This window comes from Triticum urartu, chromosome 4 (genome assembly GCF_003073215.2).
Source record: "Triticum urartu cultivar G1812 chromosome 4, Tu2.1, whole genome shotgun sequence".
NCBI classification, from domain to species: domain Eukaryota; kingdom Viridiplantae; phylum Streptophyta; class Magnoliopsida; order Poales; family Poaceae; genus Triticum; species Triticum urartu.
The window spans coordinates 74,638,581-74,782,759 of NC_053025.1; positions in this window are offsets into that span (position 1 = coordinate 74,638,581).

Sequence of the window (144,179 nt, forward strand, 5' to 3'; positions counted from 1 at the left end):
CCCAGGAGTAAAGGGGACAAGACCCCCAGGGCTCCAAGTCCGGCTTTGTGCCGGACACCGTGCCGGAATCTTCAATAGTTCCGGACCACGGTAGGCGAACTCCTTCCAAGAGGAGCAAGCCTTCTAAGCCAGCGGCCTCCGTCCAACCGGAGGTGCCGGACAATCTGCTCGAGGTGCTTGACGGCGCCTCCATCGACGAAGAGCACCGTACTATTATGAGTACAGTGATCCAGAAGGTTTAGTCCGCCAAGAGCAGACTGAGTGAAGCTTGCGCTAGCCTCCTAACGGGCTTCGAGGTAAGTAAAAATATGTAAAAATATAACTGCATAGACAGTAGCCCCTGATGCTCTGTTTGGAGTTCGGAAAGAAAAGCCGAATAGAGGATCTAGTAAATTTCGCAGGTGTCTAACTATAAAGAGTCAATATGCGTGTGTAGGCTTCGCTGCTATCCATTGCCGCACTGACTATGGAGGTGGGTGTCCTGAAACAGGACCTCAAGCGGACCAAGCAAGAGCTCGGCCTTGCCAAGCGGCAGCTCGAGGAAAAAGAAGGTAGGAAATACCTTGCAGAAAAAGTGCCTATAGAGAGGCGTGATTGCAAAAAATAACAGGATTGCACTGCTTATTATAGGGGCCATGACTGAGGTGGTGACCCTCAAGCAGGCGTTGTCCGAGGCCGAAAAGAAAACGGCCGCGGAGCGCACCGAGCGAGAGAAACTTGGGGCTCAGGTCGGCGAGGTGCAGCAAGAGCTTCAGGCTCTCATGAAAAAACATGAGAGTTTGGAGCTTGTGTCAAAGACCCAAGCGTCCGAGCTCGCGGCGGCCCTTGAGGCTGCCAAGTCTGCCAAGGCCGAAGCCCAAAAGGCCCTCCAAGAGATGGCAGCGGGTAAGGCATTCTTTATGCAAAGCAGAAATATAAAAGTAAACTACTTGTTACTTACCCGAATTCGGAGTTCTCCAGGGGCATTCGCAGATCTTCCCCGCAGCGTATCCGCCACCGCCGCATTCTACCGAGCTGAAGAGGGCAGCTCGAGGGAGAAGGTGTTCTGGTCTCAGTATGCTGAGGCCGGACACCCTGTGCCCTTGAGCGACCAGCTGAAACAGCTGGTCAAGCTCCATAAGGCGGCCGAACAGGCCATGAAGGGCTTCATAGTTTGGCTCTGGCCCGGAGAGGCCCTGCCTGGGAGCTACTTCGGGCTGGTGCAGCGGCTGTTTGAGGCCTGTCCAAGGCTCGAGGTCATCAAGCGCTCCGTCTGCATCGAAGGTGCCCGTCGGGCCCTTGCCATTGCAAAGGTGCACTTGGGTAAGCAGGACGGTGAGAAGCTTGTGAAGGACGGGCCGCCGCCGGGGAAGGAGCATCGCAAGCCCGAGAACTATTACAAGGATGTTCTTGCGGGTGCCCGCCTTGTGGCGGATGAATGTACCAAGGATGTAATTTTTGAATAAACTCGCTCGTTTTTATCCTGTGCGCTGAAAACTTGTTCATAGGCGCTTAAGCAATGCTTGTTGAATTTAAAATATTATTTTCTGTGCGGCCATTTATCAAAAAATTGAGAGATGGCCAGTCGTCGGCTTCTGCCCCCATGCCACTAGTGCTGGGGTGTTCGGGATAAACCTGAGCGCTCTTTTTCCCATAGTTGGGTCCTTCGAGAGAGGCGCTCAGCACAACGAACCAGGCAATCGGACTATAATTCTTGAACACTCTCACTTAGCCATAGAACTTTATAATTTTAAATTTCGGCGAAGCCCCTAGTTCGGAAGACCGAGTTCGGGACGCTATCCACGCCTTGGCCGGACAAATCCGGCTCCTCGCTCGAAGCAGCATAAGTCTTTAAGGACTCGAAAAAACCTCTCGAACAGCGACCGGTCTCTCGCCTCATCATGACAGTCAGTTTTAGCTTTCTCCACTGAGGTGCTTAACCCAGCTCAACCGGGGCACAATCGCAGTGGTTCTCCTACTGCTACCTTAGCCGATATAGCGGAACGTAAGGCACCAAAACATAGGAGCCGGGCAAACCCAACTATTGACCCAAATCATGATTCGGAGCCGATGCATATAGTGCTATAAGTTCGGGGTGCCGCACTTGTGAAAGTGTACGGACTTCTCACACCATATTAAAGGGTACAGAAGCCCCTAGCGTACTTGCCGTACCACAGTGTACGGGTGTAACATGTCATTAATGAACATATATAAAAGAGAGTAATGCAGAAAATAGACAAAAGCTATGCATTGTTTATATAAAGGAAATTTATCAAAGCCGAACGACACAAATAGTGCGGTAAGCAAAAGATATTGGACTATTCAGTATGTCCTGACCGGGGGCAGGCCGCGGAATTGTATTTAAAACAGGTATACCGCTCGTAACAGAGACCACCTGGGAGTTCCATAGTGCGACATGGCTTGTCTGCCTCTCGGGATCTTGCATTGTTTGTGCGGCAGTCGAATTGCCGAACAGGTCGTCCGAAGTATGGAGTCCTGAAGGTAAGAAAAAATTAAAAAGAGAATCCGGCAGCTCCTAGCACGTTTTCAGCCGTATTCTGGGCGTGCCGTTATTGTGCCCCTTCCCCTGTGCCCATGGTATTTCAAGGGCGTAGTTATGTACGCGAGGTACTGGTTTCGCTATGTCGCGATAGCTGGGGTTGGGGTCACATTGCTACGCTTGCTCAGAGTGTGCCAGGCGGTCCTGCTGTGGGTTACTCCGGGCGCGCTTGGTAGTGTCTGGCTTTTTAATGGCCGGACTGGAGAATTGCCTGAGAAGGCTACTTCGTACCTCCGCTGCGAGATATGCGTTCGGTGTTTCCGTTGACCGTAATTACTCCTCGAGGGCCTGGCATCTTGAGATTGAGATATGCGTGGTGCGGCACCGTATTGAACTTTGCAAATGCGGTTCGTCCGAGCAGGGCGTGATAGCCACTACGAAACGGGACTATATCGAAGATTAACTCTTCGCTTCGGAAATTGTCCGGGGATCCAAAGACCACGTCAAGTGTTACTGAGCCTGTACAGTTGGCTTCTACACCTGGTATAATGCCTTTAAAGGTCGTTCTTGTGGGCTTAATCCTTGAGGGATCTATGCCCATTTTCCGCACTGTATCCTGATAAAGCAGGTTCAGGCTACTGCCGCCGTCCATGAGGACTCTTGTGAGATGAAATCCGTCGATGATTGGGTCGAGAACCAATGCGGCGAAGCCGCCATGACGGATGCTAGTGGGATGGTCCCTTCGATCAAAAGTGATCGGGCAGGAGGACCATGGGTTGAACTTTGGAGCGACTGGCTCTATCGCGTATTCGTCCCGTAGCGCACGCTTCCGCTCCCGCTTGGGAATGTGGGTTGCGTATATCATGTTCACCGTCCGCACTTGTGGGGGAAAGCCCTTCTGTCCATTGTTATTCGGCGGCTTGGGCTCCTGGTCGTCGCTGTGCAGCCCCTTGTCTCTGTTTTCGGCCCTTAACTTGCCTGCCTGCTTGAACACCCAACAATCCCTGTTAGTGTGATTGGCTGGCCTTTCGGGGGTGCCATGTATCTGGCACAAGCGATCGAGTATTCGGTCCAAACTGGACGGGCGCTAAGTATTCTTTTTGAATGGCTTTTTCCGCTGACCGGATTTATAGCCTTTGAATCCGGCATTAACTGCCGTGTCTTCATTGCTGTCGCTGTTAACGCGGTGTTTTTGCTTATTCCGACATGTCCTGCCACTTTTGTCCTTGGTATCCGACTTACAGGGTTCTTTGATAAGTTGTTACTGCGAGCTAGCTAGCTGTCTTCTCCCGCGCAAAAGCGGGTCATGAGTGTCGTGAGGGCTGCCATGGATTTCGGCTTTTCCTGTCCTAGGTGCCGGGCAAGCCACTCGTTGCAGATGTTATGCTTGAAGGCTGCTAGGGCCTCTGCGTCCGGACAGTCGACTATTTGGTTTTTCTTTGTTAGGAACCGTGTCCAGAATTGTCTGGCCAATTCCTCTGGCTGCTGAATTATGTGGCTTAAGTCGTCGGCATCCGGCGGTCGCACGTAAGTGCCCTGGAAGTTGTCGAGGAATGCGGCTTCCAGGTCCTCCCAAGAACCGATTGAGTCTACTGGCAAGCTGTTAAGCCAATGCCGGGCCGGTCCTTTAAGTTTGAGCGGGCGGTATTTGATGGCGTGTAGATCATCGCCGCGTGCCATGTGGATGTGAAGGAGATAATCCTCGATCCATACCGCCGGGTCTGTTGTGCCATCGTATGATTCGATGTTTACGGGTTTGAAACCCTCTGGGATTTTATGATCCATTACTTCATTCGTGAAGCATAGCGGGTGTGCGGCGCCTCTGTACTGGGCTATATCACTACATAGCTCGGAAGCGCTATGTCTGTTGTGTTCGGCCCGGCCGGATTTGTTGTATCCGGAGTGAAGATCATTGTCACATGCCGTAGGGCGCCTGCGCGATATGTAGATCGATCTTGTTTGTCTTGCCTTATCCTCCAGTATGTCTCGCGGGTCGGGCGCATTTTCCCGTGCCTTAGTTGAGCGGCGTCGGGGCATGGCTTGGGTGGAGGGCCAAGGGGCCTCTCTGTCGCGGCCGCAAGGTGGCCGGTCTGCCATGTCATGCGCTGGTGATGTAGGTGCTTCCTCCTCTGATCGGGGTAGCGGCCTGCGCTTTGGGTAACTCTTGGAGGGGCGTTCGAGTTCATACTCTTCGGCCGTAAGGACTTCAGTCCATCTGTCAGCTAGCAAATCTTGGGCAGCTTTAAGCTGTTGCTGCTTTTTCTTGAGGCTACTTGCCGTGGCTAAAAGCCTGCGTTTAAAACGCTCTTTTTCGGTGGGGTCTGATGGTATGACGAATTCGTCGTCATCGAGGCTTTCCTCGTCTTCGGAGGGAGGCGTATAGTTATCATCCTCGACCTCTCGGTCTACCGCTCTCTCATGAGGGCTGGCTTCTCCATCTTCCTGTGCCGAATCTTGCTGAGGTGGGTGTTCTTCAGCGTTATCCGGGGTAGTATTATCTCCCATGCCGGAATCACCGTTTTTGCTTTGGCGGGATTTAGAGCGGCGCCGCTGACGCTGGCGCTTCGGCTGTTTCTTGGGGGCGTCATCCCCCACTGTTCCATCGCCATCTCCATCTTTTGGAGTATCCACCATATATATGTCATATGACGAGGTGGACTTCCAGCGCCCTACAGGTGCTGGTTCCTGTTCGTCTCCAACATCGTCGTCCATGCCGTCGATGTCTTCAGAGCTGAAGTCAAGCATGTCGGTTAGATCGTCGACAGTGGCTACAAAGTGGGTGGTGGGTGGGCTTTGAATTTCCTTATCGTCCGTATCCCACCCTCGCTGACCGTAGTCCGGCCAGGGCTCTCCTGATAAAGAGAGAGACTTAAGAGAGTTCAGGATGTCACCAAAAGGTGAATGCCGAAAGATGTCTGCGGTGGTGAACTCCATTATCGGCGCCCAATCGGATTCGATTGGCAGGGGCGCGGGGGGTTCGGAGTCCGGGGAGGAGTCCGGATCCTCGGAGTCATGGGCCGTGCGGAGTGCGGGGCTGGAGTTCGGCTCGATCGCCTCTGAGATCGCAGCCCCTGATGCAGCGTCTAACCGCTGATCCTCGATTGGCGTAGTATGCTCCGAATCAATGGTCGAAACCGATGCGTATGCGGCCTCCAAGGCGCTGTTCGGCGGCAGAGCTATATCATGCCCATCGAGACAGTGCGGCGCACTTGGCTGTGGCTCGAATCCGTCGAAGATCAAGTCCCCGTGGATGTCAACCGTGTAGTTTAGGCTTCCAAACCTAACCTGATGGCCAGGGGCGTAGCTTTCAATCTGCTCCAGGTGGCCGAGTGAATTGGCCCGCAGAGCGAAGCCGCCGAAGACGAAGATCTGTCCGGGGAGAAAAGTTTCACCCTGGACCGTATCGTCGTTGATGATCAAAGGAGCCATCGGGCCTAAAGGCGACGACACAGAGGAACTCTCAATGAAAGCACCAATGTCGGTGTCAAATCCAGCGGATCTCGGGTAGGGGTCCCGAACTGTGCGTCAAGGCCGGATGGTAACAGGAGACAAGGGACAAGATGTTTTTTACCCAGGTTCGGGCCCTCTCGATGGAGGTAATACCCTACTCCTGCTTGATTAATATTTATGACATGGGTAGTACAAGAGTAGATCTACCACGAGATCAAGGAGGCTAAACCCTAGAAGCTAGCCTATGGTATGATTGTTGTGTATGGAGTTGATTGCCTACGGACTACAACCCTCCGGTTTATATAGACATCGGATAGGGTTAGGGTTACATAAAGTCGGTTACAATGGTAGGAGATCTTGAATATCTGCATCGCCAAGCTTGCCTTCCACGCCAAGGAAAGTCCCATCCGGACACGGGACGAAGTCTTCAATCTTGTATCGTCATAGTCCAGGAGTCCGGCTGAAGGTATAGTCCGTCTACCCGAACACCCCCTAATCCAGGACTCCCTCAACTACCGTCCATTGGACAAGAGTATCCACTTCCCAACATCAATGAGATATTCGAGCAACTTAAAGGTGCTAAAGTATTCTCCAAGCTTGACCTCCGTATGGGTTATCATCAGATTCGCATTCGTGAACAAGAAGACAACATTCAGAACAAGCTATGGTTCTTATGAATATAGTGTCATGTCTTTCGGCCTTGTCAATTCTCCTCCAATATTCTCTCGCATGATGAACTTCATCTTCAGCCCTTACACAAATGATTTCGTCCTGGTGTATCTCGATGATATCTTGGTCTTTTCCAAGAATAAGGGGGGGTCATGCCAAACGTTTGAGATTGGTGCTCGACAAGCTCATAGAACATCAATTCTATGCGAAGTTTTCCAATTGTGAGTTCTGGCTTGACGAAGTTATTTACCTTGTTCATATCATCTCCGCCAAGGGCATCGCTGTTAATACTGAGAAGGTGTCTGCAATTTTGAATTGGGAACCTCCTCAGAATGTCAAGCAGCTTCGCAGTTTTCTTGGGCTTGCAAGCTATTGTCAAAGATTCGTTGAGAATTTCTCTAAGATTGCAAAGCCTCTTTCCAACCTCCTCCAGAAGCATGTCAAGTATGTCTGGATGCCTGAATGTGACGTTGTTTTCAACACCCTCAAAGAGAAGCTGGTCATAGCTCCTGTCTTGACTCCTCCTGACGAATCCAAGCCATTCGAAGTTTTCTGTGATGCTTCCTTGCAAGGTCTAGGCGCTGTGTTAATGCAAGAGAAGAAAGTTGTGGCCTATACCTCTCGTCAGTTGAAGCCCAACGAAAGGAACTGACCCACTCACGATCTTGAGTTGGCGGCAGTTGTCCATGCATTATTAATGTGGAGACATCTCTTGTTGGGAAGGAAAGTGGACATCTTCACAGATCATAAGAGCCTCAAGTACATCTTCACTCAACCCAACCTCAACCTCAGACAGACTCGATGGGTCGAAATGATTCAAGAATACAATCCGAGTATTGAATATACTCTAGGCAAGCCCAATGTCATTGTAGATGCTTTGAGCAGGAAGGCTTACTGCAACAGCTTAATTCTCAAGCCCTTCCAACCGTACCTTTGTGAAGCTTCCGCAAACTGAATCTCCAAGTTGTTCCTCAAGGCTTTCTTGCCAATCTCCAAGTCTCTCCTACCTTGGAAGATCAAATTCATGAGGCACAACTTCTTGATACCATGGTGAAGAAGGTGAAACATGGGATTGCCAAGAGCCAACCCAAATACAAGTGCTATCGCATTGATGACAAAGACACTCTATTCTTCGAGGGCCGGATTGTGGTTCCTAAAGGTGATTTAAGCAAGGTCATAATGAACGAGGCGCACAATTCCCTTCTATCCATTCATCCTGGAAGTACGAAGATGTACCATGACCTCAAGCAGTCGTATTGGTGGACTCGAATGAAGCGAGAAATTGCTCAATTCGTGAATGAATGTGATGTTTGCAGAAGGGTGAAAGTAGAACACCAACAGCCAGCTGGTCTCCTCCAACCTCTTGCTATTCCAGAATAGAAGTTTGATCATATTGAAATGGACTTCGTTATCGGATTTCCCAAGTCCAAGCGTGGAAATGATGCTATCTTCGTTGTCATCGACAAGCTTACTAAAGTGGCTCATTTCCTTCCGATGAAATCATCTATCACAGCAGCTCAGCTGGCAGAGCTATACACCTCCAGGATTGTCTCTTTGCATGGAATTCCACAATTGATCTCTTCAGAACACGGAAGCATTTTCACCTCCAAGTTTTGGGACTCCTTCCAGAAGGCCATGGGCACCAACATTCGCTTAAGCACAACTTTCCATCCTCAAACTAGTGGCCAAGTTGAGCGAGTCAATCAAATTCTCGAAGATATGCTTAGGGCGTGTGTCATTGCTTTCAGTATGAAGTGGGAAGATTGTCTTCCATATGCCAAGTTCTCCTACAACAACAGCTTCCAAGCGAGTTCGGGCAAGGCCCCATTCGAAATTCTCTATGACAGAAAGTGTCGTACTCCTCTCAATTGGTCAGAGATTGCTGAACGCCAACTTCTTGGCAATGACTTAATCACAGAAGCTGAATAAATGTGTAAAGTCATCCATGAAAATCTCAAAGCCACGCAATCGCGCCAGAAGAGTTACTATGATAGCAAGCACCGTGACTTGGCTTTCGAGATCGGAGACCATGTCTACCTTCGCGTCTCTCCAATGAAAGGTACTCGTCGCTTCGGTATCAAAGGGAAGCTTGCCCCTAGATATATGGGTCCTTTCAAGATCATTGGCAAAAGAGGGGACCTCGCCTATCAACTTGAGCTTCCGTCCAACTTCGCAAATATGCACGACCTGTTTCACGTGTCACAGCTTCGCAAGAGCTTCAAGACTCCTAAGCGCACCATCAACTTCGAAGAGATTGATCTCCAAGAAGATTTGTCTTATCATGAGCATTCCGTTGCTATTCTTGAAGAAACCGAGCGCAAGACTCGCAAAAAGTCTATCAAATTTCTAAAAGTGAAGTGGTCACACCATTCCGACCGAGAAGCCACCTGGGAACGCGAGGACCACCTCTGTTCTAAATATCCGGAGTTCTTTCAGTCCTAGTTCTCGGGACAGGATCCTCTAGTAGTTGTGGAGTGTTGTAACACCCCGGCTGTAACTTGCCATATTTGTAACTCCGACTCTTGCCATTTTTGGCTTTGAGTTATGAAATTCCCTTCATGGTTGGGTTTTTTATTTTGTTTTGAATTTTGTTCATGTCATGCATTTCATATCATGTCATCACGTGCATCGCATTTTTATTCGTGTTCGTCTCATGCTTCCGAGCATTTTCCCCGTTGTCCATTTCGCAATCCGACACTCCCACATGTACCGGCGCACCCCTCTTGTCTCTTTTCGTGAGCGGGTGTCAAACGTTCTCGGAATGGACCGATATTTTCCAAGTGGCCTTGGTACACCACCGGTAGACCGCCTGTCAAATTTCGTTCAATTTGGAGGCCGTTTGATGCTCCAACGGTTAACCGGGTAACCGCATAAGTCTCTTGTGTATTGCAGCCGAACACCCCTCCAAAACAGTCCAATAACCCATCTAAACCATATCCATGTCCTCCGTCGTCGGATCACGATCGTGTGGGCGAAAACTACACCTCATTTGGACACTCCAAACTCCCTCTACCTATAAATATGTGCCCCTCCCCGAAAAATCACGCCGCCGGACGTTTCTTCCCCACCAATGGACATACCTGCCGCTTCCTCCGCTGCCACGTGGCAGCACGCCGTTGGCCGAGGTGCCCACGCCCCAATTCGCCGCACCGGCCTGCCGGGGCCCAATCCGGCCGCGCCGCCCGCCCGCGCGCCCGAGGCGCCAGCCGTCGCCCCCGTCCACCCGCGCCCGCCGATCCATGCCTTCCCGCCGCCGACAGACGCCGCCGACCGCCGTCGCTGATGGTCGCCGCCCTCCGCCGCGCGAGCTCCTGCTGGCCGCGCCAACCTCGCTGCCCGGCGTCCCCGGCCACCCCTCCGGCGAGCACGCACCTCTCCAGCCGGACTCCTCCTCTCCTTGTGACTCCGGCCTCCATCCTCTACAACTCAGGCGGAGATTCCGGCAAACCCCGATCCGTGTGCATGAACCCTAGATCTGGAATCCGGAGGGTAAAATCGCCTATGTCCCGAATCTCTGTAATATTTTCAAGCCTATTTCATCATGTCACATCTCCATGCTCGTTGATCCAAATCATGCATATGATATATAAAATTGTTCATCTCGTTGAGCTCTTCATGTTCGAAGCATTTCCATGCATGATACTGCCCATTATGATGCCATTTTCTTTGATGCAAGAGTACTATAAAATGTTAACGGCTGGTACTTATCAGATAATGAGGTTTTGTCATTTTTTGTTGCATTTTATGTGTGCATTATTTGGGCATGAGGTCTACATATGTTTTGAGATACATCATGCCATCTTTACAGTGGTTCAAGCCTTGTATTTTTGTGATCTATGTGGTGGCTAGCACAAGCATGCAAACTAGGCTCTGTGATATTGCTGTGATTGAGTGGTTAGCTTCCTATGAACTTTCTCTTGCCATGGTTAGCTTCATGAACATGTCATATTGCTATTGGTATGCTTATATTGTCATGCACTGCTTTGTGGTGAGTTGCATGAGCTCGCAAAGTTGCTATCATGAATCTGTTTATGACATGCTATGTTTTTCTGCAAAGTCTGAAACTGTTAATAAAACTTGCTATGTTTACATGGGTGCCATCATATCTCCTCTGCCTTTTTGGCACATGATCAGTAAGGGACTTTTGATCTATGCTTTTAGTAGAATCATGCCATGCCTTGGTTTGCTATGATATGTTCCTGTAGCATGTTGTTTGCTTGCTCTAAACATTGCTTCCTGATGTTGCTTTTGACATATTAGTATTTTCACAAAGTCTGTGATGCTGATATCTTTTGCACTTTTGTCATGCTTGTTTGAACCTAGTCTTCTATGATTTAGCTGTAGCTCAGTGTTCATGTTTTGTCTAGCATCTCTTCTACATCACTTCCATATGCCTTGTTGTTATGTTGGAGTGCATTAGATTAGTTTGTTGTAGCATTCTAAGTGCCATCGTGTTGTTAATCGTAGAATAGCACCATTCTTGTTTTGCTTGCCATTTCCAAACCGTGCATCCGTTTCCGGTGATCTTTATATTGATTTCAACCGAAATCATCTGATCTTTTCAGCGGCATACTTGGTTTTCCAAGTTTATGCCTTTATCATTCTTTCTCTTCCGGAGCACGCATATGCATTGCATATCATATCTTGCATATCATGCCATGTATTGCATCATGTTGCTTGTGCATTGCACTGTGATTGATTGTTGTTCCATTGCTTGTGTTCTTGCTTTGGGTAGAGCCGGGAGACGAGTATATGAACAAGGAACCTGTTGAGTACGCTATCGAGGATCAAGCTTTCGACAACTCTGAGAACTTTGCAGGCAAGATGACCATACCCTCGAAATCACTTCTATCTTTGCTTGCTAGTTGTTCGCTCTATCGCTATGTCGTGCTACCTACCACTTGCTTATCATGCCTCCCATATTGCCATGTCAAGCCTCTAACCCACCTTCCTAGCATACCGTTGTTTGGCTATGTTACCACTTTTGCTCAGCCCCTCTTATAGCGTTGCTAGTTGCAGGTGAAGTTGAAGCTTGTTCCATGTTTGAACATGGATTTGTTGGGATATCATTATTATATCTTATTTACTTTAATGCATCTATATACTTGGTAAAGGGTGGAAGGCTCGGCCTTATGCCGGGTGTTTTGTTCCACTCTTGCCGCCCTAGTTTCCGTCATACCAGTGTTATGTTCCTTGATTTTGCATTCCTTACGAGGTTGGGTGTTATGGGAACCCCTTGACAGTTCGCCTTGAATAAAACTCCTCCTGCAAGGCCCAACCTTGGTTTTACCATTTGCCTACCTACCACCATATACCTTTCCCTTCGGTTCTGCACACTCAAGGGTCATCTTCATTTTAAACCCCCCCGGGCCAGTGCTCCTCTGATTGTTGGTCCGAAATGGGCAGCCTGCGGGGCCACCTCGGGGCAACTTGAGGGCTGGTTTTACTTGTAGCTTGACCTATCCGGTGTGCCCTGAGAACGAGATACATGCGACTCCTATCGGGATTTGTCGGCACATCGGGCGGCTTTGCTGGTCTTGTCTTAGCATTGTCAAAATGTCTTGTAACCAGGATTCTGAGACTGATCGGGTCTTCCCCGGAGAAGGAATATCCTTCAGTGACCGTGAGAGCTTGTGATGGGTTAAGTTGGGACACCCCTGCAGGGTATAAACTTTCGAGAGCCGTGCCCATGGTTATGTGGAAGATGGGAATTTGTTAATATCCGGTTGTAGAGAACTTGACACTTAACTTAATTAAAATGAATCAACCGCGTGTGTAGCCATGATGGTCTCTTTTTTGTGGAGTCCAGGAAGTAGACATGGCCTTGTGTTATGCTTGAACGTAAGTAGTTTCAAGATCACTTCTTGATCACTTCTAGCTTCTCGACCGTGGCATTGCTTCTATTCTCGCTCTCATTTAAGTATGTTAGCTACCATATATGCTTAGTGCTTGCTGCAGCTCCACCTCACTACCCTTTCATACCCATAAGCTTAAATAGTCTTGATCTCGCGGGTGTGAGATTGCTGAGTCCTTGTGACTCACGGATACTTCCAAACAGTTGCAGGTGCCAAGGATACCAGTGCAAGTGATGCTACCGAACTCAAGTGGGAGTTCAACGAGGATTCAGGCCGTTACTATGTTTCTTTTCGGGATGATCAGTAGTGGGACCCAGTTGGGACGATCGGGGATCTAGCATTTGGGGTTGTCTTTTTTTATTTTGGTTCCGTAGTTGGACCTTTGATTGTACTTTGGATGATGTATGTTTTATTTATGTACTGTGTGAAGTGGCGATTGTAAGCCAACTCTTTATCCCTTTCTTATTCAGTACATGAGATGTGTGAAGATTACCCCTCTTGCGACAAGCCTACCATGCGGCTATGCCTCTAAGTCGTGCCCCAACGCGTGGGAGATATAGCCGCATTGTGGGTGTTACACGTTGCTATAGTTTGTCGTGCTGAGACACCACGTGATGATCGGGTGTGATAAGCTTTACGCTCACATACAACGGGTGCAAGCCAGTTTTGCACACGCAGAATACTCAGGTTAAACTTCACGAGCCTAGCATATGCAGATATGGCCTCGGAACACTAAGACCGAAAGGTCAAGCGTGAATCATATAGTAGATATGATCAACATAGTGATGTTCACCATTGAAAACCACTCCATCTCACGTGATGATCGGACATGGTTTAGTTGATATGGATCACGTGATCACTTAGGTGATTACGTGGATGTCTATCTAAGTGGGAGTTCTTAAGTAATATTATTAATTAAACTTAAATTTATCATGAACATAGTCCTGATAGTATTTGCATATCTATGTTGTAGATCAGTTGCTCGCGCATAGCTTCCCCGTTTTATTTATGATATGTTCCTAGAGAAAACTATGTTGAAAGATGATAGTAGCAATGATGCGGATTGGATCCGTGATCTGAGGATTATCCTCGTTGCTGCACAAAAGAATTATGTCCTTAATGCACTGCTAGGTGACATAACTATTGTAGGAGAAAATGCAGACATTATGAACGTTTGACAAAGCTCGGTATGATGACTACTTAATACTTTAGTGCACCATGCTTTATGGCTTAGAACCAGGACTTCAAAAAAAATTGAACGCCACAGAGCATATAATATGTTCTAAGAGTCGAAATTGGTATTTCATACTCATGCCCGTGTCGAGAGGTAGGAGACCTCTGACAGTAGTTTGCCTACAAGATGGAGGAGAATAGCTCAACCAGTGAGCATGTGCTTAGATTGTCTGGGTACTACAATCGCTAGAATTAAGTGGGAGTTAATCTTCCAGATAAGATAGTGATTGAGAGGGTTCTCTGGTCACTATCGCAAAGTTACTGGAACTTCATGATGAACTATAATATGCAAGGGATGACGAAAATGATTCCCGAGCTCTTCGTGATGCTAAAATCGGCGAAGGTAGAAATCAAGAGATAGCATCAAGTGTTGATGGTTAACAAGACCACTAGTTTCAAGAAAAGGGCAAAGGGGAAGAAAGAGGAACTTCAAAGAAGAATAGCAAGCAAGTTGCTGCTCCCATGAAGAATCCCAAAGCTAGACCCAATCCTGGAACTGAGTGCTTCTACTGCAAAGGAAATGGTCACTAGAAGTGGAACTGCCCTAGATACTTGGCGGATAAGAAGGATGGCAAAGTGAACAAAGGTATATTTGATATACATGTTATTGATGTGTACTTCCTCCGTAAACTAATATAAGAGTGTTTAGATCACTAAATTAGTAATCTAAACGCTCTTATATTTGTTTACAGAGGGAGTACTTTACTAGTTTTTATAGCAACCCCTCAGTATTTGATATTGGTTCAGTTGCTAAGAGTAGTAACTCGAAACGGGAGTTGCAAAATAAACAGAGACTAGTTAAGGGCCAGGTGATGATGATTCCAAGGATGATAAGATCACCATCGCACACTCCCTTTACCTTCGGGATTAGTGTTGAACCTAAAATAAATGTTATTTGGTGTTTGTGTTGAGCATAAATATGATTGGATCATGTTTATTGCAACACGGTTATTCATTCAAATCAAAGAATAACTGTTGTTATATTTACATGAATAAAACCTTCTATGGTCATACACTCAATATAAATGGTTTATCGAATCTCGATCGTAGTGATACACATATTCATAATATTGAAGCCAAAATATGCAAAAGTTGATAATGATAGTGCAACTTATTTGTGGCACTGCCATTTGGGTCATATTAGTGTAAAGCGCATGAAGAAACTCCATTCTAATGGACTTCTAGAGTCACTTGATTATGAATCACTTTGTACTTGCGAACCATGCCTCATGGGCAAGATGACTAAAACTCCATTCTCCGGAACAATGGAGCGAGCAACAGAGTTATTGGAAATCATACATACTGATGCATGTGGTCCAATGAACATTGAGGCTCGCGGCGGATATCATTATTTTCTCACCTTCACAGATGATTTAAGAAGATATGGGTATATCTACTTAATGAAATATAAGGCTAAAACATTTGAAAAGTTCAAAGAATTTCAGAGTGAAGTGGAAAATCATCGTAACAAAATATTTGAGTTATGAGTTTGGTCTTCATTTGAAACAATGCGGAATACCACCCGGAACACCACAGCGTAATGGTGTGTCCGAATGTCGTAATCGTACTTAACTAGATATGGTGCGATCTATGATGTCTCTTACTAATTTACCGCTATCATTTTGGGGTTATGCTTTAGAGACGACTGCATTCATGTTAAATAGGGCACCATTAAATCCATTGAGACGACACCTTATGAACTGAGGTTTGGCAAGAAACCCAACTTGTCGTTTCTTAAAGTTTGGGGCTGCGATGCTTATGTGAAAAAGCTTCAACCTGATATGCTCGAACCCAAATCGGAGAAATGTTTCTTCATAGGATATCCAAAGGAGATTGTTGGGTGCACCTTCTATCACAGATCCGAAGGCAAGATATTCATTGCTAAGAATGGATCCTTTCTAGAGAAGGAGTTTCTCTCGAAAGAAGTGAGTGGGAGGAAAGTAGAACTTGATGAGGTAATTGTACCTGCTCCCTTATTGGAAAGTAGTTCATCAATGAAATCAGTTCCAGTGAATCCTACACCAGTAAGTGAGGAAGCTAATGATGATGATCATGAAACTTCTGATCAAGTTACTACCGAACCTCGTAGGTCAACCAGAGAAAGATCCGTACCAGAGTGGTACGGTAATCCTATTCTGGAGGTCATCATACTTGACCATGACGAACCTATGAACTATGAGGAAGCGATGATGAGCCCAAATACCGCAAAATGGCTTGAGGCCATGAAATCTGAGATGGGATCCATGTATGAGAACAAAGTGTGGACTTTGGTTGACTTGCCCGATGATCGGCAGGCCATAGACAATAAATGGATCTTCAAGAAGAAGACTGACGCTGACGGTAATGTTACTGTCTACAAAGCTCGACTTGTTGCAAAAGGTTTTCAACAAGTTCAAGGAGTTGACTACGATGGGACCTTCTCACCCATAGTGATGCTTAAGTCCGTCTGAATCATGTTAGCAATTGCCACATTTTATGATTATGAAATTTGGCAAATGGATGTCAAAACTGCATTCCTCAATGGATATCTTAAAGAAGAGTTGTATATGATGCAACCAGAAGGTTTTTTCGATCCTAAAGGTGCTAACAAAGTGTGCAAGCTCCAGCGATCCATTTATGGACTGGTGCAAACATCTTGGAGTTGGAATATACGCTTTGATGAGTTGATCAAAGCATATACTTTTATACAGACTTTTGGAAGCATGTATTTACAAGAAAGTGAGTGGGAGCTCTGTGGCATTTCTGATATTATATGTGGATGACATATTGTTAATCGGAAATGATATTGAATTTCTGGATAACATAAAAGGATACTTGAATAAGAATTTTCTTTAATGAAAGACCTCAGTGAAGCTGCTTACATATTGGAAATCAAGATCTATAGAGATAGATCAAGACGCTTGATGAATTTTCCAATGAGTACATACCTTGATAAAATTTTGAAGTAGTTCGAAATGGAACAATCAAAGATGGAGTTATTGCCTATGTTGCAAGGTGTGAAGTTGAGTAAAGACTCAAAACCCGACCACGGCAGAAAATAGAAAGAGAATGAAGAAGTCATTCCCTATGCCTCAGTCATAGGTTCTATAAATTATGATATGCTATGTACCAAACCTATTGTTTACCTTAGCATGATTTTGGCAAGGGAGTACAATAGTGATCTAGGAGTTGATCACTGTATAGCGGTCAAAATTATCCTTAGAGGACTAAGGAAATATTTCTCGGTTAAGGAGGTGGTAAAAAAGTTTGTTGTAAAGAGTTATGTCGATGCAAGCTTTTGACACCAATCTAGATGACTCTAAGTCTCGATCTAGATACATATTGAAAGTGGGAGCAATTAGCTAGAGTAGCTCCATGCAGAGTATTGTAGACATAGAAATTTTCAAACTACATACGGATCTGAATGTTGCAGACCCGTAGACTAAACTTCTCTCACAAGCAAAACATGATCACTCTTTGGGTGTTAATCACTAACGATGTGAACTAGATTATTGACTCTAGTAAACCCTTTTGGGTATTAGTCACATGAAGATGTGAACTAATCACACAAAGATGTGAACTATTGGCGTGAAATCACATGACGATGTGAACTAGATTACTGACTCTAGTGCAAGTGGGAGACTGAAGGAAATATGCTCTAGAGGCAATAATAAAGTTGTTATTTATATTTCCTTATATCATGATAAATGTTTCTTATTCATGCTAGAATTGTATTAACCGGAAACTTAGTACATGTGTGAATACATAGACAAACAGAGTGTCACTAGTATGCCTCTACTTGAATAGCTCGTTGAATCAATGATGGTTATGTTTCCTAACCATAGACAAGAGTTGTCACTTGATTAACGGGATCACATCATTAGAGAATGATGTGATTGACTTGACCCATCCATTAGCTTAGCACGATGATCGTTTAGTTTGTTGCTATTGCTTTCTCCATAACTATGAGATCATGCTACTCCCGAATACCGGAGGAACACTTTGTGTGCTACCAAACTTCACAACATAACTGGGTGATTACAAAGGTGCTCTACAGGTGTCTCCTATGGTGTTTGTTGAATTGGCATAGATCGAGATTAGGATTTGTCACTCCGATTGTCAGAGAGGTATCTCTGGGCTCTCTCGGTAATGCACATCAATATAAGCCTTGCAAGAAATGTGACTAATGAGTTACTTGTGGTACGATGCATTACGGAACGAGTAAAGAGACTTGCTGGTAAAGAGATTGAACTAGCTATTGAGATATCGACGATCAAATCTCGGGCAAGTAACATATCGATAACAAACGGAACAACGTATATCGTTATGCGGTTGGACCGATAAAGATCTTTGTAGAATATGTGGGAGCCAATATGAACATCCAGGTTACGCTATTGGTTATTGACCGGAGACGTGTCTCGGTCATGTCTACATTGTTCTCGAACCCGTAGGGTCCGCACGCTTAACTTTCGGTGACGACCGGTATTATGTGCTTATGTGTTTTGATGCACCGAAGGTAGTTCGGGGTCCCGGATGTGATCACGGACTTGACGAGGAGCCTAGAAATGGTCGAGACATAAAGATCGATATATTGGATGACTATGTTTGGACATCAGAAAGGTTTCGAGAGAGTTCGGGCATATACCGGAGTACCCAGGGGTTACCGGAACCCCCCGGGGAGTCAACGGGCCTTAATGGGCCATAGTGGAAAGGAGGAGGAGGCGGCCAAGGTGGGGGCGCGCCCTCCAAGCCCAATCCGAATTGGGAGCGGGGGTCGGCCCCCCTTTCCTTCTCTCCCTCTCCTACTCCAACTAGGGAAGGGGGAATCCTACTCCCACCGGGAGTAGGACTCCTCCCTTGGGCGCGCCTAGGAGGCCGGCCCTCTGCCCCTCCTCCACTCCTTTATATGCGGAAGGGGGCACCCCATAGACACACAAGTTGATCATTGATCCCTTAGCTGTGTGCGGTGCCCCCCTCCACCATAATCCACCTCGGTAATATCATCGTAGTGCTTAGGTCAAGCCCTGCGACGATAGCTTCATCATCACCGTCATCATGCCGTCATGCTGACGAAGCTCTCCCTCGACACTCAGCTGGATCGAGAGTTCGCGAGACGTCACCAAGCCGAACATGTGCAGATCGCGGAGGTGCCGTACTTTCGGTACTAGGATCGGTTGGATCGTGAAGTATGACTACATCAACCGCGTTGTCATAACGCTTCCGCTTACGGTCTACGAGGGTACGTGGATAACACTCTTCCCCTCTCGTTGCTATGCAACACCATGATAGATATTGCATGTGCGTAGGAATTTTTTTGAAATTACTGCGTTCCCCAACAGGATTGACATCCAACATATGTCGTGTATCTTCTATCTCTGGTCTGCTTCCTCCAGCCGCCGAAACCAAACCACCCCGTCGGCTCCCGCCTCCCATGGCTAGCTACGCCTCCGCCGCCCTGCCGTACCCTCCAACGTTGGCCAGTCCCTCCCTCTATTCCCCCACACGTCATGTTATTCTCCAGCAATTTCAGCCCCAACACGCACCCGCACCTGAACCAGTCAACCCTCGTACTCCCCTCTGCCTGCGACTGGACCGGCGCATCTTCCACGGCTCCTGTTCGTTCCATCCGAGGCCTCGCCGTCATCCTCAGCCTTGGTTCGCTCGCTGTGCGCGGTGCACCGCCCTATTGCATTGTCAACGCCGTCAACAACCGAGAGGAACAAGGATATGACTGTATGTGGAGAGGATGACAGTGGGGACCCACCAGCGTCATGGCAGTACGCAAGCAAGTGCCTCGTTATTATAAGCCCAAAAAATGGTTCCTCCTAATGGTTGGACATCTGGGGCTCACGCCATTGTTAACGTAGTCAATAAATGAGAGAATTACACAACGAGCGGCTTACACTAGGGACCCAGAAGGTCGCGCAGTTGTTATTTACTTTTTTGGGGGGAACAAGCAGTTGTTATTTATACTAGTTTTAGCGACGGATGGGCTGTGCTGGGGCTGTGGCCCGTCTAGGTTTTATTTATGTTTACCACATCATGAGCCCAGTTGTGTTTTTTTCTTGCTGAAAATGGCTAGCCCAGTTCTATTTTTTAAAGAAATACCCAAACCAGGCCTACTTGTGTTATCAGCCCTGCTGGGCTGCAAATCTCTCAAGACGAGGAGAGTTTCATTCAGTTTGTCCAGAATTGGGATGTACATTTTTTTAAACACATCAAACCGGGAATTAGTTTCAATGTTTTTTAATACAAGATTTTAAATTCCATTGATTTTTATGCGTGGACAATTATTTGGATTTTATATTTATATAAATTATTTTTCAACAAGTTTGAATGTGACTTGATATTTCGGGATTAAAAACAGTTGACCGCACCGAAATATGCAAAATTTCGTATAATTTTTAATCGTGGCCGCAATATGGGGTGTAATGCTAACAAAAAGAAGATGGGCTCCAAAAAAATTCTTAAGAATTGGCAAATGGGCTGTAAATTATTAGAAATAATGCCAGATGGGTTGTATGTTGTTTTCCACTGATTTGAGGCAGACTTGTGCACCTAGTACAGGTTGACGCGTATGCTTTCCTAAAAAATAAGGTTGACACACACGCAACGACGTGTCAACTTAGTCAACACATGAGAGCAGTGACTGTTGGATGTCCATCCAACGGCCGTTGCGCTTCTTCAATCTCTGCTCTTCCTGCTCCAGCCGCTCAAACAAGCGCCGGCGGGACTGCCTGCTCCCTCCTCCTACGGCTGGCTATGCTGTCACGCAGGCCTCACCGCCCCATCGTTCTCCCATCGCTGGCCTAGCCATCCCTCTAGTCACGCACACCTGTTGTTATTCTCCGGCGACGGCAGACGAACCAGTAAACCCTCGCACTCCCCTCCGCGTGGGAAACAACTCCTGAGTTTTCCCTGGCTACGTGTCGTTCCCTTCCTAGGCCACGCCGTCGTCCACCGCCCTGGTGCTCTCGGCAAGGCGTGGTCAACGTGGTCAATGAAAGACATGCATGGGAAGTGGACTATACGTGGAGAGGCTGACAGCTGGGTCCACGGCCACACGCAAGGAAATGCCTCCTTATTACACGCAAAATAATGATTCCTCCACCTAACAGCTGGGACCCACCAAAAGGGCCTCTGTATTTCACGAAAAAAATGTTCCCCCGCTAATAGGTCAGACCCACCAGTTATATCTTTGCACACAAGGAAGTGCCTCGTTATTACGCACACAAAAAATGAATACTCCCCCTGCTAGTTGGGACCCACCATAGTGGGAGGCTGACTTGTGGGCCTACTAAGATGACAGGGACAAAGAGCTTTGTCAACTTAGTCAATATGTACGATTCTAGCTCCAGTGACCGTACGATGTCCATCCAATGGTCGTAGTGCTTCTTCAACCTCTGGTCTTCTTGCTCCAGCCACCCAAACAAGCATCGGCCATGCTACCTGCTCTTGCTTCCCGTGTCCGGCTGTACTACCACCGCTGGCCATGCTATCCCTCTATACTCACCCACACCTCGAGTTATTCTCCGGCGATGGCAGCCTCACACCGCAGCCGAAGCAGTCAACCCACGTACTCCCCTCCGTGTGGGCATCCACTATCGCGTCTTCCCTGGCTCCGCGTCGTCCCCTTCCTAGGCCTCGCCGTCATCCACCGCCTTGGTGCTCTAGGCGTGGCGTGGTCAATGTGGTCAACGAACGACTTCCATCGGAAGAGTACTGTACGTGGAGAGGCTGACAGCTGGGTCCACGGCCGCAGCAAGGAAGTGACTCCATATTACGCGGAAAATAATGATTCCTCCACCTAACAGGAGGGACCCACCGGACGGGCCACCGTATTTCACGAAAAAAACGTTTCCCCCTGACTGCTGGGACCCACCAGCTACATCCTCGCATGCAAGGAAGTGCCTGGCAGTTGGGACCCACCTGGTCAAAGCATACGTAGCATTGTCATTCTGGTCGCGAACGTGTACGTACATACTACTCGATGTAGAGGCGTGCACGTGTCGTAGTAGAGGCACACACGTAGCATGTACACATACGTACAACGGCCAGGGTGCCAGAAACAAAAATACGGCCATGTACGTACATACGGGCAGGGTCTCGAACGCCTACTCGCGCATACGTATGGCCAGGGCTCATGTACATGTATGGGTCGGAAAGGACAAGCTGCACCGTCGTCGTGTTCATGGGGAGGCAACGGAATGCATCGTGTTCATCGGGAGGCAACTGAACGTGTGCTGTTCATCAAGAGCCAGCCGGCTTGGACGGAACAGCCGATGGAAACGAGGCCTGGCATACCGCAGAACGGAGGAAATGGACTTGTGTTCGACCGGCCATGCTCAAAATGGGATCCTGTTCATCGGGAGGGGTCTGGCGTACCGCAAAACGGAGGAAACGGACCTCCTACGGTTGAAAAGGGGTCATGTTGATCGAGAGGGGTGTGGCGTACCGCAAAACGGAGGAAACGAACTTGTGCTGGAGCGCTACGATCGAAACGGGGGTCCTGTTCATCAGGAGGGGTGTGGCGTACCGCAAAACAGGACTCCACGAGATACTGTTCATCTCCTTCGTCGACCTCCTCCAGCCTCCACGGGCTACTGTTCATCCACCGTCAACCTCCTCCAGCCACCACCTGCGACTATTCATCCGTAGGCTCCTGTTTATCCAGCCTCCACCGTGCCCTCCTCCATCGGCTACTGTTCATCCATCCCTCTCCACGGGATCCTGTTCAACCATCCCTCCATGGGCTACTGTTCATCCAGCCCTCCACCGGCTACTGTTCAACTAACCCTCCATGTGGTCGTCATGTTCATTGATACGTCTCCAACGTATCTATAATTTTTGATTGCTCCATGCTATTATATTATCTGTTTTGGGTGTTAATGGGCTTTATTTTACACTTTTATATTATTTTTGGGACTACCTATTAACCGGAGGCCCAGCCCAAATTGTTGTTTTTTTGCCAATTTCAGTGTTTTGTAGAAAACGAATATCATACGGAGTCCAAACGGAATTAAACTTTCGGCAGCGTGATTTTTGGAACAAATGTGATCCAGAGATCTTGGAGTGGACGTCAAGCAATCAACGAGGCAGGGGGGCATGCCTAGCCCCCCTGGGCGCGCCCTCCACCCTCGTGGGCCCCTCGTTGCTCCACCGACCTACTTCTCCCTCCTATATATATATGTACCCCGAAAACATCCAAGAGCACCACAAAAACCTAATTCCATTGCCGCAACCTTCTCTACCCAAGAGATCCCATCTTAGGGCATTTTCCGGAGCTCTGTCGGAGGGGGCATTGATCACGGAGGGCCTCTACATCAACTCCATGGCCCTCCAATGATGTGTGAGTACTTCACCTTAGACCTTTGGGTCCATAGCTAGTAGCTAGATGGCTTCTTATCTATCTTTGGATCTCAATATAAAGTTCTCCTCGATCTTCTTGGAGATCTACGTAACTCTTTTTGCGGTGTGTTTGTCGAGATCCGATGAATTGTGGGTTTGTGACCTAGTTTATCTATGAACAATATTTGAATCTTCTCTGAATTCTTTTATGTATGATTGGTTATCTTTGCAAGTCTCCTCGAATTATCAGTTTGGTTTGGCCTACTAGATTGATCTTTCTTGCAATGGGAGAAGTGCTTAGCTTTGGGTTCAATCTTGCGGTGCTCGATTCCAGTGACAGAAAGGGAAACGACACGTATTGTACTGTTGCCATCGAGGATAACAAGATGGGGTTTATGTCATATTGCATGAGTTTATCCCTCTACATCATGTCATCTTGCTTAAGGCGTTACTCTGTTCTTATGAACTTAATACTCTAGATGCATGCTGGATAGTGGTTGATGTGTGGAGTAATAGTAGTAGATGCAGGAAGGAGTCGGTCTACTTCTCACGGACGTGATGCCTATATACATGATCATACCTAGATATTCTCATAATTATTCTCTTTTCTATCAATTGCTCGATAGTAATTTGTTCACCCACCATAATACTTAAGCTATCTTGAGATAAGCCACTACTGAAACCTATGGCCCCCGGGTCTATTCTCCATCATATAAGTTTCCAATCTATTTTATTTTGCAATCTTTACTTTCAATCTATATCATAAAAATACCAAAAATATTTATCTTATTATTACTATCTCTATGAGATCTCACTCTTGCAAGTGGTCGTGAAGGGATTAACAACCCCTTTATCACGTTGGTTGCGAGGTTCTTATTTCTTTGTGTAGGTACGAGGTGACTCGCGCTTGGTCTGCTACTGGATTGATACCTTGGTTCTCAAAAACTAAGGGAAATGCTTACACTGCTTTGTTGCATCACCCTTTCCTCTTCAAGGGAAAACCAACGCAGTGCTGAAGAGGTAACAAGAAGGATTTCTGGCACCGTTGTCGAGGAGATCTACGCCAAGTCAAGACGTACCAAGTACCCATCACAACTCTTATCATTCACATTACATTATTTGCCATTCGCCTCTTGTTTTCCTCTCCCCCACTTCATCGTTGTTGTTTTATTCGCCCTTTTTTCCTTTCACCCTTTTTTCCGTTCACTTTTTCTTTTCTTGTTTGCTTATATGTTGGATTGCTTGCTTGTCACGATGGCTCAAGATAATACTAAATTGTGTGACTTTGCCAATACCAACAATAATGATTTTATTAGCACTCCGATTGCTCCTCTTACCGATGCTGAATCTTGTGAAATTAATACTGCTTTGCTGAATCTTGTCATGAAAGATCCGTTTTCTGGCCTTCCTAGTGAAGATGCCGCTACCCATCTAAACAACTTTGCTGATTTGTATGATATGCAAAAGAAGAAAGATGTGGATAATGATATTGTTAAACTTAAGCTATTTATATTTTTGCTTAGAGATCGTGCTAAAGCTTGGTTTTCGTCTTTGCCTAAAAATAGTATTGATTCATGGAATAAGTGCAAAGATGCTTTTATCTCTAAGTATTTTCCTCCCACTAAGATCATATCTCTTAGAAACGATATTATGAATTTTAAGCAACTTGATCATGAACATGTTGCACAATCTTGGGAGAGGATGAAATTAATGATACGTAATTGCCCTACACATGGTTTGAATTTATGGATGATTATGCAAAAAAATTATGCCGGATAGAATTTTGCTTCTAGAAATATTTTAGATTCGGCCGCGGGAGGCACTTTTATGGAAATCACTTTAGGAGAAGCTACCAAACTCCTACATAATATTATGGTTAATTATTCTCATTGGCACACTAAAAGATCTACTAGTAAAAAGGTGCACACAATTGAAGAGATTAATGTTTTGAGTGGAAAGATGGATGAACTTATGAAATTGTTTGCTAATAATAGTGATCCTACTGATCCTAATGATATGTCTTTGTCTACTTTGATTGAGAATAACAATGAATCTATGGATGTGAATTTTGTTGGTAGGAACAATTTTGGTAACAACACGTAGAGGTAATTTTAATTCTAGGCCATTTCCTAGTAATTCCTCTAATAATTATGGTAATTCCTACAATAATTCTTATGGAAATTATAATAAGATTCCCTCTAGTTTTGAATCTAGTATTAAAGAATTTATTAGTTCGCAAAAGAGATTCAATGCTTTGATTGAAGAAAAAATTCTTAAGATTGATGAGTTGGCTAGGAACGTGGATAGAATTTCTCTTGATGTAGATTCTTTGAAACTTAGATCTATTCCACCTAAGCATGATATCAAAGAGTCTCTCAAAGCCATGAGAATTTCCATTGATGAGTGCAAAGAAAGAACCGCTAGGATGCGTGCTAAAAAGATTGCTTTGTGAAAGCGTGTTCTTCTAGTTTCCATGATAATAAGGATGAAGATCTAAAAGTGATTGATGTGTCCCCTATTAAATCTTTGTTTTGCAATATGAATCTTGATAATGATGGGACTGGAGATGAGTCAACTTTAGTTAGAAGGCATCCCAAAAATTCAGAGTTTCTAGATATTGATGCAAAAATTGATAAAAGTGGGATTTGAGAGGTCAAAACTTTAGATGGCAATGAACCCACTATCTTGGATTTCAAGGAATTTAATTATGATAATTACTCTTTGATAGATTGTATTTCCTTGTTACAATCGGTGCTAAATTCTCCTCATGCTTATAGCCAAAATAAAGCTTTTACTAAAAATATCGTTGATGCTTTGATGCAATCTTATGAAGAAAAACTTGAGTTGGAAGTTTCTATCCCTAGAAAACTTTATGATGAGTGGGAACCTACAATTAAAATTAAAAATTAAATATCATGAATGCTATGCTTTGTGTGATTTGGGTGCTAGTGTTTCCACGATCCCAAAAACTTTGTGTGATTTGCTAGGTTTCCGTGAATTTGATGATTGCTCTTTAAACTTGCACATTGCGGATTCCACTATTAAGAAACCTACGGGAAAGATTAATGATGTTCTTATTGTTTCAAATAGGAATTATGTGCCCGTAGATTTCATTGTTCTTGATATAGATTGCAATCCTTCATGTCCTATTATTCTTGGTAGACCTTTCCTTAGAACGATTGGTGCAATTATTGATATGAAGGGAGGGAATATTAGATTCCAATTTATGTTAAGGAAAGACATGGAACACTTACCTAGAAATAAAATTAAATTACCAAATGAGTCTATTATGAGAGCCACTTATGGATTGCCTACCAAAGAAGGCAATACCTAGATCTATCGTCGCTTTTATGCCTAGCTAGGGGCGTTAAACGACAGCGCTTGTTGGGAGGCAACCCAATTTTTTTTTATTCCTTGCTTTTTGTTCCTGTTTAGTAATAAATAATTTATATAGCCTGTGTTTTCGTTGTGTTTTTTGTGTTTAATTAGTGTTTGTGCCAAGTAGAACCGTTCGGAAGACTTGGGGAAAGTCTTTTTGATCTTGCTGTAAAAAACATAAACTTCAGCGCTCATGAGAATTGCTTCCATTTTTATTGGAGAGTGCTAGTTAGTTAATTCTTTTTGAAGATGGTTAAATTATCAATTCCTCACGTCCATCAATTTATTTAAGAATTTTTGGGGTTCCAGAAGTTTGCGTTAGTTACAGATTACTACAAACTGTTCTGTTTTTAACAGATTCTATTTTTCGTGTGTTGTTTGCTTATTTTGATGAATCTATGGCTAGTAATGGAGTTTGTAAACCATAGAGAAGTTGGAAAACAGTAGGTTTAATACCAATATATATATAAATAATTAGTTCATTACAGTACCTTGAAGTGGTGTTTAGTTTTCTTTCACTAACGGAGCTCACGAGATTTTCTGTTAAGTTTTGTGTTTTGAAGTTTTCAAGTTTTGGGTAAAGATTTGATGGATTATGGAACAAGGAGTGGCAAGAGCCTAAGCTTGGGGATGCCCAAGGCACCCCAAGGTAAAATTCAATGTAGCGAGACTCCGTCACACTGAAGAATACCTGAGGGAGGTGCATGCACAGATGATGGGGATGAAGCTCATGGCCACCATGATGAAGCAAAAGGTCGATGATTTCAAGGATCACATCGCACAATTCTGGTGGGACTAAAACATCTTCAAGAAGGGCAAATGAATATAGATGGAAGTAATGCTTGACCATACCAAACTATGTGGATGGCAGCTTTTGTAATAGAGTACTTTTGAAATTTGAGTTTTGAGTAGTGGTTAAGGATCTAATAAGGGATTTGATATGAAGAGAATATGAATTATGGATGAACCAGTGCATTTGTTTTTGGTGATACTTGTTTGTGTGAACAATTGACCGATGGAAAGGAAAATATTGTTCCATATAAAGTTGGAGTTTGGACAAATGAGTTGGAGTTTTGTTTTAGTTATGATGATTACCCCAAGAGCTTGAAGTATATCTTCACGCAGAAAGAGTTGAATCTCAGGCAAAGGAGATGGTTGGAACTTATAAAGGATTATGACATGAGTCTGCATTATCATCCAGGAAAAGCCAACATTGTGGCAGATGCTTTGAGCCGTAAGAGTTATGTTAATACCCTTACAGCAGGAAGTTTACCTCAGGAGTTATGTGATGAGCTTAGAGATCTTCAATTGGAAATAGTTCCAAGAGGTTATGTTGCCGCACTCGAGGTGCATTCCACCTTGTTGGTAAGAATCAGAGAAGCCCAGAAGTTGGACCAAGGTATTGCTGAGATCAAAGAAATGATGAGCAAACGGAAAGCAGAAGGATTCCGTGAGGATGAACATGGAAGCATATGGTTTGAGCAACGGATTTGTGTACCCAATGACCCAGAGATCAGGAAGTTGATTCTTTTCAGGAGGTTCACAACTCACCATATTCGACACACCCAGGCAATACCAAGATATATTTGGATTTGAAGGAAAGTTTTTGGTGGGCTGGTATGAAGCGAGAAATTGCCGAGTATGTGGCGATATGTGATGTATGTCAGAGAGTAAAGGCAGAACATCAGAAACCAGCAGGATTACTTCAGCCGTTGCCGATACCTGATTGGAAATGGGATAAACTTGGTATGGACTTTATCACGGGGTTACCCAGGACCCGTTCAGGTTATGATTCCATTTGGGTGATAGTGGATCGTTTGACCAAGCTTGCTCACTTCATTCTAGTAAAGACCACCTATACAAGTGCTAAGTTGGTAAAGATATATATGATCAGGATCGTATGTCTACATGGAGTTCCCAGGAGCATCATATCAGATAGAGGAACACTGTTTACCTCAAAGTTTTGGAAACAGTTACTCTAAACTTTGGGTACCAGGCTAGAGTTCAGTATAGCCTTCCGCCCACACACTGATGGGCAGACAGAGAGAGTTAATCAGATTCTAGAGGACATGTTGAGAGCGTGTGCGCTACACTATGGGTCTAGTTGGGATGATAACTTACCCTACGCAGAGTTCTCATACAACAACAGCTACCAAGCCAGTTTGCAAATGGCCCCTTTCGAGGCATTGTATGGAAGGAAATGCAGGACACCTTTGATGTGGGATGGAGTTGAAGATCGCAAGTTGTTTGGACCTGACTTGATCAGGGATTCTGAGGAGAAGGTCAAATTGATTCATGACATACTTAAGATAGCCCAGTCAAGGCAGAAAAGTTATGCCAATGCTAAACGCAAGGAAGTGATCTATGAAGTGGGAGATAGAGCATATCTTCGAGTGTGTCCACTTCGAGGTACTAAAAGATTTGGAGTCAAAGGGAAGTTAGCACCATGATTTGTGGGACCATACAAAGTTCTGGAACGTAGAGGAGAGGTTGCATACCAGTTGGAATTACCAGAGGCTTTGTCGGGAGTTCATGATGTGTTTCATGTTTCCCAGCTGAAGAAGTGTCATGCAGAGATGGCAGACATTCCTTTGAGAGATACAGTGCCACTCGAGGGAATTCAGTTGGAGAATGATCTGACTTATGAGGAGAATCCTATTAAGATTCTTGAGACTGCAGAGAGAATCACTCATACTAAGATCATCAAGTTCTGCAAAGTTCAGTGGAGTCACCATACCGAGGAGGAAGCCACTTGGGAACAAGAGGAAGATCTTAGGCAGGACCATCCGCACCTTTTTGCTAGCCAACCCAAATCTGGAGGACGAGATTCATCTTAAGGGGGGTAGGTTTGTAACATCCCAATTTTTATTAATTTGGATGTTAATAGAATCATTCAATGCATATCATATTTCTTTGCATTTTGGAGTTTCTGAAATATTCAAATAATAGTTTTCCACCCGAGTAAAAAATGAGAGGGGATAAGATGACTTCCTCAAAATATAAAAAGAGTGGGAAATTTTATTTTGAATATTACTTTAAGTTTTGGAGTTGTTTGGTAATTTTTTTAATTTGCAAAAAGTGCATTAGTAGCATTAGGAAAATTATTTTCAAAATGTTCCGTGCTTAAGTTAATGTTCATTAGACTCTAAATATTACGTAGTTATTTTAGAAATTTATTTGGTGTTTTTAGAAATTCTTTTGAATTAGTTATGAGCACTTTATTCTCCAGTTAAAAGAACATGCACGCAGCCTGGACCGAAACCAGGTTCGGCCCTGGAGCGCCCGACCGGCCCAGCCGGCCATTTCGGCCCAAGGCCGCCCGCACACCCGAAACCCTCGCAGCGGTAGACCGTCCGCAGCCCCCCTCGCTCGCTAACACCGCCGCCACTGACTGGTGGGCCCCGCGCCACCTCATCTCCCCCAACCTCCCGCTTTCCCCGCTCGGGTGAGCTCGCCGCTGCGCTCCCGCAACTGCCGGGCGAGGCCCTCGCGGATAATGCATATCTGCGGCAGCCGCACGCCCTCCCCTCGACTATAAATGCCCTGAGCTCCCCTCTGTCGACCTCGCCATGCCGCTTCTCCCCACGCCGCTCACAGCCGCCGCGCTGCCCGTTCGCATCTCGCTGGAGCCGCGCACCTCGCCGGAGCAGTTCGTCGCCCGTAGACCTCTTTGACCCTTCCTTTTTCTGTAAAACTTCTTAGCCCGCCGAGGTGCATCCTTTTGACACTATTTTTGCCCCTAGATCCCGTCGGAGATGCCGCACCGTCGACGTCGGAGCCGCCGGAGCACCGAAGGCCGCCGTCTTTGCCCCGCCCCATTCGGACGCCGCCGACGCACCCCGACGCCACCGTCCGGGTCACCCCGACGCCCGCCGTCGCCATCACCGGACTGCCCACGTCGTGCCCGTCCCGTTCGTCTCCTCCCCCGCCAACGAAGACCACCGTAGCCGCCGCCTCGTCACCGCCTGGCGCCAGCGCCGCCGCCCCCTGTTCATCGTCGTTGCTTGCTGTAAGCCGACAGCCCCGCCCCGCCGGTTCTGTTATTTTTTTGTTTTTGTTTTGTTTGGATCGGTTTACCTCGGTTTTATTAAACCCGTGAGGTTTTAGCGAAAACCGGTCTTGGTTTTTTATTTATTTAGCCGCGGTAGTGTTTTTCTTATTTAATGGTCGTTCGTCATATAAGCTTCCGCAGTGAATGCTATTCGGCCAGCCACGAGTCACCACATGGCCAGGGACCTGGTCGCAAATAGAAATTTCAGTCATGTCCCTGTAAATTTTAGTTTAGCCCCTAAACTTCGGATAGCTGTATCTTTTTAACCGTAACTCCAAATTCGACGAAACCAGCGGAAAAATGTTCGTCTCGAATAGCTTTATCCAGAAAACCAACTTCGAAAATTTTTGGCCAAATTAAAATTTGAACTTTATTCAGATTTGAATTCAAACTTCAATTGGCCATATCTCCTGAACCGTAGCTCCGATTGATGTGATTCTTTTTGCATCGTGTCACCGTTGCCAAACCCTACCACTTGGACCATTGTCACACATTTTCCACACAAAAATGGTCTGTCTATGATAGTTTTTCTACTATGCCATGTATGCACTTTAGTACACATCACATCTTTTCACCCTATGTCACATGTTGTTTTGCACTTAGGATATTTCCATGCTAGTTAAGTGTGTTGAATGTTCATTTGGTTTTTCCAAGACTTTTTGCTTTGCATGTTCTTCTTGGTTCTCTGAAATGATTGCTTATGTGAGTGCAATGTTTGACTTTATAGATTTTCATCAAAGAGTGACGAATAGTTCCATTAAGTAAATTTCTGAGAGCGATATTATGTTCATCAACTATTACCAGGCAAGTTCACATTTGACCATTCTTCCAATTACCTATGTTTTATATTATGCACTTAGTCCTTTTGTGGTAGGATTGCATGGTAGGATTTATTGATGCCAGATGGCTATGCCGTTACCTAGTAGTTCATTGAGGTAGGTTTGAACCATATACCTTTGTCACCACCGCGTAAGTTTAATTTTGCCTTGCCAATGTAGACGTGGATTGGGAAGTGTTCATTGTGCGAGATGAGTGACAAAGTAGTAAGTAGAACCAAGATAACTTAATGAACTACCTGGGCGGAGGTTTGGTTTGTATGGTGGCGAAGTACAGTGGGAGCATGCATGGGAAATCCATGGTGGTGCACCACTAGTGGTCCGTCCGCCCAGGCTCAAAGAGATCAATCATATTCTCATGTCTAGAAGCTTACGTGTGCAGCCACAAGCCAATATGGGCTCTGGCTTAGTTGAGTAGTTAGTGTGACCCCTTCCTGGATGGGCTAGCAGATGTAGAATGATGTAGGTGTATCAGCCTATCCGTGGGTTAAGGGGGAACATTTTCGAAAGACTATGTCTCGATCATCCTGTTCTCAAACACCAGGCAGTGCGAGAATTTCAAGGGAGGCAATCGAGTCTTGTGGGGAAAAGTGCGAAAACCTCTGCAGAGTGTTAAAAACCTAATCGATTAGTCGTGTCCCCCATTACGGACAACTTGAGCATCTAGTAGTGGAAATGCTGGGAGATCTCATCACTCTTAATTAAATAGTTGGGTTTAAATGAAACTTTGGGAATGGATTAAGTTGGGTTTACCAACTCATCCTATGCTATACTGTAGTGGTAGAATAATATCTTTTATTCTAGGGAAAAACTAGCTTTATGCAAAAACTAAACTTAGAGCTTTCCACCAGCCAAATTGCATGTACAATAGATTCATTATTCTTATGATGTGACTTGCGAGTACATTCAATGTACTGACCTACAAGGCTGCAAAGTCTTATGTTGCAGGAATTTTCTACGATGAGTAAGAGTTATGTTGTAGGGTTACAGTCTACACTCAACTTGCCGTTGGCGTTGATGGACTCCACACCCTTATGTTTGTTTCCGCTGAGACTTATGAGGTATATATCAGTTTTACGTTATTTATACATGTGATTGCACTTTGATATATACATTGATGTACTGTGTGTTCCAGCATACCGATCCAGGGATGGCACAGATACACAGAGGCTTGACCGATTGAGGTCGGGTCGCTACATTCAAGGACACCAAAAAGCCTAAGCTTGGGGATGCCCCGGAAGGCATCCATTCTTTCGTGTTCGTCTATCGGTAACTTTACTTGGAGCTATATTTTTATTCGCCACATGATATGTGTTTTGCTTGGAGCGTCTTGTATGATTTGAGTCTTTTCTTTTTAGTTTACCACAATCATCCTTGCTGTACACACCTTTTGAGAGAGACACGCATGAATTGGAATTTGTTAGAATACTCTATATGCTTCACTTATATCTTTTGAGCTATATAGTTTTTGCTCTAGTGCTTCACTTACATCTTTTAGAGGACGGTGGTGGTTTCATTTTATAGAAATAATTGACCTCTCATGCTTCACTCATATTATTTTGAGAGTCCTTTAGAACAATATGGCAATTTTCTTTTAGTCATAATAAAAACTTTCATATAAGTGCATTGAATACTAAGCGAAGTTTGATACTTGATGCTTATTTTGAGATATGGAGATAGTGATATTAAAGTTTTGCTAGTTGAGTAGTTGTGAATTTGAGAAATACTTGTGTTGAAGTTTGCAAGTCCCGTAGCATGCACGTATGTTGAAGGTTGCGTAACAAATTTGAAACATGAGGTGTTATTTGATTGTCTTATGAGTGGCGGTCGGGGACGAGCAATGGTCTTTTCCTACCAATCTACCCCCCTAGGAGCATGCGCGTAATACTTGGTTTTTGATGACTTGTAGATTTTTGCAATAAGTATGTGAGTTCTTTATGACTAATGTTGAGTCCATGGATTATACGCACTCTTACCCTGCCATCATTGGTAGCCTCTTCGGTACTGTGCATTGCCCTTTCTCACCTTGAGAGTTGGTGCAAACTTCGTTGGTGCATCCAAACCCCGTGATACGATACGCTCTATCACACATAAACCTCCTTATATCTTCCTCAAAACAGCCACCATACCTACCTATTATGGCATTTCCATAGCCATTCCGAGATATATTGCCATGCAACTTTCCACCACTCCGTTTATTATGACACGCATCATCATTGTCATAATGCCTTGCATGATCATGTAGTTGACATCATATTTGTGGCAAAGCCACCATTCATAATTCTTTCATACATGTCACTCATGAGTCATTGCACATCCCGGTACACCACCGGAGGCATTCATATAGAGTCATATCTTGTTCTAGTATCGAGTTCTAATCATTGAGTTGTAAATAAATAGAAGTGTGATGATCATCATTAATAGATAATTGTTCAAAAAAGGAAAGAACAAAAAAAGAAGGCCCAAAAAAAGGGCAATGTTACTATCCTTTTTCCCACACTTGTGCTCCAAAGTAGCACCATGATCTTTATGATAGAGAGTCTCTTGTTTTGTCACTTTCATATACTAGTGGGAAGTTTTCATTATAGAACTTGGCCTATATATTCCAACAATGGGCCTCCTCAAGTGCCCTAGGTCTTCGTGAGCAAGCAAGTTGGATGCACACCCACTTAGTTTCTTTTGTTGAGCTTTCATACATTTATAGCTCTAGTGCATCCGTTGCATGGCAATCCCTACTCCTTGCATTGACATCAATTGCTGGGCATCTCCCTAGCCCATTGATTAGCCGCGTCGATGTGAGACTTTCTCCTTCTTTGTGTTCTCCACATAACCCCTTCATTATATTCTATTCCACCCATAGTGGTATATCCATGGCTCATGTTCATGTATTGCGTGAAAGTTGAAAAAGGTTTGATATTACTAAAGTATGAAACAATTGCTTGGCTTGTCATCGGGGTTGTGCATGATGAGAGCATTCTTGTGTGACGAAAATGGAGCATGACCAAACTATATGATTTTGTAGGGATGAACTTTCTTTGGCCATGTTATTTTGAGAAGACATGATTGCTTAGTTAGTATGCTTGAAGTATTATTATTTTTTATGTCACTATTAAACTTTTATCTTGAATCTTTCGGATCTGAACATTCATGCCACAATAAATAAATTACATTGAGAAATATGTTAGGAAGTATTCCACATCAAAAATTCTGTTTTTATCATTTACCTACTCGAGGACGAGCGGGAATTAAGCTTGGGGATGCTTGATACGTCTCCAATATATCTATAATTTTTTATTGCTCCATGCTATTATATTATCTGTTTTGGATGTTAATGGGCTTTATTTTACACTTTTATATTTTTTTCGTACTAACCTATTAACCGGAGGCCCAGCCCAAATTGCTGTTTTTTGCCTATTTCAGAGTTTCGTAGAAAAGGAATATCAAACGAAGTCTAAACTGAATGAAACCTTTGGGAGCGTGATTTTTGGAACAAACGTGATCTAGAGGACTTGGAGTGGACGTCAAGCAATCAACGAGGCGGCCACGAGGCAGGGGGAGCGTCTACCCCCTCGGTGCGCCCTCCACCCTCGTGGGCCCCTCGTTGCTCCATCGACCTACTTCTTCCTCCTATATATATCTACGTACCCCATAAACATCCATGAGCACCACGAAAACCTAATTCCAACGCCGCAACCTTCTGTACCCAAGAGATCCCATCTTGGGGCCTTTTCCGAAGCTCCGCCGGAGGGGGGATTGATCACGGAGGGCCTCTACATCAACTCCATGGCCCCTCCGATGCTGTGTGAGTAGTTTACCTCAGACCTTCGGGTCCATAGCTAGTAGCTAGATAGCTTCTTCTCTCTCTTTTGATCTCAATAGAAAGTTCTCCTCAATCTTCTTGGAGATCTATTCGATGTAACTCTTTTTGCGGTGTGTTTATCGATATTCGATGAATTGTGGGTTTATTATCAAGTTTATCTATGAACAATGTTTGAATCTTCTCTGAATTCTTTTGTGTATGATTGGTTATCTTTGCAAGTCTCTTCGAATTATCAGTTTGGTTTGGCCTACTAGATTGATCTTTCTTGCAAAGGGAGAAGTGCTTAGCTTTGGGTTCAATCTTGCGGTGCTCGATCCTAGTGACAGAAAGGGAAACGACACGTATTGTATTGTTGCCATCGAGGATAACAAGATGGGGTTTATATCATATTGCATGAGTTTATCCCTCTACATCATGTCATCTTGCTTAAGGCGTTACTCTATTCTTATGAACTTAATACTCTAGATGCATGCTGGATAGCAGTCGATGTGTGGAGTAAGAGTAGTAGATGCAGGCCGGAGTCGGTCTACTTGTCACGGACGTGCTTCCTATATACATGATCATACCTAGACATTCTCGTAATTATTCGCTTTTCTATCAATTGCTCGACAGTAATTTGTTCACCCACCATAATACTTATGCTATCTTGAGAGAATCCACTATTCAAACCTATGGCCCCCCGGGTCTATTCTCCATCATATAACTTTCCAATCTATTTTATTTTGCATTCTTTACTTTCAATCTATATCATAAAAATAACAAAAATATTTATCTTATTATTATTATCTCTATCAGATCTCACTCTTGCAAGTGGCCGTGAAGGGATTGGCAACCCCTTTTATCGCGTTGGTTGCGAGGTTCTTATTTGTTTGTGTAGGTACAAGGTGACTCGCGCATGGTCTCCTACTAGATTGATACCTTGGTTCTCAAAAACTGAGGGAAATACTTACGCTGCTTTGCTGCATCACCCTTTCCTCTTCAAGGGAAAACCAATGTAGTGCTCAAGAGGTAGCATTCATCTAGCCCTCCACGGGGTCCTGTTCATCCAGCCCTCCACGGGGTCCTGTTCATCCAGCCCTCCACGGGGTCATGTTCATCCACCGGCTCGATCGATCGGGGTGCTGTTCATCTAGCAGCAACGACTTTACTACAACGGGGTCCTGTTTATCAAACCCCCCACCAGGAATTGTTCATCCAAACCCCCCAACCATGCTCACTGTTCATCTAGAGGCAACATCAATCGGCTTCAGTTAGCAGCAGTAGCGAAGGAATCACTCGGGTTCAGTTAACAGTAAGGAATTGATCGATCGCTCGGGTTCAGTAATGCGTAGCCTGCAGTGCAATCGCTTGGGTTCAGTTAGAGCCCAACGCCTCGCTCGGGTTCAGTTAGAGCCCAATGCCTCGCACACACGCGTGTACCTACGAGAGAAACGCGCATCGCTCGGCCCCCGACCACCCACCGTAACCGGGAACTCCCCGATATTTCCCTCGCCTTCGCTTCTACCATGGTTTTTTCCGTCATGGACGGCCCAAAGAATGTCATGCAACTGCGTCTTTGGCCCACCCAGGACGAAAAGCCCCTTTCTTGTCATGATTTTTTGTCATAGAAGTAGGACCCCACCACATCTATGATGATACCGGGTTTTTTCACAATTATCATCATAGAAGTGTCATAAGTATGACATATATTTTTTTCGTTCGGCCCAAAATGTCATGGATGTGTCTTTTTTTGTAGTGTTATGGAGGGCATCATGCTGGAGATAGAACTGCTCACAAGGTATTGCAATCTGGATTTTATTGGCCTACTCTCTTCAAGGATGCCCGTAAGTTCGTCTTATCTTGTGACGAATGTCAAAGAATAGGTAATATCGGTAAGCGTCAAGAAATGCCTATGAATTATTCACTTGTTGTTGAACCATTTGATGTTTGGGGATTTGATTACATGGGACCTTTTCCTTCCTCTAACGGGTATATACACATATTTTGGTTGTTGTTGATTATGTTACTAAATGGGTAGAAGCTATTCCAACTAGTAGTGTTGATCAGAACACCTCTATTAAAATGCTTAAGGAAGTTATTTTCCCAAGGTTTGGAGTCCCTAGATATTTAATGACTGATGGTGGTTCACACTTTATTCATGGCGCTGTCCGTAAAATGCTTGCCAAGATGATGTTAACCATAGAATTGCATCACCTTATCATCCTCAGTCTAGTGAAGTTGAACTTAGCAATAGAGAAATAAAATTAATTTTGCAAAAGACTGTCAATAGGTCCAGGAAGAATTGGTCTAAGAAATTAGATGATGCACTTTGGACTTATAGAACAACATATAAAAATACTATGGGCATGTCTCCTTATAAAATGGTTTATGGAAAAGCTTGTCATTTTCCTCTTGAGTTAGAACATAAAGCATATTGGGCCATCAAAGAGATCAACTATGATTTCAAACTTGTTGGTGAAAGGAGGTTATTTGATATTAGCTCATTAGATGAATGGAGAATCCAAGCTTATGAAAATGCAAAATTATTCAAAGAAAAAGTTAAAAGATGCCATGACAAAAGAATCCAAAAGCGTGAGTTTAAATTCGGAGAATATGTTTTTTGTACAACTCTTGTTTTAGATTCTTTGTAGGAAAACTCCTCTCAAAATGGGAAGGCCCCTATGTTATCGAGGAGGTTTATCGGTCTGGACCATCAAAATAAATAATGCCGAAGGTACTAACCCGAAGGTTGTCAATGGGTAACGAAAAAAACATTATATCTCAGGTACGCCCATTAACGTTGAAAGTAATCTTATCCAAACTATGACACCGGAAGAACACATAAAAGAGTCCTTCCGGAACACTCTAGAATCATGAAAGTAAGGAGGTACGTGATACGGTAAGTAAACGGACTCCGAAAAATCCGCATAAATATTTTTTGTTAGTTTTGGAATATTTAGGAAAATAGGAAAATAAGAAACTACCAAGAAGCGTACCCTGGTGGGCACAAGACACCAGGGCGTGCCAGGCTTGCCTGGCATGCCCGGGTGGGTTGTGCCCACCTGGGACACCTTCCGGACTCCGTTTCTCTTCCGTTTGCTTGTTTCCCAAGATAATATATATACATATATATATATATATATATATATATATATATACTTCCCGAACCTGTTAACCACCGTATCGCGGAGAAATCCTCTGTTCTCTTTTCTTGCTGTTTTCTGCCAGATCCCATCTACCATGGCCACCTCAAGCTCCTCCAAGGACAAGTTCTTCAAGAACGTCATCAACCCATATCTGCGGGAGGTGGTGCAGCACCCTCAGGTCATCCAGATGCATGAGGGGTGCTTCACCTTCGCGATGTGCCCTGTCCCAAGGGGACGGGAACCGTGGAGGCCAGACTTGAAGCTATGGAACAAGATGTCTTCCGGTGCAAGGGGATGGTGGAGTGTGGGCTTAATGCCAATCACCTCATGATCACGGACCTCTCCCATGATCTCAAGGTGGATGGCAAGACCATGAAGGACATCGTCTTCACCCTCAACGAGCAAATCAACTTCCTCCAAAGCCAGATCTGTGCTCTCCAAAACCAAGTTTTTGAATGCGAGGCGAGGTTTAAAGGTATGAGTTTGGCCGCTAGTTGCAGGACCCGTGAGACTCACTCCTCCTCTTATGATGGTGGACCACTGCCATGGAAATCTGACGACAAGATCTCTTCACAACCACCTTCTTCTTCATCACCAAAGGAGAACTGAGTATTGGGTATGGGCACTCCCCTTGGCTTCCACCAAGCTTGGGGGAGGTTCCCCGGTATCGTATCATCCCACTATCTTTTTGCCTTTACTTATTTTAGATTGATCTTTTTTGCTTTAGATGAATAAAAGTTTAGTTCGATCCTTTCTTTTCAAGAGTTTGCTTAGTGATCTATCCTTGTAATCGTGTGTGAGATATATAATAAAGTTTAGTTTGAGTTTTTGCTTTCTTTATTTTCATGTTGCAAATAAAAGTAAAAGAGAAAGGAAATAAATCAAAAATATCATATACTACTCTTATGGTAGGTGATGATACCACATAAGGAAAAGTATAAGTAGAAAATTTTATTAGAGATTGACAAACATAGCATTAGTCAATCATGCAACTCATGAAAGAATTAATAAGGGAAGAGAAGATTCACATATAAATATACTATCCTAGAAATATTTTGTGATTGTGAGCCCTCATCAAAATATTATATGCCACAATTGTTGACGTTGGACAAGGAAGACAACTTAATGGTTTATGTTTGTTTATATTCACATAGAAGTCATTGTTGGGGAACGCAGTATTTCAAAAAAATTCCTATGATCATACAAGATCTATCTAGGAGATGCGTAGCAACGAGAGGGGGGAGTGTGTCTACATACCCTTGTAGACCGAAAGCAGAAGCATTTAGTAACGCGGTTGATGTAGTCGAACGTCTTTGCGATCCAACCAATCAAGTACTGAACGCACGGCACCTCCGCGATATGCACACGTTAAGCTTGGTGACGTCCCTCAAATTCTTGATCCAGCTGAGGACGAGGGTGAGTTCCGTCAGCATGAAGACACGGTGATGGTGATGATGAAGTTACCGACGCATGGCTTCTCCTAAGCACTACGACAATATGACCGAGGTGGAATAATTTGGAGGGGGCACCACACACGGCTAAGAGATTGTCTGTTGTGCCTTTGGGTGCCCCCTTAACCACGTATATAAATGAGGGGGAGGAGGAGGCCGGCCAAGGAGGAGGCACGCCATGGGGGGAGTCCTACTAGGACTCCAAACCTAGTAGGATTCGCCCCCCCCCTTTCCTATTCCAAGTGGGAGAAGGGGAGAAGGAGGAGGAGAGAAGGAAGGAGGGGGGCGCCGCCCCGTCCCCTTGTCCAATTCGGATTGGGGCAAGGGGGGCGCCACTTCCTGGCCAGCCCTCTCTCTTCTCCACTAAGGCCCATGAGGCCCAATAGCTTCCCGGGGGGGGGGGGGTCCGGTAACCCCCGGTACTACGAAACTTATCCGAAATGACCCGAACCATTCCGTTGTCGGAATGTAACCTTCCAATATACGAATCTTTATGTCTCAACCATATCGAGACTCCTTGTCACATCTGTGATCTCATCCAGGACTCCGAACAACCTTCGGTCATCAAATCACATAAACTCATAATACAAATCGTCATCGAACGTTAAGCGTGTGGACCCTACGGGTTCGAGAACTATGTAGACATGACCAAGACACATCTCTTGTCAATGACCAATAGCGGAACCTGGATGCTCATATTGCCTCCTACATACTCTACGAAGATCTTTATCGGTCAAACCGCATAACAACATACGTTGTTCCCTTTATCATCGGTATGTTACTTGCCCGAGATTCGATCATCGGTATCATCATACCTAGTTCAATCTCATTGCCGGCAAGTCTCTTCACTCATTCCGTAATGCATCATCCCGCAACTAACTCATTAGTCACATTGCTAGCAAGGCTTATAGTGATGTGCATTACCGAGAGGGCCCAGAGATACCTCTCCGACAATCGGAGTGACAATCCTAATCTTGATCTATCCCAACGAAACAAACACCATCGGAGACACCAGCAGAGCATCTTAATAATCACCAAGTTACGTTGTGATGTTTGATAGCACACTAAGTGTTCCTCCGGTATTCAGGAGTTGTGATACGTCCATTTTGCATCATGTTTTTATATTGATATTTATTGCATTATGGGCTGCTATGACACATTATGTCGTGATACTTATGCCGATTCTCTCTTATTTTACAACGTTTACATGAAGAGGGAGAATGCCGGCCGCTGGAATACTGGGCTGGAAAAGGAGAAAATATTAGAGACCTATTCTACACAACTCCAAAAGTCCTGAAACTCCAGAAAGTCAGTTTCAGAATATATAAAAATATTGGGCAAAGGAAGCACCAGAGGGGCCACCCACCATCCACGAGGGTGGGGGCGCGCCCCCTGCCTCGTGGGCCCCCTGGCAGGCCTCCGGTGCCAATCTTTGGCTATATGAGGTCTTTCGCCCTGGAAAAAATAATAAGCAAGCTTTCGGGATGAAACTCCGCCGCCACGAGGCGGAACCTTGGCAGAACCAATCTAGGGCTCCGGCGGAGCTGTTCTGCCAGGGAAGCATCCCTCCGGGAGGGGGAAATCATCGTCATCGTCATCACCATCGATCCTCTCATCGGGAGAGGGTCAATCTCCATCAACATCTTCACCAGCACCATCTCATCTCAAACCCTATTTCATCTCTTGTAACCAATCTTTGTCCCAAAACCTTAGATTGGTACCTATGGTTTGCTAGTAGTGTTGATTACTCCTTGTAGTTGGTGCTAGTTGGTTTATTCGGTGGAAGATCATCTGTTTAGATCATTTATACATATTAATACCCCTCTGATTATGAACATGAATATGATTTGTGAGTAGTTACATTTGTTCCTAAGGACATGGGAGAAGTCTTGCTATAAGTAGTCATGTGAATTTGGTATTCGTTCGATATTTTGATGAGATGTATGTTGTCTTTCCTCTAGTGGTGTCATGTGAATGTCGACTACATGACACTTCACCATTGTTTCGGCCTAGGGGAAGGCATTGGGAAGTAATAAGTAGATTATGGGTTACTAGAGTGATAGAAGCTTAAACCCTAGTTTATGTGTTGCGTCGTAAGGGGCTGATGTGGATCCATATGTTTCGTGCTATGGTTAGGTTTACCTTAATACTTCTTTTATAGTTGCGGATGCTTGCAAGAGGGGTTAATGATAAGTGGGATGCTTGTCCAAGGAAGGGCAGTACCCAAGCACCGGTCCACCCACATATCAAATTATCAAAGTAACGAACGCGAATCATATGAGCGTGATGAAAACTAGCTTGACGATAATTCACATGTGTCCTCGGGAGCGCTTTCCTTTATATAAGAGTTTGTCCAGGCTTGTACTTTGCTACAAAAAGGACTGGGCCATCTTGCTGCACCTATTTACTTTTATTACTTGTAATGCATTACAAATTACCTTATCACAAAACTATCTGTTTCCGATAATTTCAATGCTTGCAGAGAATACCTTACTAACAATTGCTTATCATTTCCTTCTGCTCCTCGTTGGGTTCGACACTCTTACTTATCGAAAGGACTACGATAGATCCCCTATACATGTGGGTCATCAAGACTCTTTTCTGGCGCCGTTGCCGGGGAGTGAAGCGCCCTTGGTAGGTGGAATTTGGTAAGGAAAAATTTATATACTGTGCTGAAATTTACTGTCACTTGTTACTATGGAAAGTAATCCTTTGAGGGGCTTGTTCAGGGTATCTTCACCCCGACCAGTATAGCAAAGAGTTGCTCATCAACCTACTGAACCTACTGAAAATGTTTACATTGAAATTCCTTCGGGTATGATAGAGAAACTGCTAGCTAATCCTTTTATAGGAGATGGAACTCTGCATCCTGATTTGCACCTAATCTATGTGGATGAAGTTTGCGGATTATTTAAGCTTGCAGGTATGCCCGAGGATGTTATCAACAAGAAGGTCTTCCCTTTATCTTTGAAGGGAAAGGCATTGACATGGTTTAGGCTATGTGATGATATTGGATCATGGACCTACAATCGATTGAAATTGGAATTTCATCAGAAGTTTTATCCTATGCATCTGGTTCATCATGATCATAATTATATATACAATTTTTGGCCTCGCAAAGGAGAAAGCATCGCTTAAGCTTGGGGGAGGTGTAACACCCCGGGTGTAACTTACCATATCTGTAACTCCGACTCTGCCATTTCCGGCTTTAAGTTATGAGATTCGTGGTTGGGTTTTGACTTCGTTTTGCATTTTCTACATGTCATGCATTTCATATCATGTCATAATGTGCATCTCATTTGCATACGTGTTTGTCTCATGCATCCGAGCATTTTCCCCGTTGTCCATTTTGCAATCCGACACTCCTACGCCCTTCGGCGCCCCCTTTTGTCTCTTTTCATGAGTGGGTGTTAAACGTTCTCGGAATGGACCGAGATTTGCCAAGTGGCCTTGGTACACCATCGGAAGACCGCGTGTCAAGTTTCGTACCATTTGGAGTCCGTTTGATACTCCAACGGTTAACCGGGGAACCGTAAAGGCCTCGTGTGTGTTGCAGCCCAACACCCCTCCAAAACTGCCCAATAACCCATCCAAACCTATCCCATGTCCTCCGTTGCCGGATCACGATCGCGTGGTCGAAAACTACATCTCATTTGGACACTCCCACCTCCTGCTACCTATATATATGTGCACCCCTCCTTCAAATTCGCAGTCCAAAAACCCTAGATCCACCCCCGCTGCCACCGGACGCGTCCGCCGGCGCCGGACACGTCCGCCGCCTCCGTCTTGCCTGATACTGCGCCGCCACATGTCCTCTCCGCTGCCCACCGCCGCCATGGCCCGCGGGGCCCGAGTCAGGCCCGCGTGAGCCCGCGCGCCCCCCTCCACCGCGCCGCCGCCTGGGAGCCGCCGCATCCGCCCACCGGCGACGCCGCCGCCGACTGCCGCCCTCCGCCGCTCGATGTCTATGCTGAAGCCGGCCGGATCCGAGCGCCTTGCGGCTCTGACGAACTTCCCCGGCCGTGATCTGGCGAGCCCGAGCTCCTCCGGCCACCACGGTGACATTTCCGACGAACCTCGTGGAGCACGCCCGAACCCTAGATCGGAGGTCTACACCCCTCTTTTTCCACTAAGTCCCTTATTCTGGAACATTTTATGCTCATGTTCATGATGCCATATCTCTGTGACTGTAGCTCCGTTTTGTGCGTGCAATATATAAAAATGTTCATCATGATGTGCTCTTCATTCTGTTCCATTGTGACATGCTTGTTTGAGTCCATCTTGATGCCTAAACCTCTAATGCAAGAGTGCTATAAATTGTTAGGTGCTGATTCTTATCAGAGTATGAGGATTTGTCATTTTTGCTACAATTATTGTGTGCTGCATATGGGCATGGGCTCTACATGTATTCTGATCTATGCCATGCCATCTTTACAGTGGTGCTTGCCATGTATTTTTTTGATAAATGTGGTGACTAGCACAAGCATGCAAAGTAGCCTTCATGTTATTGATGTTTTCAGGATCTCAGGATTTTGGCTAAGTCTTTTGTCTGCTGTTATTTTGATGCCATGTAACCATGTTGCTACAGTGGGATACATGCTTTATTTGAGTTGCTTCATTAAGGATGATTTGGACATATGGTTGTGATCTATCCATCCATGCCCCTGTTTGCAATTATGGAGTGCCCTAGCATGACTTAATCTTGCTCTACTTTTGCTATAAAGTGTTCCTGGCAGATTGTTTACATGTTAATCAATTTTGCCATGGTTGTTGTAGTTGATCCAAGCATGCTATAAACTTTCTATTGCCTTGGTTAGCTGCTTGAACATGCCATATTGCTGATTCTATGCTTATCTTGTCATTCAATGCCTTGTGTTGAGTGAATCGAGCTCGCAAAGATGCCTTCATAATTCCATTTTGCCATGCTCAGTTTTCTGCTAAGTCTGAATCTGTTAACGAAACTTGCTATGTTTACATGGGTGCCATCATATCTTTTGTGCCTTTTTGGCTCATGGTCAGTAAGGGACTTTTCTTCTATTCTTTGAGTAGATTCATGCCATGCCTTGTTTTTCTATGATTTGTTCCTGTAGAATGTTGTTTTCTTGCTCTAAACATTGCTTCCTGATGTTATTCCTGGCATGTTAGTAATTTTCACTAAGTCTGTGAAGCTGATATCTTTTGCACTTTTGCCATGCTTGTTTGAACCTGCTCTTGTGCGATTTAGCCATAGCTCAGTGTTCATGTTTTGTCAAGCATCTTGAGTAGATCACTTCCATGTGCTTTGTTGCTATGTTGGAGTGCAGTAGCTTAGTTTCTTGTTGCAGAATTGTGACATTCTTGCTTTGCTTGCCATTTGCAAACCGTGCATCCGATTCCAGTGATCTTTATATAGATTTCGACCGAAATCATCTCATCTTTCCAGCGGCACACTTTGTTTTCCAAGTTGAGGCCTTGTTAAATCTTTCCCTTCCGAAGCACGCATATGCATTGCATATCACATCTCGCATATCATGCCATGTTTTGCATCATGTTGCTTGCGCATTGCACCGTGATTGATTGTTGGTACTTTGCTTGTGTTCTTGCTTTGGGTAGAGCTGGGAGACGAGTACGTGATCGAGGAACCTGTTGGGTACGCTTACGAGGATCAAGCTTTCGTCAACTCGGAGAACTTTGCAGGCAAGATGACCATACCCTTGAAATCACTTCTATCTTTGCTTGCTAGTTGTTTGCTCTATTGCTATGCCGCGATATCTACCACTTGCTTTATCATGCCTCCCATATTGCTATGTCAAGACTCTAACCCACCTTTCCTAGCAAACCGTTGTTTGGCTATGTTACCACTTTGCTCAGCCCCTCTTATAGCGTTGTTAGTTGCAGGTGGAGATGAAGTTTGTTCTATGTTGGAATATGGATATTGTTGGGATATCATTATTATATCTTGTTTACTTTAATGCATCTATATACTTGGTAAAGGGTGGAAGGCTTGGCCTTATGCCTGGTGTTTTGTTCCACTCTTTCCGCCCTAGTTTCCGTCATACCGGTGTTATGTTCCTTGATTTTGCGTTCCTTACGCGGTTGGGTGTTATGGGAACCCCTTGACAGTTCGCCTTGAATAAAACTCCTCCAGCAAGGCCCAACCTTTGTTTTACCATTTGCCTACCTACCACCATATACCCTTTCCCTTGGGTTCTGCAGACTCAAGGGTCCTCTTATTTTAAACCACCCGGGCCAGTGCTCCTCTGAGTGTTGGTCCGAACCGAGTAGACTGCGGGACCACCTCGAGGCACCTCGAGGCACCTCGAGGTTTGGTTTTACTTGTAGGATGTCTCATACGGTGTGCCCTGAGAACGAGATACGTGCGACTCCTATCAGGATTTGTCGGCACATCGGGCGGCTTTGCTGGTCTTGTTTTACCATTGTCAAAATGTCTTGTAGCCGGGATTCCAAGACTCATCGGGTCTTCCCGGGAGAAGGAATATCATTCGTTGACCATGAGAGCTTGTGATGGGCTAAGTTGGGACACCCCTGAAGGGTTTTGAACTTTCCAAAGCCGTGCCCGCGGTGATGGGCAGATGGGAATTTGTTAATGCCCGGTTGTAGAGAACTTGAAACTTAATTTAATTAAAATGAATCAATAGCGTAAGTAGCCGTGATGGTCTCTTTTGGGCGGAGTCCGGGAAGAGAACACGGTCTCGTGTTATGCTTGAACGTAAGTAGCCTCAGGATCACTTCTTGATCATTATTAGCTTCTCGACCGTGCTTTGGTCGTCTTCTCGCTCTCTTTTGTGTAAGTTAGCCACCATATATGCCAGTGCTTGCTACAACTCCACCTCACTACCTTTCCTACCTTTAAGCTTAAATAGTTTTGATCGCGAGGGTGTGAGATTGCCGAGTCCCTGTGACTCACAGATACTTCCAAAACAGATGCAGGTGCCGATGATGCCAGTGCAGGGGACGCTACCGAACTCAAGTGGGAGTTTGACGAGTATTCGGGCCGTTACTATGTGTCTTTTCCGGATGATCAGTAGAGGAGCCTAGTTGGGGTGATCGGGGATCTAGCATTTGGGGTTGTCTTTATTTATGTTGGTTCCGTAGTCGGACCTTGATTGTATTCTGGATGATGTATGATATATTTATGTATTGTGTTAAGTGGCGATTGTAAGCCAACTCGTTATCCCTTTCTTATTCAGTACATGGGATGTGTAAAGATTACCTCTCTTGCGACATGCCTACCATACGGTTATGCCTCTAAGTCGTGCTCCGACACGTGGGAGATATAGACGCATCGTGGGTGTTACAAGTTGGTAATCAGAGCCTTCCCCGACTTAGGAGCCCCTGGTTGATCGAATCGCTGACGTTGTTGAGTCTAGAAAAATGTTTTGAGTCTTATAGGATTATATATATATATATATCTAAGAGTAGGATTGTTTTTACTCCTTAGTCCATTCGTCGCTCTGGTGAGGCCTCCTGGCGTAGAGTTTTGACTCTTCTCTCCTCAAATTTCAAAAAAAATTAGGATCACGCGGGTATCTTGGAATCGTTTCGATGGTTTTGTGACGAGAACATTGTTCTTGGTGCCTCCTGACATTTAGGGGTTGTGGCAGTGTCCCTGAGTTGAGCTCCGAGGTGTTGTCATCACAATTTTATCGTTGTAGTTCTGGAATACCTGAGTTCGCCGACATCGAAAATCTCTTTTATGCAGTTGTTGGTGAGATAACCTCGACGCCACCCAGTATTGGGGCGGGAGTTAGGGAGTATTGTCATAACTCGTATAACGGATGCTTTTCGAAGGTTGAGGTAGATGATTTCCGAAGGTTTCTTGGTTATGTGTTGAAGGATGGATACAGCTGGATGTAGGATTTGCTAGTTTTGGGTGAGATATTATGCGTCCCCTGTATCCCCAGCACCTGATTGCATAATCAGAAAGTTTCAGGAGTTCCATAGGTGGGAATTCAAGTAGCTCTAGTATTTCTTCCCGCAGATATTTGGTTTGTGATTGGGTAATCCTTACCAATTATTTGTTCATATCCATACCTTGTTGCTTTATTCTTCTACCTTTATCTAAGTAGCTTCTCAATTTAGGGAAGTGTGATGATTTACTTTGGAATTCATTCGTTCATTCTTGCTCGAATCATAAGGATATATGTTGCAATTTTGATCCATTGATTCAGCTTGAATATATGTCTTTCAAGATGCTAACGGATGTCAACCTCTTCAGGATGGCTCCTCCAACGCGTCAGAATTCGGAACCTCCGCCACCACCTCTACCTCCGGAGGCATGGCAAGCTGTCATGGCCGCCACTAACGCCAACACTCAGATGCTTTTGCAACTCTTGCAAGAGCGCAACCAAGGAAATCAAGGCCAAGGCAACAATCAAGCTCAGTTTGCTACCCTCAATCAGTTCCTCGGAAACCAGCCGAAGTCCTTCAGTAACTATGTCGAGGCCACAGACGCCGATGACTGGCTCGTGGATATCTGCAAACATTTTGAGTGTAGCAATGTCAGGCCTGAGGACTTTGTCAAGTTTGCTTTGTTCCAACTCAAAGACCAAGCTACTGAGTGGTATCAACAATACAAAGATTCCAGAGGAGGTCGTGTGATTACCTGGGATGATTTCCGCCGAGACTTCAAAGCTCACCACATTCCACAAAGTGTTACTCAGAGTAAGCACGAGGAGTTCCGCAATATCAAGCAAGGAAGCATGTCTGTTTACCAATACAACATCCTGTTTCAGAGGCTCGCTCACTTCGCTAAACAAGACGTCCCTGGTGAGAAGAGCATGATTTATCAATTCAGAGGTGGCCTCAGAGAAGATCTGCAATTAGCTCCCTGATGAGAAGAGCATGATTTATGAATTCTTCAACATTGCACTAAAGCAAGAGGCCGCTCAGCTCAAGTGCGATACTTCTAAGAAGAGAGTCAGGGATGCAACTCCATCTTCTTCTTCAACTCAAGTGGCAACTAAGCAACAGAAGTTCTGGTTGCCTCCTCCTCCTCCGTTCCGTCAGCCTTATCAGCAGAAGAGTCAAGGTGGCAATGGATCTTCCCACCCACCCAACCCAGGCTATCAGAACAAAGCTTCGTCTCATGCTCCAAGGTCAAGTGCTCCTTATCACCGTCCGCTCTCAGAGGTTACTTGCAACAAGTGTCAACAGAAAGGGCATTATGCGAACAAATGCTTCAACCAAAGGCACCTTCCACCTCCTCCTCCTATGAGATCTGCCAGCAATGCAGTGGTCAAGCATAATCCCAAGCATGCTAAGGTGAACATGATAAACGCAGCTCAGGCAGAGGATTCTTCAGAAGTGATCATGGGTATCCTTCCAGTTAACTATTCCTGCAAAAGTTCTTTTTGATACTGGTGCATCGCATTCTTTCATGTCATTCCCATTTGCATCGGAGCACAATGTTGACACAGAGGTTTTGTCCAAAGACCTGCAAGTTGTTTCTCCGGGAAAACTTATGACTTCTAGTTTGGTTGCTCCCAATGTCTTTGTCTAGTTTGGAGACTATGAATTTATGTCCTCTCCAATTGTCCTTGGTGACTTGGATATTGATTTAATTCTCGGCATGGACTGGCTTTATAAGCACAAGGCTCAGCTTGATTGTGCTGCCAGGCAGATTCAGTTGACACACTCTTTTGAGGATGTGATCATCTTTGCCGTCAGGATGATACCATTCGATAGTTTTCTCTCAATGAGAAGGGTGAGTATGATGCCATCTCTCAGATTCCAGTCGTTTGTGAATATCAAGACATCTTTCCAGAAGAGCTTCCAGGAATGCCTCCTCACCGGCCAGTTAAATTCGTCATCGATCTTGTACCTGGCACAGAACCTGTTTGCAAACGTCCTTACAAGCTTGGATGAAAGGAATTGAAGAAACAGCTCGATGAACAAGAGCGTCTGGGTTTGATCAGACCGAGTTCATCTCCATGGGGTTGTGGTGTTCTTTTTGTCCAGAAGAAGGATGGCTAATACGTCTCCGTCGTATCTACTTTTCCAAACACTTTTGCCCTTGTTTTGGACTCTAACTTGCATGATTTGAATGGAACTAACCCAGACTGACGCTGTTTTCAGCAGAATTACCATGGTGTTATTTATGTGCAGAAACAAAAGTTCTCGGAATGACCTGAAACTTCACGGAATAAATTTTCGGAAATACTAAAAAATCCTTGCAAAAGATGAAGGCCAGGGGGGCCACCACCTGTCCACGAGGGTGGGGGCGCGCTTGCCCCCCTAGGGTGCGCCCCCTACCTCGTGGGCCCCTGGAGCTCCTCTGACCTCAACTCCAACTCTATATATTTGGTTTCGGGGAGAAAAAAATCAGAGAGAAGAATTTATCGCATTTTACGATACGGAGCCGCTGCAAAGCCCTAAAACCTCACGGGAGGGTAGGACCAAAGATGTCATGCAAGTTCTTTTCCATAAGCACGTATGACTATATTCGGAATACATGGCTACATTACATTGATGAACTGGAGCTAGTTCCGTGTCACCCTAGGTTATGATTGTTACATGATGAACCACATCTGACATAATTCTCCATCACCGATCCATTGCCTACGAGCTTTTCATATATTGTTCTTCGCTTATTTACTTTTCCATTGCTATTTCTATCATCACTACAAACTACCAAAAACACTACTTTTACTACTGTTACCTTTTGCTACCATTACCATTAGTATATAATATTACTTTGCTACTAAATACTTTGCTGAAGATATTAAGTTTCCAAGTGTGGTTGAATTGACCACTCAGCTGCTAATAATTGAGAATATTCTTTGGCTCCCCTTGTGTTGAATCAATAAATTTGGGTTGAATACTTTACCCTCGAAAACTGTTGCGATCCCCTATACTTGTGTGTTATCAAGACTATTTTCTAGCGCAGTTGCCGGGGAGCATAGCTCTATCCTTTGAGTCACTTGGGATTTATATCTGCTTATCATTATGTGTAGGATCGAAAGTATGTCTAGAGGGGGGGTGATTAGACTACTTGACCAAATAAAAACTTAACCTTTTCCGAATTTTAGTTCTTGGCAGATTTTAGCTATTGTAGGACAAGTCAAGCAATCATCACACAATTCAAGCAAGCATGCAAAGAGTATATTGGCAGCGGAAAGTAAAGCATGCAACTTGCAAGAATGTAAAGGGAAGGGTTTGGAGAGTTCAAACGCAATTGGAGACACGAATGTTTTTCCCGTGGTTCGGATAGGTGGTGCTATCCTACATCCACGTTGATGGAGACTTCAACCCACAAAGGGTAACAGTTGCGCGAGTCCACGAAGGGCTCCACCCACAAAGGGTATCGGTTGCGCGAGTCCACGGAGGGCTCCACCCACGAAGGGTCCACGAAGAAGCAACCTTGTCTATCCCACCATGGCCATCGCCCACGAAGGACTTGCCTCACTAGCGGTAGATCTTCATGAAGTAGGCGATCTCCTTGCCCTTACAAACTCCTTGGTTCAACTCCACAATCTTGTCGGAGGCTCCCAAGTGACACCTAGCCAATCTAGGAGACACCACTCTCCATGAAGTAACAAATGGTGTGTAGGTAATGAACTCCTTGCTCTTGTGCTTCAAATGATAGTCTCCCCAACACTCAACTCTCTCTCATAGGATTTGGATTTTGTGGAAATAAGATTTGAGTGGAAAGCAACTTGGGGAAGGCTAGAGATCAAGATTCATATGGTAGGAATGGAACATCTTGGTCTCAACACATGAGTAGGTGGTTCTCTCTCAGAACATATGAGTTGCAATTGTGTATGTGTTCTGATTGCTCTCTCCATGAATGAAGAGGAGGTGGAGGGGTATGTATAGCCTCCACACAAAATCCAACCATTACACATAGTTTTCCAATCTCGGTGGGACTGAATCAACAAACTCGGTCGGACCGAAAAGGTAAACCTAGTGACCGTTAGAGATTTTCGGTGGGACTGACATGCAACTCGGTAGGACCGATATGGTTAGGGTTTGGGCATAACGTAATCTTTGTGAGACCGATTACACAAACTCGGTGGGACCGATTTTGGTAATTAGCTAACCAGAGAGTTGGTCAGGCAAACTCGGTGGGACCGATTTGCTCTTTCGGTGAGACCAAAAAGTTACAAAAAGGAAACACTGAATTTACATTGCAATCTCGGTGGGACCGATTCGCTCTTTCGGTGAGACCGAAAAGTTACGAAAGGGAAACAGAGAGTTTGCAATCCCATCTCGGTGAGACCGAGATCCCTATCGGTAGAACCGAATTGCTAGGGTTTGGCAGTGGCTTATGACAAGTGAAACTCGGTGGCGCCGGATAGAAAGAATCGGTATGACCGAGTTTGGCTTAGGGTTTAGGTCATAAGTGGATATGGGAAAGTAGTTGAGGGTTTTGGAGCATATCACTAAGCACATGAAGCAAGAGGATCATTAAGCAACACCTCATCCCTCCTTGATAGTATTGGCTTTTCCTAAAGACTCAATGTGATCTTGGATCACTAAAATATAAAATGAAGAGTCTTGAGCTTTTGAGCTTGAGCCAATCCTTTGTCCTTAGCATTTTGAGGGTTCCACTTTCACATCCATGCCATGCCAATCATTGAGCTTTCCTGAAATAATCATCTTGGAATAGCATTAGCTCAATGAGCTATATGTTGTTATGAATTACCAAAACCACCTAGGGATAGTTGCACTTTCAATCTCCCCCTTTTTGGTAATTGATGACAACATATAGATCAAAGCTTCGACAAATGATAATAAGCATGAAATATATCGTCGCTTTGAGAAGTATGTGACAATTAAGAGCTCCCCCTAAATTTGTGCATATTTAAAATTTGCTTTGGACTGCAAATGCACAAAGAGTTAGAGTCATGGGTTACTCTTCCATGTCACATACATCTTGGTGGAGCGCTTAAAATGATAAGAATGAAATACATGCACTCATCACCAAGAATGGTGAATGATCACATAAGATAGATAAGATAATAGCATTAAGCAAGCATTAAGTGTAGCTTATGATCAAACACATGATCATCAATGTCTCACAAGCAATGACATAGTATCTCAAGCACTCAAAAGCAAACAAAGTTCGAAAAACCACCAAATAAAGCAAGAGAGAAAAAAAAAGCAACACACTCTCTCTCGAAGCCTATGATCTATACATTTTTCTCCCCCTTTGGCAACAAGTTACCAAAAAGTTCCTAGAAAATGCATAGTGCTAGATCGACGCTCAGGCTTGATCTTCAGGTGGTGGTGGAGTCCGGATCACTCTAAGGACGAAGGCTTCTGTAGACGCTGAAGTAGACGCTGGAGTTGGAGCTGAAGTAGACGCTGGAGCAGGTTGGGCTGGTGCTACGGCTGGAGCTGAGGCAGTTGCTCTTGTGTCAGGAACTGGCACTGCAGACGACCTCGGACCTCGTGGCACTCTGGCAAAGGCATCAGTGGTTGTCTTCCCTTTCCTCTCCTGCATATCATCTTGGAGCTGCTCCACTGCAGTCTGAATCTCTGTCACCTTGACATCCAAGTCATAGATCTTTTGTTCCATGATTCTCTCTAGGCTTGCCTGGTTCTGAGTTAGGGTGGCTAGTCCTTTCTCAATCCGTAGGGTGGATGCAATCAGGTAACCAAGCTGCTCTTGTTTGGTTTTCAAGAAATATTCAGATGCCTCCTCTTGAGTTGGCATCTTGGCAGCTTTCTCCTTCCTTGCCTTGTCCTTCTTTGCTTGTGCTTGAACTGATGATGGTTCATTCTCATTCATCACAACTTGATTATCTTCAAAATCTAGACAGATGGGCAGGTGTTCCTTGTCCGATGAGTATATGCATGTGCCCATCTTTGAGTTGATGAGCTCTTGAAGCTGTGGGGCATATCCACAACTCCTCTTCTGGTCTGCTGCAGTCCTCTTGATAGTTTCCACTATGAGGTTCATCACCTTGAACTTCTGAGGCACATCAAATACATGAAGCAAATTGATTGCATGGCCTCTGATCATCTTGTGATCTCCAGACTTGGGCAACAAGGTGTGCCTCAAGATCCAATTAATAGTTGGCAGCCCTGACAGAAGATAGTGCACTGAGCCAAATTTGAAAGTGTCAAGTGCTTCATTTGGAATTTCCTTGTACATGTTGGACATAGAGTTGTGGTCCATCTTCTTCTTGGCATAGATATCCAAGTCATCCTCATGCTCTTCTGGGGCATTGATGAGCTGTGCCCACTCAGCAACTGTAGATTGGTACCTCGTACCTTCAGACATCCAAATTATCCTACCATCTGGATAGAAGTGTGCCGTGGAGTAGAATTGCATAATAAGTTCCTCGTTCCACTTTGTGAGCTTCTGCCCAACAAAGTCTGCAACTCCACAAGCACTAAAGCTGTCTTGCACTCCTGGGTAGTGCTCTTCGTTGTCCTTGATGTATTGCCAGTCAACCCATCTCATGTCACATACAATTGGCTTCTTGTCCAACAAAACTGTCTCATAGAAGTCCTGCTGTTCCTTAATGTGGAACCTGTAGTCAACAGCAGTCCTTCTCCTTGAAGCATACGGATCTGCTTCTCTCCACTTCCTGAGCCCTGAGTCTCTCCTGAGCTTCATATCCTCAGCCACAGGATGAGCATCGTTGTGGTCTGGGATCTTGGGCTTGAGTTTTCTGAGTACTTTCTCTTCATCATCTTCTTTAGCAGCTTCAGGCACTGGGGCCTTGTTCTTCTCAGTTGCAGGTATGCTCCTTGTATTTCTCTTTGGTTTTGGCTTTGGAGCTGGCTTGGCCTTGGAAGCAGCTGCCCCTGATCTTATGGCACCACCCATCAGCTTGGGTGCCTTAGGTGCTGGTGCAGCTACCTCTTCTTCTTCCTCCTCTTCCATGATGGAAGCCTTTCCAAGCACTCTGGCTACGGTCTTCTTGACCCTTTCCTTCCTTTTCTTGCCTTCAGCAGCAAATGGCTCTATGGGAGTGGGCTTCTCAGAAATCTTGGTTGAAGCTCTGGCCTTTGGCATAGGCTGCCTGCCTGCTGGCCTTTTGATCTTTAAGCCTGGCTTTGTGCCTTGAGCTGAGCCATGTTCCTTCTCAAGCACTACTCTCTTTGAAGTTTCTTCCTCTTCTGCCACATAATCCTCATCCTCTGATTCTGAGGTTCTCTTCTTCCTTTGTCTGGTGGCAGCTTTTGGCAGATTGCTAGGAGTACTTCTGCTGCCATCATCTGAAGAGCTTGAGGGACTAGTGCCCTCACTCATCTGCACTTGCTCTTCTGACATGTTCTGGCTATCACTCTGGTCTGACATGATGAACAAGCTGACTGCTGACCCTGTGAATAGTTTATAGATGAGGTAGAATAGATGAGCATCACAAAATGCAGAGATTTTTGCAAAAGAATAATTCAAAAACTTAGTTTTAGTTTCCCACTGAAATCATCTCGGATCTACCGATTTTGAAACTCGGTGATACCGAAGCAGTTTTGGAACCTAAACTAGTGAACTCGGTTGGACCGAGTCACAGTTTGGTGGCACCTAGACTGCTAGGGTTTCACAGAGTTCCAAAATCGGTCACACCGATAAGTAATTCTCGGTCAGACCGAGTCTCACTTGTGCAATGGCATAAGCCAAATCGGTGGGACCGAGTTTTTCAACTCGGTGGGTCCGAGATGGTTTCGGCGGAAACCTAACCCTAAAATTTTCGAATCAAACCTAATCTACGAGCGCATTGACTGGATAGGAGTGTTTCAATCGTGGCAAGAATCATGATGATCACAATGTGCTAAGAATCGGATTGGGGAATAGCGCAAAGATCGATTCCATACCCTAGTTCGGCGGAGACTCGCTACGGCGGCAATGGTGGGGTAGAATTCCGTTGACGGCGATGGAGACCAGCGACTGGAGGCGGCTGGCGGCGAGGAGACAATCCGGAGACCAAGTTGGCAGAGCAGGCTATCGCGCGGGCGAAGGGGTTCGGAGAAATTTCCAAATTTTTGCCCGTGACTATATATAGCCCGATCCTGTCGGTGTGACCGAGTGGAACGACTCGGTGGCACTGAGATGCAAAACTGTATACAGTTATTGCAACTCGGTGTGACCGAAAGGCTCAAATCGGTTGCACCGAGATCGAAAACCTAGATCAACTTAATGATCTCGGTAGGACCGAAAGTAGGGTATCGGTCAGACCGAGAATCATAAAGAGGTTTTGGAAGTTTAAGTCTATGACGAATTGGGGACTCCGAGCGCTCCTCACACAGAGTCGTTCGAATCTGACTTGATCAAATTTTGTGATGTAGAATGAATAGAGTTTGAGAGGAGAAAAGCATAGATAGCTAGAGGAGGTTCTTAGGCATTCTTGTCCATCCACTTGGCAAAAGGAAATAAAACCGAACAATCAAAACAACAAGTGGATGTCCTCGAATGAGTAAAATATGCAACCAGCATGCTCACACAATAAGATGGCAAATGAAATATGTGACAAGGCATGCACAACCAATTCTAGCATCTATCAAGCAATTTGCGATGACAAGGTCATCTATATATGAGTATATTGACTTAGGAGTCAAGTGAGAACACTTGATCATAGGTCATACTCATCGTTTAAGCTCAAGTGGGGTTACCACTTTTACATAAAGCATTGTTGTGTTCACATCTTTAGAGTTGCTTTAGCTCAAGTCTTAGAGTAAAGCTCCCCCTAGATGTGATATCCCCCCTTAGAGGGATGAACTAACCTCGGGTTTTGTCGATGATGACTTCATGTAGATGTTGAAGATGTGGATGCTCAATGTTGATGTAGATCACTTGGAGCTATCCATTTGAGTGAATTGCACTTTCAATACCTACATGGGTTAGTCCCACAAGGAACAAACAAGGATATCCATAGACATAGAGTGATGCACACACAAGATGATGTCTATGAAAGCTTTTAGGTTACCTTGTCCCTTGTCTTACCAACAAGAGGGTTTGTGACTCCTTGAACTAGTGCAAGATGTGGAAGTTGATTGCACTTGTTCTTGCCAAAATGATAAGAGTGAAGTATGTTGGCGGAGTCACCCTCAAGAACTCTCTAGTTCTTCTTCTTTTGGATCCACACCATCTTGATGGGAATCCTTGGAGTTGTAGTCGTACTTGATGAAGTGGAACTTGAAGTAGTCTTGGGAATCCACTTGACTAAGGTCTTAGGAGCTTCTTCAAATGCATCAATTTCCTCTTGAAGCTTGTCCTTGCCTTTTTGCTTGTAGTCTTGTGGTGGAAGATCATCTTGAGCTTGTGTCCCCTTGAAAGAAGTATCATACTTCTCTAGTTGAGGAACAAACTTTGTCTTGGGGTATTGATCTTCTTCCCACTCAACTCCATTGGCATTGAACTTTCGTTCAAAACCAACACCTTGATTCTTCCGGTGCATTCCTTGCTTGCGCACAATTTCCTCGAATTGCTTACTTCCGGCAAGGCTTTTGTACACTCCTTTCTCTATAATTCCCTTCAATAAGCTATTTTCTTGCTCAAGTGTAACTTGGCTAAGAGAATCATTAGTGGAATCAAGAGAACTACTAGAAGCAACAATATTGGATTTAGCATGATCATTGTTACTGCTAGAGGAAGAATCTTTCTTGTTACTAGACTTGACTTGAGGCATGTAAGTGGATAAAAGTAAACGCTTGGCAATGTAAGAAGAACTTTTCTTGCGGAGATCATCATTGATTGCTTTTAAGAACTCATGCTCTTGCTCAAGATTGAGCTTTTCAAAGCGTAATTTCTCATGAGCTCTTAAAAGTTCTCGATGATCTTCGAAGATAGTTTCATGAGCTAACTTAAGAGTGTTTAGTTCTTTAGTTAGAGCCTCAATCTTCTCCTTATCATTGTCATTCGTTTTATCTTGATTAATTGACGTTTCATCATAGTATTCATCACTAGAGTTGTCAACAAGCAAATCATCACCTAACAAGTCATCTTCATCACTACTGAAATCAACATACTCGGGGTGTGTTACCTTAGGACCTTTGGCCATGAAGCATCTTCCAGTTCCTTCATTTGGTGAGTCAAATATGCCTTAGGAGTTGGTTGACACAAGTGCTAGACCGGCAACACCTTCATCTTGAGTATCTTCGGAGTCGGAGTGATAACTTCTCTCGGAGTGGCTGTCGGAGTCGGAGCCGGATACCCATTCACCAACATGAGCTTGATGTCTTCGTTTTGTGTAGCTCCTTGATGATTTTTTCCTTCCTTTCCGAATCCTTGCTTCTCCGTGAGTATCTTCGTTCATAACGATCATCTCTACTCCTTCTCTCTCTTGGTGGTGATTCTTTGCTTCTTCTTTTTGGAGAATCTTCTCTTCTCTTGTAGGGAGCCGTACACTCATTGGAATAGTGTCCGGGTCTTCCACAACTGTAGCAGTTTCGCTCTCGACTAGAAGATCTTTTGTCATTGTAGGACCTTGACTTGAAGCTTCTATCTTTGCTTCTACTCTTGTAGAACTTGTTGAAGTTCTTCACCATTAAGCTCAATTCTTCATTGAAGTTTTGTTTCTCACTTGATGATGTAGGGGCTTCACATGAGGCTTTGTAGGCACCACTTGATTTGTTGTGAATTTCCTCTTTATCCTTAAGTGACATCTCATGAGCAACAATTCTTCCAATCACCTCCGTTGGCTTGAGATCTTTGTAATTGGGCATCATTTGGATCAATGTGCACACGGTATCATATTTTCCATCCAAGGCTCTTAGAATCTTCTTGATGATGAATCTATCAGTCATCTTTTCACTTCCTAAGCCGGCAATCTCATTTGTGATGAGAGCAAGCCGTACATTTCGACACCTTCACCATCCTTCATTTTGAACTTGTCAAGTTGACTTTGAAGCACATCCAACTTGGATTCCTTGATGGAGTCGGTACCTTCGTGCATATCAATCAAAGTGTCCCAAATTTCCTTTGCATTCTCAAGACGGCTGATTTTGTTGAATTCTTCGGGGCACAATCCGTTGAAGAGAATATCACAAGCTCGAGCATTGTATTGCAACATATTCAACTCATCCGCGGTAGCTTCACGGTTTGGTTCTTTCCCATCAAAGAAGTCACCTTGCAAACCAACACACACAATAGCCCAAACGGCGGGGGTTATGTCCATGAATATGCATTTTCATTTTATGCTTCCAACTAGCAAAATTAGTACCATCAAAGTAAGGACCTCTACGGTGATAATTTCCCTCGCTAGACGCCATACTCTCCTAGGTTGTGAAACCAAGGCTATGACCACCAAAAGCTATGGAGATCAAAGCAAATGAAGACCAAAGCTCTGATACCACTTGTAGGATCGAAAGTATGTCTAGAGGGGGGGTGATTAGACTACTTAACCGAATAAAAACTTAACCTTTTCCCAATTTTAGTTCTTGGCAGATTTTAGCTATTGTAGGACAAGTCAAGCAATCATCACACAATTCAAGCAAGCATGCAAAGAGTATATTGGCAGCGGAAAGTAAAGCATGCAACTTGCAAGAATGTAAAGGGAAGGGTTTGGAGAGTTCAAACGCAATTGGAGACACGAATGTTTTTCCCGTGGTTCGGATAGGTGGTGCTATCCTACATCCACGTTGATGGAGACTTCAACCCACAAAGGGTAACGGTTGCGCGAGTCCACGAAGGGCTCCACCCACAAAGGGTATCGGTTGCGCGAGTCAACGGAGGGCTCCACCCACGAAGGGTCCACGAAGAAGCAACCACCCACAAAGGGTCCACGAAGAAGCAACCTTGTCTATCCCACCATGGCCATCGCCCACGAAGGACTTGCCTCACTAGCGGTAGATCTTCACGAAGTAGGCGATCTCCTTGCCCTTACAAACTCCTTGGTTCAACTCCACAATCTTGTCGGAGGCTCCCAAGTGACACCTAGCCAATCTAGGAGACACCACTCTCCAAGAAGTAACAAATGGTTTGTAGGTAATGAACTCCTTGCTCTTGTGCTTCAAACGATAGTCTCCCCAACACTCAACTCTCTCTCATAGGATTTGGATTTTGTGGAAAGAATATTTGAGTGGAAAGCAACTTGGGGAAGGCTAGAGATCAAGATTCATATGGTAGGAATGGAACATCTTGGTCTCAACACATGAGTAGGTGGTTCTCTCTCAGAACATATGAGTTGGAATTGTGTATGTGTTCTGATTGCTCTCTCCATGAATGAAGAGGAGGTGGAGGGGTATATATAGCCTCCACACAAAATCCAACCGTTACACATAGTTTTCCAATCTCGGTGGGACCGAATTAACAAACTCGGTCGGACCGAAAAGGTAAACCTAGTGACCATTAGAGATTTTCGGTGGGACTGACATGCAACTCGGTAGGACCGATATGGTTAGGGTTTGGGCATAACGTAATCTCGGTGAGACCGATTACACAAACTCGGTGGGACCGATTTTGGTAATTAGCTAACCAGAGAGTTGGTCAGGCAAACTCTGTGGGACCGATTTGCTCTTCCGGTGAGACCGAAAAGTTACAAAAAAGAAACACTGAATTTACATTGCAATCTCGGTGGGACCGATTCGCTCTTTCGGTGAGACCGAAAAGTTACGAAAGGGAAACAGAGACTTTGCAATCCCATCTCGGTGAGACCGAGATCCCTATCGATATAACCGAATTGCTAGGGTTTGGCAGTGGCTTATGACAAGTGAAACTCAGTGGCGCCGGATAGAAAGAATCGGTATGACCGAGTTTGGCTTAGGGTTTAGGTTATAAGTGGATATGGGAAAGTAGTTGAGGGTTTTGGAGCATATCACTAAGCACATGAAGCAAGAGGCTCATTAAGCAACACCTCATCCCTCCTTGATAGTATTGGCTTTTCCTAAAGACTCAATGTGATCTTGGATCACTAAAATATAAAATGAAGAGTCTTGAGCTTTTGAGCTTGAGCCAATCCTTTGTCCTTAGCATTTTGAGGGTTCCACTTTCACATCCATGCCATGCCAATCATTGAGCTTTCCTGAAAAAATCATCTTGGAATAGCATTAGCTCAATGAGCTATATGTTGTTATGAATTACCAAAACCACCTAGGGATAGTTGCACTTTCATTATGAAGAACTTGAAAGATTCGAGAACTAAGATTTATCCCTCAACTATGAGGGGAGGTAAGGAACTGCCATCTAGCTCTGCACTTGATTCACCTTCTGTTTTGAGTAAGCTTGCGACACCTAAACCTGCTTGTGCTATTCGTTCTGATATGTCGCATGTTATTGATGATGCCACTTCTACTATACATGATACTTATGATGAAACTACTTCTATGCTTGATACTGCTGTGCTACTAGGTGAATTTCTTGATGAACAACTTGCTAGGGCTAGAGAGAATGAAAATGTTGAATCTGATAATATTGATGAAAGTGATGATGAAGACTCACCTGTTATTCCTGAGGGTTATGTTTTTGATAAAGAAGCTTCTTTAGCTATTTTAGCTTGTAAAGATAGATACGAGCTCAAGAGGTTATTAGCTAAATGGAAGCAGCAATCTCTTAATGCTAGAATGAAACCTGACCCTGCTTTTGCTACTTCACATATCTTTGTTACCGATAAGGATTAAGAATTCTCTGTTGATCCTGATATAATTACTTTGGTTGAATCTGATCCTTTTCATGGCTATGAATCTGAAACTGTTATGGCACATCTTACTAAATTAAATGATATAGCCACCCTATTCAATAATGATGAGAGAACTCGTTACTTTTATATCCTTAAAATATTTCCGTTCTCATTAAAGGGTGATGCTAAGATATGGTTTAATTCTCTTGATCCTGGTTGTGTGCGTAGCCCCCAGGATAGGATTTATTACTTCTCTGCTAAATATTTCCCTGCTCATAAGAAACAAGCTGCTTTAAGGGATATATATATAATTTTGTGCAAATTGAAGAAGAGAGTCTCCCACAAGCTTGGGGGAGGATTCTCAAGTTACTTAATGCTTTTCCTGTCATCCTCTTAAGAAAAATGAAATACTTGATATCTTTTATAATGGACTAACCGATGCCTCCAGAGATTACCTGGATAGTTGTGCTAGTTATGTTTTCAAGGAAAGAACACCGGATGAAGCTGAAATTCTGTTGAATAATATGTTGACAAATGAAAATAATTGGACACTTCCTGAGCTAGCTCCGGAGCCAATTCCTGAGCCTATTCCTAAACCAACTCCGAAGAAGAGGGGTATTCTATTTCTCAGTCCTGAAGATATGCAAGAGGCAAAGAAATCTATGAAAGAAAAAGGTATTAAAGCTGGAGATGTTAAGAATTTACCTCCTATTGAAGAAATACATGGTCTTAATTTACCGCCTGTTGAAGAAACATATGATCTTAATCCTTTACCTATTGAAGAAACTCATGGTCTTGATAACCCGACATAGGTAGTAAAGGTAAATTCTCTCTATAGATATGATAAAGATGAAATCCCATTTACTAAGTTTGCTAGCCCATGATTAGATGAGTCTGTAAATTTTATGGTTAAGCAACAAGATTTTAATGCTTATTTTGGTAGACAATTGAAACAATTCAAATATGCTTGAACACTTGGGTGATTATATGGCTAATGTCAAAGGTGAACTTAAACTTATTAGTAAACATGCTTCTATGGTTACCACAAAAGTAGAACAAGTACTTAAAGCTCAAAATGATTTGCTCAATGAATTGAATAGTAAGAATAATGATAACGTTGTTAGAGTTGTGTCTAGAGGTGGTAAAATGACTCAAGAACCTTTGTATCCTGAAGGCCATCCTAAGGGAATTGAGCAAGATTCTCAGAGAAATAATATAGATGCACCTAGTCCTTCTAAAAGGAAGAAAAAGAAAAATGATAGGACTTTGCATGCTTCTAGTGAACCTATTATCGAAACACCTGAGAATCCAAATGACAGCTCTATTTCTGATGCTGAAACACAATCTGGTAATGAACCTGAATCTAGTGATAATGTTAACAATAATGTTCATGTTGATGCCCAACCTAGTAATGATAATGATATAGAAATTGAACCTGCTGTTGATCTTGATAACCCACAATCAAAGAATCAATGCTATGATAAGAAAGACTTTGTTGCTAGGAAACATGGTAAAGAAAGAGAACCATGGGTTCAGAAACCCGTGCCTTTTCCTCCCAAACCATCCAAGAAAAAGGATGATGAGGATTTTGAGCGCTTTGCTGAAATGATTAGACCTATCTTTTTGCATATGCGATTAACTGATATGCTCAAAATGAATCCTTATGCTAAGTATATGAAAGATATTGTTACAAATAAAAGAAAGGTTCCGGAAGCTGAAATTTCCACCATGCTTGCAAATTATACTTTTAAGGGTGGAATACCAAAGAAACTTGGAGATCCAGGAGTACCCACTATACCATGCTCCATTAAAAGAAACTATGTTAAAACTGCTTTATGTGATCTTGGAGCCGGTGTTAGTGTTATGCCTCTATCTTTATATAGTGGTCTTGATTTGAATAAGTTGACACCTACTGAAATATCTTTGCAAATGGCTGATAAATCAACTGCTATACCTGTCGGTATTTGTGAGGATGTGCATGTTGTAGTTGCAAACGTTACTATTTTAATGGACTTTGTTATTCTTGATATTCCCGAGGACGATAGTATGTCTATTATTCTTGGAAGACCCTTTTTGAATACTGCAGGGGCTGTTATTGATTGCACTGTAGGCAATGTCACTTTTCATGTTAATGGTAATGAGCATACGGTACACTTTCCGAGGAAACAACCTCAAGTTCATAGTATCAACTCTATTGGAAAAATTCCATCGATTATATTTGGAGGTTTTGAATTTCCTCTTCCTACTGTCAATAAGAAATATGATATTCTTATTATTGGGGATGTGCATATCCCCGTTGACGTAACATAGTGTTATTCGAAATTTCTCCGGTTCCATGTTATTCGGAATGAGTTCGTTAACAAGACTTGATCAACCTTGTTAGTAGATTCCTTTTGATGAGCATGAGATGGATGAAACTAGAAGGCACAACCTGCTGTACCCTCCTTTTACTTTCTGTTATTTATATAAAATAAAATAAAAATAGTGTTTTCTATCTGTTATCTGATTATCCGTACAATATAAAAATACCCTGAAAATAAAAGTTCTCCAAATGCCCTGAAATTTAAATATGATTTTTTCTAGAATATTTGAGAATATTTGGCACTGAGAACACAGCAGGAGGAGCTGGCACCTGGCCACAAGGGTCAGGGGCGCGCCCCCCTGCCTCGTGGGCCCATGGTGGCTCTCCTCCACTTATCCTTTCACCCACACACTCCTTCTTCCTCCCCCAAACACGAATATCCAGCTCAAACCCGAGTCCAAGCTCATTTTGCTGCCATTTTCGATCTCCTTGCTCAAAGCACCTCTCACAAAACTGCTTGGGGAGATTGTTCCTTGGTATGTGAATCCTCCATTGGTCCAATTAGTTTTTGTTCTAGTGCTTTATTCATTGCAAATTTTTGCTGCCTAGGTGACCATGTTCTTGAGCTTGCATGTCAAATTTATATGGTCACAAGTAGTTTTGATGCATGATATAGGCCCTAGGCACTTGTAGGAGTAGTTGCTATCAATATTATTGAGTTTGGTTTACTTTTATTTTGAAGTTACTAAAAATTTCAGAATTTTTCATAAAACAATGAAGAGACTTTTGAGGGGCTCATCGAGCCGAAGCTCGAAGGAAAAGGCACAGAAGCCCAAATATAATCTGTCTCGCACCGTGGAGGTTCGGTCGTGTGAATGGCCTTCCGATGATTTCTTGAGAGGAACCAGGATTTATGAAGATTTTTATGAATTGGCTAAGAATGCAGGCCTCACCGCTTTCCTACACGACCAACGCGATCAGTATTTCCTACTCAGAAATATCTTTGTGCAATACTTTCATTTCCATTCTAGGAGCTCACCACCTACGGTGCAGTTTTATTTATATGATGAGCATAAGGAGATGTCACTTTATGATTTTTGTTGGGCTTGTTTGGTCCCTTTCGAGGGCACGACAGAGGAACCACATCGCAGCGATGTGGATGGTTTTATTGATATCATCATTGTAGGGGAAACGAGGAAGGTTTCCAATGCACGAATCACTAGCATACATTTTCCTGTTTTACCCTATTTTGCAATATTTGCTAGTCGTTGCTTAATTGGTCGCGGAAACTTTGGAAACCTTAGTGAGGGAGTCCTGGATTAGGGGGTGTTCGGGTAGCCGGACTATACCTTCAGCCAGACTCCTGGACTATGAAGATACAAGATTGAAGACTTCGTCCCGTGTCCGGACGGGACTCTCCTTGGCGTGGAAGACAAGCTTGGCGATGTGGATATTCAAGATCTCCTACCATTGTAACCGACTGTATGTAACCCTAACCCTATCCGGTGTCTATATAAACCGGAGGGTTGTAGTCCGTAGGCAATCAACTCCATATACAACAATCATACCATAGGCTAGCTTCTAGGGTTTAGCCTCCTTGATCTCGTGGTAGATCTACTCTTGTACTACCCATATCATCAATATTAATCAAGCAGGACGTAGGGTTTTACCTCCATTAAGAGGGCCCGAACCTAGGTAAAACATCGTGTTCCCTGCCTCATGTTACCATCCGGCCTAGACGCACAGTTCGGGACCCACTACCCGAGATCCGCCGGTTTTGACACCGACATTGGTGCTTTCATTGAGAGTTCCTCTATGTCATCGCCTTTAGGCCCGATGGCTCCTTTGATCATCAACAATGATACGGTCCAGGGTGAGACTTTTCTTCCCGGACAGATCTTCGTCTTCGGCGGCTTCACTCTACGGGCCAATACGCTCGGCCACTTGGAGCAGATCAAAAGCTACGCCCCTGGCCATCAAGTCAGGTTTGGAAGCTTAAACTACACGGCTGACATCCGCAGAGACTTGATCTTCGACGGGCTCGAGCCACGGCCAAGCGCGCCGCACTATCTCGAGGGGCATGATCTAGCTCTGCCCCCGGACAGTGTCCTGGAGGCCGCACACGCATCGGCTCCGACCCCTAACTCAGAGCCTATTGCACCAATTAGGATGAATGGTTGGACGTCACCTCGGGGGCTGCGATCCCGAAAGCAATCGAGCCGAACGCTAGCCCCGCACTCTGCATGACCCGTGACTCCTAGGATCCGGACTCCTCCCCAGACTCCGAACCCCCCGCGCCCGTGCCAATCAAATCCGATTGGGCGCCGATAATGGAGTTCACCGCCGCAGACATCTTTCAGCACTCGCCTTGTGGCGATATCTTGAACTCTCTCAAGACTCTCTCCTTATCAGGAGAGCCCTGGCCGAACTACGGTCAGCGAGGATGGGATACGGACGATGAAGAAATTCAAAGCCCACCCACCACCCACTTGGTAGCCACTGTCGACAATTTAAACGACGTGCTCAACTTCGACTCCGGAGACATCGACAACATGGATGACGATGCAGGAGATACCGACGAACCAACGCCCATAGGGCATTGGACAGCCACCTCATCTCACGATGTGTACATGGTGGATACCCCTAAAGGAAGCGACAATGAGGAAAAAGGGGATGGGACGGGAGATCGACCCCCCGAAAAGCAATCAATGCATCGGCGTAAACGCCGACCCAAGCCCCGCCTCAACAAAAACCCAGCCATAGAGCAGGACGAGCCGGTAGACGACGAGCAGGCCTTAGAGCAACCATCCGAACAGGGCAACACGGATAGAGAAACTGAACATACCTCCTCCGGCAAAAACGGCATTCCGGACGACCTCACGCCGAATAAACCTATGGAGCAGAAGAACCTCCACGAGAGGCTCGTTGCAACTGCACGCAGCCTAAAGAAGCAGAAGCGGAAGCTAAAAACAGAGGAAGACGCACTCCGGATTAGATGGAGCAAAGTAATCAACACCACAGATAAGTACGGCGACAGTCGCCGCACAAAAAGCTATCCGAAAAGAAAGCTACTGCCTGAATTCGACGAAGAGGCCCTAGAGCCCTCGCATTCAAAAAATGAAAAAGCCACACGGTCGGATAGACGACCCCATAAAGCGGCAAGCGGCGCCGCACCTAAATCGGCATGCGACCCACCTAAGGATTCGCATCATGGCCCAGTCAGGTTCATTTATGGGCCAAGAAAGCAAGCTCTCGTAAGCAACGCTATGAAACCATCATCAGAATCCAGCACACCCAAATACAGGGGCGCCGCACACCCCCTATGTTTCACCGATGAGGTCATGGACTATGAATTCCCAGAGGGATTCAAACCCGTAAACATAGAGGCATATGATGGAACAACAGACCCTGGAGTCTGGATCGAGGATTATATCCTCCACATACACATGGCTAGAGGAGATGATCTCCATGCCATAAAATATCTACCCCTTAAGCTTAAAGGGCCAGCCCGGCATTGGCTTAAAAGCCTTCCCGAAAACACAATTGGAAGCTGGGAAGAGCTCGAGGATGCTTTCCAAGCAAACTTTCAAGGGACCTATGTTCGCCCTTCGGATGCAGACGATCTTAGTCACATAACTCAACAACCCGGACAATTAGCTCGACAGTTCTGGAATAGATTCCTCACTAAAAAGAATCAGATAGTCGACTGTCCGGACGCCGAAGCCTTAGCAGCTTTCAGGCATAACGTCTGAGACGAATGGCTCGCCAGACACCTCGGCCAAGAAAAGCCAAGAACAATGGCCGCACTAACAAGCCTCATGACCCGCTTTTGTGCAGGGGAGGATAGCTGGTTGGCAAGGTGCAGCCCCAGCGACCCAAGTACATCCGAAACTAGGGATGGAAACAGAAAACCGCGACGCAACAAGGACCGTCGCTGGACTAAGGACAAAAGTCGGAAGAGCACGGCAGTCAATGCTGGATTCAAAGGCTCACAACAAAATCAGGAAAAATCGCCGCCCAGGATAACAGGGACGATCCATCCAACCTAAGTAAAATCCTGGACAGGATATGTTAGATACACAGTACTCCCGGGAAGCCTGCTAACCATACCCACAGAGACTGTTGGGTTTCCAAACAATCCGGCAGACTCAATGCCGAACACAAGGGGCTCGACACACCAAGCGAAGACGAGGACGAACCCCAAAAGTAGAGCACCAGGAAACAAAAGAACTTCCCACAAGAAGTAAAAACAGTGAACTCACTTCACATAAGAAAACGTGCGGCGCCCGTAAAGGTACGCACCACACGGCCCAAAGAGTCCTGCCACTGGTTGTCAAAACCGATCATCTTCGATCAGCTAGATTATTCTAGGAATATCAAGAATGTAGGCTGGACTGCCTTGATACTCGATCCAATAATTGGCGGACTCCAATTTTCAAATGTCCTTATGGACGGCGGCAGTGGACTAAATCTGATATATCAGGATACAATCCAGCACATGGGAATAAACCCAGCAAGAATCCGCCGCAGCAAAATCTCCTTTCAAGGGGTAATACCTGGTCCGGACACCCATTGTATGGGTCTTCTCTGGCTTGAAGTCATATTCGGCTCTGCCGATAACCTCCGCCGCGAAAAGCTGACCTTCCATATCGTCCCGTTCTCAAGTCACTTTCAAGCACTACTGGGACGCGAAGCTTTCGCTCGCTTTAACGCAATACCACATTATGCATCTCTTACGCTCAAGATGCCCGGTCCACGAGGCATCATCTCTTTGAAGGGGAAGAACTAAAGTGCGCCTCCCCAAGCGGAGGACTATGCGGCCGCTTTGACAGCCCCACAGCAAAATGGCCTCACCGGCCAAAAGAAACTTCGAAATAGGTCATTCAAGACCACGAACGCGGATGGACGAGTTCGGTGTAAAATCATCATTGATGCAGGCCTAGAAGCCATATACCCCCGCACTAGGGGCTCCACGCATATACAATAAGAGACAATAAAGCTCAATCTTATATATCTTACTTTATACTTTGCTTATTTTAAACTTTTTCAGCACGACCCATTTTCAACTCAGTTCCTCTCTTTTACAGATGAACGTCGTGCGGCGCCCGTCCAGGACACGGCACAACGGAGACACAGGCGCAGACGTGCAGTAGGGACCCGTCCTAAAGGATTCTTTTTAGATTAAGACCCTGCGTAAACCTTTTTTACTGTCTCTTGTTGCTACACATCCCCTGGTTTTTTCTTTCTGATATAACCAAGGAGGAGGCTGGCGTCTTGGCATGTGGCCACGTCAGAATTTTTGCACGTACCTGGACACTAGGGGCCTTTTTAATAAAGAGTGTTGTTTCGCCCGCACTCATAAATAACGAACACCTTAGGGAGTGTTCGGCGTTGCGAGTTTTGGCATTATATGCATCAGCTCCGAATCATGTCTTTGGTCAAATATTGGGTTGCCCGACTCCTAAGTTCGGCTACCTTACGTTCCGCTGTATCGGCTAAGGTAGCACCAGGAGAACTACTGCGATTGTGCCCCCGGTTCGGCCGGGCGAGCACCTCAGTAGAGAAAGCCGAAAACTGACTGTCATGATGTAGCATGAGACTGGTCAGCCACTCGATGACCTATCGGAATCTATCGGATTCCTCCGCTTTAATGAAGGGCCGCTTCCCGGTGAGGCACATACGCGCCCCAAATTCGGACGAGCGCAGCTGCCACCAAGGAGCTACCTAAAGAGTCTCATTGTCAAACTCCTATGGCTAAGTGAAAGTGTTAAAGCATTATAGTCCGGTTGCCTGGCCCGCTGCGCTATCGCCTCCTTTGTAGGACCAAGACGTTGGTTTAAGTGTGAAAATGCGTCTTCTGCGAGCACCCCCGCACTATGTGCGTGGGGGCTGAAGCCAACGACTGCCATCTTTCAGATTCTATATATATATATATATCTTAAAATGGCCGCACAGGAGGTGTTCCCAATACTTGGAGGCACAAGTATAAAAAAGGCCACTACAGTTTATCAAAATATTACTTTATAAATACATATGCTATCATAACATAGCATCTTTCGGGCACTGCGTCTCTATTACATGAGCGCCTTCAAGAACTTCCTGAAAATAGTGCTCGGAGGGTACTCGGCTTTTGTCCGAATCTCGGGACGCAACAACTATGGTCTCCATCTCTGCCCAGTATGCCTTAACACGGGCAAGAGCCATCCTAGCGCCCTCTATGCATGCTGACCTCTTCATTGCATTTATATGCGGCACCGCGTCAAGGAATTGCTGCACCAAGCTGAAATAACACTTCGGCTCCGATCTTCCCGGCCACAGGTGACCCATGACGTACTTCATGGCGAGTCCAGACAACCTATTCAGTTCGGCCCATTGAGCCAAACGATCATCCACTGCTAGTGGATGCTCTGGATTGTGAAACTGTGACCAGAAAAGCTTTTCCACTTCGCGATCTTTCTGATCTTGAAAGTGTTCGGTCGCATCAGCAGCACTCGCTGCCAAGTCCAGATAGGTATCCTCCACACTCCACATCCGGTCCAACGGAGCAAACTTCGGATCACAAAATTTCCCTCGCAGCATAAAGGGCTTTCCAGCCGCAATCTGTTCGGCCTGATGTAGCTCCTCCTTCGTAGCTCTCATCACAGAGCGCGCGTCCTTGGCATTGGCAACGGCCTTTTCTAAGTCCGTGTGTTTCGCCTGGTCTGCTTTTTCAAGAAGTCTGCAACGGTCGGTAGCACTTTTTAACTTTTCGGCCATCTCGGCCATCTCCTCCTTGCTTCGGCAATGAGCAGCCTGTTCGGCTCTCAGCTCTTCAAGGGCCTTCTCGGCAGCCGCATCGCTTTTTCTGGCTTGCTCCTTAGCTCGGGCAAGTTCTGCCCTAAGATTCTCCACGGCGGCCGTACCATCTGTGTCGAGCACACACATTGTAAGACACTGGCATGAAGCTCCTCTTACCTGATGCCGCCCGAAGAATTACATACCTTGAGCCTCATCAAGCCGCTTGTTGACAAGCGTGATGTCGGCATCTGCCACATCCAGTTGCCGCTTTAGTTCGGCCACATCATCAGTTCGGCTTGATTCCGGACACCTCGCCACCTACATTCAAAGGCGACATCTTAGACCTGGGATTATGATCCTCTGCGTGCCATCATTTCTTGACAACGCGCAGAGTCTCAGGGGCTACTATCTACATAGGGCGCACCTTACTTATGCGCAACTAACAAAAGTGTACATTATCTAACGTACCTCAAAACCCGTCAGTAAACTTTTGACGGCCTCATGCAATCCGCTTTCTGCGGATGAAATCCTTTCAATCACCGTGCCCATCAATGCACGGTGCTCCTTTGAGAAGGAAGCTCGCCCTAAGAATCTTTAGCTCCTCCGGCCGAGCACCAGATGGTGCCGGACTTGTCCTATGGCCTCTTTCGAAGGCCGGGCACGGAGAGCGTTGGGGGGCCACATAGCTATCTTCCGCCCCTACCGGATTCAGAGAAACCCCCCGCGATGATACCTCAGGGTCGTCTGCCTCGCTAGGCGGTATGGCAGGGGGAGGCGTCCCGCTCTCCATCATCTCCGGAAGAAGATCCCCCGAAGACGAGCTCTGCTGAGAAGGGCTGAGGTCCGAGCTACAAGGTAAAATTTTGGTTAATCTTCTCAGATATAAATCAAGGATTTCTCTCATCCCTCAAAAGGAAAACCTCTCTCTACCTACGGCTCGCTGGAGGGCTGATCCCTTTGAGGGCGTAGTTCGGCCGAGGAACTCCCCGGCGTCGGACCATCTGACGAGGATTTTCTCCCCCGCTTCGGGGCCATGGTCTCCGGGTCGTCAGAGGCGGCCCTCTTCTTCCCCTTGGGAGAGGAATTGTCGGTTCCTCCCTTCGGAGCAGCCTCCTTCGAGGAGGCCATAGTTCCCTTGTCCTTCCCCTTACTTCCCTCCAAAGGCATTATCTTCAACATCCTGACAAGCACGGGATCCGGCCTGGTTTCGAGAAGGGGAGCCGGACACCTGATCAGCTTTGCCTTCGCTATCCACTCCTGTTTAAAAGGACAACTCCTTTAGGGGCAAGTTTATGTTGATTATATGGATAGTAGGTCTAGGCACAAGGTTACTTACTTTGGTATCCGGGCGATTGCAGCTTAGGCCTGCGTCCTCAGTCAAATCCGGACACATCATTTGTGATCCGAAGAATAGTTTATACACCTCCACGGCTGTTGCGCCCATAAAATGATGGAGAGCTCGTGGTCCCTCTGGATTAAACTCCCACAGATGAAGGGAGCGACATTTGCTGGGCAGTGTTCGGCGAATCAGCATGACCTGCGTCACCTTGATCAGGTTGAGGTCTCTTTCTAAGAGATCCCTAATGCGGCCCTGCAACAAGGGCACGTCTTTGGATAACTCCCAATCTAATCCTTTATTGACCCATGACACTAGCCGTGATGGGGGACCCGAGCGAAAGGCAGGAGGCGCCGCCCACTTGGTGCTACTGGGAGCGGTGATATAGAACCATTCTCGTTGCCACAAGCCGAGCTCCTCTTGAAAGGAGCCCTCGGGCCATGGAGCATCAGCATTCTTACTTATGACAGCGCCTCCGCACTCTGCGTGCCATCCCTCGATCATCTTCGGCTCCACTCCAAAAGTCTTGAGCCATAATCCGAAGTGAGGAGTAACACGTAGGAACGCTTCACACACAACGATGAATGAGGAAATGTGGAGGATGGACTCCGGAGCTAAGTCATGAAATTCCAGCCCATAATAAAACAGCAGCCCCCTCACGAAGGGATCCATCGGGAAGCCTAACCCCCGAAGGAAGTGAGACATGAACACTATGCTCTCACCGGGCTGGAGACTGGGAATAGCCTGCCTTTGAGCAGGCAACCTATGCGAAATTTCGGCGGTCAAGAACTTAGCCTCTCTCAACTTTAGCACGTCCTCCTCCGTGACGGAGGAGGGCATCCATTGGCCTTGAAGGATGGAACCGGACATTGTCGAAGGTCTGAGGTGCCCGGAATCTGAAGCCTAGGGTGTTGGAACTCGAGGCGATGGGCGAAATTGTTTTGGGATTGGAGAAAAGGAGTAAGGCCCTGGTCCCTTTATAAAAGGTTGAATACCAGGAGCCCTCCCGGTAACCGTTTGGGACTCGCCTTTAATCAAGAAAACATGCTAACGGGCATGATTGGGTTACCCACGTCCGTATTGATGAGAATCCCGTAAAAGGGGGGCACACGATCTCTGCTTTGACAAGACGTGCCAAGGAAACCGCCTCGCAATACACGCTGAGGTGGAAGAGTGAAAACGATTCGAGTGAAGGACTTGGCTATAGTGTGATGACGCACTGCGGAATACGTCAGCAGATTTGATTTGTGTTAATATTATTCTCTCTATGGCAATATGTGGAAGCTTATTTTTGCAGAGCCGGACACTACTCTTGGTGTTTACAATCTTCTATGAAGGACTTGGAGGAGGAACTCGCCTTGCAATGCCGAAGCCAATTTGCGCGCCGGACTCGTCGTCATTAAAGCCTGGTTCAGGGGCTACTGAGGGAGTCCTGGTTTAGGGGGTGTTCGGGTAGCCGGACTATACCTTCAGCCAGACTCCTGGACTATGAAGATACAAGATTGAAGACTTCGTCACGTGTCCGGATGGGACTCTCCTTGGCGTGGAAGACAAGCTTGGCGATGCGCATATTCAAGATCTCCTACCATTGTAACCGACTCTATGTAAACCTAACCCTATCCGGTGTCTATATAAACTGGAGGGTTGTAGTCCGTAGGCAATCAACTCCATATACAACAATCATACCATAGGCTAGCTTCTAGGGTTTAGCCTCCTTGATCTCGTGGTAGATCTACTCTTGTACTACCCATATCATCAATATTAATCAAGCAGGACGTAGGGTTTTACCTCCATCAAGAGGGCCCGAACCTGGGTAAAACATCGTGTTCCCTGCCTCCTGTTACCATCCGGCCTAGACACACAGTTCGGGACCCACTACCCAAGATCCGCCGGTTTTGACACCGACACTTAGTGTTCCTGATATTATTATTTTGCTCCACGGTTTATTCAGTGATAACTCTGTTAGTATGGGCGGCATTATTGCTAAACGCTTAAGTCTGAATCGTACAAAGGGCCCCATCTTTGGAGGCATCTATGCTTCATGCCTAGCTGCACATTTTAACATACGTATTAGGCATTATGAGAAGGAAGAAAAGGTGTCGCCTCGTGTTTATTTAGATTATAAGAGTATGGTGGCACATGATTTTATTGTAAAGAATAGGGAAGGAGAGCTTAAATACAAATTGTTCTTTAATAAACATCATCCTGAGACTATTACCCTGCCCGCTCCTTGCTTGTTTGATTTATCTATAGGCCAGTACCATGTTCTGTTAGAGGCTATTCACGCCTATCGAAACCCTACATCAGCCACAGAGCCAGAGCCGTAACCACAAGTTGATCCTCCACGACAGTCTAATTACCAGTGGGATCCGGAGATGATTGCCAACCAGTGGCAATCGGAGTCTTCTTCTTCGCAGTACGACCCCAGCTATTATTATGGATATCCGCCAGGCCAACTGTGGCCATAGACCAATTTAGGCCCAAAATCCTAAGCTTGGGGGAGTACGTACTTCTCACCGACATTACATTTATGTTCACACACTCATTGCCAGATGTCGGTGCTCATACTTTTTCATTGTATCATACATGCTAGTTTATTTCCCTGTTTATGCTTTCTTCTTGTGTGTTTGATAAACCTTAAGAAAAACCAAAAAATTAATTGTAGCTTTTAATTAGTTTACTTTCTATACTTCTAGCAGTAATTAAAAAGAAAACCCAAAAAGATTTCTTGTTCTTCTTTTACTTGTTGGGAGCTCTCCCGTGTAAGTAGTTTTATTTCTTTTCTTTTCTTTGGGGGTCGATAGGAGAAGACCATAATTAAATTGTTGAAGTGGGTCTTATATGCATTATTGTTGATCTGACAAAAGAGCCCATATTGCCTTGTCTTCTCCTGTTTATTGAAGGCTTGCAGATTCCAGCTTAGTCCAATGCACGTGCATTATTATTATTATCCACATCGTTCAGTCGTGCAAGTGAAAGGAAATAATGATGATTATATGATGAACTTATTGAGATGAGAAAAGCTGGTATGAACTCGACCTCTCTTGTTTTTGTAAATATGATTAGTTCATCGTTCCTGATTCATCCTATTATGAATAAACATGTTTGCAATGACAACTAGAGATCATAGTTCTTGTGCCATGCTTGATTAGCTTGGAGCTTATAATGGTCTACCTTGCGTGCCAACATGCTATTGAAATGGTTGTGATGTGGTATGATGGGGTGGTATCCTCCTCTGAATGATTTAAGTGAGTTGACTTGGTGCATGTTCACGCATGTAGTTGAAACAAAATCAACATAGCCTTCACGATATTTATGTTCATGGTGGATTATATCCTACTCATGCTTGCATTCTGTGTTGATTAGTTTTAATGCATGTTCATGACTGTTGTCGCTCTCTAGCTGGTCGCTTCCCAGTCTTTTGCTAGCCTTCACCTGCATTAAGGGGGAATACTGCTTGTGCATCCAACTCCATAAACCCCAAAGTTATTCCATATGAGCCCACCATACCTACCTATATACGGTATCTTCCTGCCGTTCCAAGTAAATTTGTATGTGCCAAACTCTAAACCTTCAAATAAATATCCTGTTTTGTATGCTCGAATAGCTCATGTATCAACTAGGGCTGTTCGTATCTTCCATGTTAGGCGGGTTATTCTCAAGAGGAGTGGACTCCGCTCCTCACTCACGAGAAAAATGGTTGGTCACCAGGATGCCCAGTCCCATGCTTTATGCAAATCAAATCAAAATAATTGCAAACAAAACTCCCCCTGGGACTCTTGTTAGTTGGAGGCACTCGTTGTTTCGAGCAAGCCATGGATTGATGCTTGTTTGTGGAAGGGGGAGTATAAACTTTACCATTCTGTTTGGGAACCGCCTATAATGTGTGTAGCATGGAAGATATTGCCATCTCTTGGTTGTTATGTTGACAATGAAAGTATACCGCTCAAAATATTATTCATCTCTATTTCAAAACTGAGCTCTGGCACCTCTACAAATCCCTGCTTCCCTCTGCGAATGGCCTATCTATTTACTTTCATGTTGAGTCATCATCCTCTTATTAAAAAGCACCAGTTGGAGAGCACCGCTGTCATTTGCATTCATTACTATTAGTTTACATTGAGTATGACTTGACTGGATATCATTTACCATGAATTACAATGTCTAGTCAGTCCTTGATCTTTAAAGGTGCTCTGCATTTATGTTTTGCGGTCTTAGAAAGGGCTAGGGAGATACCATCTTGTTATATCATATTATGATTGTTTTGAGAAAGTGTTGTCATCTGAGATTTATTATTATTGCTCGCTAGTTGATTATGCCATTGATATGAGTAAACTTGAGACCTAAGCGTTATTGCGAATTTGGTTAGTCATAATCTTTGCTAAAAACTTCAATGCTGGCTTTACATATTTACAACAACAAGAGCAAACAGAGTTTGTAAAAGTTTTTATTTATCACTTTCAGTTTATCAACTGAACTACTTGAGGACAAGCAAGGGTTTAAGCTTGGGGGAGTTGATACGTCTCCGTCGTATCTACTTTTCCAAACACTTTTTCCCTTGTTTTGGACTCTAACTTGCATGATTTGAATGGAACTAACCCGGACTAACGCTGTTTTCAGCAGAATTACCATGGTGTTATTTATGTGCAGAAACAAAAGTTCTCTGAATGACCTGAAACTTCACGGAACAACTTTTCGAAATTAAAAAATCCTTGCAAAAGATGAAGGCCAGGGGGTCCACCACCTATCCACGAGGGTGGGGGGCGTGCCTGCCCCCCTAGGGCGCGCCCCCTACCTTGTGGCCCCCCTTGAGCTCCTCCAACCTCAACTCCAACTCTATATATTTGGTTTCAGGGAGAAAAAAATCAGAGAGAATAATTCATCACGTTTTACGATACGGAGCCGCCGGCATGCCCTAAAACCTCACGGGAGGGTAGGACAAAATATGTCATGCAAGTTCTTTTCCATAAGCACGTATGACTATATTCGGAATACATGCCTACATTACATTGATGAACTGGAGCTAGTTCTGTGTCACCTAGGTTATGATTGTTACATGATGAACCATATCCGGCATAATTCTCCATCACCGATCCATTGCCTAAGAGCTTTTCATATATTGTTCTTCGCTTATTTACTTTTCCGTTGCTATTGCTATCATCACTACAAAATACCAAAAACACTACTTTTACTACTGTTACCTTTTGCTACCGTTACCATTACTATCATATTACTTTGCTACTAAATACTTTGCTGTAGATATTAAGTTTCCAGGTGTGGTTGAATTGACAACTCAGCTGCTAATACTAGAGAATATTCTTTGGCTCCCCTTGTGTCGAATCAATGAATTTGGGTTGAATACTTTCCAATGAAAAATGTTGCGATCCCCTAAACTTGTGTGTTATCAATGGCACGGACCGACTTTGTGTCGACTACCACCCATTGAACAAGAAAACAATAAAGAACAAGTACACACTTCCCAACATCGATGAGCTTTTAGAGCAACTTAATGCTGCTCAAGTTTTTGTCAGGACTGCCTTTCCAATAAAACATTTATTGAAAAGCCGACCTTTGTGTTGACCAGTACAGAAGAATCCTTCTTACTGGCAGACAAAACCTTGATACAGAAATCCAGCAGTACTAAATATTATACATGGTTGAGCTAAGGATGCACAACAATTTATTACAAGCACGCCTATATTATACATAAAGGCGGGTATGACACAAGAGTATGGTGGCATAACTACTGACTCGTAATAAAAGTGGTGGTGGATATGTCACAGTGAGGTGGATGACATGACTCTGAAATCTTACAGCTCATCAAGCGTTGGAGTGAGGCTTGATGATTTTATTTGGGTGGAGGAAGCGTATATAATACAAGTGAACAACTCCAGGGTCGCACATGACTGAATGGGACTCCTCTAGGAGTCGGACTCGCTATCGAACTCTTCATCCATAAGATCGCCTTCGTCAACATCTGGCCAAATCAACAAGCCACGTGAGTACTTTGAATGTACTCACAAGACAGTTCGGACATAAGATATAACAAATGTAAACATGATGCACATGAGCAGATTAGTATGCACAATCAAATAATAGATTTACACTGCACGATAAACAAAGGGAAGTCAGGCGGTAGTCCTCCCGAAATCCCAATAAAAGTAACTGAAGACCGATCGGGTGTCTGAAGCGACGCCTCGAAAGGTAGAAACAGATTAACATGCCGCAGTCGGGCGTCGAGGCGACACCACATAAAGGGCTTATACTGAAAAGTAAATAACAGAACGTGCCATAGTCGGACGTCTAAGCGACATCTCGAAAGGGCTTATAATGAAAATAGATAACAATGATGCCGCAGTCGGACGTCTGAGCGACATCACATAAAGGACTTATACCAAAAGTAAATAACAATAATGCCACAGTCAGACGTCTAAGCGACATCACATAAAGGGCTTATATCAAAACTAAGTAACAATAATGCCACAGTCGGGCGTCTGAGCGACGTCACATAAAGGGCTTATATCAAAAGTAAATAACAATAATGCCATAGTCGGATGTCTGAGCGACATCACATAAAGGGCTTATAGTTTATCATTCGAATTTAAGTAGCTCATGAATTCAAATCTTCGCAAGGAAATACTCAGCATATAATCATAAACTGGTTAGTCCATCCACATTAAATAGCTTCAGCCGAGTTTACCACTCTCGGTTTCATGTTCATTCTCCGGAGACTGCCACTGGGGTTGACACTGAGATTTGCCACTGAGACTGACACAGAAACAGAGATGATGTCCAAGTCCTTGCTTGTGGACATGGATACTCGAATGGTTTTGACTCTGCAGAGTTTGTACTCTTTACCACAGCCAACGGGTTTCGGTAGTCACAAGGACTAGTTCCGTTTACGATGTTTTAGAAGAAACACGTCTAACCAGTACACACCCATTCCACATTCCGTTGCCAGGAATCACCCTCGGCAACGTTCAAGAAAAACCTTAAGACGGGGAGGCCACAACCTCGAATAGCATAGGATCAAATTTATATCGCGCGCTCTAAGGGGTGCCCCCCTCTCGGTCCCAACCGGAAACACCCATTCCCCCTGACCGGATGACGGGCTTTAATCCAGGGCCATGGAACCCTCATCACGGTCCCTCTGTTTGGTGTGTACAAGGAAAGAGGTTTGCAACTTACTAAACCACACTCTTTGCAAAAAACATGTGGCAGCACGAAGGGGAAACGAACGGGATTGAGACTTGACCCACGTTAAAACTGGAGTTCACGGTTGACATAAAACTAGTATGCTTCCACAATACCAGCTTGCAACCCATCATGTCACCACATGATCGTGTTATCGTATCATCATAAGGACACATCGAACTTCGAAGCTCACCTATAGCTTGCCTTGCATGCACATAACATTCACAAATGCTTATATAAACATGCCATGAGAAAAACTACTCAAGCAAACATGCAAAACACTCATCATATCAAAGGTTCAAACATGCTTGCCTGGTTCGGAGAAGTCGGAGTCTAGCTCGGGGAAGTTCGCGTCTCCTTTACCTCCTCCGGTATCTACGTATTAAAAGAAAATCGGATACTACATCAATACCGTGTGTGCACAAAAGTATCCCAAATATTTTTCAAATAAATATTTCCCAAATATCTACGTATTAAAAGAAAATCATCTTTTGTTTAAAAGTTATAAGGGTTTTAGTCCAGGGACCTTTCTGTAATGAAACAAAAAGTTTCTAGGGTTCATTTTATAAAAACAGAAAACGTTTCAGTTATAAATACGCCAGTCCAGAGGGGAGAAGTATTTTGCCCGAAGGCATTTTCAAAAAATGCTTTGAAAAGGAGAAAAAGCTGACGGGGGGGTCCCCACACGTCGGGTTTGAAAACCAAAACAGGGCACTGGCGCCCGAGGGCCGCGGTGGTCGCCGGCGGCGATCCACGGCGAGGCAGGGGGATCGGGGGGTACCTACGGGTTCATGGTGTTATTCCGCACCTATGGGTGGTGGAGTTGAGCATTGGCGAGCACCACGTCGACGGCGGCCCCAACTCCGGCGGACGGTGGTTCGGGCGAGGTTGATTCTCTCCAAATAGAGCTGCAAGCTTCAAATTGGGGCGTGGGTTAGAAGTATGGGTGCACTAGGACGTTGCTGACAAGGTATGGTAGGCGGAGTTGCTCTCACCGGAGGTGATCTCGCCGGAGCCTGAAGCGGATCAGGGCGGCCAGAGACGGAGAAGAAGACCCCCTCGAGGTCCTCCTAGTGGCTGGGCGTGGCTCTGGAGAGGTGGAGGGGTGATGCCTGGTCGAGATCGAGCTCGAGGCCCCCTTTTATAGCCGGCCTGAGGCGGCGCCCGAGAACGGGATAACTCTGGCGATGGTTATGGCGGTGTAGAGGTTGAACGGGCCATTTAGGTGATTGGGCAGCTTCGAGATGATCCACTGGCTCCACTCAAACACTAACCTCGGTTGGATTTGGCCTGCTCCACGGTTTCGACGGAACGGTGCCTCGCGGGCCCGTCGGCTGCAGAGAGCATGCCCTGTGCTTGCCAGGCCACGGCGACGGTGCCGCAGTCGTGCACAGAGGAGGGGGTGGACAGGCGGAGACCTCTGGTGGCTGGGGCGGTGCCGGACGGCGCCGAAAGTCAGGGCCGGCCTCTGTTGGCCGCCATGGGTGGCTCTGCCACCGCAGAAGACGCCGGAGCTGGCGAGCCACGTTGCCACCGACGCCCGCGCTCAGCCAAGCGACCTTGCGGCGCTCTGGATAAGGAGGGTGAGCAGTGAGCAAGATGCCAGCGCGCGCACCGGTGAGATCGATGCCAAACTCTGAAGAAAACGATGCTGCTGACTGAACTTGCAACTGAACTCTGAATTTTCTGAATTTTGAACAGTAACAGTGCCTGCCAACTGTTCAATGAAATGTTTTTGGCATGTGGGAAATTTTTCTGGAGCTGATCTTCGGTGAGGTGGCCTCTTGGTGTATCTGGAAGCTGCAGGAATTATCTCAGAATTTTTGGAAAAGGAAAAATATGAATTTCACCAAAAATGACATTTCTGGTCCAAACTTGCGGTGGCCAGATTTTGAAAATTTTGAACTGAGGACAAGTGGATCTTGATGGTTCTAAGTTGAGGGTACTAAGGACTAGTCAGAGAAGTTTGTTTGGAGTTAAAACTCCAAAGGAAACTTGTAGTTCCTTTGTAAATCACCTAAGTCCAAAATAATCACAGAAATAGTTTTAAGGTTAAAATAAATTGAATAAAAATCAAAAATGGCTTGAAACTTGCTGGAGGTGGGAGTCTTGACTTGATCGAAGGCAGGGATGGGTTTTGGAGGGCAATGTCAATATGTGACTTGGAAAAAGGGGAAATTTTTGAATGGGAAAAGAATAAACCCATAATCCCTAGGGTTTCTTCTTAATAGAATGGATTTCAAAAAAAATGTGTAGGGTCAAGTCAAAATGTAAAGCTCTCAAGACCAAAAATCAAGGTTTAGAAGAGTACGAAAATATTTGTCATAAAAGTTTTGAGAGGGAGAGGTTTTAAGAAAAAAATTTAAAAAGCCTCTGTCGGTGTACTAAAGTAGGGGTACCCTTAGTACCCCGAACTTGTGCACGGGCAGTCGCAGCGTCCCGCAGCAAGGCCTGCCAGGTCACCGCCAAGATCCTCCGTGGTCCCCTTGAAGACCATTCAAGAACAAAGTACTCAAGACAAGACCCCGGCAAGAGGGGCTTGCCGGGAAGGCCAACCAAGGCGTACCAAGGAAACTTGCCGCGGCACCCCACGCGCCCCGGCAAGGCCCGGCGAGCGACAAGCTCCCGGACCTACACGACAAGACGACGACCGCGGCAAAGAGCTTGCCGCGGGAAGCCCCCACTTCGTGCCCGCGCTCCAGCACATCCACCCACGCGTCGCTCTGGGGCCTTCCCAAGCACACATGGCGGAAGGCTGCGCAGCTGAGGTGCGAGGTGGCAAGCAGGCGCTGGCAAGACAACCACCGTGGCTAACGGTGGCTTCTCTAGCAAGCCCCTTTCAGCACTGTTTAGGCGACACAGACGGGCATTTAATGCTCTTGTCCCCTGCCGTCAGGGTTAGGTATGATAACACTGTAGTAGCTAGCTGTGCCTACTACAGCACCTAGCTGTGCCTACCACCACTCTTCCACTTTTGCCCTCCGTTGCCCTATGTCGGTAACCTCTTGAGCATATAAAAGGAGGCCCGGGGCAACTGAGACGGGGGTTAGACACTTCGAACACTCTCGCTCGGGGTTCAGCAATTCCACACACTCACGCTCGGTCTCGCTCCCGAGCTAGAAAGCAATACAATCCACAAAGTAGGAGTAGGGTTTTACGCATCCGTGCGGCCCGAACCTGGGTAAATCGCCCGTGTGCTTCGCCTCGATCTGCTCTTTGCGCGACCTCCGCCCCCCACCGAACCAAAAAGGGACCCCGGTCCCATAGGTGCCCGGTGGATCAGCAGCCCCGGCATCTCTGGCGCGCCAGGTAGGGGGCGTCGAAGTTGTGTGAATCAGATCCGGCGTTCTAGCGAGCTAGATCTTTTTCATCTTCATCAACATCAGATCCGGCGTTCTGGCGGGCTAGATCTTCATCATCTTGGGACAGTTAAGTTCTCAAAGCCTGAGCAACCAGATCTCTAATTTTTGAGTTATCTCCCCTGGACGGCCGCACTTTGTGTGGAAAACCTGTGCGCGGAGGAGCCAACTCGTAGCTGGCTGCGCCCTTGCGTTGTTTCGAGCTCGCTCAACAACACTAGGTGAGCTGCGGCTAGTTGCTACACTAGCCGCGCCCTTGCATTGTTTTGAGCCTGCTCAACAGCGTAAGTTAGCTGCGGCTAGTTGCTTAACTAGCCGCGCCCTTACTTTGCTTCGAGCCCCGCTCAGCAACTTAAGTGAGCTACAGCTGGCTGCGACGAGGTTTCTTGCCAGTAGCGGCACCGCCAGCAGCCTGCTGATGTTCCGCACTCAGCGCTCGCGGCCCTGGTGCCTGCGCTGGCAAGTTCCCTAAAAGCGTGGGGTAAAAACATACAAAGTTGACGCCGAAATGGGAAGGCCCTTACCGGGTGAAACGAGTCACAGGGCCCGGTGCTGTCCGCCTTGGGACCGAAGATGGCATCCCAGTGAGTAACTCCTGGAACATCGAGCATCTTCGTAAGTTTTACCCGTAAGGCGCGGTTGTCGGACCCTGTCCGGCAACCACCCCTTTGTACAAAGTCTTGCCGCAGTTGCATGTGATCCTTTGTACAAAGCCGGGCGCAGATCTCGTGCGCAGCAGAGCTCGCGTGCTCCGCACATTTTGTCGATTTTATGCTTTCTATTTTCTGGCATATGTGATCTGACATTTGTGCAGCACCTACTCCACGGTAAACGATAACGAGCCGTAAGGCTCTATATTTTTATTATCTCTTCTTTCTTTTCTTCCAAGGAAAGAATGGTTCCCCCGCCCACAAGTTTGCCGGGGAGGAAAAGAGAAGATGAGGGTATGGGCCAGACGCCGTTTAAGGAGATTTCGCCTTGCCGGGAAGCAAACGACGGAAAAGCTAAGTTGCCAAAGTTTGAGCAATCGAATTTTTTAAATTTTAAATTATCTCCCTGGAACGACTGCACTTTGTATGGGAAACCTGTGCGCGGAGGAGCCAACTCGTAGCTGGCTGCGCCCTTGCGTTGTTTCGAGCTCGCTCAACAACATTAGGTGAGCTGCGGCTAGTTGCTACACTAGCCGCGCCCTTGCATTGTTTTGAGCCTGCTCAACAACGTAAGTTAGCTGCGGCTAGTTGCTTAACTAGCCGCGCCCTTACTTTGCTTCGAGCCCCGCTCAGCAACTTAAGTGAGCTGCAGCTGGCTGCGACAAGGTTTCTTGCCGGTAGCGGCACCGCCAGTTCCGCGCCCAGCGCTCGCGGTTCGGATGCCTGCACCGGCAAGTTCCCTAAAAGCGTAGGGCAAAAACATACAAAAGGAGGAGTCAAGTAAAGGGAATAACATTGCAATGGCTACCTAGAAGAAAGTTATATTACAAAATAGCTTGTCGCAGCTCTAATAAATGTTTTCTATGACATAGCTAGCAGCGACAAGGAAAGAAGAAAGCCGGCGGCCTAGTCGACGCGGTCGCCCTCGACCCTCTTGATCCCGCTCACCTTGTCCACAATGGGTGCGACAAGGGCCTTGAGCTCTTCCTGATCGATATCAGGCGGCAAGGATCTGAGGATGTTGTGGAGGCGGAGGCCTGGATTGCGGAAGGCCACCTTCATCAACACCTTCTGAAGGGCTCCCGCACAGATCTCGCGCGACTCGTCAGCCAGCCGCTTCGGGATCTCATCCCGGAGCCACTGGAGCGCCGTCGCCACGCCTTGGAAGAACATAGTGAGCTTGGCGCTAGGTTGGAGGTTCTCGTCGGAAGAGTACCCGAAGTCCTCCACCCCCAACTGCGCCAGCTCCTTATCGATGTCCCCGGCGGCGTTCACGAGGCTCTCCGTCCAGTGCTCCACCGTATCCCTAAAGGCGTTTTGGGTGGTGGCAGCACTCTCCAGCAACGCCTTGTCGGCATCGATCTCCTTCTTCAGGGCCGCCTCCCGCTCCTTGGCGCCGTCCAGCGCCTTGGTCAAAGCGACCAGCCTCGACTCGAGGGCGGCGTTGGAGTCCTTGGCGGCGCTGAGCTCTTCGCCATATGCTTTGCGGTCAGCCTCCAGCTGCACCACCTTCATCTCCAGCACCTTTTTGGCGGCCTCGGCAGCGGCGGCAGCGTCCTCCGCTTGCTTGAGGGCTCCGCCCAGCTTCTCCTCGCGCGCGGCGAGCTCCTCCTCGTGAGCGTCGAGGTTGACCTTCCGCTGCGCCCGCTCGCCCTCTTCCGCGGCTAGCTTCACGGCGGCAAGTCGCTGCAGCTCCTCGGCTTCGTCCTTCGTGAGGAGAAAGGCCTTCCGCGCTTCGGCGAGCTGCTCCCGCTCCTCTGCCAAGGATCGGACGGCTTCCCGGTGGAAACCCGCGAGCTCTTCTACGCGCTTCTCAATGTCTACTCCCGCCTTCGCGACAAGCGCCTCGCGGGACTCCAGCTTGGCTTGTCGCATGCGGTAGAGCGACATCAACCTGCGCAGAAGCCGCTCCTCCTCGGGCTCGTCGCTGCTGCTGCTTGGCGCGTCGACCAGCTTCAACCCCGCGGAGGCAAGCACTTCTCCGTCGAATATCTCCCCCTCGACCGGCGCCCTGGAGCTCAAAGCCCAGGGGAGGTTGATGAAGACGCCTTTGCCGGCCTTCAAGTAAGCGCTCAGCTGGGGCTCCTCGGTGCTTGGCGCCGCGGCTTCGGCGGATGGGTCGGCGGTCGACGTAGCGCCTGGCGCTCCTTCGGCCTCAGGGCCGTCAGTACGATCGCCAGATTCCTCGCTAGTTGCTGCGACGCCGGCCTTGGCGGCCTCGGTGCCGGCGGCGTCCCCAGCGCCGGCAGCTTTGTCGGTGGCGACCTCTGTTTCCTTCCGCTCCGTAGCGGATGGATCTGATGGCCGGCAAAGGGGGGAAGAGTCAAACAAGATCCAGCCGAAAACTCAAGAAGATCAGAAGAAGAAGAACCCAAGGGAAGTTTTGAAGCAAGAAGATTACCTGCGCTGGGCTCGGTGGCCATGGTCTCTGCCGCTGGGGGGATGCTGGTGCCGTCCCTTGGCGGAGAGCTTCCCCTTGCTAGAGAGCCACCCCCTGCCGGAGAATCTCTTGCCGGAGAATTTTCCCTGGGCGGCGTAGTTGAAGCAGATGGCATGCCGGGGGCTGTCTTCGAACGCTCCTGGTGAGGCTGCTCTGCTCCTACACAAGGCAACAAGCAGATATCAGCAAAGACAAGTACCCATGCGCGCCTCACCACGGCAAATAGTTCACACACTTACGCTGGGGGCTGCCATGGAGGAAAGTCGCCAGGTCCGGCAAGGTTCTCTCGGGCGCGCCACCTGTTGTCGCAGTGGGCACGTCCTCGATGATAACCTCCGGGGCCTTAGCTCTCTTTGCCGCTCTCTGGGCCAGAGTCCTAAAAAGGAGCTGGTTCAGGGAAAAGCAATTGAGAAACAAGAACAACAGCAAAAACCGAAGAAATGCGAGTGCAGCAAGAGAAGCTTACTCTTCTTCATCCTCCTCGTCGGAGCTCAGCGTGGAGAAGTCGAAGCCCGGCGCGCTCCCAGAGCGAGGAAGTGGAGGAGAAGCTTCCCTTGGCCGCTTAGCGGGAGCAGTGGTGGCGGTCTGAGAAGACCCCGCTCCGGCTGTCGGCGCGGCACGGGAAGCGGCAGGGACCGAAGCGGTGGTCCGGCTGCACCCCGCTCCAGTTGCCGTCGTAGCATGAGGCGCTCCCGCGGCAACGGTGTTTGCCGTGGTCGAGCGCGTCACGCGGCGTGGCGACTGTTGACCCGCTTGCCGCTCCGCCACGTCGCCAACCTTGCGGAGATGCCTTCTGGGCGGCGTTGGGGGCTCTGCTTTTGGTGGGCTGTCCGGAGGCAAGGAGGAAGAGGAGTCGATTTGCCGCGAGCTGCCCGTATCTTTGGCAGGATCGCCCGGCTCGGCGTCTTGCCCGGCAAGCCCCTCCTTGCCGGCAGGCTCCCCTTGCTCGCCACAGCTCGCCACTTCTGCCGCATCTGCTTCCGCGGTGGTGAACCCAAACACGCCCGCGGCTGCGGCTTCCGCCGCCTCCTCCAGCCTGGTGGCGATGCGCGCCATCTCCGCGTCGGTGGTGTTGCGGGTAAGGCCGTCCTTCTCGTCGGCACGGATTTCCACTTCCACCAAGTCGTCGAAGAACTGCTGCACGACCTCGTCGGCAGGCTCCTGCCAGGTTGGCACAATCCCGTGCGAGTCGCACTCCGGCATCATCGCACGGATGCGGTCAAGCGCGGAATTGTTGCACAAAGGCACGACGCCCCCCGGCAACCTGAACACCTCGGGGTGCTGGGGGTCATACTTGAACAGCTCCTGCAGCATCGCATGGAGCTCCAGAACTGTGAAGTTGTAGTTGAGGCCCGGCCGCAGCCTCATGATGTCTGCCGCGTTCTTGAACTCCCAAGTGGGCCTCCCCCGCTCTTGCAGGGGGGCGATGCGGCGGCGGAGGAAGTCTGCGCCAACTGCGCCGACAGTGAGCCCGGCATTCCGGAGGCGCAGGATCCTGGTGATGGCGATCTCCAGCCTGTCGTCCTCCGGGGCCAGGTCGCTCTAGTCGTCGCCGCGCGCCACCGGGGTTTGGCGCCGGGCGGTGAAAGGCTGCGGGCTCTCCTCGACAATCTAGCACCTGTCAGCTCTCCACTCCTCCCACTTGCCACGGAACTCTCCCTCCAGATAGGTCTCCTTCTTGACGGTCCTCGAGATCCAGGCGATCCCGCCGGATAGAGGCTCTCCTCTCTCTACTCGAGGAGTGAAGAAACGGCGGAAGAGGGCTACGTTGGGAAGAACTCCGACAAAGTTTTCGCAGAGATGCGCGAAAACTGCCATCGTCAGAACGGCGTTGGGGGTGAAGTCGAGGAGGTGGAATCCATAGGTGTTCATGATGTCGCAGAAGAAATCAGAGAAGGGCGGGCAGAGCCTGCAATAGAAGAACAACGCGAAGAAGGCGTACCCATTTGGAGCAGTCTTACAGGCGGCGGCGGGGAGAACCCTTGTGCGCGGATGCGCGCGCGTCCCCACCGACTAGAACAGAGAATAGTCCGCCCTCAGCTCCTTCGCGCCGAGCCTGGGGGGAAAACGGCCTGCGTCTTCCGCAGCGCCGCGAGCCGCTGCGCCTCGGTCGTCTTCACGGTCATCCCCCTGTCGGCTTTCGGAGCCATGGCGGAAGCAGTGGAGGGGGTCGACGGCGTTGGTGGTGCTGGCGGCGGTGGGGGGCGAAGCGCTGCTCTCTCTTTCTCTCTGCTTTGGGGAGGCGAGGAAGCGGCGGAGATTTCTGAGATTGGGAACGGCAACGGGCGAGTGGCCCAACTGCCCCTGTTTCCCCTGCTTATAAAGGGGGAGGGAGGAGGGGGCGGACGTTCCGCATTTCTGAGTAAAGAAACCCCACGACCTCTCCCACGACGCCGCATCTGACGCGTGCCGTTCGGGGAGGGCGTGGTGGAAGCAGAGGGACGTGCGGCGTGACCTAGGACGCGCGCGCCCGTGCACTGTTTTGGGCCTGACCCAACAGCGCTCGGCACCGTGTCTGGCCCAGGCCCGGGGGCTCCTGTCGGTGTACTAAAGTAGGGGTACCCTTAGTACCCCGAACTTGTGCACGGGCAGTCGCAGCGTCCCGCGGCAAGGCCTGCAAGGTCACCGCCAAGATCCTCCGTGGTCCCCTTGAAGACCATTCAAGAACAAAGTACTCAAGACAAGACCCCGGCAAGAGGGGCTTGCCGGGAAGGCCAACCAAGGCGTACCAAGGAAACTTGCCGCGGCACCCCACGCGCCCTGGCAAGGCCCGGTGAGCGACAAGCTCCCGGACCTACACGACAAGACGACGACCGCGGCAAAGAGCTTGCCGCCGGAAGCCCCCACTTCGTGCCCGCGCTCCAGCACATCCACCCACGCGTCGCTCTGGGGCCTTCCCAAGCACACGTGGCGGAAGGCTGCGCAGCTGAGGTGCGAGGTGGCAAGCAGGCGCTGGCAAGACAACCACCGTGGCTAACGGTGGCTTCTCTAGCAAGCCCCTTTCGGCACTGTTTAGGCGACACAGATGGGCATTTAATGCTCTTGTCCCCTGCCGTCAGGGTTAGGTATGATAACACTGTAGCAGCTAGCTGTGCCTACCACCACTCTTCCACTTTTGCCCTCCGTTGCCCTATGTCGGTAACCCCTTGAGCATATAAAAGGAGGACCGGGGCAACTGAGACGGGGGTTAGACACTTCGAACACTCTCGCTCAGGGTTCAGAAATTCCACACACTCACGCTCGGTCTCGCTCCTTAGCTAGAAAGCAATACAATCCACAAAGCAGGAGTAGGGTTTTACGCATCCGTGCGGCCCGAACCTGGGTAAATCGCCCGTGTGCTTCGCCTCGATCTGCTCTTTGCGCGACCTCCGCCCCCCGCCGAACCAAAAAGGGACCCCGGTCCCATAGGTGCCCGGTGGATCAGCAGCCCCGGCAGCCTCCTTCAAATCAAATAAAGATTTTGATAAAAACCAAATCAAAATTTTTGGAGATTTCAGCTGATCCTCAAATAGGTGTGGGTATTCTGCCCGGAGAGCGTCCTTTCTTTCCCATGTCGCTTCATCCTCGGTGTGATTGCTCCACTGAACCTTGAAGAACTTAATTGTTTTCTGACGGGTCCTTCTTTCAGACTCCTCTAATATCTTTATTGGACGATCCCTGTAGGTGAGGTCTGGTTGCACGTCAATGTTCTCATGTGACACTTGCTTCTCTGGGTTGCTTACGCATTTCCTGAACTGTGAGACGTGGAACACATCGTGGACGTCTGACAGCTCCTTGGGTAGGTCTAGCTGGTAGGCTATGGTGCCTCTCCGTGCAACTACACAGAAGGGTCCAATAAATCTTGGTGCTAGCTTTCCTTTAACCTTGAACCGTTGCAGGCCCCTCATAGGGGATACTCGTAGGTACACATATTCACTGGTTCAAAGCTGACTTCACGATGCTTCTGATCGTAATAACTCTTTTGTCGGCTTTGAGCTGTCTTGAGTCGGTCCCTGATGAGTCTAACTTTCTCTTCAGCTTCCTTAAGCATGTCTGGGCCGAAGATACGGCTGTCTCCTATTTCCGACCAATTTATGGAGTACGACACCTCCGCCCGTACAGGGCTTCAAAAGGTGCCATTTGTAGGCTGGATTGGTAACTTTTGTTGTATGCGAACTCGGCATATGACAAGCTTCCTTCCCAACTGGTTCCATAGGTGAGGACACATGCTCTCAGCATGTCCTCTAGAATTTGGTTTACGTGTTCAGTTTGTCCATCAGTCTGGGGGTGGTAGGCTGTACTGAACGCTAGCTGAGTTCCCAGAGCTTGTTGTAAATGAACCCAGAATTTCGAGACGAATTGAGTTCCTCTGTCGGATATTATAGTCTTCGGAACTCCATGCAGACAAACTATACGGGAGAGATAAATCTTGGCAAGCTTCTGAGTGGTGTGGGTTGTCTTCACTGGGATGAAATGTGCCACCTTGGTTAATCTATCGGTGATGACCCATATGGCATCATTTCCGTGTTGTGACTGAGGTAGTCCGACAATGAAATCCATCCCTATTTCGTCCCATTTCCACTCAGGTATCATTTGAGGGGCCTGCAATGAAGGTGGCATATGGCATCATTTCCGTGTTGTGACTGAGGCTTTTATGCGTTGACAAGAATCGCAACATGCAATGAAGGTGGCTATATCCCTCTTCATACCGTGCCACCAAAATCTTTCCTGAATGTCCTTATACATTATGGTTCCTCCAGGGTGGATTGAATATGGAGCGGTGTGGCCTTCGGTTAGGATTTTCTATTTGAGGTCCTCTATATTTGGCACGCAAAGTCTGTCTCCGTACCATAATATTCCCTCATCGTCTATGAAAAAATCCGAGGCCTTTCCCATACTCACTTTTCTTTTTATGCCTTCGATGCTGGGGTGTCCATGCTGAGCTTTCTTAGTCTGCTCCACAAGGGTGGGTTGTAATTCCAAATTTGACACAGTGCCTTCCGTGACCATCATCAAGTTGAGTTTGGCGAACTCCTGTTGAAATTCAGGTCTCAGGTTTTGTAGACTGTTGTTGTCCGAGCTGGGGTGTCCACTACATTTGCTTTTCCTGTATGGTAGTGGATGCCCACATCATAATCTTTCACCAATTCCAACCAGCGCCGTTGCCGTAAATTGAGCTCTCGCTGTGTGAAAATATATTTGAGACTTTTGTGGTCTGTATATATTTCACAACGATTTCCAAGCAAGAAGTGTCTCCACTCTTTGAGTGCATGAATGACTGCTACCAATTCTAAGTCATGAGTGGGATAATTTTCTTCATGCTTTCGAAGTTGTCTGGAAGCATATGTGACTACCTTGCCTTCTTGCATTAGCACGCATCCGAGGCCTTTCTGGGATGCGTCGCAATATACTTCAAAATTTTTGTGTATGTCTGGTATAACTAATACTGGTGTTGTTGTTAATTTCTTCTTGAGTTCTTGGAAACTTTTCTTGCACGCTTCAGTCCATACAAATTTCTTATCCTTCTTGAGTAACTGTGTCATTGGTTTTGCTATGGTGGAGAATCCCTCAATGAACCTTCGGTAGTATCCAGCCATTCCCAGAAAACTTCGGACATCCGTTACGTTGGCTGGTGGTTTCCAGCCAAGTACAGCCTTAACCTTTTCTGGGTCCACGGCAACACCTTCTTGGGTCAATACGTGGCCTAGAAAGCCGACCTGTCTTAACCAAAATTCACATTTGCTGAATTTGGCGTATAATTGGTGCTTCCTTAATTCTCCCAGTACAATCTTGAGATGTTCTGCATGCTCTTCTGGTGTCTTAGAGTATACCAGAATATCGTCTATGAACACCACAGCAAATTCTCGTCCCAACTAGATCCGTAATCTAGCGCAGAAGCTCTCAGCATATCCTCCAAAATCTGATTGACTCTCTCGGTCTGTCCATCTGTCTGCGGATGGAAAGCTGTACTGAACTCTAGCCTGGTACCCAAGGTTTCATGCAACTGATTCCAGAACTTTGAGGTAAACTAGGTTCCTCTATCTGATACAATGCTCCTTGGAACACCATGTAGACATACGATCCTTGTCATGTATATCTTTGCTAACTTGGCACTAGTATAGGTAGTCTTCACTGGGATGAAATGAGCTACCTTTGTCAAACGATCGACTACAACCCATATCGAGTCATAGCCTGAATGTGTTCTGGGCAATCCTGTGATAAAATCCATGCCTAACTTATCCCACTTCCATTCGGGTATCGGCAATGGTTGTAGCAATCCCGCTGGCTTCTGATGCTCTGCCTTTACTCTCTGACATGCATCACAAACCGCTACATACTCCGCAATATCCTTCTTCATTCCGGTCCACCAGAAAGTATCCTTCAAATCCAAATACATCTTGGTATTTCCTGGGTGAATCGAATATGGTGAATCATGGGCCTCTTGCAGAATCAACTTCCTGATCTCCAAATCATTAGGCACATAAACACGGTCTTCAAACCATAAGGTATCGTGCTCATCCTCACGAAATCCTTTAGCTTTTCCTTTGCTCATTTTCTCCTTAATAGAAGCGATCTCCTTGTCAGTCCATTGAGCTTCTCTGATCTTATCCATCAGAGTAGACTGAATCTCCAATGCTGCTACATAGCCTCTCGGGACTATCTCCAAACATAGCTCACGAAGATTTTCAGCTAACTCCCTTGGTAAACCTCCCGTCATTAGGGTGTTGACATGGCTCTTACAGCTCAGTGCATCGGCTACTACATTAGCCTTTCAGGAGTGATAATGCAATCTCATATCATAATCCTTGATGAGCACCAACCATCTCCTTTGCCTGAGATTCAACTCCTTCTGCGTGAAAATATACTTCAAACTCTTGTGATCCGTGTACACCTCGCAATGGTTTCCAATGAGAAAATGTCTCCAGGTCTTCAATGCATGCACTACGGCTGCTAACTCCAAATCATGCGTGGCATAATTTAACTCATGTGGCTTAAGCTGTCGTGAGGCATAGGAAACAACTCTTCCTTCCTGCATAAGCACTGCTCCAAGTCCTCGACGTGAAGCGTCACAATACACCTCATAATCCTTGGTCTGATCTGGCAAAATCAACACTGGTGATGTAACCAAATATTTCTGCAACTCCTGGAAACTAGCCTCACCTTCCTCGGTCCATATGAACTTGGTATCCTTCTTCAACAACTCCATCCTAGGCTTTGCAATCTTTGAGAAATTTTCAATGAATCTTCGGTAGTATCCTGCAAGTCCAAGAAAACTCCGGATCTCTCCAACTGTTGTTGGCGCTTCCCAATTTGTCACAGTGTCAACCTTGGTGGGATCTACTGCTATACCTTCTCCGGATATAACGTGTCCGAGAAATTCAACTTCCGTCAGCCAAAACTCACATTTTCTAAACTTGGCATATAACTGTTGTTCTCTGAGCATACCAAGTACCAAACGCAAATGCTCCTTATGCTCCTCTTCATTCTTCGAGTAAACCAGAATATCATCAATGAACACTACGAAGAACTTATCCAAAAACTCCATAAATACTTTGTTCATCATGTTCATAAAATATGCCGGTGCGTTAGTCAGGCCAAATGACATAACCGTACACTCGTATAGCCCATATCTGGTGGTAAAAGCCGTCTTAGGTATATCCTATTCTCGAATCTTCAACTGATGGTATCCTGATTGCAGATCGATCTTGGAAAATACCTTAGCTCCTTGTAATCGATCAAACAGATCATTGATCATCGGTAGTGGGTACTTGTTCTTGATGGTTACTTCATTCAATCCTCGATAATCAACAACCATCCTTAACAGTCCATCCTTCTCCACTAGAAGTACCGGTGATCCCCAAGGCGAAGAACTTGGGCCAATATATCCTTTATCTAGTAACTCCTCAATCTGCTTCTTAATCTCTTCCAAATCCTTTGCGGGCATCCTATATGGTCTCTTAGATATTGACCCTGTGCCTGACAAAAGCTCAATCAAAAACTCAATATCTCTATCCGGTGGCATGCCTGGCAACTCCTCTGGAAATACATCAGGGAAATCCTTTACTACTGGTACTTCCTCCTGCACAACTCCTGTTAACGAATTTACTTGAGTCCTTTTCGGCACATGCTGGGATACATACTTGATCCTTCTTCCTTCTGGGGTGGTAAGCAAAATTGACTTACTGGCACAATCGATGTTTCCTCCATACATCGACAGCCAATCCATACCCAGAATTACATCCAAACCTTGTGATTCCAAAATGATCAAATCCGAGGGAAACACATGCCTACCTATACTCAATGGCACTTGAAAACATCCCTTACTAGCCATACACTCTGCTCCTGGTGAGCTTACTAACATAGGTGTTCTAAGAACTTTGATGGGCAGGTTATACTTATCCACAAATCCCCTTGATATGTATGAATGTGATGCATCAGTATCGAAAAGAATGAGTGCAGTAAATGACTTAACAAAAAACTTACCGATTACTGCATCCGGCTACTCTTCAACCTCCTCCACGTTAATGTGGTTCACCTGTCCCCTATTGAAAGGGTTTGGCTTCTTCCCAGAGCTTCCATTGCCATTTCCATTCTAGGATTTAGGACATTCATTGGCATAATGTCCGGTCTTCTGGCACTTAAAGCAAGTGACTTGGCTTAGGTCTCTCTTGGCTGGGGTTGATGGGTTAGTATGGTTCTGGCCGTTGCTTCCTCCATTCCCATTACCATTCTTGGTGCCATTGTGATTGTGCGAGCTACCTCCTCCATGGGTATGCTGAAAATGTCCTCCCGGTCTAGGGGTAAAACGTGGCTTCTGCTGACCTCCTGAATTGTACTTCCCTTGTCCATACTTCCTCTTGCTATTCTCAATCTGCTGCTGCTTCCCTTCAATCATAAGAGCATGATCTACCAACTCCTGGTAGTTGTTGAAGGTTGCTACCATCACCTGCATGCTCAACTCATCATTCAATCCTTCCAGAAACTTCTCCTGCTTAGCTGCATCCGTAGCAATGTCATCTGGGGCATAATGTGCTAGCTTACTAAAATCCTCCACATACTGGCCAACTGTCCGTCCTCCTTGGCGCAAGTTGCGAAACTCACGCTTCTTCATGGCCATAGCTCCTGCTGAAACATGGGCAATACGGAAAGCCTGCTGAAACTTGTCCCATGTGACAGTGTCGATAGGGAAAGTGGCGGTGAAATTCTCCCACTATGATGCTGCGGGTCCTTCAAGCTGATGTGCGGCAAACTTGACCTTTTCCACATCTGTGTATCCTGCCGTGGTGAACTCCCTTGCTGTCTTGCAGAGCCAATCATCTACTACTATCGGCTCGGTGCTACTGGAAAACACCGGCGGATTTAGCCTAAGAAAACGGGCTAAGTGATCAACAGGTGGTGGTGGTGGTGGGTTGTTGTTGTTGTTCCCCTGATTCTGATTCTGGACTAGCAACTGCATCAATGTGTTCTGCTGCTGGATCAACTGGGTGAGCTCCGGTGGGAAGGTAAATCCGGGGTCACGTCTCGGAGGTATGTGAGGGTTTAGAAAAGATGAGATTTAAGAATAGAGAGGGGTCTAGAAAGAAAACACTACCCATATGCACATGAGGCAAAAGCAAACAATTCACTTCATTCAATCAAACAAGGGCATACAATCGATCTACATATCGCAAAAGTGCTCGGACTACTATATTTACATGGTGGACGACTACTACTATTGGGGTGGTCTACTAGAAATATTCTTCGGTTGCAGACTCCATGATATCTGCTCCTGCTTCATCAACATAGTCATCATCGCTATCATCTAGATCCGAGTCGGTGTCGTCGATGATGATGTAGTCTTCCGGGCGAATCTCCTTGGGTTCTTCTTCTTCTACTACTGGTGTAGGGCCTCCCATAAATATTCCGATCTTCTTGATCAGATCGTCATTCTTCTCCACTAATACTTTGATTTCCTCTTCATAATCTTCATGTGTAGACTTGAGTTCTTCCTCCAGTTCCTTGATTCTTGTCCTCGCCTTCTTCAAATCTATCATGTCGGCGTACATCTGGTTCTCTTGACGTTGAATGTGCTGGTTTAACTCCTGGATAAAAGCTGCAACTGATCTATCCTTCATGGTGCTGATCATCTCCCAGTGCTCATCTCGGCGCCCACAAATCTGGTAGATTGTATCCTTGAGATCATTGCGGTAAACTTCTCCAATGCGTCCCATGGTGATGTGAGCTTCCATGCTCTTTCCTAGACTCCAGGTTGGTGCATCAAAGGAAAACTCTATGGGCTCAGTGACTCTCATGAACGTCCTTCCTGGAACTTGAACTTGAATCATCCAGCGCTCCTCTTCCGGTAAAGTGGCGTTGTAGGTTCCAGTGAAGCTTGGTACTCCTATGTTCAGATATCTAGTGACTTCTTTCAAGTGACGTCCAAAGGGTGTATCTTCATCCGGTTGCGTGAACTTGTTCCTTGCATCCACCATCCTAAAAGAGTAGAAAAAGATGAGGAGTCAGAGTGAGAAGAGTGAGTAGTGTTCTAGGGCTTTAGCTTAGTGGTCGTGTCCTACAGTCAGCGTGTGCTCTGATACCATCTTGTAGCGACCAGACCTCAAATGGTCCAATCTCTGTGCTCAGGTGTCATCCCTGGATCTGTAATGCTGACACCACACAATACTTGAAGGATTTATTACAGAGTAGCAATCACACACTTATTACATCTAGTGTCTCAAAAGAGAACTTATTACAATAAATATGGCTTAAGAACATCTAATAATGATAACAGCGGAAGGCTTGGAAGATAAGTGAGTCCATCAACTCCAATTGCATCACTGAGTATAGAACCATGACCTAAAAGGCACCTTACTCGTCGTCTGAAAAGTCTGCAACATGAACGTTGCAGCCCGAAACGGGTCAGCACATGGAATATGCTGGCAATGTAACACATAGAGAGCAATGAAGGAATAATACTATACTATATGCATATTTGGCTGGTGGAAAGCTCTATGGTTACTGTTGTGCGTAAAGCCAATTTTCCCTACTACAAAGGAATACATTTTATTTAACTATCATGGTAGTTGTTAAACATTGAGAGTGTAGACACGCTCTCAATCCTAATTAAACATCAACATTAAAACCCAACAAAATTAATTAGGGTAACATGATGAGATGCACATGATAATCCAAGTACTAGATACTCAATATGTCAATAACCGGGACACGACTAACCATGATTAGTTTATACACTCTGCAGAGGTTTGCGCACTTTTCCCCACAAGACTCGATCTCCTCCGTTGGGATTCTCGCACTACATGGTGTTTGAGAAACGAATGACCGAGACATAGTCTTTCAGAAGCGCTAGCACCTTACGATCGGGTAGACCGTTACACCTACTTTCCCCTACATCTGCTAGTCTACCACTGTAAGAGTTCGCACAACTTAATCAACTATGCTAGAGCCCATAGTAGCTTGTGGCTGCACACGGAAGTTTCTAGTATGAATAATCTCATGATCCCTTTAAGCCTGGGTGGCGGTCCAAAAGAAAATAGGCAATCGCTGGAATACCCAGGTGCCTCAATCCACCCAGATGTGTGTTTAAGCTGCCACCTGAGATAAACCATTAATTTAACAAGCTCACATCTGTCATGGATTTCACTCAACCAATCCACGTCTACTAGCATAGCATGGCGATATAAGCAAACGAAGAAGTAACTCCCAAAGGTTTAATAGTAACAGGTAATAGGTACTACCTCATCTACTTCCCAAACCCACAATTTAATTAGATCCTAATGATGCAATGTGTGAGGATTGATCTAATGCAATAAAAACTGGGTAATAGGGAGTATGGTCAAAGTGTTACTTGCCTTGCTGATGATCCGCAAAACCTAGAGATTCGAAGTAGCAAGTGGCGCACTCCAGGTACTCTATCACAAACAAACAAGCATACAATAAGTACTCAACTAATGCACAGGTAAAACTCAAATAAGAGATCTAACCAGAAAGTTCAACTTAAGAACTCCGGTTGGCAAAAAGAACCAAATCGAACAAAGCAACGAAAGACAAACGGCAAAAGAAACAAGCTTCGTTTACTATTCTGGATCTAGGTCAATTTTACAGAGGCAAAAACTTGTTTGAGTTGGTTAAACGGAAAGAGGGTTTCGAGACGAAACTCCAGGCGCTTGAATCGCCTGATTCCGATAAACGAGCGAAAAGTTATACTAGAACGAAAATCGGACCAGGAATCACGATCGGAAAAATCACGGATTTAATCCGAGAAAAAGAAAAACGACGAACAGATTAATGAACGAACGTTCGTTATCTGGATCTAAACGAAGAACGCGTTAGTTAAAACGAACAAACGAGCGAACGCTCGCTAAATAAACTAAACCGGAAAATAAATAAACCGAACCGGAGAAAATAAATAAACAGATCTAGGTTTTCGAAAAAAACCGATCGGTTTTCTTTGCAAAAACCGAGGCAACGGCGGCTACCTCGGGCAGCTCCGGCGAACGGCGGCGGGAGGCGGCGGCGCACGCGGATCGAGGCAGCGGTGGCGCATGGATCGAGGCGGTAGCGGCACGCGGATCAAGGCGGCTAGGGTTTCCGTTGCGGCCGCGGCTCCGCTCGGGCCCTCGCAGCTATAAAGGCCGGCTGGGCCAGGTGTCCTGGTCGGACACGGCCCGGTTAGGTTGGTTCGACTTTTTTTAAAATAATTACGATCAGAAAAAAAGCAAAAGTAATACTAAACGGACTCCAAAAATCCCGAAATAAATTTTCCCCGGCTTCTAAAATCAAGCCGCACAGGATGAATATTATTTGGGGCCTAAATGCAATTTTGAAAAATGCGCATTTTTCCTAAATTCAAATAAAATAGAAAATAAATCCAAAATAAAATCTTATTTGATTTTTTTATTAAATCCTCAATATTTCTTTCTTTCGGGAAAGTCATTTTATTCCCTCTCTCATATTTTGATAATAGAAATAATTGAAGATAAAATAAATAAAATCAAATGATCCTATTTTCAAAATTTGAGAAGACTCAAATATGAAAATAACGAAATCCCCAACTCTCTCTGAGGGTCCTCGAGTTTCATGAAATTTCTGGATCAACCAAAATGCAATAAAATATGATATGCAATGATGATCTAGTGTATAACATTCCAAATTGAATATTTGGGATGTTATAGCAAAACTATAAGGCCCTATCTTTCTCTGTGTCCGATTAAAACTTCATACCCACAAGTATTGCATGAGTGTTAGCAATTGTGAAATACTAAATGATAGTTGAGTATGTGGACTTGCTGAAAAGCTCTTATATTGACTCTTTCCGATGTTATGATAAACTGCAATTGCTTCAATGACTGAGATTATAGTTTGTTAGTTTTCAATGAAGTTTTTGATTCATACTTGAAATTGTGAATGAATTGTTACTTTAGCATAAGAAATCATATGACAATATATATATATGTGTGTGTGTGTGTGTGTGTTGTTGTTGTTGTTGTTGTTCTAAGAATGATCATGATGCCCTCATGTCCGTATTTTATTTTATCGACACCTCTATCTCTAAACATGTGGACATATTTTTCGATATCGGCTTTCGCTTGAGGACAAGCGAGGTCTAAGCTAGGGGGAGTTGATACGTCCATTTTGCATCATGTTTTTATATTGATATTTATTGCATTATGGGTTGTTATTACACATTATGTCATGATACTTATGCCTATTCTCTCTTATTTTACAAGGTTTACCTGAAGAGGGAGAATGCCGACAGCTGGAATTCTGGGCTGGAAAAGGAGTAAATATTAGAGACCTATTCTGCACAAGTCCAAAAGTCCTGAAACTCCACGAAATTGAGTTTCGGAATATATAAAAAATATTGGGTGAAGGAAGCACCAGAGGGGGCCACCCACCATCCACGAGGGTGGGGGGTGTGCCCTATCCCCTTGGGCGCGCCCCCCTTCCTCGTGGGCCCCCCGGCAGGCCTCCGGTGCCTATCTTTGGCTATATGAGGTCTTTCACCCTGGAAAAAATCATAAGCAAGCTTTCGGGATGAAACTCCGCCACCATAAGGCGGAACCATGGCGGAACCAATCTAGGGCTCTGGCGGAGCTGTTCTGCCTTGGAAGCATCCCTCCGAGAGGGGGAAATCATCATCATTGTCATCACCATTGATCCTCTCATCATGAGGGGGTTGATCTCCATCAACATCTTCACCAGCACCATCTCATCTCAAACCCTAGTTCATCTCTTGTATCCAATCTTTGTCCCAAAACCTCAGATTGGTACCTGTGGGTTGCTAGTAGTGTTGATTACTCCTTGTAGTTGATGCTAGTTGGTTTATTCGGTGGAAGATCATATGTTCAGATCATTTATGCATATTAATACCCCTCTGATTATGAACATGAATATGATTTGTGAGTAGTTACGTTTGTTCCTGAGGACATGGGAGAAGACTTGCTATAAGTAGTCATGTGAATTTGGTATTCGTTCGATATTTTGATGAGATGTATGTTGTCTTTCCTCTAGTGGTGTCATGTGAACGTCCACTACATGACACTTCACCATTGTTTCGGCCTAGGGGAAGGCATTGGGAAGTAATAAGTAGATGATGGGTTGCTAGAGTGAAAGAAGTTTAAACCCTAGTTTATGCGTTGCTTTGTAAGGGGCTGATTTGGATCCATATGTTTCATTCTATGGTTAGGTTTACCTTAATACTTCTTTTGTAGTTGCGGATGCTTGCAAGAGGGGTTAATCATAAGTGGGATGCTTGTCCAAGGAAGGGCAGTACCAAATTATCAAAGTAATGAATGTGAATCATATGAGCGTGATGAAAACTAGCTTGACGATAATTCCCATGTGTCCTCGGGAATGCTTTCCTTTATATATGAGTTTGTCCAGGCTTGTCCTTTGCTAAAAAAAGGATTGGGCCATCTTGTTGCACCTTATTTACTTTTATTACTTGTTACCTGTTGCAAATTACCTTATCACAAAACTATCTGTTACCGATAATTTTAGTGCTTGTAGAAAATACCTTACTAAAAACAGCTTATCATTTCCTTCTACTCCTCGTTGGGTTCGACACTCTTACTTAAGTAAAGGACTACGATAGATCCCCTATACTTGTGGTTCATCAAGTTGCATAATCTCATAGTCATAGGAACATGTATAAGTCATGAAGAAAGAAATAGCAATAAACTAAACGATCGTAGTGCTAAGCTAATGGATGGGTCTTGTCCAACACATCATTCTCTAATGATGTGATCTCGTTCATCAAATGACAAGAGATGTCTATGGCTAGGAAACTTAACCATCTTTGATCAATGAGCTAGTCTAGTAGAGACATACTAGGGACACTCTGTTTGTCTATGTATTCACACATGTACTAAGTTTCCGGTTAATACAATTCTAGCATGAATAATAAACATTTATCATGATATAAGGAAATATAAATAACAACTTTATTATTGCCTCTAGGGCATATTTCCTTCAGTCTCCCACTTGCACTAGAGTCAATAATCTAGATTACACAGTAATGATTCTAACACCCATGGAGTCTTGCTGTTGATCATGTTTTTCTCGTGAGAGAGGCTTAGTCAACAGGTCTGCAACATTCAGATCCGTATGTATCTTGCAAATCTCTACATCTCTGATACGTCTCCAATGTATCTATAATTTTTATTGTTCCATGCTATATTATAATCTGTTTTGGACATTATTGGGCTTTATTATACACTTTTATATTATTTTTGGGAGTAACCTATTAACCGGAGGCCCAGCCTAGAATTGCTATTTTTTGTCTATTTCAGAGTTCCGCAAAAAAAGAATATCAAACGGAGTCCAAACGGAATGAAACCTGCGGGAACGTGATTTTTGGAACGAATGTGATCAAGAGGACTTGGACCATACGTCAAGAAAGCAACCAGGAAGGCATGAGGTAGGGGGCGCGCCTACCCCCCCCCCTCCCCAGGCGCGCCCTCCACCCTCATGGGGCCCATGTTGCTCCACCGACGTACTTCTTCCTCCTATATATACCTACGTACCCCCAAACTACCAGATACGGAGCCAAAACCCTAATTCCACCGCCGCAACCTTCTGTACCCATGAGATCCCATCTTGGGGCCTTTCCCGGAGCTCCACCAGTGGGGGCATCCATCACGGAGGGCTTCTACATCAACACCATAGCCTCTCCGATGATGTGTGAGTAGTTTACTTCAGACCTTCGGGTCCATAGTTATTAGCTAGATGGCTTCTTCTCTCTTCTTGTATCTCAATACAATGTTCTCCCCCTCTCTTGTGGAGATCTATTTGATGTAATCTTCTTTTTGCGGTGTGTTTGTTGAGAACGATGAATTGTGGGTTTATGATCAAGTTTATCTATGAACAATATTTGAATCTTCTCTGAATTCTTTTATGTATGATTGGTTATCTTTGCAAGTCTCTTTGAATTATCAGTTTGGTTTGGCCTACTAGATTGATCTTTCTTGCAATGGCAGAAGTGCTTAGATTTGGGTTCAATCTTGCGGTGTCCTTTCCCAGTGACAGTAGGGCCAGCAAGGCACGTATTGTATTGTTGCCACCGAGGATAACAAGATGGGGTTTATATAATATTGCATGAGTTTATCCCTCTACATCATGTCATCTTGCTTAAAGCGTTACTATGTTCTTTTGAACTTAATACTCTAGATGCATGCTGGATGGCGGTCGATGTGTGGAGTAATAGTAGTAGATGCAGGCAGGAGTCGGTCTACTTGTCTCGGACGTGATGCCTATATACATGATCATACCTAGATATTCTCATAACTATGCTCAATTATGTCAATTGCTCAACAGTAATTTGTTTACCCACCGTAATACTTATGCTCTCGAGAGAAGCCACTAGTGAAGCCTATGGCCCCCGGGTCTATTTTCTATCATATTAATCTTCTATCAAAAAGCTATTTCTTTTATCGTTTTTATTTTGCTTTATTTACTTTGCATCTTTATCATAAAAATACCAAAAATATAATCTTATCATATCTATCAGATCTCACTTTCGTAAGTGACCGTGAATGGATTGACAACCCATTTATTGCGTTGGTTGCGAGGATTTTATTTGTTTGTGTACGTGCGAGGGACTCGTGCATGGCCTCCTACTGGATTGATACCTTGGTTCTCAAAAACTGAGGGAAATACTTACGCTACTTTGCTGCCTCACCCTTTCCTCTTCAAGGGAAAACCAACGCATTGCTCAAGAGGTAGTAAGAAGGATTTCTGGCGCCGTTGCCGGGGAGTCTACGCAAAAGTCAACATACCAAGTACCCATCACAAACCCTTATCTCCCGCATTACATTATTTGTCATTTGCCTCTCGTTTTCCTCTCCCCCACTTCACCCTTGCCGTTTTATTCGCCCTCTTTTCCGTTCGCCTTCTTCCCGTATGTGTCTTTGTTTGTGTTTCCATGTGCCTTCCATTTGCTTGCATCTTTTCTTGCTAAAAATCTATTGATATGGATCCACTTAAAGTGTTCTACTTAGATCATCTTTGATCCTTATGCGCTCGTGCTGAAACACCAACTAGCCTAGTTGATGGGAAATCTGTGGATGAGCATGCTTACTTTGTGCGTCACCATTTGTCTGAAAAAGGGAGACTCTTATGGGATCAAATAAATAGATTTCTATGTTATGCTTGGAATCTTTGTGAAATTTGTGATTTTACTTGTTGCTCTAAAAACCCTAAAAAACACCTCCCCTACCTATGTGAGTTTAATGATGATGAAATCTTATCTTCTTATGCAAAAGGTGTTTATAGTTACTATGATATCGAACAAATTGAAGAATTTGTTGCTTTTAAGGGTGCTTATGAAGTTACTCTCTATGAATCTGAAAATTTTGACATACTTAAATATTGCTATGAAAACTATGCTCATAATGTCTATGCCAAAGAATTTATTGAAAGAATGACCGTTGCTTCGAAAGAAAATAATGATATGCATGAATCCATAGATAATTATGATTCCGATGATTTGATTGAAATATCCCTTGATGAACATGATGCTTGCTATTCTTGTGGCCATGATGCAAATATTTATGAAGATGAATTTGCTATAGTTCCTTATGTTAAACATGAAATCGTTTCTATTGCACCCATTCTTGATAGTTCCTTCAATGAAAAGCATGATTGCAATGATGTTATCATAAATTCTCTTAATGTCAATTGTGTCAATGATATGCAAAACCTCAAGCTTGGGGATGCTAGTTTTGCTATGACTACTATTTGTTGCAATGATCATGATTAGGGTGACACTTCTTTTGATCTTGAAAATTTATTTAAGCCCCATGATGATATGAGATTGATAATGGTGTTTGCAATATTATTGAAAGTGGGTTTGGAAGAGTGTCAACTTTAGATCCCACATATTTTGAGAATGTTCAATCTTATGAAGCTTTTGATAAAAGTGGTTTTGGAGAGGTCATGACTTTAGTTAATGTTAAACCCACTATTTTTGATTTCAAGGAATTTAATTATGATAATTTCTCTTTGATAGATTGTATTTCCTTGTTGCAATCCGTGCTAAATTCTCCTCATGTTTATAGTCAAAATAAAGCTTTTACTAAACATATCATTAATGCTTTAATGCAATCTTATGAAGAAAAACTTGAGTTGGAAGTTTCTATCCCTAGAAAAATTTATGATGTGTGGGAACCTACTATTAAAATTAAAATTAAAGATCATGAATGCTATGCTTTGTGTGATTTGGGTGCTAGTGTTTCCACGATTCCAAAGACTTTGTGTGATTTGCTAGGTTTCCGTGATTTTGATGAGTGCTCTTTAAATTTGCACCTTGTGGATTCCACTATTAAGAAACCTATGGGAAGAATTAATGATGTTCTTATTGTTGCAAATAGGAATTATGTGCCCGTAGATTTTATTGTTCTTGACATAGATTGCAATCTTTCATGTACTATTATTCTTGGTAGACCTTTCCCTAGAATGATTGGTGCAATTATTGATATGAAGGAAGGGAATATTATATTCCAATTTCCGTTAAGGAAAGGTATGGAACACTTACCTAGAAAGAAAATTAAATTACCATATGAATCTATTATGAGAGCCACTTATGTATTGCCTACCAAAGATGGCAATACCTAGATCTATCTTCGCTTTTATGCCTAGCTAGGGGCGTTAAACGATAGCGCTTCTTGGGAGGCAACCCAATTTTATTTTTATTCCTTGATTTTTGCTCCTGTTCAGTAATAAATAATTTATATATCCTCTGTTTTGGTTGTGTGTTTTTTTTTGTTTAATTAGTGTTTGTGCCAAGTAGAACCGTTGGGAAGACTTGGGGAAAGTTTTTTTAATCTTGCTATAAAAAAACAGAAACTTTAGCGCTCGCGAGAACTGCTGCCATTTTTAGTTGGAAAGTGATATTTAGTTAATTCTTTTTGCAGACGATTAACAGATAAATTCCTCACGTCCAGCAATTTATTTGAGAATGTTTGGAGTTCCAGAGGTTTGTGTTACCTACATATTACTACAGACTGTTCTGTTTTTTGACAGATTCTGTTTTTCGTGTGTTGTTTGCTTATTTTGATGAATCTATGGCTAGTAAAATGGTTTAGAAACCATGGAGAAGTTGGAATACAGTAGGTTTAACACCAATATAAATAAATAATGAGTTCATTAAAGTACCTTGAAGTGGTGTTTCGTTTTCTTTCGCTAACGGAGCTCACGAGATTTTCTACTTTAAGTTTTGTGTTGTGAAGTTTTCAAGTTTTGGGTAAAAGATTTGATGGATTATGGAACAAGGAGTGGAAAGAGCCTAAGCTTGGGGATTTCCATGGCACCCCAAGATAATCTAAGTACACCTAAAATCCAAAGCTTGGGGATGCCCCGGAAGGCATCCCCTCTTTCGTCTACTTGCATCGGTAACTTTACTTGGAGCTATATTTTTATTCACCACATGATATGTGTTTTTCTTGGAGCGTCTTGTATTATTGAGTCTTTATTTGCTAGTTTGCCACAATCATCTTTGTTGTACACACCTTTTGATATAAACTCACATGATTTGAAAACTATTAGAATACTCTATGTGCTTCACTTATATCTTTTGAGTTATATAGTCTTTGTTGTAGTACTTCACTTATATCTTTTAGAGCACGGTGGTGGATTTGTTTTATAGAAACTATTATTCTCTCATGATTCACTTATATTATTTTGAGAGTCTTAAACAGCACGGTAATTTACTTAAACCGGGAAATTAATCCTAATATGCTAGGCATTCAAGATTAGTAAAAAAATCTTATGAGTGTGTTGAATACTAAGAGAAGTTTGATACTTGATAATTGTTTTGAGATATGGAGATGGTGATATTAGAGTCATGATAGTTGAGTAGTTGTGAATTTGAGAAATACTTGTGTTGAAGTTTGTGATTCCCGTAGCATGCACGTATGGTGAACCGTTATGTGCTGAAGTCGGAGCATGAATTATTTATTGATTGTCTTCCTTATGAGTGGCGGTCGAGGACGAGCGATGGTCTTTTCCTACCAATCCATCCCCATAGGAGCATGCATGTAATACTTTGCTTCGATAACTAATAGATTTTTGCAAAAATTATGTGAGTTCTTTATGACTAATGTTGAGTCCATGGATTATACGCACTCTCACCCTTCCAGCATTGCTAGCCTCTCTAATACCGCGCACCTTTCGTCGGTATCATACACCCACCATATACCTTCCTCAAAACAGCCACCATACCTACCTATCATGGCATTTCCATAGCCATTCCGAGATATATTGCCAATGAACTTTCCACCGTTCCGTTTACTATGACACGCTCCATCATTGTCATATTGCTTTGCATGATCATGTAGTTGACATTGTATTTGTGGCAAAGCCACCGTTCATAATTCTTTCATACATGTCACTCATGCATCATTGCACATCCCGGTACACCACCGGAGGCATTCACATAGAGTAATATTTTGTTCTAAGTATTGAATTGTAATTGTTGAGTTGTAAGTAAATAAAAGTGTGATGATCATCATTTTTTAGAGCATTGTCCCAAGTGAGGAAAGGATGATGGAGACTATGATTCCCCCACAAGTCAGGATGAGACTCCGGACTAAATAAAAAAAGAGGTCATAAAAAAAGGCCCAAATAAAAAAATGAGAGAGAAAGAGAGAAGGGACAATGCTATTATCCGTTTACCACACTTGTGCTTCAAAGTAGCACCATGATCTTCATGATAGAGAGTCTCCTATGATATCACTTTCATATACTAGTGGGAATTTTTCATTATAGAACTTGGCTTGTATATTCCAATGATGGGCTTCCTCAAAATGCCCTAGGTCTTCGTGAGCAAGCGAGTTGGATGCACACACACATAGTTCCTTTTGTTGAGCTTTCATATACTTATAGCTCTAGTGCATCCATTGCATGGCAATCCCTACTCACTCACATTGATATCTATTAATGGGCATCTCCATAGCCCGTTAATACGCCTAGTTGATGTGAGACTATCTTCTCCCTTTTTGTCTTCTCCACAACCACCATTCTATTCCACATATAGTGCTATGTCCATGGCTCACGCTCATGTATTGCGTGAAGATTGAAAAAGTTTGAGAACATCTAATGTATGAAACAATTGCTTGGCTTGTCATCGGGTTGTGCATGATTTAAATACTTTGTGTGGTGAAGATAGAGCATAGCCAGACTATATGATTTTGTAGGGATAACTTTGTTTGGCCATGTTATTTTGAGAAGACATAATTGCTTAGTTAGTATGCTTGTAGTATTATTATTTTTATGTCAATATTTAAACTTTTGTCTTGAATCTTTTGGATTTGAATATTCATACCACAATTAAGAGAATTACATTGAAATTATGCCAAGTAGCATTCCACATCAAAAATTCTGTTTTTATCATTAACCTACTCGAGGACGAGCAGGAATTAAGCTTGGGGATGCTTGATACGTCTCCAACATATCTATAATTTTTGATTGTTCCATGCTATATTATATTCTGTTTTGGACATTATTGGGCTTGTTCACTTTATTATACACTTTAATATTATTTTTGGGACTAACCTATTAACCAGAGGCACATCCCAGAACTGATGTTTTTTGCCTATTTCAGAGTTTCGCAGAAAAATAATATCAAACGAAGTACAAACAGAATGAAACCTTCGGGAACATGATTTTTGGAACGAACGTGATCCAAAGGACTTGGACCCTACGTCAAGAAAGCAACCCGGAAGGCACGACGTAGGGGGCGCGCCTTCCCCCCCCCCCCCAGGCGCGCCCTCCACCCTTGTGGGGCCCACGTTGCTCCACCGACGTACTTCTTCCTCCTATATATACCTACATACCCCCAAACTACCAGATACGGAGCCAAAACCCTAATTCCACCACCGCAACCTTCTGTACCCGTGAGATCCCATCTTGGGGCCTTTTCCGGAGCTCCGCCGGAGGGGGCATCGATCACGGAGGGCTTCTACATCAACACCATAGCCTCTCCGATGATGTGTGAGTAGTTTACTTCAGACCTTCGGGTCCATAGTTATTAGCTAGATGGCTTCTTCTCTCTTTTTGGATCTCAATACAATGTTCTCCCCCTCTCTTATGGAGATCTATTCGATGTAATCTTCTTTTTGCGGTGTGGTTGTTGAGACCGGTGAATTGTGGGTTTATGATCAAGTTTATATATGAACAATATTTGAATCTTCTCTGAATTATTTTATGTATGATTGGTTATCGTTGCAAGTCTCTTCAAATTATTAGTTTGGTTTGGCCTACTAGATTGATCTTTCTTGCAATGGGAGAAGTTCTTAGCATTGGGTTCAATCTTGCGATGTCCTTTCCCAATGACAGTAGGGGCAGCAAGGCATGTATTGAATTGTTGCCATCAAGGATAATAAGATGGGATTTATATCATATTGCATGAGTTTATCCCTCTACATCATGCCGTCTTGCTTAAAGCGTTACTCTGTTCTTTTGAACTTAATACTCTAGATGCATGCTGGTAGCGGTCGATGTGTGGATAGTAATAGTAGTAGATGTAGGCAGGAGTCGGTCTACTTGTCTCGGATGTGATGCCTATATACATGATCATACCTAGATATTCTCATAACTATGCTCAATTCTGTCAATTGCTCAACAGTAATTTGTTTACCCACCGTAATACTTATGCTCTCGAGAGAAGCCACTAGTGAAACCTATGGCCCCCGGATCTATTTTTTATCATATTAATCTTCTATCAATAAGCTATTTCTTTTATCGTTTTTATTTTCCTTTATTTACTTTGCATATTTATCATAAAAATACCAAAATTATTATCTTATCATATCTATCAGATCTCACTTTCGTAAGTGACCGTGAAGGGATTGACAACCCCTTTATTGCGTTGGTTGTGAGGATTTTATTTGTTTGTGTAGGTGCGAGGGACTCGTGCGTGGCCTCCTACTGGATTGATACCTTAGTTCTCAAAAACTGATGGAAATACTTACGCTACTTTGCTGCATCACCCTTTCCTCTTCATGGGAAAACCAATGCAGTGCTCAAGAGGTATCAGTCTGCCTCCTTGACTTGATCGCGGATGAAAACCGCCGAACCGGGAAAAACTGATCCGGTCTTTAGTTTTTTGTTTCCGTTTTTTTCTGTTAGAGCAGTTTTATTTTTAGGGTTCGTTAAATAGCGAACGTTCACTTTTTGCTCGTTTGTCCAAATTTAGTGAAACCAATGCCGAAATCTTCGTCTTGTTCCCCTCTATCCAAATAATCAACTTGAACATGATTTTGGAAATTTAAAATTTGGTTTCAAGTAGATTTGGATTCGAACTTCTTTTGATCGTAGTTTGAGTTTCGTAACTCCGATTTGATTGATTCTTTTTGCAAATCGAAGCTCCTCACTTGAACTTTTAGTTTAGATCTCTTATTTTGGTTTTACCTTTGCATCTTATGATTGAGTGCTTATGTATGCTATTGTTTGTTCACGATAGAGTTTCCAGAGTGCAAGGCTTGCTACTACGAATCTCTAGGGTTTTCCGATCGTCAGCAAGGCAAGTAACACTTTGATCGTACTCCCATTGTTACCCAGTTTTTATGCATTAGTTTCAACCCTCAAACATTGCGTGAGTAGGATTTGATAACATGTGGGTATTGGGAAGTAGTTGATGAGGTAGGAACCTATTGTCTTATATTCAAACCCTGGGTGTTACTAGTTATGCTTATACTGCTATGCTATGCTCGTAGATGTGGTTTGGTTTGTGAGATTCATGGAAGTTGTGAGAGATTTTATTAATTAAGGGAAACTTAAGGTGGCTACTTTAATACATAACTGGGTGGATTGGTTGTGGGCACCTGGGAATACACCAGTGTTGTCCTAGGAGATCCCGGGGAACCCATGTGATCATCCTATGGTTCGCCACCCAGGCTCAAAGGGATCATAATGTTATTCATGCTAGAAACTTCCGTGTGCAGCCACAAGCCATTAAGGGCTTTGGCAGAGTTGAGTAAGTTATGGGAATCCTTTCCGTGATGGGCTAGCAGATGTAGAGGATTGTAGGCGTACCGGCCTATCTATCGGTTAAGGGGCCTCTTTGGAAAGATTGTGTCTCAATCATCCATTTCTCAAACATCATGTAGTGCGATAAAATCCAATGGAGGAGATCGGGTCTTGTGGGGAAAAGTGCGCAAACCTCTGCAGAGTGTACAAACTAATCATGGTTAGCCGTGTCCCCGGTTATGGTCATCTTGAGTATCTGGTACTTGAATCATTATGTTGATCTCATCACTTTACTTAATTAATTTATTGGGTTATAAATTTTAATTTTGGGATTGAGTTGGGGTTACCTTCTCAACATTTTCAACAAACTTTGTAGATAAATAAAATATACTCTTTTGTTGTAGGGAAAAACTAGCTTTATGCAAATGATAACCATATAGCCTCCACCGGCCATACCTGCATGTAGTGATAGCTGTTATTTTGTCCATTGCTCTATACTGTTATCTTGCCAGCATATTCAATGTGCTGGCCTACATGGCTGCAATGTATCATGTTGCAGAATTTTCAGACGAAGAGTAAGGTGCGCGGTCGTTGTCATGCAATCAGTATTGTCGTGGAGTTGGATGGACTCATTTATCTTTGATGCTTCCGATGTTATCTTATTTTAGATGGCCTTCAGCCATATTATTTTAATAAGTACTCTTTATGAGACACTCGATGTAATAAGTGTGTGATTGAACTCTGTTATAATTCCTCGAGTATTGTGTGTGTCAGCAATACCAATCCAGGGATGACACTTAAGCATAGAGACTTGACTGTCTGAGGTCGGGTCGCTACAGGAAAATGGTAAAACCAATGTTGGGCCATGGTGGAAGAGTTTTATTCAAAGCAAACTATCAAGGGGGCCCATAAACCCCAACCATATTAGGAACGCAAAATTCAAGGAACATAACACCGGTATGACGGAAACTAGGGCGGCAAGAGTGGAACAAAACACCAGGCAAAAGGTCGAGCCTTCCACCCATTACCAAGTATATATGTGCATTAATTAAATAAGAGATATTGTGATATTCCATGATATCCATGCCCCAACATGGAACAACCTACAATTGCACCTGCAACTAGCAACGCTATAAGAGGGGTTGAGCAAAGCGGTAACATAGCTAGCCAAACAATGGTTTGCTAGGATGGTGAAAAAGGTTAGAGGCTGTCGTGGCAATTTGGAAGGCTTGATAAACAAGTGGTGGGTAGCGCGACATAGAAATAGCATCGAGAAAACTAGCTTAGCAAAGATAGTAGTGAGATCCAAGGTGACGGTCATCTTGCCTGAAATCCCACTAGGAAGAAGAACGAGTCCATGAATAAGATGAATGGGCGTAGTCGAACAAATCCTCGCAATCACAACTTTACCGGAACTAAGAAGCAACACTAGAAAGAAGCAAACAACATGGTAAACAATCAAGTATGATGCATGCCCGGTTTAATGATTCATGGCATGGCAAAGTGCAACAGATAATACTACAAATTAAGTGGAGCACAATATGCAACAAGTTGCATATTGAGGAAACTCCGAGTTCGAATTATTTAGTTCACTCTCGTTTATGTACCCATCAATATTAAATGTTGATTAACATGGCAAGAGATGAAGCATACATGATCTACCTATCTAGGAGGGTTTAAATGAGGTTGGAAACAACAAACAACAATTCCGGTAAATCCCCACATGTCATATAGCAATTTAATGCAACATAATTTTAAACATTTTAAATGTTGTTATCATGATGCGGATGACATATACCAGTTTTATGCAATTTTTGAAAATGTTGACAAGAGCATGTTATGAAGCATTTGGTCACCATGGCGGAACGAAAGGGGTGCCACGGCAACGACAACAGAAATGGTGCCCTGACAACATTCCGATGATCCGACAACTCGTTGAGCTGTCGGTGCAAACGAAAGTGTGGATGTGCGAAACATGTTAGAGATGGTGGGGTGATCCCGGGTACCGGGTTCCCATGGGTCAATGGCATGGCAAACAAGGAGGAACGTGCAATGACAACTCAAACACAGTGCACACACGAGCATCTCATACAACACACATGCATTCTTTCACGGGCGCCATCTCAGGGCTATACCTTCGAAGCATGCATTTTCGGAACGGATCAAGTCAAAGCGGTGTAGATGTACACAGTGTATAGTCGAAGTGGTGGTACTATTGGTCCTCAGCGACGGTACTGGAAGTAGTGGCACACGACGACGGTAGAGGTACTGCGATATTGGCGATGGTAGTCGTACACGGATCGTTGATGTTTGAGTCATCGGTAGAGGTACTTGTCGCATCATCTGGCATAGTCTACCTTGGCGTATCCATGTGTAGGGGTACTTGCCAAAATCCACGGGAACAGTAGTGGTACATGGTCTTCAATTTGTAGTCGGACTTGGCGAATCCGCGTAGTTGTACACGGGTCGTTGCATACTTGATGAATCCGAGTCTTTCAGGGTCGGTCTTGGCAAGGGATGGTCGTAGTGGTACTTGTCGGTCTCGGTCAGGGCGTTCCTGGTCTTGAGGAGGTCTCTGAAAGAGAACTTGGCGTCCACGAGGACATGGAGCTACGGTCTTGGCATCAGGCAGGGGATCGAAGGCCAACGAGGGTTGCGTGTAAGAGTGTTGCAGGAGAGGCCAGAGTTTGGCGGATCCGGGCAACAAACACTACAAAAAAATACACTTCCGTGATGATACGTGTTTTTCACAGTAGGTCACGTTTTCTGTCATGCATGTCATACATGTGCTATCATAGAAGTGTTCCATGACATTACCAAAATTATCATCATGGAAGTGTCCACTTCCATGATGATAAATCGTGCGTCATAAAGTGCTTTCGTCAAGGGTGACCGACATGTGGCATCCACCATAACGATTCGCCATTATGCTATCAGGTTCCGGTTTGGATCCGATAACCCGTTAACAACCCGGACCAATGGGGATTTTCGACGTGTAAAATTCTCATTGGCCGGAGGAAACACGTGTTGGCTCACCATTGGGACAGATGTCATCCACTCATTGGACAGGAGGCGCCTATGATAGGTCGACACGTGGCACGGCCCAATAGTGGCCCATTTTGGTGAAAAAGGCTGACCTAGTAAAAATTAGCAGGCCAGCCCATATAAGGCCTACTTGTGTCAGGTCCATTTAAGCCCACGGCCCATATGAGATGTGCCAATTCGGCCCGTCAGTGCCTCGTTAATGATTTGACACCATTGCAGCCCATCGTCAGTTCGAGCCCGTTAACAACCTGCTATATATTTGGGCTCAATATAGGCCTGATGTAGTTTCGGCCTGTTAACGGCTCATTCAAGGGATGGGCCAATTTCCAGGATGTACATATTTCGGCCTTTTAGTGACCCATTTAAGTGTTGGGCCAATTTCCGGCCCGGTGTGTCTTTCAGCCTATTGACGGCCCATAAATGAGTTGGTCCATTTGAAGTTGGGCCTGAGTTTTGGCCTTTTAACGGCCCATGCTCTTCATGGTCCAATACCAACCAGGTTTCTCTTTTGTCCTGCTAAAGGCCCACAACATAGTTGGGCCATATACAGTATGACCTGACTTTCGGCCTCTTTGCGGCCCATGCCATTCATGGTCCAGTACGATCCCACTGTCTCTTTTGGCCTACTAAAGGCCCACAGTATAGTTGGGCCATATGTAGCCCGACCTTAGTATCGGCCTGTTAACGGCCTGTGAAATCAAATGGGCCCATGATACGTCCATTTTGCATCATGTTTTCTTAATGTTATTTATAATGTTTGTATCCATAAAATGCTTTTTGGAGTAATTCTAATGCCTTTTCTCTCATAATATGCAAGGTATACATAAAGAGGGAGAATTTCGGCAGCTGCAAATATAGACCTGGAAAAGCTACATCAGGCCACCTATTCTGCACAACTCCAAATGAGCTAAAACTTCACAGAAAATTTTTATGGAATATATGAGGAATATTGGAGCCAATAAGTACCAAAGGGGGCCCACCAGATGGGCACAACCCACTTGGGCATGCCAGGGAGCCCAGGCGTGCCCTGGTGGGTTGTGCTCACCCAGGCCCACCTTCAGTGCCCATCTTCTGGTATATATATAAGTAATTTTGACCTAGAAAAAATAAGGAGAAGACTTTCGGGATGGAGCGCTGCCGCCTCGAGACGGAACTTGGGTAGGAGCACTTTTGCCCTCCGACGGAGCGATTATGCCAGGGGAACTTCCCTCCCAGAGGGGGAAATCATTGTCATCATCATCACCAACAACTCTCCCATCTTGGGGAGGGCAATCTCCATCAACATCTTCAACAACACCATCTCCTCCCAAACCCTAGTTCATCTCTTGTGTTCAATCTTGTTACCAGAACTATATATTGGTGCTTGTGGGTGACTAGTAGCTAGTGTTAATTACATCTTGTAGTTGATCACTAGATGGTTTATTTGGTGGAAGATTATATGTTCAGATCCAATATGCTATTTAATACCCCTCTGATCTTGAGCATGATTATCATTTGTGAGTAGTTACTTTTGTTCTTGAGGTCATGGGAGAAATCATGTTGCAAGTAATCATGTGAACTTGATATATGTTCGATATTTTGATAGTATGTATGTTGTGATTCCCTTAGTATTGTCATGTGAACATCGACTACATGACACTTCACCATATTTGGGCCTAAGGGAATGCATTGTGGAGTATAAATGAGATGATGGGCTGCGAGAGTGATAGAAGTTTAAACCCCAGTTTATTCGCTATTCCATAAGGGACCGATTGGACCCAAAAGTTTAATGCTATGGTTAGAATTTATTCTTAATACTTTTATCGTAGTTGCGGATGCTTGCGGGAGGGTTAATAATAAGTAGGAGGTTTGTTCATGTAAGAACATCAGCTAAGCAGTGGTCCACCCCACATATCAAATTATCAAAGTACCGAACATGAATTAAGCCAACATGATGAAAGTGACTAGATGAACTTCCCGTGTACCCTCAAGAACGCTTTGCTTATCAAAAGAGACCGTTTTGGCCTGTCCTTTGCCTCAAAAGGACTGGGCTACCTTGCTGCACTTTTGTTACTACTATCATTACTTGATCATTACAAATTACCTTGCTATCAAACTACTCTGCTACTTACAATTTTAGCACTTGCAGACATCACCTTGCTGAAAACCACTTGTCATTTCCTTCCGCTCCTCGTTGGGTTCGACACTCTTACTTATGGAAAAGAGCTACAATTGATACCCTATACTTTTGGGTCATCAAGGCTTGTTTCTGGCGCCATTTCCGGGGAGTGAAGCACCTTTGGTAAGTGGAATTTGGTAAGGAAACATTTATATAGTGTGCTGAAATATATTGTCGCTTGTTACTATGGAAAACAATCCTTTGAGGGGTTTGTTCGGGGTATCTTCACCTCGTCTGGAAGCACAATTAGCTACCCGTCAACCTACTGCACCTACTAAAAATATTGAATATGAAATTCCTTCAGGTATGATAGAACAACTGCTAGCTAGTCCTTATGCAGGAGATGGAACTGAACATCCTGATATGCACTTGATATATGTAGAACAAATTTGTGGATTGTTTAAGCTTGCAGGTTTACCCAGGGATGAAGTTATGAAAAAGGTTTTCCCTTTCTCCTTTATGTGAAAAGAATTGGCATGGTATAGGCTGTGTGATGATATTGGATCTTGGAATTGGAATCAATTGAAAATGGAGTTCCACCAAAAAAATTATCATATGCATCTAGTTCATCATGATCGGAATTATATATATAATTTTTGGCCTCGTGAAGGAGAAAGTATCGCTCTAGCTTGGGGGAGGCTTAAGTCAATGTTATATTCATGCCCCAATCATCAGCTCTCAAGAGAAATTATTATCCAGAACTTTTATGCTCGGCTTTCTCATAATGATCAAACCATGCTTGATACTTCTTGTGTTGGTTCTTTTATGAAGCAGACTATTGAATTCAGGTGGGATCTTTTGGAAAGAATTAAACACAACTCTAATGATTGGAAAATCAACAAAGGTAAAGAGTCAGGTATTAAACTTAAGTATGATTGTGTTAAATCTTTACGGATACCGATGCTTTTCAAAAGTTTAGCACTAAATATGGACTTGACTCTGAGATAGTAGCCTCCTTTTCTGAATCATTTGCTACTCATGTTGAACTCCCTAAAGAGAAGTGGTTTAAATATCACCCACCGATTAAAGAAGAAACTAAAGAACTGGTACTGGTTAAAGAAGAAACTATACTTTATAATGTTGATCCAGTTGTTCCTTCTGCTTATATAGAGAAACCACCTTTCCCTTTTAGGATAAAGGAACATGATAAAGTTTCAACTGTGGTTAACAAAAGCTATATTAGAACACCTAAACCTGATAAAAAAATTAAAATAGAACCTAGTATTGCTATGGTTAAAGATCTCTTGGAAGAAGATATGGATGGTCATGTTATTTACTTCTGTGAAGAAGCTGCTAGAATTGCCAAACCTGATAAAAATGATAAACATAGACCTGTGGTTGGCATGCCTATCATCTTAGTTAAAATAGGAGATCATTGTTACCATGGTTTATGTGACATAGGTGCTAGTGTGGTTGCTATTCCCTACACCTTATATGAAGAAATTATGAATGACGTAGCACCCACAGAAATAGAAGACATAGATGTTACTATTCAACTTGCTAATAGAGACACAATATCACCGATTGGGATTATTAGAGATGTTGAAGTCTTGTGTGGGCAAGTTAAATACCCTACTAAGTTTTTTATTCTTGGTTCCCCACAAGATGACTTTTGTCCCATTATCTTTGGTAGACCTTTCTTGAACACTGTTAATACTAGAATAGATTGTGAGAAGCAAACTGTCAGTGTTAGTTTTGGTGATGAGTCTCATGAATTTAATTTTTCAAAGTTTAGTAGAAAGCTTCATGAAAAATAATTTCATAGTAAGGATAAATTAATTGGTCTTGCTTCTATTGTTGTACCACCTACTAATCCTTTAGAACAATATTTGCTAGACCATGAAAATGATTTACATATACATGAAATAAATGAAATAGATAAGATTTTGTTTGAACAACGTCCTTTGCTTAAACACAATTTGCCTATTGAAAGTCTAGGAGGTCCTCCTCCACCTAAAGGTGATCCTGTGTTTGAATTAAAACAATTGCCAGACACTTTGAAATATGCTTATCTTGATGAAAACAAGATATATCCTATTATTATTAGTGCTAACCTTTCAGAACATGAAGAAGAAAGATTATTAAAAGTTCTATGGAAGCACCGAGCTGCTATTGGATTATCTTGCTGATTTAAAGGGCATTAGTCCCACTCTATGTCAGCACAAAATTAATATGGAACCTGATGCTCAACCCGTTGTTGATCACCAACGTCGATTAGACCCGAAGATGAAAGAAGTGGTAAGAACGGAAATATTAAAACTTCTGGAAGAAGGTATAATCTATCCTATAGCTGATAGTATATGGTTAAGTCTTGTTCATTGTGTCCCTAAGAAAGGAGGTATTACTGTTGTTCATCATGATAAGAATGAACTTATTCCACAAAGAATTGTTACAGGCTATAGAATGGTAATTGATTTTAGAAAATTAAACAAAGCAACTAGAAAAAATCATTACCCTCTTGCCTTTTATTGATCAAAAGCTTGAGAGATTATCTAAGCACACACATCTTTGCTTCCTTGATGGATATTCTGGTTTTTCACAAATACCTGTTTCTCAACCTTATCAAGAAAAGACCACTATTACTTGTCCCTTTGGAAGTTATGCTTATAGATGTATGCCTTTTGGTTTATGTAATGCACCTGCTACCTTTCAAAGATGTATGACCGCTATATTCTCTGACTTCTGTGAAAAGATTGTTGAGGTTTTCATGGATGACTTTTCTGTTTATGGGAAGTCTTTTGATTGTTGTTTAAGCAATCTTGATCGAGTTTTGGAGAGATTAGAACAAACAAATCTTGTTTTGAATTGGGAGAAGTGCCACTTTATGGTTAATGAAGGCATTGTCTTGGGTCATAAAATTTCTGAAAGAGGTATTAAAGTGGACAAAGCTAAGGTTGATGCAATTGAGAAAATGCCATGTCCTAAAGATATAAAAGTTATTCGTAGTTTCTTAGGTCATGCTGGTTTCTATAGGAGATTTATTGAAGACTTTTCTAGAATTTCTAGGCCTCTTACTAGTATTTTGCAAAAGGGTATTCCTTTTGTTTTTTATGATGATTGTCTAGAAGCCTTTGAAACACTCAAGAAAGCCTTAATTTCTGCACCTATTGTTCAACCACATGATTGGAACTTGCCTTTTGAAATTATGTGTGATGCTAGCGATTATGCTATTGGTGTTGTTCTAGGACAAAGAGTTGATAAGAAACTTAATGTAATTCATTATGCTAGTAAAATTCTAGACAGTGCTCAAAGAAATTATGCTACTACTGAAAAAGAATTCTTAGCAGTTGTATTTGCTTGTGATAAATTTAGACCTTATGTTCTTGATTCCAAAGTAACTATTCACATAGACCATGCTGCTATTAAATATCTGATGGAAAACAAAGATGCTAAACCTAGACTTATTCGATGGGTTCTCTTATTACAAGAATTTGATTTACATATCATTGATAGAAAAGGAGCTAAGAACCCAGTAGCTGATAATTTATCTAGGCTTGATGTAGCGACCCGACCTCAAACGGTCAAGCCTCTGTGTATCCGTGCCATCCCTAGATCGGTATGTTGGCACACACAGTACATCAATGTATATATCAAAGTACAATCACATGTATAAATAACGTAAAACTGATATATACCTCGTAAGTCTTAGCGGAAACAAACATAAGGGTGTGGAGTCCATCAACGCCAACGGCAAGTTGAGTGTAGACCGTAACCCTACAACATAACTCTTACTCGTCGTAGAAAAATCCCTGCAACATAAGACGTTGCAGCCCTATAGGTCAGTACATTGAATGTACTGACAAGTCACATCATAAGAATAATGAACCTATTTGTACATGCAATTTGGCTGGTGGAAAGCTCTAAGTTTAGTTTTTGCATAAAGCTAGTTTTCCCCTAGAATAAAAGATATTATTCTACCACTACTGTATAGCATAGGATGAGTTGGTAAACCCAACTCAGTTCATTCCCAAAGTTTCATTTAAAACATAACTGTTTAATTAAGAGTGATGTGATCTCCCAGCATTTCCACTACTAGATGCTCAAGTTGTCCGTAACCGGGGACACAGCTAGTCGATTAGGTTTTAACACTCTGCAGAGGTTTGCGCACTTTCCCCACAAGACTCAACCGCCTCCCTTGAAATTCTCGCACTGCCTGGTGTTTGAGAACAGGATGACTGAGACACAGTCTTTCGAAAATGCTCCCCCTTAACCCACGGATAGGCCGGTACACCTACATCATTCTACATCTGCTAGCCCATCCCAGAAGGGGTCACACTAACTACTCAACTAAGCCAGAGCCCATATTGGCTTGTGGCTGCACACGTAAGCTTCTAGACATGAATACGATTGATCTCTTCGAGCCTGGGCGGCCGAACACTAGTGGTGCACCACCATGGATTAACCATGCATGCTCCCACTATACTTCGCCACCATTCAAACCAAAATACCGCCCAGGTAGTTCATTTACATGTCTTGGTCCTGATTACTACTTTGTCACTCATGTCTCACCATGTTCGCTTCCCAAACCAAGTCTATATTTAGCAAGGCAAAAATAAACTTACACGGGGGTGACAAGGAGGTATAGATCAGACCTACCTCAAATGAACTACTAGGTAACGACATAGCCATCTGGCAACAATAAATCTTTGTATCTATGAACTATGCATGTATGGTAGGATGACACTATTGTAATATGTATGGTTGGATGCATGTATGTCGAACTTGCTATGTATGGTTGATGGAACTATGCATGTATGATCAAATTATATGTGTTGGATATCTCATATGTTTGCTGTGAACTTGCCATGTGAAAAATATATATGTATCATCTATTTGCTGTGAAAATGGTTGGGTACATGAAAAAACAGAGGCAATGCAGGCTCTTTGCCGTCTGCCACTGACAGCAACGGGCTCTTTGCCGTCTGCCGCGGACGGCAAAGAAGCCACGTGGCATCCAGCTGTGCTTCCTGGGAGCTGACCCATTTGGTCAGTTTGCCTACAGTGGCAGATGGCAAAGACTTTGCCGTCAGTGGCGGACGGCAAAGAACCTGCCATGTAGTGACGTGTAGATGACATCACATGGCGGACGGCAAAGACCCTAGAAATTTTGCCGTCAGCGGCGGACGGCAAAGGCCTTCCGTTAGCCACTTAATGGACTGACAGCGCAATTATTGCCGTCCGCTCTCTTTACCGTCCGCCGCGCTCTCTTTGCCGTCCGCCGCAGACGGCAAAGACTTTGTCGTCAGTAGCCGACGGCAAAGTAGCTGTTTACCGAAGCCTACTTTGCCGGAGCCTTTTGCCGTCCGTAGCTGACGGCAAAGGCCTTTGCCGTCCGCCGTTCAGGCCTTTGCCGTCCGCCGTGGCAGATGGCAACGTAGCTGATTCCTGTAGTGCAGGTAGTTCATTTACATGTCTTGGTCCTGATTACTACTTTTTCACTCATGTCTCACCATGTTCGCTTCCCAAACCACGTCTATATTTAGCAAGGCAAAAATAAACTTACACGGGGGTGACAAGGAGGTATAGATCAGACCTACCTCAAATGAACTACTAGGTAACGACATAGCCATCTGGCAACAATAAATCTTACCTTGCAATACTACCTCAAAGGACTAAGTGCATATTAAAAACATAGGTAATTGAAAGAATGGTCAAATGTGAACTTGCCTGGTAATAGTTGATGAAGATTATATGGCTCTCAGAAATTTACTTAATAGAGCTATTCGTCACTCTTCGATGAAAATCTGTAAGGTCAAACATTGCATTCACATAAGCAATCATTTCGGAGAACCAAATAACATGCAACATGAAAAGACTCGGAAAATTCAAATGAACACACAACACACTTAACTTCAAAAGAAAATACTAAGTGCAAAACAACATAGGGCATGGGTGCCAAAAAAAATTGTGACGTGGACCACAGTGCATACTAGGCATATGAGTAAAACTACTATGGACAGATCCTAATGTGTGAAAAATATCGTGAGATAGGTCCAAGTGATAGGGTTTGTCAACGGTGACACGGTGCAAAAAGAATCACATCAATCGAAGCTACGGTTTACGAGATATGGCCATTTGAAGTTTGAATTCAAATCTGAATAAGTTCAAATTTGAATTTGGCCAAGAGTTTTCAAAGTTGGCTTTCTGGATAAAGCTATTCGAGGTGAACATTTTGCCGCTGGTCTCGTCGGATTTGGATCTACGGTTAAAAAGTTGTGGCTAATCCAAGTTTAGGGGCTAATATGCTAATTCCAGGGACTGAACGGTGAAGAAAAGTAATCACGAACAGGTCCTGGCCACGTGGCAGATTTCTATGGGTTGCAAGTTGTTCGCTGTGTGGCTTACAGGGCGAACAGCCACTAAATAGAGAAAAAAACAGCAACCGCAGCTAAACTAAAGAAAACCAACAATCGGTTTTAATCAAAACCGTCCGGTTTAAACGAACCGCGGTTAACCGATCTAATACTAATAAATAAATAAACTAAACTAAACGAAGCGAACAGGAGGGTTCTCTTATGATGGCGATGACGATGAACAGGGACGACGACGCTGGCGTCGGGCGGTGGACGGGGCGGCGGCTGCCGTGCTCCTCATCGGCGGGGAAGAGGACGGACGGGACAGGCGCGAGGTGGGCGGTCCAGTGGTGGTGACCGCGCGCGTCGGGGTGGCCGGGACGGGTGGAGCAAAGGGCGGCGGCTCCGTGCTCCGGCGAGGATGCAGGTCGTCGGGGCGGCGTCTTTGGTGACCTAGGGACAAGAGGAGGATGTCAACGAGATGCGCTTCGACTCGGGCAACAAAAAGAAGTAGTCGGCGGAGGCCGGGGTGGCTCACGGGCGACGAAATCCTCTGGTGAACTAGCACGGCTCCGGTGAGATCCAACTGGCGAAGGTGGTGGCTGTGATGAGCGAGGGGGCGAGCGAATTGGCAGAACGGAGAGAGGGGGTCTTGGGGGTTTTATAGGCGTGGTCAAGAGTGCTCAGGGCTGCGGGATAAGCCTTATCCCGCGGGCAATGGCACCGGTGGTTGCGGGAGCACGAGCACGTTCTCTATCCGAGCGGAACGAGCGGAGGTTGGAGACGAAGGGTGGGCCCCTTGCATCAGCGGCAGCAACGGGTAGCGAGCGTAGGAGGAGCACGCGGCTCGTTCGGGCGGTGCTGGCCTCCAGGCACTGGCCTGGCAGGCCACTGGCTGCCCTAGCGTTGCGGCTGACCCATGGCCTCGCTGGCCTGTGGCTGGGCCGGCTAGCCAGCGCGCGCGTGCGTGTGTCTTCTTTTTTTTTCTTTTTTTACAGAACAAAACTATAACAGAGCAAAAAAATAAAACAAAAAAATTACATAGGCATATTATATACCAAAATGCTTAGAAAAATAACAAGAATAAGATGAACTATTTTCCAAGTTCAAATAAATTATATAGAAAATCATAAAAGTCAAACAATGCTACTGTTGCATTTAAAATCAACAAAAATCATTTTTTTAATAGCAAAATGATTTCAAATTTATTTTCTCCTAATTTTCCATTGAAGGGAATCATTTTACCCTTATTTCCATTAATTTATTTTTAGGAGAAAAATATTTTGAAAAGAAACTCCAATAACTCCCAATTGGATTTGAATTTGGAATTTCAAACAACTTCAAATGGAAAATGAGTTTCAAATAACTTCAAAGTGACTTCCAATTTATTTCTTTGAAACTTCCAACTCTCTTTCTTCAAATATGAAGAAGTCATTTTATCTTCCCTCATGAACTCATTGAGTTTCTTAAAGTTTCTAAGTTTGAAATATTTCAAAATGGAATTCAAATCATTTTCAAACCCCTTTTCATTTCTTTAAATGGAAGAAGTCATATCATCTTCACTCTAGGGTTTTGTGATGAAATGAATTTGAATTTAGGAAAATCAAAATGCAAGATGCAAAGTTTTTGGGAAAGTCCTTTTATTCCCTCTCATTCAACTTTCAAAAAGTTTTCAATTTCCAATCATTTTCACACAATCAATCACACAACAATAAACAAACAATCATAATAACTTATTTAATATAACATTCCAAAATTTAGAATTTTGGGATGTTACAAACTACCACCCTTAAAATGAATCTCGTCCTCGAGATTCGGAGAGGCTAGAAAGAAGGTTAGGTTTGGGGGGTCTCCATGAAAATCCATTAATCAACACATGGTATGGGGTGCTACCACCCTTAGAAGCATGGTCACGGTTCCAACAAAACTCATGTACTCCGCCCTTTGGGTTTACTGCGTCGGTCTTCTCATATTCTCCGAGATAACTACTTCACTTTTGCTCTTCTGATGAGGGCATGGCCTTTTCCTCAAAATCAGGAGTCCTTGCATCAAAATAGGATCCTTCTGAGACTTGACAGGTCTAGTGCCAATGCTAAACAACTATCAAAAACCTCATGGTGGTCGACAATTTTTGGTTTCTCCTGCAGGAAATGGGTCTGGGTTGAACCTCACCGCATAACCTACGATTGGCAATAGGGCCTGTACAGGGTTTCCATCGTCCTGCCATTCTAAGGCCTTTGGTTTGTCGTGTCGACACTCTTCTAGGGTTTTAAGGCTCTCTAATTTTCTATCAACATATGATAGCCCATGATAGAAGTCTCCAGTATGGGGGCCAATCCATCCCGTACTTGAATCATTACCACATACACAGATAGTGAATCACGTATTCTAACACTTGGGCATCCTGATAAGCATTGCAGAACTTATCTTCTCCACGAACTGGGTTCGGGTAAATCCATTTGTTCTGCAAGCCAAACAAAATCTCTATCGCTTCTTCACAACTCTCGGGTTTACGTAACCTCCTATGGAAAGTCTGCTGATGAAATCATAGCTTCCTTCAGAATACTTTTCTTCAACAAGATTGTGCTTGTTTCCTTATCAAATCCTGGGTCCTGTGGGTTATGGCCCACTTCAACACTTGTATATCTTTAACTCATCCTTGGAGTTACTATTGTTCCATATTCCAACATTGTATCTCCTTTCAATCCAATAGTACTTCATTACTTCATACTCTTGGGGTAACCATCATAACTCAAACCAAACTCCAACTCATTTGCCAAACTCCACTCTATAGAATACATTTTCTTTTCCATTGTTCAAGTGTTCACACAGACAAGTATCGCCAAAAAAATGCACTGGTTCATCCATAATTCTCTTCATATAAAATCCTTTATTACATCCTTAACAACTACTCAAAACTCAAATTTCAAATACTCTGTTACAAAAGTTGCCATCCACATAGTTTGTATGGTCAAGCATTACTTCTATCTTTATTCATTTGCCCTCCTTGAAGATACTTCAGTCCCACTATAATTGTGCGATATGATCCTTCAAATCATCGATGGTTTGCTTCATCATGGTGGCCATGAGCTTCATCTCCATCATCTTTGCATGGACCTCCCTCAAGTATTCCTGAGTGTGACGGAGTCTTGCTTCTAGTATTTCTCCAATCTGACGTATGGCTTCCATAGCAGCTTCACGAACAGAGTCGAAGAATGTTGCTCGTGGTACTCGAGAAATTAAAAAGTATTGCCCCATAGTCTTTGGGCAAACTCCCTTCACACGGTGGAGGTGTACCTCCACGTACCAAAGTTCAACTCCATTATCCATGAAAGGATAACCCTTGTAGACTGCATCTCCTTCAAGATGAATATGCTTCATCATGTCCTTCAGGATCTTCGGGTAATCCTGATCACTGGTCAGGGTCATGATCGTTTCTGGGCCCTTCAGAAAAGACTCGTAAAAGGTTGTCATCTGCAGGCATAAGATAGAATAGGTACTCAGTATACTGTATGTATTTCCTTGGGTGAAATTTGGTTGTTTTATGGGAAAAGTTTGGGGTCAGTTTGTCCATGGGTTCAAGGTTTTAGTGTGGGTGAGATAGCGAGAGAGGTACTCACAATCAACAAACCACTCATAACATTTCATATGAGATTCCAAACACCTCAACTTTATTGCTTCATGAGCTATAACAATTTCCATTTCACAACTGAACTCAACATCCCCAACGAAAATAAAAGTGCATTCCAACTTTATTACATGCTTTATTCCAATATCAAGATCTCAACTACTCTGCTCAAGCTCTCCTTGGGTCTGAACATTCTCTAGAAAAATGTCCTACTCCTTTGTAGCATAGACAAATGACTTCAGACAAATCCAGGGGCTTCCTGGTGGTTATCTTGGCTCCTTGGGTTCTTGGCTTCCTTGTTGGGCATTTGCTAGCGTAATGAACTAAATCCTTGAACCTGTAACAAGTGATTTGACTCAGGTCCTTTTCTGCAGAAATTGGGTTGTTCTGGGGATACATGCTCTTTCTCTTCCTGGACTTCTTCGTTCCGATCAATTCTTCTATCTCATGTGGATCAAACTCCACTTCTTCTATCGGGAAGTCTCCCAGATACTCTTGGTTTTCCTTCATGCAATATTGTGAAAAATGTCCTTCTTCTCCACATGAATAGCAAGCACTGGAGTAAAAATCGGTTTAGGCTTTCTCCATCAGGGTCATCAACATCTTCTTTCATCACCAGTTTTCTTAAACTTTCCCTGAGGGCTTCTATCACTGCTTCCTTTTGCTGCTTGGTAATTTCTTGTACCTTGGGATAAATATGACACTAGGCAGGGTAGTGCATAGTTCCTTCACACAAGAAACAAGTAACCTGCCTAGTTGGGCATTCTTCAGCTCGGTGATTTCCTTCACAATGGGGGCATCCATCCTTGTGTTCTTCATGGGTATGCCCTATCTCACCACAAATCTTGCATGCACAAGGTTTCTTCATTTTATTGCCATAGGGCTTCTGAATAAGACGAGACCTCAGCAGAGTCATCTTGAATTCCTCCCAAGTTTTTGCTCCGTTACATCCTTGTATGGCCTGATGCATTTTCCACCAGGTTGCAGCACTTTTTGTAAAGTACTGAAGAGCATATTGAACCTCATACTTCCTTGCAACCAAATTGCTCCTGAAGTGATTCTCCATGTTTTGAATCCATAGCTTTGCCTCCAACTGAGTGATCGGTTCAGAGAATGCAAGTCCATCTTCACTCATCATCTATTGGGTCCAAGGGTTTTGGGATGAGATAAGAGGGATAGAGAGATACACACAATACACACAATATAGTTTTGAAAATAAGTTTTATCTATGGCTGTTAGGAAAAACATCAAACAATGACAGCTCACAAACATCACACCTAACGTGAGTATACAATAGGGGTTTGGTCCTCTAAAGTTCATATAAATCTTGGAATATGTCAGTGTCTTCAAATTCTTCAATTCGTCAGAGGATTCGACAATTGTAGCTTCAGTTCTTCTAGTGTATGGTGAAGTCTGATATCTTGTCATTCTCGGAGTGGCTTCAGTTCATCCTCCGTGTGGTCCAAAGGGAGCGGGGTATTGTCTAAATATTTGAGGTAAAAGGAAAGATTTGATAAAGCTCAGAAAAGAAGGGAGGTGAAGGTCCTTTTTGAAAATAAAGTTTAAGAGAAATCCTTTCCTAAGGGCTTTCCAGTTTCTAGGGTCACGTCCTATAGTCAACATGTGCTCCAATACCATCTCTATAGCGACCCGACCTCAAACGGTCAAGCCTCTGTGTATCCGTGCCATCCCTGGATCGGTATGCTGGCACACACAGTACATCAATGTATATATCAAAGTGCAATCACATGTATAAATAACGTAAAACTGATATATACCTCGTAAGTCTCAGCGGAAACAAACATAAGGGTGTGGAGTCCATCAATGCCAATGGCAAGTTGAGTGTAGACCATAACCCTACAATGTAACTCTTGCTCGTCATAGAAAAATCCATGCAACATAAGACGTTGCAGCCCTATAGGTCAGTACATTGAATGTACTGGCAAGTCACATCATAAGAATAATGAACCTATTTGTACATGCAATTTGGCTGGTGCAAAGCTCTAAGTTTAGTTTTTGCATAAAGCTAGTTTTCCCCTAGAATAAAAGATATTATTCTACCACTACTGTATAGCATAGGATGAGTTGGTAAACCCAACTCAATTCATTCCGAAAGTTTCATTTAAAACCCAACTGTTTAATTAAGAGTGATGAGATCTCCCAGCATTTCCACTACTAGATGCTCAAGTTGTCCGTAACCGGGGACACGGCTAGTCGATTAGGTTTTAACACTCTGCAGAGGTTTGCGCACTTTCCCCACAAGACTCGATCGCCTCCCTTGAAATTCTTGCACTACCTGTTGTTTGGGAACAGGATGACCGAGACATAGTCTTTTGAAAATGGTCCCTCTTAACCCATGGATAGGCCGGTACACCTACATCATTCTACATCTGCTAGCCCATCCCGGAAGGGGTCACACTAACTACTCAACTAAGCCAGAGCCCATATTGGCTTGTGGCTGCACACGTAAGCTTCTGGACATGAGAATACGACTGATCCCTTTGAGCCTGGGCGGCCGACCACTAGTGGTGCACCACCATGGATTAACCATGCATGCTCCCACTATACTTCGCCACCATTCAAACCAAAATACCGCCCAGGTAGTTCATTTACAAGTCTTGGTCCTGATTACTACTTTGTCACTCATGTCTCACCATGTTTGCTTCCCAAACCACGTCTATATTTAGCTAGGCAAAAATAAACTTACACGGTGGTGACAAGGATGTATAGATCAGACCTACCTCAAATGAACTACTAGGTAACAACATAGCCATCTAGCAACAATAAATCTTACAATGCAATCCTACCTCAAAGGACTAAGTGCATAATAAAAACATAGGTAATTGAAAGAATGGTCAAATGTGAACTTGCCTGGTAATAGTTGATGAAGATTATATGGCTCTCAGAAATTTACTTAATAGAGCTATTCGTCACTCTCCGTTGAAAATCTATAAGGTCAAACATTGCATTCAAACAAGCAATCATTTCGGAGAACCAAATAACATGCAACATGAAAAGACTCGGAAAATCCAAATGAACACACAACACACTTAACTTCAAAGGAAAATACTAAGTGCAAAACAACATAGGGCATGGGTGCCAAAAAAATTGTGATGTGGACCACAGTGCATAATAGGCTTACGAGTAAAACTACTATGGATAGATCCTAATGTGTGAAAAATATCATGAGATAGGTCCAAGTGATAGGGTTTGGCAACGGTGACACGGCGCAAAAAGAATCACATCAATCGGAGCTATGGTTTAGGAGATATGGCCATTTGAAGTTTGAATTCAAATCTGAATGAATTCAAATTTGAATTTGGTCAAAACTTTTCAAAGTTGGCTTTCTGGATAAAGCTACTCGAGATGAACATTTTTCCGCTGGTTTCGTCAGATTTGGATGTCAGGACCCTGATTCCAAGTCACATCGATCTAGCCAGTAACACCTCATATCACTTTGCGGCCTCACGCACGGTATCCCCACGGGTGTCGCCTTACCATGGCCCGAGACCGTTTGCGCCTTTTGGCTCATGTATATGATAGTGTCGCTAGCATCCATATGACAGAGAACCCGGGCCGACATGGCTAGTCGTGAACCCAAAGCGGCACTAACCTATGGGGACAGGCATACATGAATCACATCGAGTATGTCGGTCATCAGCGAGTGAATCCGGGCTGTAGCACTGGGCTAACAGGACTCCGGGGAACCCGGGCTATAGTAGGCTAGGCAGGACTCCGGATGTCACCGCGTGACATTTCCCTGAAGGGACAGACATAGGAACGAAGTGAAACACATGCCGGCCAGTCAAGTGTCCTAGCAGTAGTGCTGGGCTAGCAGGACTTCGGTGAACCGGGCTGTAGCGGGCTACTATGGCTCAAGGAGCACTAGACTACATTTCCCCATAAGAGAGGCTGCCAAGGATAAACAACTAGATTTTCGGATCCCACACATACCAAGCATTTCAATCATACACACAATATGCTCGATATGTGCAAATACAACATGGCATCACAACAAAACTCTACAACTCAAGTACTTTATTTAAAAGCTCCAGAGAGCCATACATAACATGTTCATACAGGTAGGGGTCACATGACCCGACACTCAAGTCATACAAGCATACAAGCACATGCGGAAGCAAATAGTCTGAGTACAGACACTAGAAAGAAAGAAGGCTTGTCGAAGCCTGTCTATCTACATAGGGCCCTCCATGGCCAGAATCACCACCTGGGTGGCAAGTTACTCATCGAGGTCGAGGTCCACATAAAACCCATCGGAGGGGGCGGTGTTGTCGTCTGAAAACAGTAATTAAAGCAACACGAGTACAAAGGTACTCAACAAGTCCTGCAACAGATCCTACTAAACATGCTCATTCTCAAAAGGTGGTGGAGTTATTGCAGCAAGCCAGCTTTGACTCTTGTCTAAGCTATCCTACGAGACACCACTATAAAATAGTTTTCGCACAGAGTCCACTAATCACCAACACAATACTCCACCGGGGATCCTCCCTCGTCATCTTACGAGAGGGCCATCCTCGGTACTCACACTTATCTTGAGTCTTTTAGTAGTAACCATTAACTTGTCTATGAACTGTATAGGCAACCAAGTAGTCCTTTACCGCAGACGCGGCTATTCGAATAGATGATGTTGACCCTGCAGGGGTGTACTCCTTCATACATGCTCTCACCACTTATCGTCGTTTACACAACATGTACTCGGCAACCTTCAAGCGGAAGCCCAACGAGGGTGTCGGCCACGTCCTACTTAAACACTGAAGTCTCTAGTCCAGGTTTATCGCCTATCCAGGTTCCATCCACAGGGAGTCCGGCCGAGGTTTCCACATACGGCCCCGAATGATGTGTATAGGGTCCCGGGACGCCAAATGGGCGCCTGGCATACCTGGCCATGGTGTATCTACCGCATCATAGCCCACCCCTAGGGTCAGCGCTACGCACGGCCGCAAACACATAACCTACAAACACCCGAAACTAGTTGCAACTCCTAGACAGAGTACTAGGGTGATTAAGAAGCCGAGAGGGTCCATTGGTTTCGGGCCCAATGTATGGTAGTAACTGATTCTTAAATCACACATACAGATCTTAGTTCTTAGGGACGGCTTCAATGAAACAACCCACCATGTACTCCTACATGGCCTCTCATTGATACCTTTACCAAATCATGTTCAACACATCCCTCACATTACCGACGTAATCATTTCACTCTAGCCCATCACCCAGATGAACCAGACCTGACACAACTCTAAGCATAGCAGGCATATCAAGGTAGGAAACACATACATGGCTCAATCAACTCCTACACATGCTAGTGGGTTGCATCTAGTTACTGTGGCAATGACAGGTCATGCAGAGGATAAGGGTTCAACTACCGCATCACACTGCAGTTTGAAACGTTGTTGTCTTAATGTAGTAAATGAGAGCAGAAGCGAGAACATGGGATTGTATCGATATGACCAATGGGGATGCTTGCCTGATGGAGTAGTAGTAGGGTACTGCCCTTCAGCTGGATACTCAGAAATATCCTCGGAGGCAGAACCTACCACGAAAGACACCACAAACACAATCATCACATGGCAATATGCAACAATATGATGCATGCTATGACATGACAATATGAGGTGTCCTGCCTAATGCAATGTGAAACAAGTTGGTTTGGGTCCATTAGAATCAAAGATTCAAATGAGAGCTTATGTTATTAATCATTATAAGTGTATTATCTTGTTCCACCTAAACAGCAAGGTTAAAGTGTTTTGTCATGCATGAAACCATTATATATGGAAAGATTGAATTTTTCTGATCAAATTTCATATATAAATATTTGCATTTGGAGTTACAGATTAAAAGTTATGAAATTTTGAAGTTTTGGTTATTTTCTGGAATTTCCTATATAAGAATAATTCCAGAAAAGGATTTATTGTGTCAGCCTGGCGTCAGTGTGACGTCAGCGGTTCAAAGGCGCCAGCCCAGGTCAAACCTGACCGGTGGGCCCCATCTGTCAGTGTAACAACTAACTAACAGAGTTAGTTAGTGTTTCGTTAGCACTAAACTAGGTTAATTAGGCCCTGGGCCCACATGTCAGTGAGTCAACCTATTAACTAAAGTAATTAGTGTTAACTAAACTAATTCTAAATTAGATAGGGGCATGGCCCACACGTCAGTGACTCAAGGGAGGTCAACCTGGGCCCACACGGGGTCAAATAGGGTCAAACTCGCCGGCGTTTAGCCGCCGGCGAGGCCAGACGTGGCGGAGCAGCACGGGATTCACCTACAAGGCACCGTTTGGCGCGTGGAGCAGAGCTACGGGACGCGGACACTCGTCCGCATCCATCCGTGGTGGTGGCGTGGTCGGGGAGTGGCCGGAGTGGCGCCGGCGACGAGCTTGGCGGCGGCCGAAGCTCGGGTGCAGGTGGGGATGGGGCTGTGGTGCGCAAATGAGCGCGGCGAGGTGCTTTGGGGGCTCTACGCGATGCGGGGAGCGCGTTGGGCGCATGCCCGGGACCAAATGGTCACCGGAGCATCGCCGGCGATGAGCGCGGGCGGTGGCGTGTGCGGGTGAGCATGGTGCAGTCGCTATGGTGCACGAGAAGGTAAACAGAGGGGATGGGGAGATGGCTGAGCTCACGGGGGTCACGACGAGGCAGTCGGCGAGGTCGGGGGCGAGCTGATGCCGCGGGGATAGCGAAGGGGATCTCCGGTGGCCGGAGTTGGGGAAGACGAGGTCGGGGCGATTCCAGAGCGGGCGAGCGCTCGGGGCTCGGCCTGCTCGACGTAGTCGACGACAGCGGAGCTCGTGGATACGACGACACGGCGCGCGGATGACGGAGGGCGCGGCTACGGCGACGGTGCGGCGGCAGGGGCGTCGGCCATGGTGGGAGAGGGCGAGGGAGAGGCGTTGGGGGTGAATGGAGGGGTCTGCGGGGTCGGGGCGATGACGTGGAGGTCGTCCGCGGCGTCGAGGCGGTGACCAGGTTTAGCAGAGGACCACGGAGGTGGCGTGGTGAGCTCGGGCGCGTGCACCGTGTCCCTCCTCTGCCTACTGGCAGAGGTAGGCGATGATTGGCACGGGCCAGCACAGTGTTGGGCCGGCCTGTGGGCTGCCAGGTGGGCTGCGCCAGGTTAGTTCCTTTCTCTCTCTTTTTCTTTTTTTTTATTTATTCTGTTATTTCTGTAACCTCAAGGCTTTATTAAAAATGCCAGGGCATTTCCAAAAATCATAAAATTAATCATGGCTGCTGCTTAGAATATATCCAACAGTAAGCATTTTAGTTTATGATTATTTGAGCATTTAAAATATTTTATAGCATTTAAATGCCCAAATGCAAATACTATATGAATTAATCTAATGACCTTAGGATGTCCTAGTAAAATGTGCACCATTTTTGTCAAAGTTTTAACCCAAAACAAAAAGGGTGGACTTTTTAGAAGGGCATTTCAAGTTCATTGATTTTTTTAGTAAACCCTAGTTGTTCCAGGGGGGTGCTGGGGGTTCTGTCATCCCCATTTCAGTTTTCTAGGAAATTAAACATGATGCAACACTCTAATGCATGAACTAGCTAGGGTGTGACAACTCACCCCCACTCAAAAGAATCTCGTCCCGAGATTTAGGATCCATTGGGAAGAAGGTATGGTACTCGAGTCGAAGACGATCCTCCCTTTCCCAAGTGGCTTCCTTTTCGGAATGGTGTGACCATTGAACCTTGAGAAACTTGATGTTATGGCGTCGAGTGGTACGCTCGGCTTGATCAAGGATACAAACGGGATATTCCCGATAAGTGAGATTATCTTGTAGATCAAGCGTTTCGTGGTCCACTCCACGGATAGGATCCGCGAAGCAACGCCTGAGTTGAGAAACGTGGAAGACATCGTGAACTCTGGAAAGATGCGGAGGTAGTTCCAATTGGTAGGCAACTTCTCCTCGTTTGGCAAGAATGCGAATGGGTCCAATGTAACGAGGAGCCAATTTGCCTTTGGTACCGAAACGATGGGTTCCCTTTAACGGAGTAACCCGAAGGTAAGCCTTCTCGCTGACTTCATAAGTCATGAGCTTATGTTTACGATCATATTGGCTCTTTTGACGAGATTGGGCTGTTTTCAATTTCTCACAAATAACGCGAACCTGCTCTTCTGCTTCCTAGATCATATCCGGGCCAAAGAGTTGTCTTCCCCGGTTTCTGACCAGTTAAGAGGCGTTCGACATTTTAGTCCATAGAGCACTTCAAAAGGAGCTTTGCCTAAGCTAGCTTCATAACTATTGTTATAAGCAAACTCCGCGAATGGAAGGCATTTCTCCCAATCCATTCTGAATGAGATGACCGAAGCTTGGAGCATATCCTCCAGGATTTGATTGAATCGCTCTACTTGACCACTTGATTGGGGGTGAAACGCGGTGCTAAAAGAGAGACGAGTTCCCATAGCATTTTGGAAACTTTCCCAAAATCGAGAGGTGAAGAGACTCCCATGGTCTGAGTTAATTTCCAATGGGACACCATGAAGAGACACTATTCAGGAGATGTATAGGTCAGCTAGCTGGCTAGCGGTGATACTCTCACAAACAGGTAGGAAATGGGCTACTTTGGAAAGACGATCGATCACGACGAAGATTGCATTATTCCCTCTCTTGGTCCTAGGAAACCCAGTAATGAAATCCATACTGATTTTATCCCATTTCCAATCGGGAATAGCCAAAGGTTGAAGGGTGCCAGCAGGCCATTGATGCTCTGCTTTAACACGACGACAGATGTCGCAACTAGCAATGTATTGAGCAATTTCTCTCTTCATCCTAGTCCACGAAAACCTCTGGCGTAGGTCTTGATACATTTTAGTACTACCGGGATGAATGGCGAGAGGGGATTCATGAGCTTCCTTAAGGATCAGCCGCCTCAGGTTTCGTGCTTTGGGAACCACTAAACGGTTTCCAAAGTATACGACACCTTGATCATCAACGGAGAAACAATTCGTGACTCCTTTCTTAATGTTTCTCTTAATACGAGAGATTCCCGGGTCTACCTTCTGTGCCTTGATGATCTAATCCATAAGGGTAGGTTTCGCCACCAGGGTGGATAGGAATCCTTGAGGAACCATGTGAAGATTAAGCTTACGAAATTCCTCGTGGAGAAGTGGTTGACTTTGTTGTAACATCAGGTTGTTACAATAAGATTTACGACTTAGCGCATCAGCCATGACATTGGCCTTGCCCGGGGTGTAAGTTATTCCTAAGTCGTAATCCGAGATCAACTCGACCCAACGTCTTTGCCTGAGATTCAAATCTGGTTGGGTGAAGATATACTTCAAACTTTGGTGATCGGTGAAGATCTCGCAATGATTACCGAGAAGGTAATTGTCGGTGTCCAAACCGGCGGATCTCGGGTAGGGGGTCCCGAACTGTGCGTCTAGGCCGGATGGTAACAGGAGGCAGGGGATACGAAGTTTTACCCAGGTTCGGGCCCTCTCGATGGAGGTAAAACCCTACGTCCTGCTTGATTAATATTGATGATATGGGTAATACAAGAGTTGATCTACCACGAGATCAGAGAGGCTAAACCCTAGAAGCTAGCCTATGGTATGATTGTTGATGTGTATGTTGTCCTACGGACTAGAACCCTCCGGTTTATATAGACACCGGATAGGGCTAGGGTTACATAGAGTCGGTTACAATGGTAGGAGATCTGAACATCCGTATCGCCAAGCTTTCCTTCCACGCCAAGGAAAATCCCTTTCGGACATGGGACGGAGTCTTCAATCTTGCATCTTCATAGTCCAGGAGTCCGGCTGAAGGTATAATTCGGCTATCCGAACACCCCCTAATCCCGGACTCCCACAGTAGCCCCTGAACCAGGCTTCAATGACGACGAGTCCGGCGCGCAAATTGTCTTCGGCATTGCAAGGCGGGTTCCTCCTCCAAGCACTTCATAGAAGATTTTGAACACAAAGATAGTGTCCTTCTCTGCAAAATAAGTTTCCACATATTTCCATAGAGAGAATAATAATATTAACACGAATCTAATCTGCTGACGTATTTCGTGGTGCGACACACCAAGGCCAAGCCTTTATCCAAATCGTTTCATTATCCCACCTCAGCGAGTTATGCGAGGCAGTTTCCTTGGCACGTCTTGTCAAAGCAGAGATCGTGTCCCTTTATTCCGGGATTCTCATCAATACGGGCGTGGGTTACCCAACCGCGCCTTTGATTACGGCGCTTGGAGATAAGCAAGTTTTACCAGGCTGGTGGGGGCATGTAGTCGCGCCCACCCATATAAGGGGATAAGGATCCACCTTTTCACCCACGCCTTCTTCCTCCTTTGCCTATCCATTCTTGCACACTCGAGCTCCAGCGCCCAAGTCCGCACTACCACCTCAACCTTCTCCAGTCATGTCCGGAGCGGGAGGCAAGTGGATGGTCTCCTCCATCACGGAGGGACACATAAAAAAGCTGAGGAAGGCCGGATATCTGGCCAGCGACATCGCGCACCGACTCCCTGAGAAGGGGCAGCTCATCCCCACTCCTAGGCCCCATGAGAGGGTGGTATTTCTCCCCCATTTCCTCCGCGGACTGGGCTTCCCTCTACATCCATTTGTCCGGGGGCTCATGTTCTACTACGGCCTGGATTTCCACGATCTGGCCCCGAACTCCGTCCTCAACATCTCGGCGTTTATCGTCGTGTGTGAGGCTTTCCTCCGCATCCGCCCTCATTTCGGCTTATGGCTAAAGACCTTCAACGTCAAGCCGAAGGTGGTGCGCGGCAGCCAGGCGGAGTGCGGCGGTGCCATGGTTGGCAAGATGGCCAACGTCCTGTGGCTCGAGGCCTCCTTTGTGGAGACCCTGAAGGGGTGGCAATCGGGGTGGTTTTACATCACCAAGCCGTGCGACCCCGAATGGGTCGCATCCCCTGAGTTTTGGTCTGGACCCCCTACGCGGCTCACCTCCTAGAAGGAGACCGGCCTGTCGTGGGGTAAAAAAGGAGAGCTAACCAGACTCCAAACATGCATCCAAACCCTGGTGGACAAGAAGCTCAAGCTTGTCAACGTAGTCTAGGTTATGCTTATCCGCCTGATCCTCCCGTGTCAACGACGGGCCTTCAACCTGTGGCAGTTCGACCCGGCACAGCATCAAACTCTAAACAGGCTCTTCGACACGACGTACGAAGATGCCTGGAGGGTGCTTTTCAAGGGCGCCAAGGCTCCCGCATCCGCTGCCGAGGATCGCGGATTCAGTACTCAGCATCATGCTCATGCGGTAAGCCATTTTTGTCCTTTTACAGGATATCAATTTTTCATAGTTTGACTCTATGCGGGATCTGAGTTCCCTTATCTTTGATAGGATTGGGTGGCGACGTCTGGACAGATCAACTGTCCGGCTCCTCTGCCCGAAGGCCCAGCGGACGCTCGCTTGGCCAAGCTGCTGGTTCCGGTGCCCTATGTGGTGCTGGAGAAGAAGGCCACGAAAAGGGCCACGGGGACTCGAAAGAGTGCCCGGCGCCAGGAGGTGTCAGATTCGTCATCCGATGGTCCTGAAGCGCCCTCCTCTCGTGAAGACGAGGAGGAAGAAGAAGAGACCTCTCCCTCTCCAGCGGGAGGAGAGAAGAAAAGGATGGCCGCCCCCTCCGAGGATGCCGGAGGGTCCAAGAAGGCAAAAACCCTTCCTCTGGACTGCCCCACCGATGCCGACGACGACTAAGAGGAGTGGCGGCCCAGGGCCAAGCCCCTGGCGAAATCGTAAGTGTCTGGATACCGGGGTAATTCATAGTATTCGTTTTCCGCACAGCTTTTCCTTATGTCGAATATGTTTATGCAGCCCACCCAAGGACCGGCTTGACGCATTGTCGAGCGGCTCACTGGACCCGTCGGAGGTGAACTCGCTTCCGACGGCTTCATCCCCCCGCCCTGCGGACGACACTGAAGTGTTGTCCCAACAGGTTCAAGCCGGGATGAGGTGGTCCTAGAGGCGCCGCAAGGTGACCTCCCGGCTCCAGGAGTAAAGGGGATGAAACCCCCCCAGGGCTCCAAGTCCGGCTTAAGGCTGGACACAGCTCCGGAATCTTCAAGGGTTCCAGAGTCCGGCGGGCGACCTCCTTCCAAGAGGAGCAAGCCTACCGTGCCGATGACCTCCGTCCAACCAGAGGCGCCGGACAATATGTTGGAGGCGCTGCAAGGTGCCTCCATCGACGAGGGGCACCACACTATTATGAGTGCGGTGATCCAGAAAGTTCAGTCCGCCAAAAGAGGACTGACTGAAGCTTGTACAAGCCTTTTAACAGGCTTTGAGGTAAGTAAAGAATGTTCAAATAATGTTACCGCATAGACAGTAGACCCTGATGCTCTGTTGGGCGTTCGGGAAGAAAAGCCGAATAGAGGATCAAAGATTTCGCAGGAGTCTAACAAAAGGAGTCAATATGCGTGTGCAGGCTTCTTTGCTAGCGTCCGCCGCACTGACTGCGGAAGTGGACGTGCTGAAGCAGAGTCTCGAGAAGTCCGACCAAGAGCTCCGGCGTGCCAGAAGCAGCTCGAGGAGAAGGAAGGTAAGAAATACCCTATTTGAGTATGTATATAAAAAAGGTGCAATTGCAAAAAATGACAGGATTGACATGGCTATTGCAGGGGCCATGTCTGAGGTGGCGACCCTTAAGCAAGCGCTGCTCGAGGCCGAGAAGAGTGCGGCCGTGGAGCGCACCGAGCGGGAGAGGTATGAGGCTGAGATTGGCAAGGTGCGGCAAGAGCTCCAGGTTCTCATGAAGAAACATGAGAGTTTGGAGCTTGACTCGAAGACGCGAGAGTCCGAGCTCGCGGCAGCTATAGAAAATGCCATGTCTGCCAAGGCTGAGTCCCAGAAGACCCTCCAGGAGTTGGATAAGGTGAAGAAGATTGCGGCAGGGAAGGCATTCTTTATGCAAAGCAAACATATAAACGTGAGTTACCTGTTACTTACCCGAATCCGGAGCTCTCCAGGAGCGTTCGCAGCTCTTCCCCGGAGTGTATCTGATGCCGCCGCATTCTATCGAGCCAAGGAGGGCAGCTCGATGGAGAAGGCGTTCTGGTCTCAATACGCTGAGGCCGGACACCCCGTGCCCCTGAGCGACCAGCTGAAGCAACTGGTCGAGCTCAAGGCGGCCGAACAGGCCATGAAGGGCCTCCTAGTTTAGCTGTGGCCTGGAGAGGCTCTGCCTGGGAGCTATTTCAAGCTGGTGTGGCGGCTGGTGGAGGCCTGTCCGAGGCTTGAAGACATCAAGCGCTCCGTCTGCATTGAAGGCGCCCATAGGGCCCTTGCCCGTGCTAAGGTGCACTGGGCAAGCTGGATGCGGAGAAGCTTGTGAAGGACGGGCCACCGCCGGGGAAAGAGCATCGCAAGCCCGAGAATTATTATAAGGATGTTCTGAAGGGTTCCCGCCTTGTTGAGGATGAATGTACCAAGGATGTATTTTTTGAGTAAAACCCGCTCGTGTTATCCTGTGCGCTGAAAACTTGTTCATATGCGCTAAGCAATGCTGCTTGAATTTAAAATATTACCTTCTGTGCGGCTGTTTATCAATACTGAGAGATGGCGAGTCATCGGCTTTTGCCCCCATGCCGCTAGTGCTGGGGTGTTCGGGGATAAACCTGGGCGCTCTTTTTCCCATATTTGGGTCCTTCGAGGGAGGCGCTCAGCCCAACGAACGAGGCAATCAGACTATAATGCGTGAACACTCTCACTTAGCCATAGAATTCTATAATTTTAAATTTCGGCGAAGCCCCTAGTATTCGGAAGACCGATTTCGGGGCGCTATCCATGCGTTGGCCGGACAGAGCCGACTCCTTGCCCGAAGCGGCATAAGTCTTTAGGGACTCGAAAAAAACCTCTCGAACAGCGACCAGCTCTCGCTTCATCATGACAGTCAGTTTTAGCTTTCTCCACTGAGGTGCTCGGCCCAGCTCAACTGGGGCACGATTGTAGTGGTTCTCCTAGTGCTACCTTAGCCGATATAGCGGAACGTAAGGCACCAAAACATAGGAGCCGGGCAAACCCAACTATTGACCCAAGACATGATTCGAAGCCGATGCATATAATGCTATAAGTTCGGGGTGCCGCACTTGTTAAAGTGTTCGGACTTCTCACACCATGTTGAGGGGTACTGAAGCCCCTGGCGTATTTTGGCCGTACCAAAGTGTACGGGTGCAACATGTCATTAAGGAACATATATATATATATATATTAAAAAAAGGTAATGCAAAAAATAGACAAAAGCTATGCATTGTTCATTAAAATAGCTGCGATCAAAGCAGAACGATACAAGTGATGCGATAAACTAAAAGTTGGACTATTTAACATGTCTGCTTTAGGGGCAAGCTGCGGGATAGTATGCGAAACAGGTATACTGCTCGTGATAGAGACCACCTGGGATTTCCAAAATGCGGCATGGCTTGTCTGCTTCCCTGGTCCTTGCGTCGTTTGTGCGGCAATTGAACTGCCGAACAAGCCTTCTGAAGAGTAGAGTCCTGGAAGTAAGAGAAAAGTATAAAAAAGTCGGCATCCCCTGGTGCGGTTTAAGCCGTGTTTTGGGCGTGCCGTGATGGTGCCCCTCCCCCTATGCCCATGGTATTTCTAGGGCGTAGTTATGTACGCGAAGTACTGGCGTCGCCTTTTTGCGGGGGTTGGGGTTGGGGCCGCATTGCTACGCCTGCTCGAAATGTGCCAGGCGGTCTTGTTGTAGGTTACTCCGGGCGCGCTTGACTGTGTCTGGACGTTTAATGGCCGGACTAGAGAACTGCCTGGAGAGGCTACTTTGTACTTCCGCTGCAAAGGCCGCCGTGTGCTCCTCCGTTCGGAGGGAGCGTTCGGTGTTTCCATTGACCGTAATTACTCCTCGAGGTCCTGGCATCTTGAGCTTAAGGTATGCGTAATGTGGGACCACATTGAACTTGGCGAATGCGGTTCGCCCGAGCAGTGCATGGTAGCCACTGCGGAACGGGACTATGTCGAAGATTAACTCCTCGCTTCGGAAATTATCCGGAGATCCGAAGACCACTTCAAGTGTGACTGAGCCTGTGCATCTAGCCTCTACACCTGGTATTACGCCTTTAAAGGTCGTTTTGGTGGGCTTAATCCTCGAGGAATCTACGCCCATTTTCCGCACTGTATCCTGGTAAAGGAGGTTCAGGCTACTGCCGCCGTCCATAAGGACTCTAGTGAGATGAAATCCCTCAATAATTCGGTCGAGAACCAATGCGGCGAATCCGCCATGACGGATGCTAGTGGGATGGTCTCTTCGATCAAAGGTGATCGGGCAGGAGGACCATGGGTTGAACTTTGGGGCGACTGGCTCTACCGCGTATACGTCCCTTAACACGCGCTTCCGCTCCCTCTTGGGGACGTGGGTGACACATATCATGTTTACTGTCCGCACTTGTGGGGGAAAACCCTTTTGTCCATTGTTGTTCGGTGGTCGGGGCTCCTCATCGTCATCGCTATGCAACCCCTTGTCTTCATTGTCGGCGCTTAATCTGCCTGCCTGCTTGAACACCCAGCAGTCCATGTTGGTGTGATTGGCCGGCTTTTCGGGGGTGCCATGTATTTGGCACAAGCGATCGAGTATTCGGTCCAAGCTGGACGGGCCCCTGGGATTCCTTTTGAATGATTTTTTCCATTGACTGGATTTAGAGCCTCTGAATCCGGCATTAACTGCCGTATCCTTAGCATCGTCGCAGTTGATGCGGCGCTTCTGTTGGTTGCGACGCGACCTGCCACTAATGTCCCTGGTGTCCGAACGACCAGGGTTCTTGGTCATATTGTTGCTATGAGCAAGCCAGCTGTCTTCTCCCGCGAAAAAGCGGGTCATGAGTGCCGTGAGTGCTGCCATAGATTTCGGCTTCTCTTGTCCTAGGTGCCGGGCAAGCCACTCATCATGGATATTATTCTTGAAGGCTGCTAAGGCCTCTGCATCCGGACAGTCGAGTATTTGATTTTTCTTTGTTAGGAACCGTGTCCAGAATTGCCTGGCCAATTCGTCTGGCTGCTGAATTACGTGGCTTAGGTCGTCAGCATCTGGGGGTCGCACATAAGTGCCCTGGAAATTGTCTAGGAATGTGGCTTCCAGGTCCTCCCAACAGTTGATTGACCCTGTTGGCAGGCTGTTAAGCCACTGCCGGGCTGGTCCTTTAAGCTTGAGTGGGAGGTATTTGATGGCGTGAAAATCATCGCCGCGGGCCATGTGGATATGAAGGAGATAATCCTCGATCCATACCGCGGGATCTGTTGAGCCATCATATGATTCGATGATTACGGGTTTGAAACCCTCGGGGATTTGATGATCCATTATTTCGTCTGTGAAGCACAATGGGTGTGCGGCGCCTCTCTATTGGGCGATATCATGACGTAGCTCCAATGAGCTTTGTCTACTGTGTTCGGCCCTGGCGAATTTGTGGCCGGTGTGACGGTTGTCATCTCGAGCCATGGGGTGCCTACGCGATCCATAGATCGATCTTGTGTGCCTTGTCTTGTCCTCCAACATGTCTCGTAACTCCGGCGCATATTCCCGTGCCTTAGTACGGGGTGCGGCTTGGGCGGAGGGCCATGAGGCCTCTCTGTCGCGGCCACGAGGTGGCCTGTCGGCCGCGTCGAGTGCATCCTCCTCTAATCGGGGTAGCAACCTGCGCTTCGGGTAGCACTTGGAGGGGCGTTCGGGTTTATGCTCTTCGGCCGCAAGGACTTCAGTCCATCTATCGACTAGCCGATCTTGATCAACTTTAACTTGTTGCTGTTTTTTCTTGAGGCTTCTTGCCATGGCCATAAGCCTGCGTTGAAAATGCTCTTGTTCGACGGGATCCTCTGGCATGGCGAATTCGTCGTCATCAAGGCTTGCCTCGTCTTCGGAGGGAGGCATACAATTATTTTCCTCGACCTCTCTGTCGGCCGCTCCCTCATGAAGGCTGGTTTCTCCATCCTCCTGTGCTAAATCTTGCTCGGGGGGATGTTCTTCGGCGCTTTCCGAGGTATTATTATCTCCCGTGCTGGAATCGCCGTTTTTGTGTTGGCGGGTTTTTGAGCGGCGCCGCTGACGCCAGCGCTTTTGTTGTTTCTTGGAGGGGTCATCCTCCGCTGTTCCATCGCCCTCTCCCTCCTTTGGGGTGTCCACCATGTATATGCCATATGACGAGGTGGCTTTCCAGGGCCTAGTGGGCGCTGGTTCTTCATCATCTCCTTCATCGGTGTCCATACCGTCGATGTCTTCGGAGTCGAAGTCGAGCATGTCGGTTAAGTTGTTGACAGTGGTTACAAAGTGGGTGGTGGGTGGGTTTTGAATTTCTTCATCCTCCGTACCCCAACCTTGCTGACCGTAGTCCGGCCAGGGCTCTCCTGACAAAGAGAGAGACTTTAGTGATTTCAAGATATCGCCGAAGGGCGAGTGCTGAAAGACGTCCGCGGCCGTGAACTCCATGATCGGCGCCCAATCGGATTCGCTCGGTAGTGGCACGGGGAGATCGGAGTCTGGAGAAGAATCCGGCTCCATGCAGTCACGAGTCTTGCAGAGTACGGGGCTGGTGTTCGGCTCAACTGCCGTTGGGATCACAGCACCCAAGGTGGCGTCCAATCGCCCATCCTCGATCGACGCGGCCAGCTCCGAACTAGGGGTCGGAGCCGATGTGCGTGCGGCCTCCAGGGCTCTGTTCGGCGGTAGAGCTAGATCATGCTCATTGTGACAGTGCGGCGCGCCCTGCAGTGGTTCGAATCCATCGAAGATCAATTCCCCATGGATGTCGGTCGTGTAGTTTAAACTTCCGAATCTGACCTGACGGCCAGGGGCGTAGCTTTCGATCTGCTCTAGATAGCCAAGTGAATCGGCCTGCAGCGCGAAGCCACCAAAGACGAAGATTTGTCCGGGGAGGAAGGTCTCACCCTGGACTGCATCGCCATTGATGATCGTAGGAGCCATCGGGCCTAACGATGACGGCACAGAGGAACTATCAATGAAAGCACCAATGTCGGTGTCAAAACCGGCGGATCTCGGGTAGGGGGTCCCGAACTGTGTGTCTAGGCCGGATGGTAACAGGAGGCAGGGGACACGAAGTTTTACCCAGGTTCGGGCCCTCTCGATGGAGGTAAAACCCTACGTCCTGCTTGATTAATATTGATGATATGGGTAATACAAGAGTTGATCTACCACAAGATCAGAGAGGCTAAACCCTAGAAGCTAGCCTATGGTATGATTGTTGTCACGACCGGATTTTCCAGACATTGATTTCCAGAAAATGGCCGTCATGCTCACCAGCCCCAGGATTACTGTTAGCTGATGAGGCACCAACTTGATACAGAAACTCCAAGCAAAAATACAAAATATGTAGTACAAGACCATTCTGGCCTGTGAGTACAACAATTGGGTTTCTAGTGGTCGATGGCGGAAGCGGTTTGTGAGTCGTCGGTGTCTATGGGACTCCATTTCCCACAGGAACAGCTGACCAGGTTAACTCCTATCTTCGCGAGGCTGCTATCACCGTTGCTTAGGTCCCGAGGCTGTCATCACCACGCTCCTCTCCAAGCAAGCAATCTGGCCAAGACAATAGCCAGGGACAAGCCAGTGAGTACTTTGAATGTACTCGCAAACAATAAGAACACAGGTATAATATAATTGATAATCATGCACTGAAAAATTCCATGATCACATCGTCCGTCATAAATAAAACATCTTTTATGCATGCAAGCAGCTTATTTTCATGCAACATGAATAAGTAGTAATAGGGTGGGAATAAAGTGCCGCAGTCGGGCGTCTGAGCGACACCACATAAAGGGCTTTAAAAGAAATGCCACAGTCGGGCGTCTTAGCGACACCACATAAAGGGCTTTAAAGAAATGCCACAGTCGGGCGTCTGAGCGACACCACATAAAGGGCTTTAAAAGAAATGCCACAGTCGGGCGTCTGAGCGACACCACATAAAGGGATTATAAGAGAAATGCCACAGTCGGGCGTCTGAGCGACACCACATAAAGGGCTTTAAAAGAAATGCCACATTCGGGCGTCTGGGCGACACCACATAAAGGGCTTATAAGAGAAATGCCACAGTCGGGCATCTCAGGGACACCACATAAAGGGCTTATAAAATAAATAATCACAATGAATATCCAGGAGGTAGAACCATCCCAGGGATACTCGATAATACAGATAATGCAACGGGTTAGTCCATCACAAAATAATAATCATGGTCCTCACAAGTAACTAGTCGGTATCCAAGTTTGGTTTAACAATATCTCCTCCGAAGACCGACACTAAGACCAACACTTGACCCATCCCAGACTGTAATCCTTAACCATGGACACGGCTATTCGAATAGGTTTAATCTCTGCAGAGGGTGTACTCTTTACCCACGAGTAACGGATTCCTTTAGTCCAT